This window comes from Pristiophorus japonicus, chromosome 17 (assembly GCF_044704955.1).
Source record: "Pristiophorus japonicus isolate sPriJap1 chromosome 17, sPriJap1.hap1, whole genome shotgun sequence".
NCBI lineage: Eukaryota > Metazoa > Chordata > Chondrichthyes > Pristiophoridae > Pristiophorus > Pristiophorus japonicus.
The window spans coordinates 112,253,593-112,397,771 of NC_091993.1; the positions used below are offsets into that span (position 1 = coordinate 112,253,593).

Here is a 144,179-nt window from a genome sequence, read left to right on the forward strand (position 1 = left end):
GATTGCATCTAGAATTGTAAATTAGTCAGACAACAATGTCAAACAACTTAAAAAATATATATATTCTTTAAATTTCACGCAGACGATAACGCCAGGGTAGGACTTTATGCTGGATTATACCCTTAAATGTACACTGGCCTTTTATTTAAAAAACACTTCACAAAAAGTAAATATAAAAAGTATCCCCATTCTATTTGGTTACATATGAATTAACTTTTTAAAAATGTAATTGCTTTATATTTGGCCAGGTCTCTCCATGCCATACACTATTCCTCACCATCGAGCTGGGTCAGAAGGTAAAGGAAAGGCGATCTGCTTCCAGAATTTTGCCATCATTCAGGAGTCCACTACCAGTAGATGTGCAAAAATGGCCATCTTTACTTAGCACAGCTCCCTAATGCAACTTCCAAGATAGAAAACTTGCTACATGATGGTCAACAGGCGATTATTGCCTCGCAAACTCAAATCATGTTTCTGACTACAGATGATGTTTCTATCCCGACTGACATATATCCCAAGCAGCTAATCTTGGGGCTCTTACTGCAATTTAATTTTATTTATTTTTTTAAAACCAGTGTAAAATACTTGTATGCTTACAAGAGTTCAGAAGGGAGCTGACTAATGAGTTGTGCCATTCTTTTCCAATGGTGTCCCATTTCATTTGCTGCATCATTTATGTTATACATGTAAACCTGTAAATACCTTGTTTAGCCACCAGAGGGCTCATCCCCTGGAGTCCCAAGGGATCCCATAATCCCTTGGGAGCACCTGTACTTAAGGAGGCCTCACAGGCTGGAGAGGCACTCTAGAGACCTGTAATAAAAGACTGAGGTCACACTTTACTTTAAGCTCACAGTATCTGGTCAGATTCTTTATTCATACGTAACAACTTATTTAAAAAAAAATCCATTCATGGGATGTGGGCTTCACTGCTGTTATTGTCTATCCCTAATTACCCTGGTGGTGATGAGCCACCTTCTTGAGCCGCAGTAGTCCCTGTGGTGAAGGTGCTTCCACAGTGCTGTTAGGGAGGGAGGGGGGAGTTCCAGGATTTTGACCCACTGACGACGAAGGAACGGCAATATATCTCCACATCAGGTTGGTGTGAGACTTGGAGGGGAACTTGGTGGTGTTCCCATGTGCCCGTTGCCATTGTCCTTCTAGGTGACAGAGGTCAGGGGTTTGGGAGCAACGTTCCCTATAAGCTGCACAGCCGCGCAGATGTCAGCCAGTCCCACGCAGCCCGGGACTCACGTTTGCAAGGCTAAAGTTCGCGCATGCAGAAAACTGTGAATAAGGGCCTGTGCGGCCCAAAGGGGCTGCACACCCCCAAATAAAATTATAGGGAACATTGCCTGGGAGCTGTACTAACATTGGAATTGGGAGACCACTCAAGATAGATATATATATATTTAAGAATAGCCTCTATTTTAAACTTCTCTGGTTGAGTGCATAAAATTAAAAGCAGCACTTACCTGCTATGTCCCAAAGCTGGAGTCGAACAGTCTCTGTGTCAGACCATTGTATGATCTTCAGTGCAAAGTCAACTAAAAGTAGTGAGACAAAGAAAATACAACTAACATCCTGAATAGAAAAACAATCTTTAAAACAATGTTCAATAATTTAGCAATGATCCAATTAACAGTCAAGGGTCAGCATTAGTCACATTGTCAACAAAAAAAAACCAGCCATGAGAACTCTGCTTCAGGTGCCTCAATAAATCTCCTTCCTGTTAAAACATTTGGGGGTAAAACATGTGATTATAGTTCCCTTCTACTATGTTGAAAAATCCCCCTCTGCTACTCTAATTCCACAGAAGTAAAATGGACCACTTCATACATTTAAAACATAGGTTTAAAGTAATCAGAAGAATTAGAGATGTTGAGAACTTTTTTTCACCCAGAGGGTGGTGGGGTCTGGAACTCACTGTTTGAAAGGAGGGTAGAGACATAAACCCTCACATTTAAAAAGTACTTGGATACAAGAACATAACATAAGACACAGGAGCAGGAGTCGGCCATTTGGCTCCGAGACTGTTCCGCCATTCAGTATCATGGGTGATCTGATCCGGTCCTCAACTCCCCATAACCCTTATCTTTCAAAAATCTGTGTATCTTCACCTTAAATACATTCAATGACCCGCCTCCACAGCTCTCTGAAGTAGAGAATTCCAAAGATTCACTACCCTCAGAAGAAATTCCTTCTCATTTCCGTTTTAAATGGGCAACCCCTTATTCTGAAACTATGCCCCCTAGTTTTAGATTCCCCCTCGAGGGGAAACATCCTCTCTGCATCTACCCTGTCATGCCCCCTCAGATCAGTAAGATCACTCAAGTCTTCTAAACTCCAATGAGTATAGGCCCAACCTGCCTTCATATGACAACCCTTTCATCTCACTTGGTGTTGTACCTACAAGGTTATAGACCAAGAGCTGGAAAGTGGGATTAGGCTGGATAGCTCTTTTTTGGCCGGCAGACACGATGGGTCGAATGGCCTCCATCTGTGATGGAAATTTCTATTAATTCAGTTTTCCTCTCCCCCCAGGATGGGATGGTACACTTCCTTGAAATAACTCATGTAAGGTCATGCAACCCTACAACAACTTTCCATTGCAATGTCCATAATAATTAGAGAGCCAGCAGACACCAATCAGTATTGCACCTGCAAACCAATTCAAATTGAGGAAGGATATAGTACTGAAATGAATAGATCAGGCAGGAAAGCCCCAGAGCATTATTATATATTTGACTCATTTGATTGCATCATCTCCAATTGTCATGCAAGAAGTACATTCCAAAGAGAGAAATTGCACAAAGATTATGCCTGTAAACAGAATTTTAAAAGAGGAAGAATCTCAGTGCACAAACATTGGGAGTCATTATGCAGGCATCACAATCTTTTACTACACTAATCATTTTGATTAGTTATCAGGAAAGGGTAAGGCTGTGAATTTACCATCTTTAGCTACATGGAGGAATGTTCATTGAAATCCTGTTAAAGGGGTTTGTTACCAGTCATAGACTCAAATTCTCCATTTAAAAAAAAAAGAAAACTATACAACCATTCCTAAACTTTAGTCATAATAGGTTGATTAAAGCTCAGTGATAAAGATGACTTTATTTTCACATTAATTTATACTAAAATATGGAAGACTGATGAAATTATGACAGCTTTCCTGCTGTGTAATCACCTTTTATAGCAATGTTCATTAGTTAGTTGCTACCAACTAGTACAGAATCTGTAAACGAAATAAAGTGAAAGTTGTACAAGAAGAGGAAATAACTTGAGTTTGTACAGCAGTTTCCCCCAACCTCAGGACATTCCAAAGCATTTTACAACCAATGAATTACTTTTGAAGTGCTTCACTGCTGTCTAGGCAAACAAGGCAGCCAATGTGCACGCAAGGCCCCACAAACAGTAAGGAGGGGAATGACCGATTATTTGTGGTGATTGAGGGACGAGTGTTGGCCAAGAAAATTCCCTACTCTTTGGAAAAAGTACCATCTACACAGCGCCTTAAGTTTGAAGACTTAGCTGAAAGACGGCACCTCCTACAATGCAGCACTTCCTCAGTACTACACTGACGCAGCAATCTAGATTATTTGCTCAATTCAGAGTGGCACTTGAAACGACAATCATAGGACTCAGCTGAGAGAGCTCTGTTAGCCAAGCTGGCACTTGAAGTAGTATAATAAATGAGTGAAAATGATAGGAAACTTCCAGTGTCTAATTGTACATTGGACTAACACTTAGTTCTGATAAATGCACATCCAATGTACTCGCCCCCCCCCCACCCCACCATGTGAGAAATTGCACTTGTGACAAATATTGGGGTAGATTGTTATCCTCAGCACCTGGACATTAACAATCATCTAGGCGCAGCAACGAGGGAGAAATGGGGCAGGGCAGATCATGTGCACATAACCTGTTTCATTCTCTTTCCATGAAGGGTATTCAATCCTTCCTGCCTGATTTTCCTCTGCAGTGCCTATGCTTTATATACAGGCACTAAAGACAAAATCTACCCATTACAGAAACATGAATCAGCTGGAAGAATCCATTTATGTACATCTATCTCCATCTTTTACCCTATGAAATGTTAAGTGTCATACAGGATGCAAAACTGTTGAAATATGGGAGAAAGGATTGTTTTAAAATACTGCCATTGCCATAAAGTTCTTAAAAAAGCAGATGGAGATAGATGTACATAAATGGGTTCTTCCCACTACGGGAAGATGAATCAGCTGGTAGATTTTGTCTTTAGTGCCCGTATATAAAAGCACGGGCACTGCACACAGAGGAAAATCAGGCAGGAAGGATTGCATGCCCTTCATGGAAAGAGAATGAAACAGGTTATGTGCACATGACCTGCCCTAGTTGCATTAGTGTAAAAACACTTGCTGCAGCATTCTCATTGTCGATCACACAATGACATACTATGTAGAAGCATTGTGTATGTCAAAGGATAGCCTAAAACTTAAGTTGTGTATTTATTCAGTTTTAAAATGGCCTTTATAACTGACTTGGTATTCTGTTACTGGTGCAACTGGTTTCTGGGTTAAAAAAAAAAATTGAGCTATGAGAGATGCTCATATGTGAGATACTGTTCCTTGGAAAATAAAGAGATCTAGTGAATAGCATAGGGCTGCCAACAGAACAAAACCTTGTAAATATACTCATTGTACTTTATGTACTTGTTAGAGGCAGTCTAAAGCTCAGTACACAACATAGTTACAAAATGACCAGCAGCTTATGATGTGGTAGCACAGCAGGTGTGCTTTGCAATGAATCCACTGGTTTTCAATCCACTTGACTGCTTCTCCAAATTAGAAAGCTCACTCTTTAATTATCACCCGTCCCTTGCGTGAGTTTGTGAAACTGATTGTCAACGTAACCACAGCCTCAAAAACAATTTAAGAATTTGGTATATAGTTTCAATTACCCCTCCACTCATATAAAGGACTCTACTTCTACTGATTGCTGAATTATGTCCCTCATAACTTGAAACACAAGACAATTACAATCTCATGCAGGCTTGTTAATATTTCTCAACACTTCCTGCAAGCCTTTCCCATTTGTCCTTAATTGAGAGAGGAAGGCTGAGCCTAACTGAATCTTCAAAAAGCATTTCCTCATGCACAGCTCTGCCCACACATCATCTTTACAGTCACGAGCAACTTAATTTGTACATACCCAGCTGATACACAGCTCATGTTCTGACAGTGCTTTTTTAAATTGACAATTCATCATAGACAAGACATTCCCACCTCAACGCCATATATATTTTTCAGATTGCATTGCAATAGAAAGGTTCCATTTACTCCTACTCTTGTCTAAATCTCTCAATCCTCCTTTAAGGTGCTCCTATCTACCTCTGCCCTCATTTCTCCTTTTGTGGCTCGATGTCAAATTTTGTTTTATAACACTCCTGTGGTGCACCTGGAGATGTTTTCCTCAGTTAAAAAAGGTGCTAAATAAATACAATTTGTTGTCGTTGTCAAGGAAACTAATTGATAATTCCAAGGCTTATGGTGTGGTTCTTGTAGTGCCAATAATTAAAAATGTTTAATACTCCAATAGGGATTAAAGTCATCGAGAAATTAGAAAAGTTTATTTTTTAATAATACTCTGAAGACAAGTTTGCACAGCAGAAATCTAGGTACTCTGAGCATGATCCCACATTCATTATACAGCTTGGATGAAAATCACATGAGTAAAGGTCAGCAACAGAACAACTGGGCATCTTAAAATTAGATTTTTCACACAAAGCACAAGGGGAAAAAAAGTTTACCAAGCAGAGACTTGTACATCGTTTTTTATATATACACACCTGTATCAGAAACATTGCTGCTTTTAAGTTTATCATGTTTGTGGATTTTCCCTTCAGAAATTTCCCTAAAACTTTTGTGTATCAAATGATTTATAATCTTAATTCTTACAATAAATATATTTCATATAAAAGACACACAAGATTTACTTGATAATGGTTTGTTCCATTCTGGTCCTAATGACTCAGAATTCAGGTCAGCATCTACAGGACAGTATATAAAAGAGGGGGCAGGGATCATGGAAAGGTTGGCACAATTTACAAAGTCTCAAGACAAGTTCCAGGATAATTGGGCGGGTTAATGTCTTGAATTCTTAGTTTCATTGCTGATGCTGAAGATTCATTTTTTATTTAATAAAGTGAACTTTAATAATTAAGGCCTCCACATCATTATTGGCAAAAGCTTTAATAATTAATTAATGCATCAACATCATCGGCAAAAAAAACAGGAATTTAAATAAGATTTAGTGTCCCATTTGCATTTTAGAAACTTCTATGCAGTTAATTTAAAGACAACAGCAGTCTAAAAGTGACAGCAGTTAATTAAATATAAAATTTATTGAAGTAATATCACATGACTAACTCAAGGATTTAAAAAAATTTCACACGAGGAGTTTCAATAAAGTAATGAAGGAAAAACTGTTTCCATAGGCAACCAGATAACCAGAGGACACAGATTTAAAATAATTGGCAAAAGAACCAGGGGAGATTTTAAATGAAGAAAGTTATGATGTTCTGAAATGCACTGCCCTAAAAAGGAGTGGTGGAAATAGATTCAATAGTAACTTTTAAAAGGCAATTGGATATCTACTTGAAAAGGAAACATTTTCAGCGTTATGTGGAACTAATTGGATAGCTCTTTCAAAGATGGGCTGACTGGCCTCTTTCTATGATTTTATAATTCTACTGACAAGGAAAGATACCAAGCCTCAAAAATGAAGCTACAAGTTGCACTTAGAAAGCACTTTCAACATGGAATGACATTACAAAGCACTGAAAGGAAAGACATCAAACTGAGAGATTAGGAAGAGTATATACTTGTAACACTATTTACTTACCACTTTACAAAAACTTATCAAGCAAGTAACTGTATTCTTCATTCCACAAAACCTCTTCAGTCAAAGTTCTTTTTTAATCCTTTCCTCCAAACACAATAAATATACACTATTTTAAAGTAAATACCATTATTAGTTTTCTTCTCCAACGCAAGAAAACCTTCCTCCATTTGTTCACACCACTATATATAAATATATATTTAAAATCACAAATTTTAAAAATTCACATTAAAAAAAATCACAAACAAAAAATTCACAACTTATATTTTTTTAAAAATCATAAGCATATACAACAGTGACTACACTCCAATAGTACTTCATTGGCTGTAAAGCGCTTTGAGACACCCGGTGATCATGAAAGACGCTATATAAATGCAAGTCTGTATTTCTTTGAAAAATCACAAAAAAAAATCACAAGTAAACATTTCAAAAATTCACACATTAAAAAAGGTTCATACAACTTAGGTTTTTATAATCCCATAAATAAATAGACACAAACATATATAAAAAAACAAGTGACATAAATAAACACACACACACGTTTATTTATGTCACTTGTTTATTTTTATATATTTAGTGTGTGTGTGTGTGTTATAAATAAATCCCATAAATAAATAGCATACACTATATATACACATACACAAGAAACAAGTGACAATAGTAAATAAATACATGCTGCCCCTTACCTCCCACGGTGGACTTGTAATTCTTGCTGAAATTGTCGTTGGCGTAGCGCTGCACCAGGGAGGTTTTGCCCACCGTGCAGTCGCCGATGAGTAGCACCTTAAACAGGTAGTCAGTTGCCATGGCTGTGCTCCGGGCAGAGGCTGGGACTGACTGAGTGCAGGTGAGTGAGTGAGCGAGCGAGCGAAGCGCAGCAACTCCGCCCCTCAGGCCCTGCAGCAAAACATCATTCCCACCGCCACAACCTCACCTCATCAGTTTGATTTTTTTTGGTTTGTTTAAACAACTCCCTGAAATATATATATATATAAAGCCCCCGGGTGGTAGAAGGGACAAAAAAAAACACCTTTGCTTTTTGTTTTCAATTTTGTCGTCTTCCGCCGAAGCTTTAATTTTGCTTTCGGTAAATTTTCCGCGATGCTGCACCCTGGGAGTTGTAGTTTGCCGAGGAAGGGGCGGGAGGAGGAGGAACCGGAGTGAGAACTACAACTCCCAGGATGCACCTCGCAAACACTGCGCGGCGGTGCCAGCACTTACAGCGCCGCCACTGGTCGTCCTCGACATTGCAGCACTGACAGCGCCGCGCTGATCGTCCTCGGTATTGCAAGCAGCGCGATGCTCTGGGTGAATGCACAAGACTACTTGGAATTTCACTGAGATAATTAGATAAATATATGTTGATCGAAATGCCAGTATCAGTGTAGAGCACAGCTTAACCATACAGGAAGAGACATCAGCCACATGAACTGACCAGACGACCAAGAAATTCCAGTATGTTTCCTAACCACTAGACTGCCAGGAAGGTTGGGAAGGAAATCATGATTCACCCCAGGAAAATCCCATCCTTGTAAAGTATGGTCAATTGCAATGCAGGTATCTCTAGGATGGATGGTTCAGTACAATCATACCTTTTGTCATTTAATCACTCCTGCCTTTCACCCTATCACAGACCTTCTCTTTTGTTTTTTCCTCCCCTCCCCCTTTCGCTGCCTCTAAACTATTGAACCAGTGGGAACCTGTTCAACCTTCGTCGCCTCCAGGCCAGATCCAAGACCGTCTCATCCTCTGTCACCGAACTACAGTACACGGACGATGCTTGTGTCTGCGCGCATTCAGAGGCTGAACTCCAAGTCATCATCGACATCTTCACCGAGGCGCACAAAAGCATGGGCCTTACACTAAACATCCGTAAGACAAAGGTCCTCCACCAACCTGACAGCACTGCCCCCCAGTCATCAAGATCCACCGCATAGCCCTGGACAACGTGGACTACTTTCCATACCTCGGGAGCTTATTATCAGCAAGGACAGACATCGACGACGAGGTTCAACATCACCTCCAATGCGCCAGCGCAGCCATCGGCCATCTGAGGAAAAGAGTGTCCAAAGATCAGACCCTCAAATCTGGCACCAAGCTTATGGTTTGCAGGGCTGTAGTGATACCCGCCCTCCTGTATGGCTCAGAGACGTGGACCATATACAGTGGACACCTCAAATCGCTGGAGAAATACCACCAACGATGTTTCCGCAAGATCCTGCAAATCCCCTGACAGATGCACCAACGTCAGTGTTCTCGATCAGGCCAACATCCCCTGCATCGAAGCACTGACCACACTCGACCAGCTCCGTTGTGGGCCACATTGTTCACATGCCCGACACAAAACTCCCAAAGCAAGCGCTCTACTCGGAACTCCTACATGGCAAGCGAGCCCCAGGTGGGCAGAGGAAATGTTTCAAGGACACTCTTGAGCACCTTGAGTCTCGTTGCCGAGAACATACAGAAAACAGGCGCAGGCAGCGGAAGGAGCGTGCGGCAACCCACCCTTTTAAGAACATAAGAACATAAGAATTAGGAACAGGAGTAGGCCATCTAGCCCCTCGAGCCTGCTCCGCCATTCAATAAGATCATGGCTGATCTGGCCGTGGACTCAGCTCCACTTACCCGCCCTCTCCCCATAACCCTTAATTCCCTTATTGCTTAAAAATCTATCTATCTTTGACTTGAAAACATTCAATGAGCCAGCCTCAACTGCTTCCTTGGGCAGAGAATTCCACAGATTCACAACCCTCTGGGAGAAGAAATTCTTTCTCAACTCGGTTTTAAATTGGCTCCTCCGTATTTTGAGGTTGTGCCCCCTAGTTCTAGTATCCCCCACCAATGGAAACAACCTCTCTGCCTCTATCTTGTTTATCCCTTTCATGATTTTAAATGTTTCTATAAGATCACCCCTCATCCTTCTGAACTCCAACGAGTAAAGACCCAGTCTACTCAATCTATCATCATAAGGTAACCCCCTCATTTCTGGAATCAGCCTAGTGAATAGTCTCTGTACCCCTTCCAAAGCCAGTATATCCTTCCTTAAGTAAGGTGACCAAAACTGCACGCAGTACTCCAGGTGCGGCCTTACCAATACCTTATACAGTTGCAGCAAGACTTCCCTGCTTTTGTACTCCATTCCTCTCGCAATGAAGGTCAACATTCCATTTGCCTTCCTGATTACCTGCTGCACCTGCAAACTAACCTTTTGGGATTCATGCACCAGGATGGCCGAGTGGTTAAGGCGTTGGGCTGGTGATCCAATGGGTTTTTACGCTCGTGGGTTCGTATCCCAGTCCTGGTAATTGTTTCATTCAACAAAGATTGTTTGCTCAAAAGAGTTTCATTTTCTCAAAAGAGTTTCATGCACAAGGACCCCCAGCTCCCTCTGCACCACAGCATGTTGTAATTTCTCCCCATTCAAATAATATTCCCTTTTACTGTTTTTTTTCCCAAGGTGGATGACCTCACACTTTCCAACATTGTATTCCATCTGCCAAACCTTAGCCCATTCGCTTAACCTATCCAAATCTCCTTGCAGCCTCTCTGAGTCCTCTACACAACCCGCTTTCCCACTAATCTTAGTGTCATCTGCAAATTTTGTTGCACTACACTCTGTCCCCTCTTCCAGGTCATCTATGTATATTGTAAACAATTGTGGTCCCAGCACTGATCCCTGTGGCACACCACTAACCACTGATTTCCAACCGGAAAAGGACCCATTTATCCCGACTCTCTGCTTTCTGTTCGCCAGCCAATTCTCTATCCATGCTAATACATTTCCTCTGACTCCGCGTACCTTTATCTCCTGCAGTAACCTTTTGTGTGGCACCTTATCAAATGCCTTTTGGAAATCTAAATACACCACATCCATCGGTACACCTCTATCCACCATGCTCGTTATATCCTCAAAGAATTCCAGTAAATTAGTTAAACATGATTTCCCTTTCATGAATCCATGCTGCATCTGCTTGATTGCACTATTCCTAGCCAGATGTCCCGCTATTTCTTCCTTAATGATAGTTTCAAGCATTTTCCCCACTACAGATGTTAAACTAACCGGCCTATAGTTACCTGCCTTTTGCCTGCCCCCTTTTTTAAACAGAGGCGTTGCATTAGCTGCTCTCCAATCCGCTGGTACCTCCACAGAGTCCAGAGAATTTTGGTAGATTATAACGAATGCATCTGCTATAACTTCCGCCATCTCTTTTAATACCCTGGGATGCATTTCATCAGGACCAGGGGACTTGTCTATCTTGAGTCCCATTAGCCTGTCCAGCACTACCCCCCTAGTGATAGTGATTGTCTCCAGGTCCTCCCTTCCCACATTCCTGTGGCCTGCAAATTTTGGCATGGTTTTTGTGTCTTCCACTGTGAAGACGGAAGCAAAATAATTGTTTAAGGTCTCAGCCATTTCCATATTTCCCATTATTAAATCCCCCTCTTCATCTTCTAAGGGACCAACATTTACTTTAGTCACTCTTTTCCGTTTTATATATCTGTAAAAGCTTTTACTATCTGTTTTTATGTTTTGCGCAAGTTTACCTTCGTAATCTATCTTCCCTTTCTTTATTGCTTTTTTAGTCATTCTTTGCTGTTGCTTAAAATTTTCCCAATCCTCTAGTTTCCCACTAACCTTGGCCACCTTATACGCATTGGTCTTTGATTTGATACTTTCCTTTATTTCCTTGGTTATCCACGGCTGGTTATCCCTTCTCTTGCCGCCCTTCTTTTTCACTGGAATATATTTTTGTTGCGCACTATGAAAGAGCTCCTTAAAAGTCCTCCACTGTTCCTCAATTGCGCCACCGTTTAGTCCTTGTTTCCAGTCTACTTTAGCCAACTCTGCCCTCATCCCACTGTACTCCCCTTTGTTTAAGCATAGTACGCTCGTTTCTGACACAACTTCCTCATCCTCAATCTGTATTACAAATTCAACCATATTGTGATCACTCATTCCGAGAGGATCTTTTACGAGGAGATCGTTTATTTTTCCTGTCTCGTTACACAGGACCAGATCCAAGATGGCTTGCTCCCTTGTAGGCTCTGTTACATACTGTTCTAAGAAACAATCCCGTATGCATTCTATGAATTCCTCCTCCAGGCTACCCCTTGCGATTTGATTTGACCAATCGATATGTAGGTTAAAATCCCCCATTTTCTTCAACCATTGTCTGCCCCACCTGTGACAGAGACTGTAATTCCCGTATTGGACTGTTCAGTCACCTGAGAACTCACTTTAGAGTGGAAACAAGAAGCAAGTCTTCCTCGATTTCAAGGGACTGCCTTTGATGATCATTTGCTTAAAATCTGTTCACATGCCTAACTTTTTCCAGTTCTGATGAAAGGTCATCAACCTGAAACGTTAACTCTGTTTCTCTCTCTTCAGATGTTGCCTGACCTGTGAGTATTTGCAGCAATTTTTGATTTTATTTTAGTTCAGTTACCAACTGGCTGGCGATTAAAAAAAAAACGTTGATTGTTTTTTTTGTCAGTACATATGTAATTCTATGTAATTATTATGTTTGTCTATGAGTAACCATTTGATCTGAGTGAATAAGGTTACTGGTGCAGGACAAGGAGCCAATGATTCCTGCCTTCACAATTACCATTCCAGAAATGACACCCTGGCTACCACTGTTCATTAGGGTGTAGGTACCACAGCAACAAGTCATGCAGTCTTGAGCATCATTGAAATTGTGGCAACTTGTTTTGCTTCCTTTTATCCCTTCTGTATTTATTTCTGACAAAAGGTCATCCACCTGAAACGTTAACTCTGTTTCTCGCTCCACAGCTGCTGCCTGACCTGCTGAGTATTTCCAATATTTTCTGTTTTTATTTCAGATTTCCAGCATCTGCAGTATTTTGTATTTATTTCATCCGTTTTTCCCTAATTTTATTCATTCCCTTCTTCTGCTAAAGAAATGGACCCCCTTCCTGGGGTACATTCTCACAATCAGCATTTGGTTTCTCCCTCTTGTGGTGATTCAGGTGCCAGTATTGACTGTCAATATCTTCAGGTAATTCTGTTGTCATTAGTGGTGGTAATAGAAGATCTGTGTTAAGCCTAATCCTGTTTTCACCTGATACACGCACACACACACACACACACGCAAACACAGAAGATTCACTGGACCAGATAGGAACTCGGATTGATTTTCTGTTTTTAATCCAGAGGCACATCATTATCATCATCATCATCATCATCATCAAGGCCAATTGTAGCTACTTAGAGTTACATCGCATCTACAGCACTGAAACAGGCCACCCGGTCTAGCTGGTCCATGCTGGTGTTTATGCTCCACACGAGCCTCCGCCCAACCCTCTTCCTCCAACTCTATCAACATATCCTTCTATTCTTATCTCCCTCGTGTTTTTATCTCGTTAAATGCATCTATGCTATTTGCCTCAACTACTCCTTGTGGTAACGCAGTCCACATTCTTACCACTCTCTAGGTAAGGAGTTTGATCCTGAATGCCCTGTTGGATTTATTAGTGACTATCTTATATTTATGACATCTAGTTTTGGATGTGTTATGTATGCACCACCTTTTAACCAGCATTCTATCGCCACCAGAGGGCGCATCTGTTGGAGTCCCAAGGGATCCCAGCATCCCTTGGGAGCACTGCATATAAGCAGGCCTCCCATGCTGTGCCTGCACTCTGGAGTCAGAATAAAGAGACTAAGGTCACACTTACTCAAGTCCATAGTACTCTGTCACATTGCTTTATTTGAGACATAACAACTGACGACGAGTAATAGATAACGAACCATCACGTGAAAATGCAGAGAACTGTTGGTATCCTGGAGAAATTCTCAGAAGGTGACGATTGGGAAGCCTTCGTGGAGCGACTCGACAATTACTTTGTGGCCAATAAGCTGGAAGTGAATGAGAATGCTGCCAAGCGATCCTCCTCACCATCTGCAGGGCAACAACCTATGGCCTCATGAAGAATCTTATTGCTCTGGTGAAACCAACAACCAAATCGTATGAAGAACTGTGTATGCTGGTCCGGGAGCACCTAAATCCGAAGAATAGCATTCTGATGGCAAGGTATCGATTTTATACATGTCAACGGTCTGAAGGCCAGGAAGTGGTGAGCTACGTCGCCGAACTAAGGCACCTTGCAGGACATTGAAAATTCTGTGGATTCGTGGAGCAAATGCTAAGAGACTTTTTTGTGCTTGGCATTGGCCATGAAGTTATCCTTTGCAAACTATTGACTGTTGAAACACCGAACCTGAGCAAAGCCATAACAATAGCCCAGGTATTTATATCCACCAGCGATAACACCAAACAAATTTTGCAGCATAAAGATGCATCAGCAAGTACTGTAACAAAGTAACGTAGTTTTCAAGCAGGAATGCATATGGCAGAACGTACACGCCTGCAGCTGAACGACCTCAGATGACTCAGAGTCCGCCATCAAGTGTGAATACGAGGCAATTAACACCTTGTTGGCGCTGCGGAGGTGATCATCGAGCCCATCCATGCCGCTTCAAACACTATGCGTGCAAAGGCTGTGGAACAATGGGACACCTCCAGCGAATGTGCAGACGTGCTGCAAACCCCTCAAACCACCACGTTGCAGAGGAAGACCGATCCATGGTGGATCAAACTGAACAAGAGACTCGAACTGAGGAGGCAGAAGTGTACAGGGTACACACCTTCACCATGAAATGTCCACCGATCATGTTAAAAGTTGAACTGAATGGAATTCCAGTATCCATGGAATTGGACATGGGTGTGAGTCAGTCTATCATGAGCAAAAAGGCACAAAAGCCCAAGCTAAGCCCTATTCATACCAAGCTGAGAATTTACACTAAAGAGCTGATCACTGTAATTGGCAGTGCAGCAGTAAAAGTCTCCTAGTATTGAGTGGTGCACGATATACCATTATGGATTGTACCAGGAGGTAGCCCCACACTGTTTGGCAGAAGCTGGCTGGGAAAAATCCGCTGGAAGTGGGACGACATCCGAGCGTTTTCGTCCGTCGACGACGCCTCATGTGCCCAGGTTTTGAGCAAGTTCCCGTCGTTGTTTGAGCCAGTCATCGGAAATTTCTCTGGAGCGAAGGTACAGATCCACTTGGTTCCCGGTACATGACACATCCACCACAAGGCACATGCGGTGCCATACATGATGCGAGAGAAAATGGAGATCGAACTGGACAGGCTGCAACGAGAGGGCATCATCGCGCCGGTTGAGTTCAACGAGTGGGCCAGTCCGATTGTTCTGGTTCTCAAGGGCGATGGCACAGTCAGAATTTGTGGGGACTATAAAGTAACGATTAACTGTTTTTCGCTGCAGGACCAGCACCCGCTACCCAAGGCAGACGACCTATTTGCGACGGTGACAGGAGGGAAGAAGTTCACCAAGTTGGACTTGACCTCGGCCTACATGACGCAGGAGCTGGCGGAATCTTCAGAAGGCCTCACCTGCATCAACACGCACAAAGGTCTGTTCATCTACAATAGATGCCCATTTGGGTTTCGATCGGCCGCGGCTATTTTTCAAAGGGATATGAAGAGCTTGCTAAAGTCGGGACCGCGCATCGTGGTTTTCCAGGACGACATATTGATCACAGGTTGGGACACCATCGAACACTTGCAGAACCTGGAAGAGGTTCTAAGTCGGCTAGATCGTGTGAGACTCAGGTTGAAATGCTCGAAGTGTTCCTGGCGCCAGAGGTCGAGTTCTAAGGGAGAAGAATCGCGGCAGACGGCATCAGACCCACCGACGACAAGACGGAGGCCATCAAGAATGCACCGAGACCACAGAACGTGATGGAGCTGCGGTCGTTCCTGGGACTCCTCAATTATTTTGGTAATTTCCTACCCGGGTTAAGCACCTTGCTAGAACCTCTATATGTGTTGCTACGCAAATGAGATGACTGGGTATGGGGGAAATCACAAGAGACTGCATTTGAGAAAGCCAGAAATCTGTTATGTTCCAACAAACTGCTTGTTCTGTATGACCCGTGTAAATGTTTAGTGTTTGCTTGCGATGCGTCTTCGTACGGGGTCGGGTGCGTGTTACAACAAGCAAACGAATCGGGAACATTGCAACCGGTCGCTTATGCGTCCAGGAGTTTGTCCAAGGCCAAAAGGGCCTACAGCATGATTGAAAAAGAAGCTCTGGCATGCGTTTACGGGGTGAAAAAAATGCACCAGTATCTGTTTGGGCTTAAGTTCGAGTTAGAAACTGACTATAAGTCGTTCATATCGCTATTCTCAGAGAGCAAAGGTATTAATATCAATGCCTCTGCTCGCATCCAAAGATGGGCGCTCACACTGTCTGCATATAACTATGTAATTCGCCACAGGCCAGGCACAGAGAACTGCGCTGATGCTCTCAGTCGGCTACCATTGCCCACCCGGGTGGAAACCGCACAGCCTGCAGACTTGCTTTTGGTGATGGATGCATTTGAAAATAAAAAGTCACCAGTTACGGCCCGCCAGATTAGGACCTGGACCAGCCAGGATCCTTTACTGTCCCTTGTAAAAAACTGTGTCCTCCATGGGAGCTGGTCCAGCTTCCCAGCAGAGATGCATGAACAGATCAAGCCGTTCCGGCGGCGCAAAGACGAAATGTCCATACAGGCGGACTGTCTTTTGTGGGGTAATCGCTTGGTCTTGCCTAAGAAAGGCATGGAAATGTTCATACGCTACCCACACAGTACCCATCTCGGCATGGTAATGGTGAAAGCTATAGCCAGATCCCATGTGTGGTGGCCCGGCATCAACTTAGATTTGGAGTCTTGCGTGCGCCAATGCAACACTTGCTCTCAGGGAGGCACCGCTAAGTTTGTGGTCATGGTCCTCCAAACCGTGATCTAGGATCCATGTTGACTTCGCTGGCCCGTTTCTAGGCAAAATGTTTTTGGATGTTGTGGATGCTTATTCGAAATGGATTGAGTGTGTAATAATGTCTGTAAGCACATCCACTGCCACCATCGAAAGCCTACGAGCCCTGTTTGCCACGCACGGCCTGCCTGATGTTCTTGTCAGCGACAATGGGCCGTGCTTCACCAGCGCTGAATTCAAGGAATTCATGACCCGCAGTGGGATCAAGCACGTCACATCTGCCCCGTTCAAACCCGCATCTAATGGCCAGGCAGAACGGGCAGTCCAAACCATCAAGCAAAGCTTGAAACGCGTGTCGGAAGGCTCTCTGCAGACCCGCCTGTCCCGAGTCCTGCTCAGCTATCACACAAGACCCCACTCGCTCACCGGGGTTCCCCCTGACGAACTGCTCATGCAAAGGGCACTTAAAACAAGGCTCTCTCTAGTCCACCCTGATCTCCATGATCATGTCGAGGGAGGGCAGGCGGCATCAACAAAACGTGTACCATGATCGCGCAAATTTGTCACGCGATAGTGAAGTCAATGACCCTGTATTTGTACTCAACTATGGACATGGTCCCAAATGGCTTGCTGGCACTGTCTTAGCCAAAGAAGGGAGTAGGGTGTTTGAGGTCAAACTTGCAAATGGACTAACTTGCAGAAAGCATTTGGATCAAACCAAACTGCGATTCACAGACAGCAACGAGCAACCTGAAGAGGACACCACCAACTTCGACCCTCCGATACACACACAAGTGGCAACCGACATCACGGTTGACCACGAAACTGAACTCATCATCCCCAGCAGCCCAACAAGGCCTGCTGCGCAGCAGGCCAGCGAAGGCCCAACCAACTCACCTGCACCTGTGTTTGTACCGAGACGATTGACTAGGGAGCGGAAAGCCCCAGATCGTCTCACCCTGTAAATAAATGTACTTTGCGGGGGAGTGATGTTATGTATGCAACACCTTGTAACCAGCATTCTACCGCCACCAGAGGGCGCATCTGTTGGAGTCCCAAGAGATCCCAGCATCCCTTGGGAGCACTGCATATAAGCAGGCCTCCCATGCTGTGCCTGCACTCTGGAGTCAGAATAAAGAGACTAAGGCCACACTTACTCAAGTCCACAGTACTCTGTCACATTGCCTTATTTGAGACATAACAGGATGCCCCCGCAAGTGGAAACTTTTTCTCTACGTCTTTCTTTGTACTTCATGTTTGAATCCATCCAACCCCATAACAGTACTGAAATGGCTCTTATCAAAGTCGCTAATGATATTCCATGTGAATGTGACCGTGGTAAACTCTCTCTCCTCATCCTGTCTGCAACCATTGACACGGTTGACCACATCATCCTCCTCCAACGCCTCTTTCCCGTCATCGAGCTGGTTGGGACTGTCCTCGACTGGTTCCATTCTTATCCAACCAGTCAGAGCCAGAGAATCACCTGCAATGGCTTCTCTTCCCCCTCACGCACTGTTACCTGTGAAGGCCCCAAGGATCTATCCTTGGCCCCCCTACTATTTCTCATCTACATGGTGCCCCTCGGCGACATCATCCGAAAACATGGCGTCAGTTTCCACATGTACATTGACAACACCCAGCCCTCCCTCACTATCACCTCTCTCGATCACCCCATGGTCTCTAAATTGACAGGCTGCTTGTCCGACCTCCAGGACTGGATGAGCAGAAATTTCCTCCAATTAAATATTGGAAAGACCAAAGCCATTGTCTTCAATCCTTGCCACGCACTCCGTTCCCTAGCCACAGACTCCATCTCTCTCCTAGGCAACTATCTGAGGCTGAATCAGACTGTTTGCATTCTTGGTGTCATATTTGACCCCCAAGGTGAGCTTCCGACCACATATCCGCGGCATCAGTAAGACCGCCTACCAATGTACAATTTAAGCTGCGCAGCACTCTGAGGAAAATACGTATGCGCGGTGTTTTGAAAGGGCCGTGCATCCAAAAAAAATAAAAGGGACCATTGTCGCCTACTTTCACCTCGGTAACATCACCCGACTCCGCCTCTGCATCCGCTTATCTGCTGCTGAAACCCTCATCCATGCCTTTGTTACCTCTAGACTTGACTGTTCCAATGCACTCCTGACTGGCCTCCCATCTGCCACCTTCCATTAACTTGAGCTCATGCAAAACTCGGCAGCCCGTGTCCTAACTCACACCATGTCCCACTCACCCATCACCCCTGTGCTCGCTGACCTACATTGGCTCCCGGTTGAGTAACGCCTCGATTTTAAAATTTGCATCCTTGTTTTCAAATCCCTCCATGGCCTCACCCCTCCCTATCTCTGCAGGCCTACAGCTTTCCGAGATATCTGTGCTCCTCCAAATCTGGCCTCTTGCACATCCCCAATTTCAGTTGCTCCGCCATTGGTGGCCGTGCCCTTCAGCTGTGGAAACGCTAAGCTCCCTCAACCTCTCTGTCTCTCTATCTCTTTCCTCCTTTAAGGCGCTCCTTAAAACCTACCTCTTTATTTGCCCTAACATCACCTTATGTGGCTCGGTCCCAAATATTCTTTTCTATTCCACTAGTAGTAGTGAGGTTGGGGACAGCATCAAACAAGAAATTAGGGATGCGTGCTGTCATGTATTCAACCAGCATTGTAACCCATGTATAATCTGACCTAAGTTGTACGCCGTGAGAACACTGACCACTAGGCGGGAGACACTCCGAACCTGGACCTTTAGAAACATAAAAACATAGAAAATAGGTGCAGGAGTAGGCCATTCGGCCCTTCTAGCCTGCACCGCCATTCAATGAGTTCATGGCTGAACATTCAACTTCAGTACCCCATTCCTGCTTTCTCGCCATACCCCTTGATCCCCCTAGTAGTAAGGACCTCATCTAACTCCTTTTTGAATATATTTAGTGAATTGGCCTCAACAACTTTCTGTGGTAGAGAATTCCACAGGTTCACCACTCTCTGGGTGAAGAAGTTCCTCCGCATCTCGGTCCTAAATGGCTTACCCCTTATCCTTAGACTGTGACCTCTGGTTCTGGACTTCCCCAACATTGGGAACATTCTTCCTGCATCTAACCTGTCTAACCCCGTCAGAATTTTAAATGTTTCTATGAGGTCCCCTCTCATTCTTCTGAACTCCAGTGAATACAAGCCCAGTTGATCCAGTCTTTCTTGATAGGTCAGTCCCGCCATCCCGGGAATCAGTCTGGTGAACCTTCGCTGCACTCCCTCAATAGCAAGAATGTCCTTCCTCAGGTTAGGAGACCAAAACTGTACACAATACTCCAGGTGTGGCCTCACCAAGGCCCTGTACAACTGTAGCAACACCTCCCTGCCCCTGTACTCAAATCCCCTTGCTATGAAGGCCAACATGCCATTTGCTTTCTTAACCGCCTGCTGCACCTGCATGCCAACCTTCAATGACTGATGTACCATGACACCCAGGTCTCGTTGCACCTCCCCTTTTCCTAATCTGTCACCATTCAGATAATAGTCTGTCTCTCTGTTTTTACCACCAAAGTGGATAACCTCACATTTATCCACATTATACTTCATCTGCCATGCATTTGCCCACTCACCTAACCTATCCAAGTCACTCTGCAGCCTCACAGCATCCTCCTCGCAGCTCACACTGCCACCCAACTTAGTGTCATCCGCAAATTTGGAGATACTACATTTAATCCCCTCATCTAAATCATTAATGTACAGTGTAAACAGCTGGGGCCCCAGCACAGAACCTTGCGGTACCCCACTAGTCACTGCCTGCCATTCTGAAAAGTACCCATTTACTCCTACTCTTTGCTTCCTGTCTGACAACCAGTTCTCAATCCATGTCAGTACACTACTCCCAATCCCATGTGCTCTAACTTTGCACATCAATCTCTTGTGTGGGAGCTTGTCGAACGCCTTCTGAAAGTCCAAATATACCACATCAACTGGTTCTCCCTTATCCACTCTACTGGAAACATCCTCCAAAAATTCCAGAAGATTTGTCAAGCATGATTTCCCTTTCACAAATCCATGCTGACTTGGACCTATCATGTCACCTTTTTCCAAATGCGCTGCTATGACATCCTTAATAATTGATTCCATCATTTTACCCACTACCGATGTCAGGCTGACCGGTCTATAATTCCCTGTTTTCTCTCTCCCTCCTTTTTTAAAAAGTGGGGTTACATTGGCTACCCTCCACTCCATAGGAACTGATCCAGAGTCAATGGAATGTTGGAAAATGACTGTCAACGCATCCACTATTTCCAAGGCCACCTCCTTAAGCTATAAAAGGGGAAGCTCCACCCACTTCCATCACTTGAGTGCTAAGGAACAAAGGACAGGTCACAGACTGACCTTTTCTCAAGCATGGGCCTCGTGTGCATTTATACTGTATAGTAAGGACGTATCAATGGCGACAAGAAACTGGGATTTAAACCACACGAGCATGGCCACTAGCAGAACAGACGAGAGGTACTGTGTTAAGGAATGGTTGGGACAGAGATTCAACATTGTTAAAGCAGCACACAGTTCTCCAGGCCCCAACATGTAGTCGAACCCAGAGGGGGAGTTCGACAGAGACAATGGCAAGCTGAACAGCGATTCACGCCTTTGCAAGGGACAATGCGGCCAGTAATGGGGCCATCAACACCTGTTAATGGTGCACTCAAGGACAATAACAGGGGCAGTCAGGGACGATCGACTGGCAAAGGACCTTTTGTTTCAAACCGCAACTCATGCTGGAGGCGTGAAGGCACACACTCAGCCGGAGTTTGCAGAGATGAGCAAAATACCTGCAGAAATTGCAGAAATGGACACTGGGGGAAATCGCTGGAAGCTGAAGTTCAGAGAGTTCATGTGGAGCACGTGTACAGTTCATACACCAGGACGCCACCGATAATGATGAAAGTGCTCCTCAATGGCATCCCAGTATCAATGGAGCTAGACACGGGGGCCAGCCAGTCCCTGATGGGTATCAAACAGTTCAAAAAATTGTGGGCATCCAAGGCCAGGAGGCCAAAATTATCGCCGATTGACGCACAGCTACGGACTTACACAAAGCAGATCATTCCGGTGCTAGGCAGCGCCACGGTAGTCGTGACCCACAAAGATTCGGAGAACAGGTTGCCACTCTGGATTGTCCCAGGGGACAGTCCCGCACTACTGGGGAGGAGTTGGCTTGCTGTCATGAACTGGAAATGGAGCAATGTCAATGTAATTTCCTCTGTGGAGCAAGTATCATGCTCACAGATCCTGGACAAATTTGACTCATTATTTCAACCCGGCATTGGCACTTTCATGGGGGCCAAGGTAGTGATTCACATAAACCCGGACGCCAGGCCAGTACACCACAAGGCCAGAGCGGTGCCGTACGTGATGCGGGAAAAGATAGAAGGCGAATTGGACCGCCTGCTGAGGGAAGGCATCATCTCGCCAGTCGAATTCAGTGACTGGGCGAGCCCGATTGTGCCGGTGCTCAAGGCGGATGGGTCGGTCAGGATATGTGGCGATTACAAGGCCACCATCAATCGGGTGTCACTCCAAGGCCAGTACCCGCTACCGAGAGCGGAGGACCTCTTTGCGACGCCATCCGGTGGCAAACATTTTTCAAAATTGGACCTGACCTCAGCTTACATGACCCAGGAGCTGGCGAGTGAGTCGGAGAAGCTGACCACCATCACGACACACAAGGGGTTGTTTGAGTACAACAGATGTCCATTCGAGATTCGCTCGGCCGCTGCGGTCTTCCAACGAAATATGGAAAGCCTCCTCAAGTCGATTCCAGGGACGGTGGTTTTTCAGGACGACATCCTCATTACGGATTACGATACTGAAGAACATCTCCACAACCTGGAGGAGGTGCTACGCAGACTGGACCGGGTAGGTCTGCGACTGAAAAAGGCGAAGTGCGTCTTCCTAGCTCCAGAGGTAGAATTCCTGGGGATGAGGGTGGCAGCAGATGGGATCAGCCCTACTGCGTCCAAGACGGAAGCGATCCAGAGAGCACCCAGACCCCGTAACACGACGGAGCTGCATTCATTCCTGGGGCTCCTGAACTATTTTGGTAACTTTCTTCCTAAATTGAGCACGCTGCTAGAGCCGCTACACGTGCTCCTACGCAAAGGTCGTGAATGGGTCTGGGGGGACAGCCAGGAAAGGGCTTTTGATAAGAGCACGCAATTTGTTATGTTCCAACAATCTGTTAACGCTATATGACCCATGTAAGAAACTTGTGTTAACGTGCGATGCGTCATCCTATGGTGTCGGGTGTGTGTTGCAGCATGTCAATGCCAAGGGTCAGTTACAGCCGGTAGCTTATGCCTCCAGAAGTCTGTCCCAGGCAGAAAGGGGCTACGGGATGGTAGAAAAGGAGGCGCTCGCATGTGTATATGCGGTAAAGAAAATGCACCAGTGCCTGTTTGGCAGGAAATTTGAGCTGGAGACAGATCACAAACCCCTAATGTCCTTTTGGCCGACAACAAGGCCATAAATGCAAACGCATACAGAGGTGGACACTCATGTTAGCCGCCTATGACTACACAATTCGGCACAGACCGGGCACCGAAAACTGCGCCGATGCACTCAGCAGGCTCCCACTAGCCACCACTGAGGGGGCTACCGAGCATGCTGCTGAGATGGTCATGGCTGTTGAAGCTTTCGGAAGTGAAGGCTCACCCGTGACAGCCCGTCAGATCAAAGTCTGGACAAATAGAGACCCGCTATTGTCTCTAGTCAAGAAATGGGGACTGGGCAGCCACGTACAGGGCATGCCCTGAGAAATTTAAACCATTTCACAGGCGCAAGGATGAACTCTCGATTCAGGCCGATTGCCTACTGTGGGGAAACCGCGTAGTCATGCCCCAGATGGGCAGAGAGGTGTTCATCAGAGAACTCCACAATGGGCACCCGGGCATTGTCACGATGAAGGCAATTGCCAGGTCACACGTTTAGTGGCCAGGGATAGACGCAGATCTGGAACTTTGTGTTCGCAGGCGCAACACGTGTGCCCAGCTGGGCAATGCGCCCAGGGAAGCCCCCCTTAGCCCCTGGCCATGGCCCGCCAAGCCTTGGTCACGCATCCATGTGGACTACACAGGTTCTTTCATGGGGAAAATGTTTTTGGTTGTAGTTGACGCCTACTCCAAATGGATCGAGTGTGACATTTTAAATTCAGGCACATCCTCTGCCACGGTGGAAAGTCTACGGGCAATGTTCGCCGCCCACGGTCTACCGGACATCAGCGACAATGGCCCGTGCTTCACAAGCACTGAATTCCAGGACTTCATGGCAGGCAATGGAATTAACCATGTTAGAACGGCACCGTTCAAGCCGGCCTCAAACGGCTAGGCAGAACGAGCAGTGCAGATAATCAAACAGGGGATGCTCAGAATCCAAGGGGGTTCCCTACAAACCCGCTTATCACACCTCCTGTTGGCCTATAGATCCCGACCACACTCGCTCACAGGGGTTCCACCCGCAGAGCTACTAATGAAAAGGACGCTCAAAACCCGGTTATCCCTTATACACCCCACCATGAAAGAAATTGTTGCGAGCAGGCGCCAGTCACAATATGACTACCATGACAGGAATGCGAGGGCGCGATGTATTGATGTAAATGATCCTGTTTTTGTCCTCAACTACGCTGCAGGGCCCAAATGGCTCGCAGGCACTGTGGTTGCCAAAGAGGGAAATAGGATTCTGGTAGTTAAACTTACCAATGGACAAATCTGCCGCAAACATGTGGATCAAACAAAAAGGAGGTTCAGCAACCCCATAGAAGAAACAGAGGAAGAACACGATGTCGAGTTCACTTCACCACAGGTGACCGAACACCAGAACCAAAGGGAGGAGAGCCCAGTCACTGTGGGCAGTCCGGACAGGCCTGAGGCACCGCAAACAGCAGACACTCAGACCAGCGCCCAACAACCGGAGCCCCAACTCAGGCGCTCTACAAGGGAGCGTAAACTACCAGAGAGACTCAACCTGTGATCCCAATAAAACTTTGGGGAGGGAGGTGATGTCATGTATTCAACCAGCATTGTAACCCATGTATAATCTGACCTAAGTTGTACACCGTGAGAACACTGACCACTAGGTGGGAGACACTCCTAACCTGGACCTTCAGCGATAAAAGGGGAAGCTCCACCCACTTCCATCACTTGAGTGCTAAGGAATAAAGGACAGGTCACAGACTGACCTCTCAAGCATGGGCCTCATGTGCATTTATACTGTATAGTAAGGACGTATCACGTGCAATAAAGATACAGCAGTTATCATGGGCGACTTTAATCTACATATATAGATTGGGCTAACCAAACTGGTAGCAATATGGTAGAGGAGGATTTCCTGGAGTGCATTAGGGATGATTTTCTAGACCAATATGTCGAGAAACCAACTAGAGAGCTGGCCATCCTAGACTGGGTGATGCGTAATGATGTGTAAGCTTCTATAAATATGTGAAGAGAAAAAGATTAGTGAAGACAAACATAGATCCCTTGCAGTCAGATTCGGGTGAATTTATAATGGGGAACAAAGAAATGGCAGACCAGTTGAACAAATACTTTGGTTCTGTCTTCACGAAGGAAGACTCAAATAACCATCCGAGGTACTAGGGGACCGAGGGTCTAGTGAGAAGGAGGAACTGAAGGATATCCTTATTAGGCGGGAAATTGTGTTAGGGAAATTGATGGGATTGAAGGCCGATAAATCCCGGGGCCTGATGGTCTGCATCCCAGAGTACTTAGGGAAGTGGCCCTAGAAATAGTGGATGCATTGGTGATCATTTTCCAACAGTCTATCGTCTCTAGATCAGTTCATATGGACTGGAGGGTAGCTAATGTAACACCACTTTTTAAGAAAGGAGGGAGAGAGAAAACGGGTAACTATAGACCGGTTAGTCTGACATCAGTAATGGGAAAAATGTTGTAATCAATTATTAAAGATGAAATAACAGCACATTTGCAAAGCAGTGACAGGATCAGTCGAAGTCAGCATGGATTTATGAAAGAGAAATCATGATTGACAAATCTTCTGGAATTTTTTGAGGATGTGGACAAGGGAGAACCAGTGGATGTGGTGTATTTGGACTTTCAAAAGGCTTTTGACAAGGTTCCACACAAGAGATTGGTGTGCAAAATTAAAGCACATGGTATTGGGGGTAATGTACTGACGTGGATAGAGAACTGGTTGGCAGACAGGAAGTAGAGAGTCAGGATAAACGGGTCCTTTTCAGACTGGCAGGCAGTGACTAGTGGGGTGCCGCAGGGCTCAATGCTGGGACCCCAGCTCTTTACAATATATATTAATGATTTAGATGAAGGAATTGAGTGTAATATCTCCAAGTTTGCAGATGACACTAAACTGGATGGCGGGGTGAGCTGTGAGGAGGATGCTAAGAGGCTGCAGCGTGACTTGGACAGGTTAGGTGAATGGGCAAATGCATGGCAGATGCAGTATAATGTGGATAAATGTGAGGTTATCCACTTTGGGGGCAAAAACACAAAGGCAGAATATTATCTGAATGGTGGCAGATTAGGAAAAGGGGAGGTGCAACGAGACCTGGGTGTTATGGTACATCAGTCATTGAAAGTTGGCATGCAGGTGGTGAAGAAAGCAAATGGTATGTTGGCCTTCATAGCTAGGGGATTTGCGTATAGGAGCAGGGAGGTCTTACTGCAGTTGTACAGGGCCTTGGTGAGGCCTCATCTGGAATATTGTGTTCAGTTTTGGTCTCCTAATCTGAGGAAGGACATTCTTGCTATTGAGGAAGTGCAGCGAAGGTTCACCAGACTGATTCCCAGGATGGCAGACTGACATATGAGGAGAGACTGGATCAACTGGGCCTTTATTCACTGGAGTTTAGAAGGATGAGAGGGATCTCATAGAAACATATAAAATTCTGACGGGACTGGACAGGTTAGATGCAGGAAGAATGTTCCCGATGTTGGGGAAGTCCAGAACCAGGGGACACAGTCTAAGGATAAGGGGTAAGCCATTTAGGACTGAGATGAGGTGAAACTTCTTCACTCAGAGAGTTGTTAACCGGTGGAATTCCCTATCGCAGAGAGTTGTTGAGGCCAGTTCGTTAGATATATTCCAGAGGGAGTTAGATATGGCCCTTACGGCTAAAGGGATCAAGGGGTATGGAGAGAAAGCAGGAAAGGGGTACTGAGGTGAATGATCAGCCATGATCTTATTGAATGGTGGTGCAGGCTCGAAGGGCCGGATCGCCTACTCCTGCACCTATTTTCTATGTTTCTATAACGCTCCTGTGAAGTGCCTTGGGCTGATTTGCTACGTTAAAGGTGCTATATAAATGCAAGTTGTTGTTGTTATTGTCTACCCTATTAGACCCTTTCATAATGTTAAAGTCTGCTATCCAGTCACTCCTCAGCCTGCTCTTCTCTAGAGCAAAGCATGTTCAGCCTTTCCTGACCAGTAGATCCTTTCAGATCTGGTATCATCCTTATCCATTGTCTCTATATGCTTTTTATAATAGTCACGCCTGCACTACAACCCCACTAATACAATACAGATCAAGATCTGAACCTCAAGCCTTTTCTCGATCTGTAAGGTTCATTTACTCACTGACGCATTGTGGAGGAGGAACATTCTTTTGTCTTATAGCTGGCCCTCCAATGTAACCTCTTTATTTTATTAGTTCTTAATAATAATTCTCACTCCTACTATTTATTACGAGTGAAAATAGTGTAGCACCTGCACAAAACAGTTTCACAAGGCATAGAAAATTATACAATAAAGAGACAGATGAGTAGGTAAGAAGATAAAACGATAACAACTTGTATTTATATAGCGCCTATAACATGGTGAAATATCCCAAGGCGCTTCACAGGAGTATTATGAGATAAAAATTTGACGCCGAGCCACATAAGGAGAAATTAGGGCAGGTGGCCAAAAGCTTGGTCAAAGAGGTAGGTTTTAAGGAGCGTCTTGAAGGAGGGTAGAGAGGCGGAGAGGTTTAGGGAGGGAATTCCAGAACTTGGGCCTCAGGCAACAGAAGGCACGGCCACCGATGGTTGAGTGATTATAGTCAGGGATGCTCAAGAGGGCAGAATTAGAGGAGCGTAGACATCTCGGGAAGGGGGAGGGGGGTGGGTTGGTGCTGGAGGAGATTACAGAGATAGGGAGGGGCGACGCCATGGAGGGATTTGAAAAGAAGGATGAGAATTTTGAAATCGCCCACATACAAAATAGTGAGCCTGGTGATTTTAATCAAACACAGTATTTCAGTATCAAATCGTTAATGGCAAATCCAATTCCTTGTACATTTCACCTTCTCATAAATCTACCTTTGACTCCTCCATCTGCACTAACCACCATTCCATCTCCATCGCATTTTCCTCTCCAAGGTTCCTGAACGTATTGTTACTTCCCAGATCCATGCATATTTTTTCCGCAACTTCTGTTTGAATTCCTCCCATCGGGTTTCCGTCCCTTCTACAGCATTGAAATGGCCCAAAGACCTCACAAACATCACTATGATTGCGACCATGGTGCAACATCCCTCCGCACAACCTCCAACATAGTAAGTGACAACGCCCTTCAACGCCTCTCCTCTATTGTCCAGCTCAGTGGGACTGCCCTCTCTCCATTCCACTCTTACCTACCCTATCTTGGCCACAGTGTCTCTAGCAATGGCTTCCCTTCTCAGGCTCACACAGTCATGGGGTCAGCCAGCTTCCACATGTACAATGACGTGACACAAGCTTTTCCTCTCCACCATCTCGACCAATCATTCACTGCTTCTTTGCTGTCAAGACTGCTTGTCTGACAGCCAGTTTTGAATGAGACAGCAGTTTCTTCCATCTACATATTGGGATGGCTGATGCCGTCCACCATGGTCCCCGGTGCAAACTCCCTATTCTCGTCATCTACTCCATTCCCCTACTTGGCCATTGTCTCGGGCTGAACCAGACTTTTCATGACCTCAACATCCTATGCATATGTGGTCGCAACCTCATATCCCTCCCCATCACAAAGACTGCCTACTACCCCATTTGTAACATCACCCACCTCCCTCCACCTCATCTGGCATTGAAATCCTCATACATGCCTAGACTCCACGCTCTGCAATTCCCGACCTAAATTCCTCCACCTCAGCACTCTCTGACCCCCTTTAAGACTCACCTCTGGCCAAGCTTTTTGTCAGCCCTCCTAATCTTCCCTTCTTTGGCTCAGCAGCTGAGCTTCCTTGTGCCTCCATGAAGCGCCTTGGAGCAATTTTCAGTTTTACGGATGATAAATAAATGCAAGTTGTTGTCGGTGCTTTTTTCTTTGTAAAGCTTCAAAGGTATGCCTTTTCTAAATGTCTCCTTATTGGCTTATTAGATTGCCCCAGTGTCATCAATCCTAAATCCCCCAAGAGCTGTGTCCAACTTAGACCAGGGGATGGCCATCTTGCTCAGGCCCAGGAGCAGACTCACGAGGAGGTCCTCCAACCTGCCCACTCCCCTCCGCACCAGGTGGCCACTGTGCTTCCAGCTGCATTTGTGTTATAAATGCAGGGATCTGCAGCAGCAAATGAGAATGCTACACCTGAGCAGCTCTGTGACTGCGCTGCAAGAACAGCTGGAGCACAATACAAAACTGACCAAAGGAAAAATCTCATAACTGCTGGAAATCTTAAATGAAAATATGAAATACACAGCAGGCCCATTAACATCTGCAAAGACGATAGGTTAACATTTTAGAAGCTCTGCGTCTCCTTTTTCCAGTTGGGATAAAAGTTCTCAACCAAAAGTGTTAACTTCTGGAAGATGCACTGCAGCAACTCGTCAAGGCTTCTTCGGCAGCACTCCTCAAACCCACGACCTCTGCCACCTAGAAGGACAAGGGCAGCAGGCGAATGGGAACACCACCACCTCCATATTCCCCCTCCAAGTCATCCACCATCCTGACTTGGAAATATATCGGCCGTTCCTTCATCGGCACTGGGTCAAAATCCTGGAACTCCCTCCCCAACAGCACCGTGGGAGTACCTTCACCACACGGACTGCAGCGGTTCAAGGTGGCGGCTCCCCACCATCTTCTCGAGGGCAATTAGGGATGGGCAATAAATGCCGGCCTTGCCAGCGATGTCCACATCCCATGAATAAATAAAAAAAGAAACTTCTGTCTTCAGAGGCCAACAGATCTGCCCATTTTTCCATGACTTTGTGTCATCACATTAGAAAATCTACAAAGATCACCTCAGCACAGAAATTAAATTGGGCATTACAGCTGTATGATGCGCCAGCATTGGACCTCACTGCACACCACTAAAGTGGTGGAAAGCATGTTCAAACTTCCAATCGGAGCAGCTCTTGTTGCTACACTGCAATCTGAGCTCATTAATCACAATTTGTGCTTTTTGTAAATTATTCACTGTGCCCATCTGTTTAGTGAGAAAGTGCAAAGTGAGCAACTCGGATATGGCAGAGCTGCTCTTTAAAACAATTGCATGCAATCAGTTTTACTCTCGTCAATACTTCACTATGCAGCCCTCCTCCCCCCCCACCCCCCGAAACTGGAGGGCTCAGCAACAGGGAGAAAACCGCAGCCTAGCCACTTTGCACCCACCTTAAACCCGTAATCCGACCGATATTAGGGCCATAGGAACAGGAGTCGGCCATCGAGCCCCTCCAGCCTGTTCCGCCATTCAATGAGATCACGGCTGATTTGTGACCGAACTCCAAATACCCGCCTTTGCCCATATCCCTTAACAGAAAGCTATCAATCTCAGATTTAAAATCAACAATTGATCCAGCATCAATTGCCATTTGCGTAAGAGTTCCAAACTTCTACCACCCTTTGTGTGTAGGTGTTTCCAAACTTCACTCCTGAAAGGTCGGACTCTAATTTTTAGATGATGTCCCCAGGTCACTGACTCCCCAAACACTGCAAATAGCTTCTCTCTATCTACCTGATCAGTTCCCCTTAAAATCTTGAAAACTTCAATCAAATTACCCCATAACCTTCTAAATTCCAGGGAATACAACCCTGGTTTGTGTAATCTCTCCTTGTAATTTAACCCTTGGAGTCCAGGTATCATTCTGCTAATTCTACGCTGCACTCCCTCCAAGGCCAATATATCCCGATGGTGTGGTGCCTAGAACTGTACACAGTACTCCAGTTGTGGTCTAATCAGGGTTTTGTATAGCTGTAGCATAACTTCTACCCGCTTGTATTCTAGTCCTCCAGATATAAAGACCAGCATTCTATTAGCCTTTTTGATTATTTTCTGTACCTGTCCACGACATTTGAATGATCTCTGGACACAGACACCCAAGTCCCTTTGTAACAAATATTGCAACCAATGTTTGTTTTTTCCAGTACTGAGTGCAGCAGCTTCTCCAAGACCTCACACACTGTTTCCCCCAATGGCTTGGTTGGTACACTTGTTGCCGAGTGCAGTATTAAGGCATACAAACCAGAATCCCCCATGTTCAGTGTTCGATATATGCTGTCTCAGCTATGCCAGCAGTAAGGATACTGCAACTAACACTGCTAGACTTCCTATACCCGATTACTATCCTGTGAGTGTTGCTAAAAGATGCACATGTGTTATCAGCAGAAGACAGGATAGGGCTTAGCTGGTAAACACATTTTAACTTTTGAACGATAAGGGAGTGAAGGGTTATAGGGAGCTGAGCCCAAGATTAGATCAGCCATTATCATCATCATCATCATAGGCAGTCCCTCAAAACGAGGATGACTTGCTTCCACGCCGAAAAGGGATGAGTTCACAGGTGTTTCAATGAAGGACCTAATATTCCAGATCCCGAACTACATCTTGAATAGTGGAAGATGCCTGTGCGTGAATTTTTTTTTTTTTTTTTTTTAAACGTATGGTGGCCGTTGCACACCAGCAACCACACGGGCTTGACAGAGCTAGGTCTTGGTCTAGTGGCAAGAATTAATCGAGGGACACGGAGCAAAGGCAGGAAAATGGAGTTGAGGCGCAGGTCAGCCATGATCTTATTAAATGGCGGAGCAGGCTCGAGAGGCCAAATCCTATTTCTGATATCATTAGGAATAGGAATAGGCCATTCAGCCCCTCGGGCCTGCTCTGTCCCTCGATAACCTTACCCAACGAAAATCTATTAATTTTAGTTTTAAAAGCTCCAATCGTACTAGCATACCTTGGTGACACTCGCTGTCTAGCCTCATACGTGAAAAATGGCCACCTGGACAGAGCTGTTAGCAGCAGTTGAACTATACTCTACTGGAAGACAATATTTGAGAAAAAAGGGAGGGAAATTGCAAGAAGAGAGACTGCACAAATTCCAATGTGCATATCTATCCGAATCCCGGCAACCCAAAACAAATTATGCTTCGACTGCCCCAGTAATGACACAAAATGCATGCGTGTGGTTTACACATCGGGATTTCCAGCTTGCATGCCAGAAACGCCAGAGCATTTAATAATGATTCAATGTCTAGATGCCAATCTTAGAATAGGCAGGGAGAGAAAATAAAAAGGCAACACGTATAAAATAAAGGCAGTTCATCATTGTATGACATTTTATTTTATCAAATACAGACTCCCAGGATGTTCACAACATCTTGGCAATTTAGAATATAAATATTAATTTTTCGACATACTGTGCAGGAAAACCAGGTCGGAACACTGAACACAACAGGGCCAGATCTGGAAGAATTTCCATTCACAGTTACAAGAATGAAGCTAGGACTAAACAAACACAGGCTGTTTCTCAGTACAAACATTGTGATTCAGCCACTCTTTTTTTTGCATTTTAGATCACCTTCCACCAAAAAAAGTAACAAGTGCACGCGCGCACACACACACACAAAAGTGCAACAGATGACAAACGGTTCAGTTAAACACCGATAACAAAATGTGACTTTTTTTTTTGAGGGGAGTTAATCTTAAAACCTACGCAATGATTGCACTCTCTTTACATTTTCTATTTGAGCATTTCAACAAAGGCGAACTAGCAGATTCAGCAGTTGTCCTGATTTTCTTCATCTTGGGTTGGTCAGCTCTCGATCAGCCAACGACCAGAAGAATCAAGTTGGCAATTTTTTCTCTCTCAATACAGCAGTCAAAAAGCCAAGGGTAGCACATAGCCTAAAACAATTTTAATATATATTCTGGTCTTGCAAAATAAAATAATTAAACCCTTCATACGATCATTTCACATAAGAGTGTGCAGTCATTCATTATATAGATTCAATTTTTTTTAATAAAGATTTAACAGTTATCAAAATATTTAAGTGTTACAGGACGCTGCTCAGTACGGTCACAGGCAATCGCAGTGCTCTTTGGGGTAGGAGATGCCCAGGGACATGTTTCTTGTAACATTGTTTTAAATATCTAAGTGAAACATGTGCATATTTCAGTATCGATTGGTTACAGCACGGAAAAAGGCCACTCGGCCTGTCGTATAATTTAGCTTTGTTCAGAAAATGGGAAGAGAACTATTATCATGGTTTAATCTATTTGACCTTTTTTTTTAGAAAAATAAGGTGTCTGGGTCAGTTGGAAGCTGGGAATAAAATGAACTCGTTCCCCCATGTACGGGCATCGTAAAGTTGTTTCTTATGGTCCATTTCTTTGTGCACAGCTGAAATTAAGAGTCACCAGACATATTCCTACAAGGATGAGCTGCAGTAGGGACCGCACCCAATGATGCTTTCGACAATGATTGGATTGAGGTTACCATGAAGGATGGGGCAACCTTGGGCCATTTGGATTGGAGGAGCACACTGCTGGAGTTTTGAACCAATTTGCATTGACATGCAACACAGGCAGCTCCAGCTTTCTATGATGACCTGAAGTGTGTACACACATCAGTGACATTATATGTAGTTGCTCAATGATTTACAAAAATTGGATTACTTTCAATAGGAATTATTGTCTCTTTTTAACAAAGCCAGGGCATGTTAGGAATAATTACATGGAATTTTTGGTACGACTTTGTATAAAAATGTTCATGCCTTTAAGAGGTTAAAGTGTTCAAAGTCAACGGAATATTTTGGAAGTAGCCTTCTGGTTTCAGATGCAGATTCTCACCCAGGTGAGGCGAGACTTGAAGCAGCAAAAGCTTTTAAAGGAAAAAAAAAAAATCACTCTGTGCGCATCAACCCAAGGACAGAGAAACCGATGGGGTCACTGGAGATATCAGAGCGAAACCATTCTACCATCTTGTCCAACAGTATCGAAGCAAAGATCTACGATCAACACCGCACATCATTTAGGACAAGAAAGTGGGGAAATATTGTAAAACTTAAAAGACTATGTTTGAAACCCCTATGTTTTGTGCCTTCCACGACATGATAAATACCCTTTATAATAATCTTTGGGCACTACAAGGAAAAAGTGCAGTATTAAAAACTTGCATTTATATAGCGCCTTTCATGAGCAGCAGACATCTGAAAGCGCTTTACAGCCAATGAAGTACTTTTGAAGTGTAGTCACTGTTGTAATGTGGGAATCGCAGCAGCCAATTTTCACACAGTAAGCTCCCGCAAACAGCAATGTGATAATGAGCAGATTAACTGTATTTGTTATGTTGATTGAGGAATAAATCAAGGACACTGGGAATAACTCTCCTGCTCTACTTCGAAATAGTGCCGTGAGATCTTTTCTGTCCACCCGAGGGAGCAGACGGGGCCTCAGTTTAATGTCTCATCTGAAAAACGCCGTCTCTGGCAGTGCAGCACTCCCTCAGCACTGCACTGGAATGTCAGCCTAGATTATTGTGCTCAAGTCCCTGGAGTGGGACTTGCACCCACAACCTTCTGACCTCGAGGCGAGTGTGCTACCCACGGAGTCTACAGCTGATACTATTAAAAAAGGATGAGTTACAAAGGGTTCTCTTCCAGGTCCTATGTGACAGATCCCTTAAACAATATCCCTATATCAGAGGTTGAGAGATACACGTTTTATAGAGTTTTATTTGTCTCTGCCGAAACATATTTTTGGTCAATTCTAGACTGAGTAAAATCAGCTGCTCCACTGGCTCAATTATCAACAGGCCACTCAGGATATATTTAATTGAGAATTTCAGTTCCTATTGAAAGTAACAGTCAGTTTGTGGTACAATTTTGGTTATGTGACCAACATAACTATTTCAAGGGACTCATTTGGTCCGTTGAATGATTTCAGTGTTTTGAAAGAGAAGTCGGATTCAGAAACGCCTGACAGTCAGGCCACAGTGTGACAACAGGTGACGGATAAGTCCAAGATAGCATTCAAACCGGTCTCTTCAGCCAATAATATGGCTGGGTTACCAATGATTTTTTTTTTTGTATTTAAAATCAAGGGCCTCACAGGCCAACTCTGTTTAGGTGAGAAATTAAATAATTTAATCTAGGTCAATAGACAAGCTGTATGGCATAAGTTGCCACTCATTAAAAGTAGCGTGCAGCACAATTCTCCTCCAGTGGCAGCCAGCAGTGGCAACTCTGGCTCCAGACAAACAGACGAGTTAACATTTTGCTGGGCACTACTTCCTTAAATGCTATAATGTTCAAAGTCATTACACAATAAAATGAAATGTATTGTTCTAAAATTCTACATCGAGACCAGAGCCTAGAGTCCAGCCAAAGGAGAGTATGAAATGATCTTAATGACAAAACAAATTAAACCATTTTGCAATTGTACAACACCCAACATGGGCTCAACCACTAATTTGAGCAGGGGCCCCACTTTCCTTGCCCAAAGCCCTGGCCTGAATTAACCGGCCGGCTGCTGCCTATTACTTTCTGCTTTAGTGTTGATGGGTTGGGTGCATTTCAACGGGCGTGGGCAATGCTGGCAAAGCCAGCATTTATTGCCTATTTTCAAGTGCCCTTGAGAAGTTGGTGGTGAGGTGTCTTCTTGAATATAACGGAATGGCAGAGGGCAGGCACGAATCAACCACGTTGCTGTGGATTTAGTCACATATAGGCCAGACCGGGTAAGGATGGCAGATTTCCTTCCCTGAAGGACATTAGTGAACAAGTTGTTTTTTCCCCCCCCACAACACGGTAGTTCCATGATCACCATTACTGATACTAAATTTTTTATTCCTGATTTATTTAATTAACTGAATTTAAATTTCCCAGCTGTCGTGAAGGGATTTGAACACGCGTCTCCAGATCATTGGTCCAAGCCTCTACTAGTCCAGTAGCACGACCACTGTGCTTAACCGCGCAGAAGTGGAACAATAGGTTCAGGGGGAGCTTCTTCATCCACCTCAACAACAGGCCTTTGTTGGACACTTGGTCAGATGTGGATTTGAGGTAAATAATTCATTAGGAACACAGACATTAATCTAAATATTACCTACATCAGCTCTGGTAGATTCCAGCAAACAATAGGCAATGAAAATTTATATATATATTATATATATATATATAAATAAATAAACTTGATACATTAAAGGCTCTTCCACACCCAGCAATGTAGATGATGCACACTTGCATCATGCACCGCGACACTGACCATGCTCAGTGAATTCATAATTGTCCCATTTTTAAAAAGTGTAAAATGAAGTTCCCACCCTGTTATTCCAGAATACCCCTTCCTACATGATCAACTGAGACAGCAGGATATCTCAGGAGGATTGTTCTTTGCACTCAAGAAACAAAAAACAGCAAATACTTCAAGCCCAAATAACAGGTTACATCCTCTAGTACAAAAAAAAACCCGGCTGTTAATTCCAATTAGCAGCTTCCAGTTCTTAAGTCAATGTCCAGTTTACTATGTGTTGCCCTGCTGCAGAACACACAGCAGGGATTCCATTGCGACCTCTCCTGATTAAGCAGTATTTGTGGTCTATGTAAGTATCTCCATTGGTTGCAGCACATGGGCTGCACATGAAACACAGTCTCCATTGTGTCGAGTTTCAAAGTCATCTTCGCTGAATTGCACTTGCTGATTTTACTCCCCAATTTTGGGGGGTGGTGAGGGATGGGGGAGGGGAGGTGGGGGGGGAAGGGCAGGGGAAACTTCATTTTTTAGTCACCGACATCAGTGTCTCGATCGCCAATCAACCAGAGAATGTGAAAGCTGAGTGCCAGGAATCCTGTTCCCAGCAGGTCTCCCAGTGCCGTCAGATAAGGAATCGAGAAATTATCCGGATCCATGCCCCGCCCCCACATCCAATGAATCATCCAATCGGCAACATAGAGCAGGATCAGCACCTGTGTGACGACAGCGAATAAAATCACATTCTGTTTTAGCAGACTGCTACATTTCAGAATTTCTTCAAAAATAAACATTTCAACAACCTAAACGATTCCAGTCCTGTCATGTCTACATCACATTTGACAGGAATTGTATGTATTTATAGAAGCCAGTGACAAAGTGTTAGTGGCTGTTTCTTTTGAGGGAAAGTTTCTCCTTTGGATTCGTACTTACCCAAGCTACAAGTCCACCCATTTTGGGACAGGGATAAATATCTGCTGAAAATTCCCAACATGCTCTAGAAGTGCCTAGGACAACTCTACTGCAATAATTTTCTTTGGCATTTCCTTAACCAGAGATAACTGAATGCACTGCACTACAAAATAAATCATATTCAAAACACTAAATTTTATCGTGAATCAGTCTCTCTCAAACCTTCCGTTCTTTTACTGTTATTTCTAATATGCTCACATCCTTAGTTTTCTTATCGAAGTCTTACAACCTCCTTTAATTTTGGGTTTCCCCTCCCTTTCCACTCGTATGTGATGTGCAGTCCGAGTTGCCACATCCCCCGCCTGCTCAGCAGTGCCTCTATATTTGGAATCAGCTTGACATTTTGGCTTATTCACAAGTGGCTGCAGACTGTTTTTAACATCAACTGGAAGGAGAGAATGCAAGAAGTTGTGAAAGAAAGCAAGGAAGCGATAAAGCGAGAGAAAGAGAATGTGCATTTACAGCACGGAAGGAGGCCATTTTGGCTCATCGTGTCCACGCTGGCTGATCAAGAGCTATTCAGCCTAATCCCACTTTCTAGCTCTTGGTCCGTAGCCGTGTAGGTTATGGCAATTTAAATGCACATCCAAGTATCTTTTAAATGTGGTGAGGGTTTCTACCTCTACCACCCTTTTAGGCAGCTAGTTCCAGATCGTCACCACCCTTTGGGTGAAGAAATTTCCCCTCCTATCTCCTCTAAGCCTTCACCCAATTATTTTAAATCTATGTCCACTGGTTGTTTGCCCCTCTGCCAAGGGAAGCAGGTCCTTCCTATCCACTTTATCCAGGCCCCTCATAATTTTATACACCGCAATCTGGTCTCCCCTCAGCCTCCTCTGTTCCAAAGAAAACAGACCCAGCATCTCCAATCTTTCCTCATAGCCAAAATTCTCCAGTCCAGGCAACATTCTTGTAAATCTCCTCTGTACCCTTTCAAGTGCAATCGCATCTTTCCTGTAATGTGGTGACCAGAACTGCACACCGTACTCCAGCTGCGGCCTAACCAATGTTTTATAAAGTTCAAGCATAACGTCCTTGCTCTTGTATTCCACATGCCTCGACTTATAAAGGCAAGTATTCCATGCAAGAAGTCGTGAAAGAAAGCCTTATCCACCTGGCCTGCTACCTTCAGGGATCTGTGGACCTGCACTCCAAGATCCCTTTGTTCTTCTACACTTTTCAGTGTCATACCATTTAATGTGTATTCCCTTGCCTTGTTAGACCTCCCCAAATGCATTACCTCACATTTATCCAGATTGAATTCCATTTGCCACTGTTCCAGCCACTTGACCAGTACATTGATATCTTCCTGCAGTCCGCAGCTTTCTTCTTCATTATCAACCACACAGCCTATTTTAGTGTTATCTGCAAACTTCTTAATCATATCCCCAATATTTAAGTCCAAGTCATTGATATATATCACAAAAAGCAAGGGACCCAGCACTGAGCCCTGCAGAACCCCACTGGGTACAGCCTTCCAGTCACAAAAACACCCATCAACCATTACCCTTTGCTTCCTGCCTCCAAGCCAATTTTGGATCCAACTTGCCACTTTGCCCTGGATCCCATGGCTGTCACTTTCGTGACCAGTCTGCCATGTGGGACCTTATCAAAAGCTTTGCTAACATCCATATACACTACATCATACTCACTGCCCTCATTGAATTTTGAGAGGAAGTAACCAGGAAGGTCAATCAAGTTAGTCAGGCATGACCATCCCTTGACAAATCCATGCTGACTGTCCCATTTCCTCTTTTGCTTCTTTTAGCAGCCTGGGATACATTTCATCCGGGCCTGGAGATTTATCCACTTTCAAAGCTGCTAAGCCCCTTAATACTTCCTCTCTCACTATGTTTATTTCATCTAATATTTCACTCTCCTCCTCCTTCATTGCAAAGTCTGCATCGCCCCTCTCTTTTGTGAAAACGGATGCAAAGTATTCATTAAGAATCCTATCCACATCTTCCGCCTCCACACACAGATTTCCTTTATGGTCTTTAATAGGCCCCACACTTTCTCTATATCATGACATTCATGTTCTCAGGATGTCCAAAGTGATTCACAGCCAATGAGGGTTACTTTTGAAGTGTTATAAAGTAGGGAAACACTGCAGTGAATTAGCACACCGTGAGGTCCCGCAAATAGCAATTAAGGTATATGACCAGAAAATCTGTTTCTTAGTGGTTTTGGTGGAGGGATAAATGTTGGCCACACAAGCTTTAATTTTTAAATTGGGAACCTTGCTAACTCCTGGATTCAGAAATTAAAGGAAGTCTTTAAGAGTATAAATCAATGTCCAGTGACCGGCTTGTTGCATGCTACATGTTAGTCATTTTATTGTGTTAGACATCTAGTAACGACAGAGTTGTAATTCCTGTAACATTTGCTCACCTGAATTACAGATTCTAATTTTTCCAAAAAGCGCTACATTAACCATAAAATAGGCTCAATTATCAATCCCTTTATCAAAAAGCATATTCTATCAATAATCCCTTCGCTTCCCACCCACTGTTCCTCTGTAAAGCACTTTATTTTGCCCCTGGTCTGGTCTCCCCATATATGTGCCATTCTTTGAGAAGGCTGACAAGGAGTCTATTTCCAAGCCCAGATCTATCATTTTTAACCACAGTTTCCACTGAGGTTTTCAGTTTTTACAGGTTTTACTATATTAGTTCTCTTTCTTTCCTTCTCTCCCCCACCCTCTCCAATGATCTGCTATAACTTTATTGAATATTATGTTGGTCTCTCTCTTTAGGTCTTGCAATACCATGCACTAAGAGAGTAAACAGGTGGCACTGGATGCTAAAAGGTCCCAGAATGCGCCTCAGGTGGACTCCTGTCTCTGATGAAACTCTTTGCCTTTATTTCCACCTTGCACAAACAGCCTGACTAAAGCTGGGAACCCTTAAACGTGGAATCAAATGACACAACCCACATCCCAACGTTTAGTAGCTCACAGCTGGGTCACCACCAGGTCTGGCTTTTAATAGTTCCTGGGGCCGTTTAGAATAAGACAGACAGACTTAGATTTATATAGCACCTTTTCCAACCACCGGACGTCTCAAAGCGCATTATAGCCAATGAAGTGCATTTGGAATGTAGTCACTGTTGTAATGTAGGAAACGTGGCATCCAATTTGCGCATAAGTAAGCTCCCACAAGCAGCAGTGTGATAATGACCAGATAATCTGTTTTTTTTTTGATTATCTGGTCATTATCACATTGCTGTTTATGGGAGCTTGCTGTGCGCAAATTAGCTGTCATGTTTGCTACATTACAACAGTGACTACATTCCAAATGCACTTCATTGGCTGTAAAGCGCTTTGGGACATCCCGTGGTCAGAAAAGGCACTACATAACAGTAACATTCCAAAGCAGGACTTTGCCAAAGTCCCCAATCAATAAAACACTAAAGGATTTTCAACGTTAAAGAAAAAGGAACATACTTGGAGTAAAGCGGCCATCATGTAGAATGCTATAAATATTGGTGTAAGGGTAGTGTGTCCCCCTTGCATGGAGTTAATGGTGTACAGAAAGACTAGGTGTCCAGGGACAACCAGAAGGAACAAGACTCGAGATGATCTCGAATTCAAATCTGCAAAAGAAAAAAAAAACACATAATGTTTTCATCACAGGCACCGTACATGATGAAATACATGAGTTTGTAATTCTGGAGTGAAAAAGCAAATGCAACTCCAGGGGTCATAAAGATCACAAAAATGAGCACGGATAAAGGAGACCATTCAGCTCATCCTTCCAAAGAAACTTACATCCTCCCATCACACCATCTAACTTCCTCTTGAATGACTGAGGCTTTCATTCCATTTCGTAACCCAGGCGATGATTCCAGCTATTAATCATTCTGTCTAAAGAAGTGCTACCTGAGCAGGGAAGGCTATGAGAAGATGTGATAGAGGCATTTAAAATCTTGAAGGGTAAATAGAGAGAAACAGTTTCCAGTGGCTGAAGGGGCAATCAGAGGGCACAGAGTAAGGTGATTGGTAAAAGAACCAACTGGATTGCTCTTTGAAAGAGCCAGCGCAAACTCGATGGGCTGAATGGCCTCATTGTGTGGTGTCTTGTTCTATGATTCCAGATAAGTCCTGAACTTGTCTTTTTCCAGTTTGTATTTATGCCCTCTTGTTCTACAGTTGTGATTTTGAATTGAAATTGTGCTTAGAATTAACCTTTTCTATTCCACCAAGTACGTTATCTACCTTCCAAGATCTTCCCTCGAGTTTAGAAGAATAAGAGGTGATCTCATTGAAACATACAAAATTCTTACAGGGCTTGACAGGGTAGATGCAGGGAGGATGTTTCCCCTGGCTGGGGAGTCTAGAACCAGGGGTCATAGTCTCAGAATAAGGGGTCGGCCATTTAGGACTGAGATGAGGAGAACAGTTTTCACTCAGTGGGTGGTGAATATTTGGAATTCTTTACCCCAGAGGGCTGTGGAGGCTCAGTCTTTGAGACTTTGATTTTCAAGACAGAGATCGATAGATTTTTGGATATTAAGGGTATGAAGGGATATGGAGACAGTGCAGGAAAGTGGAGTTGAGGTTGAAGATCAGCCATGATCTTATTGAATGCTGAGCAGACTCGAGGGGCAGAATGGCCTACTCCTGCTCCTAATGCTTATATTATGATAAATGGATTCAAAATGCTTTTTAAGCATTTTCAACAACTATAATTTGGAATTATATAGCGCCTTTAAAGCATTCCAAGGCGCTTCATAGAAGCGTTATCAGACAAAATTTTACACCGACTTCAGTTGAAAAGGACTTGGATGACACAGGGACAGAGAACACTATCTTTAACCTTTGAGTTCTTAAACCAGATTTCCTGATGAGTTTCTTGTGGCTGGAATTGAAATTAATTTGGATGATTCCAATGAAGCACAAGACCACAGAACTGAATTAGCGACTGTTCAGCACCAAATGTCAGTCTGATTCACAAGGGTGGCCGGTGAGAGAAAGGTCACTAGCGCTGCAGAGAATGCAGCGCCGAGCGATTTTACTTCACCTCTTACACGTGCTATTTTCAACTTAGGAGCCCTTGATGTAAACTGGGCTTAAATGAGTGGTGAAACATTCCAACACCATTACTTCGATGTGAAAAAAAAAAATCTAAGAACAAACGATGAGCTTAGCATATAAAATATTAGCATGTCTAGACATGAACCACAAAAACACTACAACTCTTCACATCATTTGAACCAGAACATGAGGTTACATGCTTAAAACCACAGCATCGGTTATTTTTACAAAAGACTAATAGATCTTCCATGGGCTCGCTTATGGTAGTCGAGGATGGAAGTGCCGTCTCTGAAGATTACTGTTGTTCTGCTACAGCTTAAATACTCCAGTAGCTTGCCAATCACTGGGATCTATCACTACTGTCTCGCGGTAAAAGCGTTACATCCTTTACGGACGTTGAAAGTTACAGTACTGGGCTGGATTTTTGGCTTGTTGCTGTCTGTCTCTTGCGGTCTCAGCGTGGAGGCCCCGACCTGTGTGAGAACACCAGCAGCAGGTCGGGGTCATAAAAGGAGCAGAGGTGAGCAGCCCAGGAGGCATACTACTCCAGCTGCTGCAGGAGGGCGACGGCAGTGAAGCGTGACGTTATTAAGGTCCAGTTTGGCGATTGGAGCGTGGGCAGATACAGCAGGAGCGGCGAGGTCGGGGCGAAGGAGCGGTGAGAGACTGTGGAGGGATGTGATCGGGGCCCAGGGGAGACGCGAGTTCGGGGCCAGGGGCCCAGGGGCGGCACGGACCAGCCTACGCTGATGTGTGCGCGCACTAGGTCTGTGCAGCAGAGCTGGTCTCCAGTCGTCTTGGGTAATCCTTGCCACTGGACCAAGACCTAGCTCTGTCAAGCCCGTGTGGTGGCTGGTATGCAACGGCCACCCCACGTTAAAAAAATCCATGCACAGGCATCTTCCACCCTTCAAGATGTAGTTCGGGCCCTTCATTCGAAACACCTGTGAACTCATCCTTTTTTTTTGGTGTGGAAGCAAGTCATCCTCGTTTCGAGGGACCGCCGATGATGGAGCCCTGGAGGTGCGGCAATGGCGGCAGCCAGCTTCCAGCGTACCGCCGGGATTTTCAGGGCCGGTTTCGGTGGGGCGCGGAGCATTACCGCCCGGAAGAGGCGAGCCGGTGTGCAACGCCCCCTGCTGGTGACACCGGCTCAATTTTTGTCTCCAACCTGATCTGTAGCGCTCCATAGAGCGCTGTGCTGGGACCACCCGTGAGGCAAGTAACGGCGACCTCAGGCTTTTTTTTTTTTCGCGATTTGTATTGTGGTGGCCAGAGTTATTTATTGGGAATGTTTTTGGCGTTTCTTTACCAGGTTTTTTTTTGTCCCCCCCAGGCCTCTTAGAGCGCTCTGAGGCCGGCTGTTTAGCTTGGGATTTTCGCATGCTCAGCCGGCCTAGTGCCCTAAAAGAGGTGTGCAAAGCCCCGCTGCAGTTACCGCCCCAGAATGAGCAAAGCCAAAAATCCAGCCCACAGGGTTAAAATATATCTGTAATAGTATCTACCCACCACCACACACAACTTGCTTAAGTTGCAAGTAATTGTGTTCCCCCCTCCAAAAAAAACTCTAATTTCCAGTTAGTTATTCACATTATAATAAATACTTTTGCTCTATTTCCCCACAGTAGATTTTTAAATTCATTTCTTAAGAAGTACTTAAATTTATTCAAGCAAGACTGGATTGACTAGGCTGATATTCACTGGAATTTAGAAGAATGAGAGGGGATCTCATAGAAACATATAAAATTCTGACGGGACTGGACAGGTTGGATGCAGGAAGAATGTTCCCGATGTTTGGGAAGTCCAGAACCAGGGGACATAGTCTAAGGATAAGGGGTAAGCCATTTAGGACTGAGATGAGGAGAAACTTCTTCACTCAGAGAATTGTGAACCCGTGGAATTTTCTACCACAAAAAGTTGTTGAGGCCAGTTCGTTAGATATATTCAAAAAGGAGTTAGATGTGGCCCTTACAGCTAAAGGGATCAAGGGGTATGGAGAGAAAGCAGGAATGGGGTACTGAAGTTGCATGATCAGCCATGATCATATTGAATGGTGGTGCAGGCTCGAAGGGACGAATGGCCTACTCCTGCACCTATTTTCTATGTTTCTATGTTATTTGTTCATTCTTCTCTCCTCAAAACATTCCCGGCTTTCTCACTCGACACACAAGTCATTTATACAATTGTAAAAGATATTGGGGTAGATTTTCAGCTCACCACCCGGGTGTAAAATTGGCCTGTGGATCGGCTGCCTGTTATAGAATCTGCCCAGTTTTCATTTTCAAATATTTCAGTACGCCTCAGCTATTTGTAAGTACAGTGTTAGTCGTGACTCAGTGGGCAGCACTCTCGTCTCTGAATCAGGAGGTTGTGGGTTCAAGTCCCACTGCAGAGACTTGAGCTCAAAAATATAGACTCACACGCTAGTGCAGTGCTGAGGGAGTGCAGCACTGTTGGAGGTGTCGTCTTTTGGATGAAACGTTAAACCAGGTGGATGTAAAAGATTCCATGGCACTATTTCGAAGAAGAGCAGGAGAGTTATCCCCCGTGTTCTGGCCAATATTTATCCCTCAATCAACATAACAAAAAAAAAAGATTATCTCGTAATTATCACATTACTATTTGTGGGAGTTTGCCGTGCACAAATTGGCGGCCACATTTCCTACATACAACTGACTACACTTAAAGTACTTCATTGGCTCTAAAGTGCTTTAGACATCCGGAGGTGCACAGATTTTGTCTTCTTATCTAAGGAAGGGTATACTTGCCTCAGAGGCGGTGCAACAAAGGTTCACAAGATTGAGTCCTGGGATGAGCGGGCTGTCCAATGATGAGAGATTGTGTAGAATGGGCCTATACTCTCTGAAGAATGAGAGATGATTTCATTGAAACATACAAGATTCTGAAGAGGACTGACAGGGTAGATGCTGAGAGGTTGTTTCCCCTGGCTGTAGTGTCTAGAACTAGGAGGCATAGTCTTAGTATAACGAGTAGGCCATTTAAGACTGAGATGAGGAGGAATTTCTTCACTCAGAGGGTTGTGAATCTTTGGAATTCTCTGCCCCAGAGAACTGTAGATGTTGAGTCTTTGAGTATATTTAAGGCCGAGATAGATATATTTTTGAACTCTAAGGGAATCAAGGGATATGGAGATCGAGCAGGAAAGTGGAGTTGAGGTTGATCAGCCAGGATCTTACTGAATGGCGGAGCAGGCTCGAAGGGCCGTATGGCCTACTCCTGCTGCTATTTTGTATGTTCTTATGTCATGAAAGGTGCGATAGCAATCTGTGAGGAGGACACAAAAACTCTTCAAAAGGCCAGAGACAGGCTAAGTTAGTGGGCAAAAATTTGGCAGATGGAGGATAATGTTGGAAAGTGCGAGGTCTTTGGCAGAAATAAAATCAAAGGAGTAAATTATTATTTAAATGGAGAAAGATTGCAAAGTGCTGCAATGCAGTAGGACCTGGGGGTACTTGTGCATGAAACACAAAAGGATAGTATGCAGGTACAGCAAGTGATCAGGAAGGCCAATGGAATCTTGGCCTTTATTGCAAAGGGGATGGAGTATAAAAGCAGGGAAGTCTTACTACAGCTATACAAGTTATTGGTGAGGCCACACCTGGAATACTGCGTGCAGTTTTGGTCTCCATATTTAAGGAAGGATATATTTGCTTTGGAGACAGTTCAGAGAAGGTTCACTAGGTTGATTCCAGAGATGAGGGGGTTGACTTATGAGGAAATGTTGAGTAGGTTGGGCCTCTGCTCATTGGAATTCAGAAGAACGAGAGGTGATCTTATCGAAACGTATAAGATTATGAGGGGGCTTGACAAGGTGGATGCAGAGAGGATGTTTCCACTGATGGGGGAAGACTAGAACTAGAGGGCATGGTCTTAGAATAAGGGGCCGCCCATTTAAAACAGATGAGGAGAAATTTCTTCTCTCAGAAGGTTGCAAATCTGTGGGATTTGCTGCCTCAGAGAGCTGTGGAAGCTGGGACACTGAATAAATTTAAGACAGAAATAAACAAACAGTTTCTTAACCGATAAAGGAATAAGGGGTTATGGGGAGCGGGCAGGGAAGTGGAGCTGAGTCCATGATCAGATCAGCCATGATCTTATTGAATGGCGGAGCAGGCTCGAGGGGCCGTATGGCCTACTCCTGCTCCTATTTCTTATGTTCTTATAAATGCAATATTTGTTTTCATTTAAACGTTGCGTCTCTGGCTTGACACAGTGCACTCTGAGTATTGTAGTTCCACAGGAATACAAGTAAATACAAATCCCATGATTCACACACACAATAAATTTACCAACAGTATCTGGAATTTTCAGCAGCAAAACAAAAGGTGAAATTTCTAACTCAAACTCCAGATAGAGGGCAGGGATAGCAGAGAAAAATGTCTCAGGGCAATTTTAATATACATCAGCAATTTTATGGGCTAGTTGAGATATATATCTTTTAGTGCTGTGTAATTGAGGTGTAGTTAATGATACATACTCGTGTCAGAAGAGGAAAATTGGCAGACCAAAACACTGAGGAAATGTTGAGCAATTTGGTCGGTTTTGTGGTACGTGCTGTTCAGTGAAAAAGGGCTCTGAAAAGAAAACCTGACCAATTTGATTCCTCCATTTTCTTCCGCTTATTCATTCCTTATTGGTAGTCAGTCATCAACTGAACTGAACTTATTTTTAATTTTTATTTGTCCAACCTTAGCCAACTGCATATTTTAAGGATCAGTCTTGGCTCAGTGGGTAGCATTCTTACCTCCGAGTCAGAAGGTTGTGGGTTCAAGTTGCAACTATTTACAATCTGTATTAATAACTTGGATGAAGGGACAGAGTATATAGTAGCCAAATTTGCTGACGATACAAAGGTAGGTGGGAAAGCAAGTTGCGAGGAGGACACAGAGTCTGCAAAGAGATATAGTCAGGTAAAGTGAGTGGGACCACACAGAGTACTGCATACCGTTTTGGTCTCCTTATTGAAGGAGGGATGTACTTGCATTGGAGGCAGTTCAGAGTTGATTTCTGGGATGAAGAGGTTGTCTTGTCAGGAAAGGTTGAACAGGTTGGGCCTGTACTCATTGGAGTTTAGAAGAATGAGAGGTGATCAGATTGAAATGTATAAGATTCTGAGGGGGCTCGACAGGGTAGATGCAGAAAACTTGCTTCCTCTCGTGGGGGAATCTAGAACTAGGGGGCACAGTCTCAGAAGAAGAGATCGCCGATTTAAGATGGAGGTGAGGAGGAATTTATTTTCTCAGAGGGCCGTGAATCTTTGGAATTCTCTACCCCAGAGAGTTGTGGAGGCTGAGTCATTGAATATATTCAAGGCTGAAGAGACAGATTCTAGAACTATGAGAGTCAATGGTTATGGGGAACAGGCAGGAAAGGAGTTGAAGCCAAAATCAGATCAGCTATGATCTTATTGAATGGAGGAGCAGGCTCAAGGGGCCTTATGGCCTACTCCTGCTCCTCTTTCTTATGTTCTTGTCCCACTCCAGAGACTTGAGCACAAAAATCTAGGCCAACACTCACAGTGTAGTACTGAGGGAGTGCTGCACTGTTGCCGGTGCTGTCTTTCGAATAAGATGTTAAACCGTTTCCTCTCTCAGGTGGACATAAAAGATCCCATGGCACTATTTCTAAGAAGAATTCTCCCCAATGTCCTGGCCAATGTTTGTCCCTCAACCGACATCACTAAAAAACTGATTATCTGGTCAGTATCTCATTGCTGTTTGTGGGAACTTGCTGTGCGCAAATGGCCCACCACCTTTTCCTACAGTACAACAGTGACTACACTTCAAAAGTACTTCATTGGCTGTAAAGGCCTTTGGGCTGTCCTGAGGTCGTGAACGGCGCTATATAAATGGAAGTTTTCTCTTCTGCATATTTGGTTGGTAATTTAACAGATAATCTCTCAGTTCAGCCAATCACTAGTCACTTGTGACACTGAAGCGTGACACTGCTAAAGGTGTAATGCCTTCAAGATGCTACGCGATAGTCGGGCACTAGATACAACGTTTAATTAAATCGACAGATAATTTATAATTCTTAGTTCTCAAATGTCTTTGGTGAGTGACTATAAACAGTGCAGGAAAGCAGCACAGGAGGCTATCTATAGACACTACCACACTTCTAAAAGAACAGTCTACTATCGATTACAAATATATATTCCTTAGACAAATCTGACTTCTGGTTAGGCTAGCGGAGTGAATGGAAGTTGAAGTCGTACTTGCTGCCCTTAATTGGTTCTCGTATAATAAAGTCACAGTTCACCAAGTCCACTGCTGCAGATCTTAAGCTTCCACCCAATGCCTCTAGTAGTCAACATTACACATAGTTTTATTTGATTTGTCAAAAACTTGGAATGCTGTTAAGTGGTATTTTGAACAAGGAAAGTATCAAAATAGTCTGCTTCACATAGTTGCCAAAATTCTGCACAAAAATGCAGAACGACAGCAGAGACAAGATAAGCATTGATCTAGCATTGCCCAGGAAACAATGTGGGAAGGGAAAGGGAATGGTGCCCCCTTCTGGTAAAATTAAATAATGCAAGCTGGGTTCTCCACAGCCAATTGTTGAAAATAAGTTGCAGACCATTGTGCTCGACAGCTCAGCTGTGAGGCCACCACTTCCTAAAAACAATCAAGCTCTCCAAATTCATCACTCCTAAAAATGAATACTTAATTAGTTCTGCACATTTTATAGCAAGTGAGTTCCTTACCAACCATCCGTCTCAGAAGGGAGGTGCAGAACTGTAATGAGCTGCACCATTGAATGACAGGATGTGGTGGTTTATAGTCACACATTCTCCATAAGGCAATTTGCTGATTGTATACATGAGGAGAAGCCAGGAGTTTATTCACCAGAAAATGGAGGTTTCCCAGGGTGCTCCTTAGTGCTGATATTCTACACATCCTCTCTCCTTAGTAAAGACGACAAAATGGTAGAGAGAAACTCACTGAGACATTACTTGAGCAATTAGCTTCACTTTTGTGGTACTTGTTGCTTTAGTGAAAATAAAAATGACCCACTTGACAGGTCAGTTTTATTCTGCTTACTCGTTCCTCATTGGTATAATGGACTGCATTTTCATCATCATTGTGTTGCAACCAAGACCCTTTATTACATCTCCTTCTCAAAACTGTGGCAACTCTTTCCTCTCGTTCACCGACAGACAAATAAAACCCGAGCTCGACAACATCTAATTTTATTTCCTAAAGATTTCAACTTTAGTGTCAGCTTGGCACGCTCGACTCTGAGTCAGAAGGTTGTGGGTTCCAGTCCCACTCCAGCTCGAGCACAAAAAAATAATCCAGGCTGACACTCCAGTGCAGTGCTGGGGGAGTGCTGCACTGTCGGAGGTGCCGTCTTTCAGATGAGATGTTAAATCGAGACTCCGTCTGCCCTCTCAAGTGGACGTAAAAGATCCCATGGCACTATTGCGAAGAGGAGCAGGGGAGTTATCCCCGGTGTCCTGGCCAATATTTATCTCTCAATCAACATAACAAAAACAACTCTCAGATTATCTGATCATCATCACATTGCTGCTTGCTGTGTGCAAATTGGATCCACGTTTCCTACATTACATTATAACAGTGACTACACTCCAAAAGTACTTCATTGGCTGTAAAGCGATTAGAGACGTCCAGTGGTCGTGAAAGGCGCTATATAAAACCAAGTCTTTCTTTCTTTAGTGATGTCCTTTGCAAGGACCTTGGCCCTTCACCTGGGCTTCTCAAAGAACGCACAAACTCACACATGCACAGACACACCCATCCCCCTACCCCGCCCCCAACACACACACACCCCCTCCCCCGCCACACACACACCCCCGCCACACACACACACACCCCCCCACACACACACACCCCCGCCCACACACACACCCTCCCCCCCACACACACACCCTCCCCCCCACACACACACCCTCCCCCCCACACACACACCCTCCCCCCCACACACACACCCTCCCCCCCCCCCCCAACACACACCCCCTCCCCCCCCCCACACACACACCCTCCCCCCCCCCACACACACCCCCTCCCCCCCCCACACACACCCCCTCCCCCCCCCACACACACCCCCTCCCCCCCCCACACACACCCACCCCCCCCCACACACACACACACTCCCCCCCCACACACACACACTCCCCCCCCCCACACACACACACTCCCCCCCCCCCACACACACACACTCCCCCCCCCCACACACACACACACCCTCCCCCCCCCCCCACACACACACACCCTCCCCCCCCCCCCCACACACACACACCCTCCCCCCCACACACACACACCCTCCCCCCCCCCCACACACACACCCTCCCCCCCCCACACACCCCCCCCCCCCCCCCCCCCCCCCCCCCCCCCCCCCCCACACACCCCTCCCCCCCCCCCCCCCCACCCCCCCCCCCCCCCCCACACACCCTCCCCCCCCCCCACACACACCCTCCCCCCCCCCCCCCACACACACACCCCCCCCCCCCCCACACACACACCCCCCCCCCACACACACACCCTCCCCCCCCACCACACACACACCCTCCCCCCCCCACACACACCCTTCCCCCCCCCCCACACACACCCTTCCCCCCCCCCCCACACACACACCCTTCCCCCCCCCCCCACCCCCCCCCCACACACACACCCTCCCCCCCCCCCCCACACACACACACACACACACACCCTCCCCCCCCCCCCCACACACACACACACACCCTCCCCCCCCCCACACACACACCCTCCCCCCCCCCACACACACACACACCCTCCCCCCCACACACACACACACCCTCCCCCCCCCACACACACACACACCCTCCCCCCCCCCACACACACACACACCCTCCCCCCCCCACACACACACACACACACACCCTCCCCCCACCCCCAACACACACACACCTCCCCCCCCCACACACACACACACCCTCCCCCCCACCCCCACACACACACACCCTCCCCCCCCACCCCCACACACACACACCCTCCCCCCCCACCCCCACACACACACACCCCTCCCCCCCCCCACACACACACCCTCCCCCCCCCACCACACACACCCTCCCCCCCCCACACACACCACCCTCCCCCCCCACACACACACACCCTCCCCCCCCCCCACACACACACACACCCTCCCCCCCCCACACACACACACACACACACCCTCCCCCCCCCACCCCCACACACACACACCCTCCCCCCCCACCCCACACACACACACACCCCCTCCCTCCCTCCCCCCCCCCCCCCCCCCCCCCCACACACACACACATTCCTCCCCCACACACAAAGCTTGAGCTCAGCGTCATGAACCTTGGATCACTTGAGGTCGAAAGCTGGTATTGTAATTGCTCTGCTTATTGACCATGCAAGGAGGGGTTCTCACCTGAACTACAGAAAGTGCGACAGGGGCTCGGGCAGGTCTTGTGCATGTTTTCCGGCGCCGCACCAGGCATAATGGAGAGGTGGAGGTAGGTAGAAATTCTACTGGCCTGCACCGCCACGAGGTTGCCGCCGACACCTGAGGAAGGAAGATAAGACGACACAGATCAAACAAAGGAGACGACGACACATCTCGTTCTTCAGAGAAATCTGATTCTGCTTAGAATTTTTGAAAAATTACATTATTTTTTTAATGCTGCTTTTTCAAACTTTTGTTCAACTGAACAGTCTAACTTTCATATTTATGCTCGGCGATCACCCATGGCACTGCTCATGGTGAGTTGGTGGCTACAATGTTGAAAGAGCTTAACAGTGTAGATGCTGAGAGGATGTTTCGCCTCGTGGGGGAATCTAGAGCTCGGGGACATTTTTTCACAATAAGGGGTCGCCCATTTAAAATGGAGATGAGGAATGTCTTCTCTCTGAATCATTGGAATTCTCTACTCGAGAACTGTGGAGGCTGGGTCATTGAATATATTTAAGGTGGAGATAGACAAATTTTTGAATGATAAGGGAATCAAGGGTTATGGCGGAGCGGGCAGGGAAGTGGAGCTGAGCCCATGATAAGATCAGCCATGATCTTATTGAATGGCAGAGCAGGCTCGAGGGGCTGAATGGCCTACTGCTCCTATTTCTTATATTATGATGTTTTCTAACAATGGGGTGATCAACAAAATGTGGTGGGTAAAGCATGACAGGGAATGTGTTGCTTGAAGTAAGAACATAAGAAATAGGAACAGGAGTAGGCCATACAGCCCCTCGAGCCTGCTCCGCAATTCAATAAGATCATGGCTGATCCGATCATGGACTCAGCTCCACTTCCCTGCCCATTCCCCGTAACCCTTACAAAATGTGGTGGGTAAAGCATGACAGGGAATGTGTTGCTTGAAGTAAGAACATAAGAAATAGGAACAGGAGTAGGCCATACAGCCCCTCGAGCCTGCTCCGCAATTCAATAAGATCATGGCTGATCCGATCATGGACTCAGCTCCACTTCCCTGCCCATTCCCCGTAACCCTTATCCCATTATCGTTTACGAAACTGTCTATTTCTGTCTTAAATTTATTCAATGTCCCAGCCTCCACAGCTCTCTGAGGCAGCAAATTCCACTGATTTACAACCCTCAGAAGAAATTTCTTCTCATCTCAGTTTTAAATGGGCAGCCCCTTATTCTAAGATTATGCCCTCTAGTTCTAGTCTCCCCCATCAGTGGAAACATTCTCTCTGCATTCACCTTGTCAAGCCCCCTCATAATCTTATACATTTCGATAAGATCACCTCTCATTCTTCTGAATTCTAATGAGTAGAGGCCAAACCTACTCAACCTTTCCTCATAAGTCAACCCCCTCATCTCCGGAATCAACCTAGTGAACCTTCTCTGAACTGCCTCCAAAGCAAGTATATCCTTTCGTAAATATGGAAACCAAAACTGCATGCAGTATTCCAAGTGTGGCCTCACCAATACCCTGTATAGCTGTAGCAAGACGTCCCTGCTTTTATCCATCCCCTTTGCAATAAAGGCCAAGATTCCATTGGCCTTCCTGATCACTTGCTGTACCTGCATACTATCCTTTTGTGTTTCATGCACAAGTACCCCCAGGTCCTGCTGTACTGCAGCACTTTGCAATTTTTCTCCATTTAAATAATAACTTGCTCTTTGATTTGTTCTGCCAAAGTGCATGACTTCGCACTTTCCAACATTATATTTCATCTGCCAAATTTTTGCCCACTCACTTAGCCTGTCGATGTCCTTTTGCAGATTTTTTGTGTCCTCCTCACACATTGCTTTTCCTCCCATCTTTGTATCATCAGCAAACTCGGCTACCTTACACTCAGTCTTACACTCAGTCCCTTCTTCCAAGTCGTTAATATAGATTGTAAATAGTTGGGGTCCCTACACTGATCCTTGCGGCACCCCACTAGTTACTGGTTGCCAACCAGAGAATGAACCATTTATCCTGACTCTTTGTTTTCTATTCGTTAGCCAATCCTCTATCCATGCTAATTATATTACCCCCAACCCAGTGAACTTTTATCTTGTGCAGTAACCTTTTATGTGGCACCTTGTCAAATGCCTTCTGGAAGTACAAATACACCACATCGACTGGTTCCCCTTTATCCACCCTGTTCGCTACATCTTCAGAGAATTCCAGCAAATTTGTCAAACATGACTTCCCCTTCATAAATCCATTGTGACTCTGCCTGACCGAATTTTGCTTTTCCAAATGTCCTACTACTGCTTCTTTAATAATGGACTGCAACATTTTCCCAACCATAGATGTCAGGCTAACTGATCTATAGTTTCCTGCTTTTTGTCTGCCTCCTTTTTTAAATAGGGGTGTCACATTTTCAGTTTTCCAATCTGCTGGGACCTCCCCAGAATCCAGGGAATTTTGGTAAATTACAACCAATGCATCCACAATCCCTGCCGCTACTTCTCAAGACCCTAGGATGCAAACCATCAGGTCCAGGGGATTTATCTGCCTTTAGTCCCATTATCTTACTGAGTACCACCTCCTTAGTGATTGTGATAAGCTCCTCCCCCCTATAGCCCAATTGACTATCCACTGTTGGAATATTGTTACTGTCCTCTATCGTAAAGACTGATATAAAATATTTGTTCAGAGTTTCTGCCATCTCCATACTAATTCCCCGGTCTCGTCCTCTAAGGGACCAACATTAACATTTACTTTAGCCACTCTTTTCCTTTTTATATACCTATAGAAACTCTTGCTATCTGTTTTTATATTTTGTGCTAGTTTACTTTCATAGTCTATCTTCCTTCTTCTAATCATTTTTTTAGTCATTCTTTGTTGGCTTTTAAACGCTTCCCAATCTTCTGTCCTCTCACTAGTTTTGGCCACATTGTATGCTTGTTTTTAATTGGATACCGTCCTTTATTTCTTTAGTTAGCCATGGATGGCTATCTTTTCTCTTACGCCCTTTCCTCTTCACTGGAATATATTTTTCTTGAGTTGTGAAATATCTCCTTAAATGTACATCACTGTTCATCAACCGTCCTACACTTTAATTTATTTTCCTAGTCCACTTTAGCCAACTCTGCCCTCATACCCTCATAGTCTCCTTTATTTAAGCTTAGTACGCTGGTTAGAGATCCAACTTTCTCACCCTCCATCTGAATTTGAAACTCAATTATGCTATGATCACTCATTCCGAGGGGATCCTTTACTACAAGGGAGATTGTTTATTATCCTGTGTCATTACACAGGACCAGATCTAAGATAGCCTGCCCCCGAGTTGGTTCCGTTATATACTGTTCAAGGAACCCATCCCTTATGCACTCTATAAACTCCTCCTCAAGACTATCCTGACCAATTTGATTTGTCCAATCAATATGGAGCTTAAAATCACCCATGATTATTGCTGTTCCCTCACTACTTTACTGTAGGAGTAAGCTGCTCTACTCTGTAAAATCTACCTCTTTAACCAAGCTTTTGTACGCCTGTCCCAATATCTCCTTATGCGGCTCAGTGTCAAATGATGTTTAATAATCGCTTATCTGCAAAGCATCGTAGGGACCAATATCAATCATTTGGATGAGGGGATCAAATGAAATATATCCAAGTTTGCTGATGATACAAAGCTTGTTGGGAATGTAAGTTGTGAGCAGGATGCGAAGAGGCTCCAATAGGATATAGACAGGCTAAGTGAGTGGGCAAGAACATGGGAAATGGAATATAGTGTGGAGAAATGGGAGGTTATCCACCTTGGTAGGAAAATAGAAAATTATGAGCGATTGGGAAATATTGGTGTCCAGAGGGACCTGGGTATCCTTGTAAACAAATCACAGTTAACATGCAGATGCAGTAAACAATTAAGAAAGCAAATGGTACGATGGCCTTTATTACAAGAGGATTTGAGTATGAGTAAAGACGTCTTACTGCAATTATATAGGGTCCTGGTGAGACTGCACCTGGAGTATTGTGCACAGTTTTGGTCTCCTTATCTAAGGAAGGATATACTTGCTGTGGAGGGAGTGCAACGGAGGTTCACCAGACTGATTCCTGGGATGGAAGGATTGTCCTATAAGCAGAGACTGAGTAGACTAGATCTATATTCTCTGGAGTTTAGAAGAATGAGAAGTGATCTCATTGAAACATACAAAATTATTACAGGGCTTGAGAGAGTAGATGCAGAGAGGATGTTTCCCCTGGCTGGGGAGTCTAGAGCCAGGGATCATAGTCTCAGAAGAAGGGATCAGCCACTTAGGACTGAGAAGAGGAGAAATTTCTTCACTCAGAGGGTGGTGAATCTTTTGAATTCTCTACCCCAGAGGGCAGTGGAGGCTCAGTCGTTGAGTACGTTCAAGACGGAGATCGATAGATTTTTGGATATTAAGGGAATCAAGGGATATGGGGATAGTGCAGGAAAGCGAAGTTGAGGTGGAAGATCAGCCATGATCTCATTGAATGGCGGAGCAGGCTCGAGGGGCCGAATGGCCTACTTCTGCTCCTAATTCTTATGTTCTAATGTTATATTCCCACTAAGGCGTGAGCATGCATGGCCGCACATTGCATTTACATTGTAAATAGTGTGCATGCGCTAAAATTTAAAGGGACCGCACACTAAAAGAGACAAGCCACACAGGACAAAGCACAGCTCACAGGGAGCATTGCTCAGCACATTTTAATATATTAAAGGCATTATATAAATGAAAGTTTTTCTTGCTGTTGTTAAGTGAAAAACATATAGGAAGTAATATATGACTTGTCAACCTCCTACACCTTTGCTGACAGGGAGTCATGGTCACATGTGGTCTTCAGGTGAAGAGGGGTTAGAGGTTGCGGTTAATGGACCTCGGTGTTCAGATGTAATTCAGTCCCCATTTTAAGTCTTGTTTTTACACACCGAGTATAACGATGTCTCCATAAGATCCTGCAAATCCCCTGGGAGGACAGACGCACCAACGTTAGCGTCCTCGACCAGGCCAACATCCCCAGCATTGAAGCACTGACCACATTCGGCCAGCTCCGTTGGGCAGCCCACATTGTTCACATTGCCAGATAAGAGAGTCCCAAAGCAAGCGCTCTACTCGGAACTCCTTCACGGCAAACAAGTCAAAGGTGGGCAGAAGAAACGTTACAAGGACACTCTCAAAGCCTCCCTGATAAAAGTAAAACACCCCACCAACACCTGCGAGTCCCTGGCCAAAGATCACCCTAAGTGGAGGAGGTGCATCCGGGAGGGCGCTGAGCACCTCGAGTCTTGTCACCAAGAGCATGCAGAAATCAAGCGCAGGCAGCGGAAGGAGCGTGCGGCAAACCAGTCCCACCCACCCCTTCCCGCAACGATTATCTGTCCCACCTGTGACAGGGACTGTGCCTCTCGTATTAGACTGTTCAGCCACCCAAGGACTCATTGTTAGAGTGAAAGCAAGTCTTCCTCGATTCTGAGGGACTGCCTATGATGATGACACTTTGAGTTTGTTATTTATAGTTAAATATCAAAATCTATGGGAATTTGAGAAGCAGAGAGTTGTTTGGAGCACGGGAGTTTCTCTGCAGCACAGGCCAAGCGACATGCAACTGCGATGTTACATCGCCACCACTGGCAGGAGGTGAAAATTACAGCCTGCCAAGTTTACATCGGCACTGAATGAATCAGATGCCCAAGAAGATGGAGAGTTTGCAACTTTCGCAGAATATCAGGGTACAGAGAACGTCTCTCCCTCACCTCTCAGCTAAACAACCCAGGGCCTGATTGTCTCAATCCTGAACAGGACAAATGGAACAGACCTGCTAGTCCCTAATAACCTGAAGCCCCAACAACCCCTGCAGGTTGCCTCCACAGCCCCCTCCCCCCCCCGCCCCCCACTCCTGCTGGCTCTCCCCTCCCCCCAAACTCCTGACGGCTCCCTCCGCACCCCAACTCCCGCCTGTTAACCCCTCGCCCAATTCCTGCCGCCTCTCTCCAAACCCCCCGCACCCCAACTCCTACCAGTTATCGCCCAACCCCCCAAACTTCTGCCGGTTCCCGCCCAACCCCCCAAACTCCTGCCGGTTCTCCCCCCCCCCCACCCCCCCACTCCTGACGGCTCCCCCCGCACCGCAACTCCTGCCTGTTGCCCTCCCACCCACCCCCCAATTCCTGCTGCATCTCCCTGAACCCCCCTCCGCAACTCCTGCCAGCTTTCACACCCCCCGAACTCCTGCAAAAAAGTATTTGCAGATAATTGCGAATGCAGATAAGCAGACGTGGGGATAATCGAGGGCCCACAATGTTTGTGGCACATTCTGATGCCAGAGCACATAGTGGAAGAAACCTGCGATTTTCAACCTCCGGTGCCACCCACTCGTTTACCAAAAATCATTACTGTCTATTTACTGAAGCTCTGCAAGTCTAGTTTCAGTAAAATCCACATCCTTAAAATGATTCCAACATACCGATTAAAAACAATGTTTTTCTTTTCCCTTTTAGTCTGTATAAGCAGGATGTGGCGTAGCCTGTTGTACACACCCTAGCCCACACACCATTCTGTAACATCTGCCTGTATTTTTTCACCAAAAGTAAAAACGAACTTCCTTGCATTCATATATTTTTTTTCTGAGCCTCACAGCATGACAAAAATGCACGGTAGACGAATAAATGTACTTACCGTTGATAACTGGAGTGAAAACAGCGATCCCTGCAAAATTTGGATCAGATACCGTTTTATCTAGAATCAGTCCACCAACGCTGAAATACAATCATATTACACAGTTACAACACAGCACAAACACCCTGTAATATGTTCAAAGTTAATTGTTGTTAAACTATTCGGATGAGACGTTAAGCCAAGGTCCCATCTGCTCTCTCAGGTGGATGTAAAAGATCCCAAGGCACTATTTCGAAGAACAGCAGGGGAATTCTCCCCGGCCAATATTTAGCCCTCAATTGACATGACTAAAACAGATTATCTGGTCATTATCATATTGCTGTTTGAGAGAGTTTGCTGTGCTTAAACTGGCTGCAGTGTGATTAAAACAGTGACCACACTTCAAAAAGTACTGCATTGGCTGTAAAGTGCTTTAGGATATCTGGTGGTCGTCAACGGCGCTATATAAATGCATGTCTTTCTTATTATTATAAACCAGTTGAAGACAATAATGGCAGTCCAGATTAAGCTCCCTGCAAATTTACAAAATGGATAAGGAAAGTTCTGCAAGTGCAAACTTAGAAACTTTACTATGAACTAGGCTGTAAATTGGTTTAGCAAGAACATAATGAGAACGTAAGAACTAGGAGCAGGACTCATTCAATAAGGTCATGGCTGATCTCCTAACTCAAGTCCACTTTCCTGCACTATCCCCATATCTCTGGATTCCCTCAGTGCCCAAAAATCTATCAATCTGTTTTGAATATACTGAAGAACTGAGCTTCCACAGACCTTTGGGGCAGGGAATTCCAAAGTTCCACAATCCTCAGTGAAGAAATCTCTCCTCGCCGCCACCCTAAATGGTCGACCCCTTACCGCGAGAATATGCCCCTGGTTCTAGACACTCTAGCCAGGGGAAATAGCTTCTCAGCATCTACCCTGTCGAGCCCTCTGAGAATTTTATATGTTTCTATGAGATCACCTCTCATTCTTCTAAACTCCAAGAGAATATAGGCCTAGTCTACTCAATAGAAATATAGATAGTTTTTATAAATACCCTCAGACATGCTCTTGTTGCTAAAGGTAATAAGCGTGACATTTCATTAGATTCCTCTCACCCATTCCTTGGGTGCAGAATGACTCTTTTCTGGAAAATTAGCTTTATTGTTGAGATGAAAAGCATGTCTTTTTGATTTAAAAAAAAAAGTTAGTCATTTCAGAATAAAAACTTGGGGAACTTAAATCCTTCATTACTGATCAACCAAAGCAGATATCGCCCATCAGAAGTCTGGCTGAATGCTGATGCGATTACTTGTTATTCACACTTCTCACAACCATCATATTCACTACAGGTCGTCAAGCTCAGCAAATGCCACATGTAACCTCAAACAGACCTTTATTGCGAATTAGTTGTCGTCACAGTTTGGGATCATTTGACCATTTTCCCAGAGATAGGATTTGAAAATATGAGTTACTTTTAAAACTGGGTTTTCTTTTTAAGCAAAAATATATTCTTAAGTTTGTGGGAGGAAAAAAAAAGACTCCTAGGTGAAAGGTGGTTAATGTGCTAATTCAAAGTTGTTTTTGCCAGAGATTAAACAATAAGAAATTCATTAGCTGGTCTAGATAACACACACATTGTCTATGATATCCATCTATAAAAAAGTGAGAGGGACTTCACAAAGACAGGATGCTGAGTGGGCAGTCAGGCAGCACAAAGGATGGGAGTGTGGGAAGAGGAGACACAAATTAGTTTCAAATCAAGCAAGATGACCCACTGAAATGGGGTAGTGCGTTATTTTTATATTATATAAAGACAAGTTTTATAAGTGAATCTGATCATAACTGTTCTGTACGTTTATGTTCTGTGAAATAACGCAGCTTTATGAGCCAAATCAAGCCCCGGCTCACCAAGTCCTTGCTCAGTCTGCCTTTGGAGAGATTGAAGAAATGCACAAGAGTAAAACACGAATATCCAATGAGGGCGGGGGAAGAGGGGAGGATCCTATTATTATTTTTGGAATTCTCTGCCCCCACCCCGCCGCCAAAGGCTGTGGATGTTGAATCGTTGAGTACATTCAAGGCTGAGCTGGATAAATGTTTGGACTCTAGGGGAATCAAGGGACATGGAGATCGAGCGGGGAAAAGGAGCCGAGGACGAAGATCAGTCATGATCTTATTGAATGGCGGAGCAGGCTCGAGGGGCCGTATGGTCTACTCCTATTTCTTATGTTCTTCTACCGCCACCCTGGTCAGGCAAGTAGATCGAGGGCAGGGGTCCCATCGAGGCAAGGCCCTCATAACTCTTAAGAAAGCGACTGATGGCTCTACACTCGAGGAATTACTTATGGCAGACCCAAATTGGTAATGGCTACTGCACACGAAAAAGCAAATAAAATTCAAAGCAAAACTTGTGTGGACTAGAACTAGCAAGTGAAATAATCGTGAAGTAAGCTAGGATCGTAAAGCTTTAGTAGACAGTACCTGCTAATGGTCATGGCAATAATCACAGGCTCCCAACCAGAGTATAACACCTCTCGTGTGGCTGGGTTCTTTTTTGATATAATGATCCACAGAGGAGTCAGAGCCACAAAGAAAGCACACACTAGCGGGTTGATGTAAGGATGTGCCTCTGTAATGATAAAAATGGTTACAGAATTTAAATAAAAACAGAACATTTCCAGCAATACCTGCAATAGGTCTTAAACTTTCAGTCTGAATTCAAGTAAACACTAAGTGTTTGATCCATTATTGTGGCAATAGATGAATGCTTTTATTGTTCAGTAACCACTAGAGGGTATGGTAGCATAGTGGTTAAGTTACTGGACTAGTAATCCAGAGGCCTGGAATAATGATCTGGAGACAGGAGTTCAAATCCCACCATGGCAGCTGGGGAATTTAAATTCAGTTAAATAAATCGGGAATGGTGACCATGAAACTACCGGATTGTCGTAAAAACCCAACTGGTTCACCAATGTCCTTTAGGGAAGGAAACCTGCCGTCCTTACCTGGGAACTCTTAACCGCCCTCTAAAATGGCCGAGCAAGCCATTCAAGGAGGCAGCTCATCACCAATTAGGGACAGCAACAAATGCCCACATCTCCCGAATGAATAAAAAGCTGCACCCATGGTTCAGCTGTGTCTGGGTAATCGCGCAACACAACAGCAATCCCTTTTGGCAGACCATACGTGCGTGATTGTGTGGTAAACACACTACTCGCAAAATCTGATTCGTGTGACAGGGCTGAGAATCGGTCTGGTGGTTCAGTGGGAAAATGAAGCACCCAGTGTGCTGCCGAGTTACACACACACATACCAGGACAGTTCCAATCCAGTCCCTGCTGGAAACTGCGTAGATGCGGCCATCAGGACAAGGCAAAATTGGGGTCAGCCATGGTGCCCCCACAGTTGAATATGCCTGTCGATTCTCTCTTTACACTCGAAGACTGGCCATTTAGGGGCGGCGCTGATGGCATTCAGGCACTGGTAAAACCATGCCCCACCAAGAGCCAGCACCTTCGGGAGAGGTGGGAGAAAAAAGGAGGTAATATCGAAAGGGGTAGGGAAAATCTGACTCGGAATTGAGGTTATATCAAGATGTCAATTGGAACGTTTCCCATAAAATGTAAGGTTTCCGACAAGGTGCGACAGTAACCTATAATTTTTCAGCTTTTACAAACACGTACATGCAAAGCTCTTAATTAGAATGCCATCAAGGCAACTAAGCCTTGGCTCCCAATGTTCGAGAAGATGTTGTAGGACACTAGTTCGAGAATGAACATCATTACAACACATACAGTTTAGGTTCTATACAGTTTGTACGCTGATGTATCAATTCTGCTTCTTTGGGCTGGGGAGGGTGAGGGGCAGCACACTGATCTACTGAACCATCCAACCCCCCCCCCCCCATGGCCAGATTACCCCATGAGTTTGTACACCGTATAAGCTGATTCCATTAATCCCATTCATAATTATTTCTGGTGGACGAGCTCCACATTTGTACCTGCTGCATGCATCCCACTCGCAAAACAAAGTTACCACCATGGTAGCAAACAAAATAGCGAGCATTTCATTTTTTTCAAGATGACTTACGTAGCTGTATGTAGAGACCCCAGCTGATTCCAGATAGCAGTGCCAATGTGATGAGGTCCCCAAGGCTAGCAGCAATGGGCGTGGCAACATTATCAGGGTTTATACCGATCTTCCTTGAACCAATAATTACACCGACCATGATTACCCCTGGGTGGAAAACCACAATAAAATTAATAATTTTCCTAAACAAGTTAATGTTTTTTGACAAATCCAATGCATTCCCAGGAGAAGGACCTTCGCGGGCAGAGATTTGGACTATTTGCCCAGCAAATGTCCTTAAAACTCTTACTCCTGGTAATAAGGCCTGCTTTTACCAGCGTAAGAGTTTTAAAAGATAGAAAAATTTAATTTTATCATTAATTTTTATGAGAAACCCTAGCCATTCATTTAAAAAAAAATTTATTTACTTCTAAAACAGTGACTTTCAATTCATTTTAAATAAATGAGGTGTTTTTTAAAATTTTATTTATTGTATTGTGTTTGTGTTTTGGGGGGTATTCTCATTGATAGTAACGGGAGCTTGTACAAATGGAACTCACCATTATCAATGAGATTTGTGGCCTCTCCGGGTACATAGGCGATCCCAGGATGTGCTTACATTCCTGGGCTTCTGCGCTGGCCTGCGCATCTAGGCTTCGGACTGGAATTGTTCGCTCCTCCGGGACCACCAGGTACTTTCGTAAAATATTTTTCGGTCGGGGGCATCCGCCCGCGGGAAGCCTCCGACCGCAATTTTTGGCCCAATATTTCACTGCCAACAACAGGGATTTATAGGGTTTTACTAAGCACACGCGCACACCCAACTGGTCTATGTTTATCCTCCATATGAGCCTCACACTATTTATTTAATCTCACCCTAACATTTCTATTCTTTTCCCCCCCCTCACACTTTTCTCTAGCTTCCCCTTGAATGCATTTAGGATATTGGCCTCAACTACTTCCTGTGGCAGTGAGTTCCACATTTGTCATCACTCTTTTCAGTAAAGACCTTTCTCCTGAGTTACTTATTCGAAAGACTATCCTATCTTTGTGGCCCCTAGTTTTGGACAATATTGATATTATTATGAGTTTGATGTGTTCTTCATGCATTCAATGTTCAAGGAAGCAAAATTAGCTGCACAAAAAGCTAAAAACAAGCATCCATTTATAGATTGGTGCCCACAGGGGGAAGATAAGCAGCACAATGGACGAACAAAATGCCATCCAAACAAGAGACACTCTTGGTTACAGGGTGATGCAAAGTGCCAGTCTTACCCAATATGAGAGAAGCGATAAACGCTGTTGCCATGCTACTGGCACACAGGAGGACAGCGTGATCCAGTCGGAAGTGGCCCTCAGGAATCCAACCAAACACCACAGCAGCTACAGATGCCAAGAAACCGACCACAGTTGCCTGGACCTGAGAGAGGAAAAACAAAAGCAGATTTAACCTCGAGGTGTCGTGTCAACAAGGAGGCTTTATTTATTGGGTTGGGACAAGCTGTGCAAATTTACAAACACAAATTTTCCAAGTCTCCGACCCAGATAGGGCTACATGGGCATTTTTTTTGTTTTTCTTGACAGAAGGTTTGTACAGTATCATTGTATGGGTCTGAAATTCTGCTTTAAACAATGCAGAGAAATGGCCTATTTTCTCTAACAGCTACCCAACAAAATTGCACTCTCAGTAATTGCACATTTCAAAAATCACACGTTCCAAAACCACATGTCCCTGCGACGTGACTAGATTTGTTACTAGATTGTTAATTATGCAGAAAACCAGGCATTCTCCTGATTTCTGACCAAAGAGTAATTATGGGCTCCACGTTGCTGAAAAATGAGAATTTAAATGTATATCAACTGCCTCGGAAATCATCCTGTGGCTCCAGAATTCCTTAATTCATTGTATGAGATGCACTTACAGATGGTTGCTCCTTACTTAAACCTCCCTCGTCTGCATAATGTGTGGGCTCCAAGAACACCCTCTACATAACACCAGTATTTACTTTTGAAAACCTGAAGTCATTTTTGATTATATTTAAAAATGCTAACTTTTATTAGAACTGTTAAAAACACAATAGTGTATATATGTGGTTTCCCAGTAAATGAACTGCAAACTATTTCTGCAAGAAATGGCTTCATTCCAGATTGTGAACAATATCAAGTCAATGATCATTGTTGACATAAAATAAAATACACTGGAATCGAGCCATTTGATGTTGACTTAGCATGTAAAAGCACCACTGGGCGAGATGCAATAAAACAAACTCGATCCTTGGTCTGTGCACATTTGCCTCATCTTAACTGGGATAGTAGTGAGCCACTACACTAGGTTTATAATCTTCAGCCTCGATCAGGCCAGGGGGCGGGGGGTGGAGATGGAAGGAGAGGATTTGGAAAGCAGTTGCCACTCCCGTTCCCAAATGTAAACCAGCGACCCTGGCTAGAATGGCGAGCGGGAGCAGGGATGGAGAAAACAAGCAGGGAAGTCCTGCTACAACTGTACAGGGGATTGGTGAGACCACACCTGGAGTACTGTGTACAGTTTTGGTCTCCTTATTTAAGAAGGGATATACTTGCATTGGAGGCAGTTCAGAGAAGGTTCACTTGGTTGATTCCGGAGATGAAGGGGTTGACTTACGAAGAAAGGTTTGAGCAGGTTGTGCCTGCACTTACTGGAGTTTAGAAGAATGCGAGGTGATCTTATTGAGACATATAAGATACTGAGGGGGCTTGACAAGCTAGATGCAGAGAGGATGTTTCCACTCATGGGGGAATCTAGAACTAGGGGGCATAGTCTCAGAAGAGGAGGTTGCCCATTTTGAATTGAGATGAGGAGGAATTTCTTCTCTCAGAGTCGTAAGTCTGTGGAATTCTCTGCCCCAGAGAGCTGTGGAGGCTCTGAATGTACATTGAATGTATTTAAAGGTGGAGATAGACAGATTTTTGAATGATAAAGGGAGTGAAGGAATATGGGGAGCAAGCAGGGAAGTGGAGTTGAGCCCAGGATCAGATCAACCATGATCTTATTAAATAGCAGAGCAGGCTCAAGGGGCCAATAGCCTACTCCTGCTCCTATTTCTTATGTTCTGTCCTCCATATTTGAATCGCTTGTACACCATCTGGACCCACACAAAGATTGACCACTTGCAATAGGTACTGGAGGACAGCCACTGCCTATGGAAACACACCTGAGCACCAGTCAGTGAAAAGAGGAGCATAACATAAAATGGAATGGGACATAATTAAATTAACTGCAACCGCTACAAAATAAGAATATCTTGGAATAAATGTAAAGACAGTAATTAATCTTCAGATTAAGACAATATTTATAAAGTGCTCAAATTCAGTAACTACATCAGCAAAGTTCATATTAATCCTCTGATTATTCTACTTAGGCGGTCCCTCGTCTCGAGGATGACTTGCTTCCACCAAAAAGGGATGAGTTCACAGGTGTTTCAATGAAGGACCTGATATTCCAGGTCCCGAACTACATATTGGGTGGAAGATGCCTGTGCGTGGATGTTTTTAACGTGTGGTGGCCGATTAGATTTGTGACTTCTAATCAATCCCATGTAGTCATTGTGTAGAGGGGAAAAATGTCACACATGAAGTAGGGTGTGCTCTTGAGGGTAGGGCTGAGGTACATTGTTGGGGCAGAATGGAGGGAACTCAACACGCATTCCCAATCTTTACCAGTAAGGTCAACCCACTAAGGGCCATCGCTCCATCGCACACTCACCTGAATCAGAGCCAGATTCCCTGTGATCATCTTCCATTGCTCTGCGGCAGAATCCATCTGCCCAATGTTGGCCTGTGAAAGAGCATAAACGTGTAAACACATCAAAAGGTAGTGCGATGAGGTCTTAGTTCAGTATTTTTCTGCACTGTGTCAGAACACTATATCGGACTGGTTTACTAATGAACCAAACCCTTCTCTTGCACTGCCTGGCAAGTGCCAAAATAAATCTTGAAGGTTTTGAATTGGCATGCTTTATCCCCCCCATTTCTTAAGACAAATACAAGTACAGATGCAATGTCCCGAATCCAGAACTCCGTAAATCAAAACTGTCCAAAAACCAGACATTTCGGCGAACTGCGGCGTGCGGTAAGGTCCAAAATCTGGCACGGATTCGGTTCGCAGCGAGGTCCGAAATCTGGCAAAACCTGAAATCCGGCACGGATTCGATCCCGAGGATTCCGGATTTCAGACATTGCACCTGTAAGAACGGATGTTAATAACCTGCATTCAATATTAAGATACTTTCATTCTTCAGCAAAGAAGGGAGATGAAACTGCCTTAAAAAATTATAGAATGTTACAATTCACAACAGTGAGAGGACTGAACAACTAACCCGCATAAATACCCAAGACAGGAACGTTTTTTTGTTGCTTTCTAGGTTAATCTAGAAATGCTGTGCAACAACATTGCGCAGTTATGTAGCGCTTTTACGGTTCAAGTCCCACTCCAGAGAATTCAGCACAAAAATCTAGACTGACACTTCAGTGCAGTGCTGGGGGAGTGCTGCACTGTTGGACGAGATGTTAAACCGAGGCCCCGTCTGCTCTCTCAGGTGGTCGTAAAAGAAGCCCTTGCACTATTTTGAAGAAGAGCAGGGGAGTTATCCCAGTGACCTGGCCATTATTTACCCCTAAATCAATGTAACAAAAACAGATGATCTGGTCTTCACATCGCTATTTGTGGGAGTTTGCTGTGTGCAAATTGGCTGCTGCGTTTCCTACATTACAACAGCGAGTATATTTCAGAAGTACTTCATTGGCTGTAAAGTCTTTGGGACTGCCCGAAGGCACCATATAAATGCAAGTCTTTCTTTAGTAAAACGTCCCAAGGCATTCACAGGAGCGTTAAGAAGCAAAATTTGACACTGAGCCACATAGGGAGATATTGAGACTGGTGACCAAAAGCATGATCAAAGACGTAGCTTCTAAGGAGTGTCGTATAAAGGCACTATATAGGGAGGGAATGCCAGAATTTAGGGCCTTGGCGGCTTAAGGCATAGGCACCAGTGGCGGGCTGTTAGAATCGGGGATGCTCAAGGAGGCCAGAATTGGAGGAGTGCAGATATTTCAGAGGGTTATGGGGCTGGAGGAGGTTACAGAGATAGGGATTGGCGAGGCCATGGAGGGATTTGAAAACTTATGCAATTAAACATATAAACTTTAGGGATTAGTGATAGACGTTAGGACTATGGTTAAGGTGTTACAGTTATGGGTTGGGGTTAGAGATTACGTTAGTGTTTCAGGTTAGGATTTTATGGTCGGGTCAGGGTTAAGGATCGGGGTTATAGTAGGACGATAGGTTTAGGGTTTCTGTATTGCTCACTACAGCTCGAGTTTCCCTAGGTGCTGTGTAAACGCAAGTACAATATGTACATGTTTGTTTTGTCTGGACCTGTAGTGTTTAGTGGTTTTGACTTAATGATATTTGCTCAACCACAGGCACAATTTCATGTGGTGCGCAGGAAGGGCTAAACAACAACAACAACAACTTGCATTTATATAGCGCCTTGAACGTGGTAAAATGTCGCAAGGCACTTCTCAGGAGTGGTATCAAACCAAAATTTGACACCAAGCCACATAAGGAGATGACCAAAGGCTTGGTTAAAGAAGCAGGTTTTAAAAGGAGCATCTTAACTGGAGGAAAGAGAGGTACAGAGCTGGAGAGGTTTAGGGAAGGAATTCCAGAGCTAGGGGCCTCGGCAGCTGAAGACACGGCCGCCATAAGGAGGGGGCAAGGCCACGGAGAGATTTGAAAACAAGGATGAGAATTTTTAAATCGAGGCGATCGAAGCAGCTGTGTGTTCCCCCTCTGCCCAAATTATGGCCAGGACATTTATTGGAGGCAATACAAGTCCAGGGAGAAAAGGGGTGGGGGGGGCAGGCCAGAGAAAGGGAATTAAGTTCTGAACGGTTAATGCGGTTTCAAACACTAGTTCTTTTTTTAAATAAAAAGAGTGCACATTGTGTGCTTTGGTTACTAAAGTTTCCATTTTGAAAGATCTAAGTGTTTATGCAAATTATGAGGGAAGACAAAATTAAGATTTTGTTTAAATTTCACATGGCAGATGCTTCTACCCGAGGTTCATTATTAATTCAAAAAGATGATCCACGGGTGGAAGGCTTGGATTAATTTCTTCAGCAGACAAGAAGCGACGATGCTCTCTGCAAAATGTGGCAGTATTGCACCGAATGATGTGGATGAGGAGAAGCAAACACGACCATAACCTTGATCAGAAGTGGCTCGTAAAGCACAGTTGCTCCAGGTGCAGGTGCTGCGTGTCTTCCCAGGCTAATGAGCTCCATAGATCACACAAGTATTCCACAGGGCTGTAGTAATACCCACCGCTCCCCCACATTGAACGTTGTAAAAGAATGCCGGCCTTCCTGTGAACTGCTGGCACCCTGTATGGGCTCTATCGTTCAGTGCATATACAGATGTGGCTGTGACATTTTGGCCAGTGCACGTTTGTAGAAAATAGGTCTCCCGGCCACTGATCTTTTAAAAAAAAAATCCAGCTACTCAAAAACAATATTACAGGCACCAGCGGTCAAAAACCAACATAAAGGAAGCTTCAGATTGTTAATTAGAACGTGTGTCCACAACCTTTCATTTAGAAAAAAATGTGGCCCATTTAGAAACTTTAAAAGGAGATTCCCGAACGATTTCAGCAAATTTTCTGAAAATGCAGTGAATGAATTTTTTTTTTTAAGCAACATTTTCCCTCCCGTTACCACATTATAGTTCACAGCATTGCTCTTTAATTAGCGTTTTAAAACTTTTCTGGCTGTAGGACCCCCCCCGTAAATACAGACACATGTCTGCCCTCAATTCCAAAAGGAGACCTCAGTTAACCACAGGAAAAAAAATCTACAATTGCAGAAAATGTTGAATGAGCTACTAAGCTCACAAATGCAGAAATCCAATTTTACTGATGCCCCCACTTACTTCGTGGGTCTGGAGACCCCAGTTTGAAAACCTCTGGTGTAAAGTGCATAAATCAAGAAGTAGTGACTACACTTCAAAAGTAAAGCGCAATACAAAGCGAAATACATAAAAGGATATACACAGGTAAGGAATTACATGATGATGAAAGATCTTGGGTTGTCCAAGATATGAATGATAGATTTACACATGTTACTATCTTTGGCTTTGTATAACTCTATATTGGTTACCGCAAGATCCTGCAAATCCCCTGGGAGGACAGACGCACCAACGTCTCTCAATCAGGCCAACATCCCCAGCATTGAAGCACTGACCACACTCGACCAGCTCCATTGGGCGGGCCCCATTGTCCACATGCCTGACACATGACTCCCAAAGCAAGCGCTCTATTTGGAACTCCTACGCGGCAGGCGATCCCCAGGTGGGCAGAGGAAACGTTTCAAGGACACCCTCAAAGTCTCCTTGATAAAGTGCAACATTCCCACCGACAGCTGGGAATCCCTGGCCAAAGACCGCCCTAAGTGAAGGAATAGCATCTGGGAGAGCACTGAGCACCTCGAGTCTCGTCGCCAAGAGCATGCAGAAAACAAGCGCAGACAGCGGAAGGAGCTTGCGGCAAACCAGACTCCCCACCCACCCTTTCCTCCAACCACTGTCTGTCCCACCTGTGACAGAGACTGTAATTCACGTATTAGACTGTACAGCCACCTGAGAACTCACTTTGAGAGTGGAAGCAAGTCTTCCTCCATTGAGGGACTGCCTATGAATGAATTGGTTACCCAGAGTGCACCAGGGTAACTTTGGGACATCGTGAAAGGCGCTATATAAATGAGAGTTCTTCTTTCTGTCTTTAGAACATAAGGCAATTATAAGGTGTACAACTTGCAAAACATTGAATCTGTGTCTCATTAATGTAGTTCAGGTGGCTTTATCGTGAATAAGTAATATTGAAAGAAGCGAATGACATGTCCTCCAACTCAACACGATTGCACAAACAATGGCCTTTATTTGGATTTTCAGGTCGTTTTGACATGAAGCAAAGCCAGACATTGAGCCAAAACCAACCACAGATAAGACCCAAGTTTAGCTCCGAATTTCATCAGATTGTGTTCTAGGCAAATCCACCAACTCATTTTTTTTTAAACTGGAAGTCTGAACACTTTTCTCAACAATCCTAAACTCATTCCTACTTCTGCACTCCCCAGAAATGTGTTTTTTGTGGGGAGGGGTCCGATGCGAAGGGTCCAAGGACAAAGCGAAACAGAGAATTTTACAATGTCCATTGGAAGGTGCCTCAGAAATCAGTATGCTCGATATAAATCCTTTTGTTTGGTCATGCAAACGGTCTCTCCAAACTGTACAATAATCGCTCCAGCAGCGGATGTTACTCCTGTGCATCTTTAAAAAATGTGTTAAAACTTAAACTATATACACACTGTACAAGAAAAATTGAGCGACTGCCTAGCAGGTAAATGCATTGGTGACTGCGGTCTCAGGTTTAACCCCCCCAAATCCGTCTGAGTTAGTGAATTTTAGTCGGGGAGGCATTGGGTGTGCCTTGGGACGTTTTACTATGTTAATGATGCTATACAAGTGCAAGTTGTTGTTGTTGTTGTTGTTGTTGATGTAGTTGTAGTGTCAATTTACTCACCGCAGTAGAGAGTCTGGAGGCGAGGGTCATTTCCAAGTTACCCTTGAGACCAAGCAAAGCAGGGACGAGAATGAAAACCTCAGTCACCTCTTTAAACACATTCCAGTGCTGGAAGAGAAAGAGAAATGAGTGCATGTGAGAGGACGTTATAAAAAGGGTCAGGAGACTTCAATGCTGATATGAGGGTAACGCCTCAAGGTCAACTTAGGTCATTCTGCTGTAATATGCAGCTCAGAAACAGGCCATTCGGCCCAACTAGTCCAGTCCACATCTGTGCTCCACTCGAGCCTCCTCCCGTCTTTCCTCATCTAACTATCAGCATAACCCTGTGTTCCCTTCTCCCTTATATGCTTGTCTAGCCTCCCTTAAATGCATCTATACTATTCGCTTCAACCACTCTCTGTGGTAGCGAGTTCCACATTCTCACCACTCTCTGGGTAAAGTAGTTTCTTCTGAATTCGCTATTTGATTTCTTGGTGACTCTTTTATATTGATGGCCTCTAGTTTTACTCTTCCCCAGAAGTGGAAGTTATTGTATGTATAGAATATATTCCCCTCTCACAACCCATCATCAGGCACCCATCATTAAGTTTCTGTTTCCAAGCCAGGAGAAAAATGACACGTCTTCTTTCTTTTTCTTCTTGATAAAATGGTCTTTCCATCGTTCTCTCCCACCCAAATACTCCCTCCAGCCCATTCATTTCTAGAGCGCAATATGGCAACCTAGTCATGCCAAATAGCAGTAGGCTAGTTTGAGTTAATAGTCAACTGCGTGATCTGTACTCATGAGGGAGATTTACCATCAATACTCTCCCCGACGCCAAAAAGATTTAAAAGAAATTGAAATCAAATCCATTATTTTTGGTCTACAAGTAGATGTTGAATTGAAACATTTTAAAATGGCAACCAATTTATATGAGCCAATAGACCCAACAGTATGAGGGAGCTGTATCAGCACCGTTAAATGTGATGAACATGGTTAAATGTCAGTAGCGTTGAAGCATACTGGCTTAAGTTTGGATTTCTCGTGGTGTTAATGCAGTTTCTTGAAACTGATGATCTTAGTAACTTCTCTCAGCCAGTTCCAACTCGGCCAACAGTAATGTTTCAACAATCCTGGATATCACAGGGCTGGTTAGACAGGAAAGTGGAGCTTGAAATTTGCTCTGCACAGAGACAACCCCCACCCCATCCCCACCTCAGTCATAAATCTGTGGAATTCTCTGCCCGAGAGCTGTGGAGGCGTGGTTATTAAATATATTTAAGGTGGAGATAGACAGATTTTTGAGTGATAAGGGAATGAAGGGTTATGGGGAGCGGGCAGGGAAGTGGAGCTGAGCCCAAGATCAGATCAGCCATGATCTTATTAAATGGCCGAATGGCCTATTCCTGCTCCTATTTCTTATGTTATGTTTACACCACCCCTCCTCCTCCCATGTGGTCCAGGCCAGATGCCAGCAACTCAACTTGGGAACAGTGAACTGTGTAATGTATTTGCTTCATGGGTTCTTTGCTTAAAAATATCATAGTAACACATTGCTATTAAGAACTAGTTGGATTAACAGAGCTTTAACAATCACACTACTGCATTACCAGTTCATCCACTAGGCTCACAACTGCATACCTCATCGTGGATGACCTAGACCCAACTGACTGGGGTTTTATTGAGTCTTGTGAACATCATGTGACTGGCTAAGCCACTCACAATGCAGCATACTCACAGGTACATACATTACAGACTGTGCATGGTTTAGAAGGCCAGGATTTATATTTGCGTACAAAGTATTCAACAACTAGCTAAGAATCAGAAATTGTTATTTAACAAAATAACACTGAAAGTTTAATGATCCCACACGTTTCAGATTGGATTTGATTGTGGCTCAAAATTAAATTCAAAAGGATGATGAAGAAGCTATCTAGGTTAACAAAATTTAATGTAAAAGTTGCTCACTCAATACCATACTCATCAAAATGTTTAAAAAAAAAATAGCTGAGGTTTCAGGTTGACAGACACTATTTGGAAAGCTCCTGGGCTGTCATGGCAACAGAATAGGGCTACGTCAGACATATCCTACTAGGGCGCTTGGGCCTTGGCAATCCAGCTCAAGACACAACTCAGCTCCATTTGTGCTTCTAAATCCCAAATCTGAACTTCAGGATCGATTAATATCAGCAGTTTGAAATAAATGCACACTAATGGGAACATAGATTTGAACTGTGTGCGGCCCAGAAGGCTTCTTACTACAAGCCCAAGCGGGCCCATGCCGACTAAAACCGACTGGTGCCAGATACTCATTCACAGCGAGTTCAATCCGCTTTTGCTCCTCCCCACTGAAACCAAACACGAATTTCTCCAAGGTGCTCTTACACCAATTTGAACGCTTAGTCTTAAGGCTTGGGAATGGCGCATTCACCAAAAAACACACAACAGTCGCCAATTAAAAGCCAACCACGCAATGACTGAAATATCCAACACCAACCAGAGCCAACAAACGATTATATATCCAAAAGAAAGACTCGCATTTCTAAAGCGTCTTGCACAACCTCAGGATGTCCCAAGGTGCTCTACAGCCAATGATGTACTTTTGGAGCGTAGTCACTGTTGTAATGTAGGAAACATGGCAACCAATTTGCACACAGCAAGCTCCCACAAACGGCAATGTGATCATGACCAGATAATTTTTTGTTATGTTGATTGAGTGATAAATATTGGCAGGACACTGACTCCCCAGCTATTCTTCAAAATAGTGCCATGGGATCTTTTATGTCCACCTGAGAGAGCAGGCGGGACTTCAGTTTAATGTCTCATCCAAACGCCGGCACCTCAGACAGTGCAGCGCTCCCTCAGCACTGCACTAGAGTGTCAGTCTGGACTTATGTGCTCAAGTGGGTGGGTCTTGAACCCACAAGCTTCTGACTCAGAGGCGAGTGTGCCACCAACTGAGTTAGAGCTTCCAATAATACTGGGATTATGAATTCAGCTTCTTTACATCTTTGCACCCTAAGCAGGGAAATACTGGATGCTCTGGAATCTGTGCAATGGAAAACATACCTCACAGAGCTGGGCATCCTATTTAAAGGATAAAGTAGAACACAAGCAATCTGACAGCTGTTCGGAAAGATCCATACGAGGCATCCATGTGCATCTCATTTTGTTCCACTGGTTATAAACCAAATGCAGCCAAGAAAGTCTAGTGTTACAGAGTCTTCAGTTAAAGGGCCGTGCATCAGCACAATAAATGAGACGACAGAGGGCGTGCTTCAATACTTGTTCTGCGCACACAGACACGCATATAGGGACTGCAACTGACAGCTAGCTCCAACTCCACTTAAGGGCATCTGTAACTGACATCTCCATACAAGCGTGGTCTTTATGCGGAGCAAAGGGTAGAAGCAAAAGGCTGCTGGTATGTAGTATTAACCAAATTAAAACTCTCAATGTATTTACAAGTGCCGTGTAATCTGCAATGTCCGAGGACTGAAAAGTTGGGAAATAGGAACAGCCCCCTCGCCATTCAATCAGATCATAGTGCACAGATTCCATTAAAAAGTGACAGCCAGCATCTGCTCCTCGTATTCTTCCCGATATGGTTTTTGTTTAACTTGTCCCTGTAGCCGTTGGGTTTCTGATATTATCAGTGAACCGTGATTTCTGTTTGTTGCATCACTTTTTGACTTGAATTGTGGTTGCAAAAATTAAGAAAGTAATTGTAAAAAATTAGAATAAAAAGTGCTTTAGAGGAGGGGGGGGGGGGGGGGGGGGGGGATTAATGCCGGGCCATGATTCAGGATTTCCACCATGGAGGGCTCTTGGTATTATTTATATATATTTTTTTAAATGTTGGCCCAGAAATTGCAGCCTTTCCGGGTGCGTAGGCGCCCACAGAGGTCCCGCAAGTGCTGGGTTTAGGTGAGCAAAGCGTAAGCGCCGAAATCTGGCACTTGCGAACTTCCAAATTTATTTTGATGGTTCCAACGCATCCCTGGGAGAAGGACCTGCGCGGGTGGATATTTGGGCTATTTGCCCAACTTTTTCCCAACGAATGTCCTTCAAACTCTTACGCCTGGTAAAAGCAAGCCTGATAAAATTTTATTTTTCCTTCAATAATTTTTATATTAAAAATCCTGATCATTAATGCAAGTTTATTTTTTAACCCTATTAAAACATTTTTAAAATAGTTTAAAAAAAAAATGTTTTCCTAAATTCAATTTCAATTCATTTTAAATATGTGAAGTGTTTTTCTTAAAAAAATGTATTATGTTGTGTTTGTGTTTGTGGGGGGGCGGTATTCTCATTGATAGTAATGGGAGCTCGTACAAACCGAACTCACCGTTATTATCAATGAGAATACTCAATATTCATTGGCGGTCCAGGCCCACGTGGTCGCAGGATGCGCTTATGTTCCTGGGATGTGTGGGCCTCGGCGCTGGACTGTGCATCTAGGCCTTGGAGCTCAAGCGTTCGTTCGTTCCTCCGGGTACTTTTGTAAATAAAAATGTTGGCATGCCTCCGACCGCAATTTTTGGCCCATTACCTTTAAATTAGGTACAGCTCCCGGGATTAAAATAACTACAGCAGCCTGAGGGTCATGGAACAAAACTATACATTAAAACTAGACAGACCAGTTTGCGGGATGTTTAAGTGTCTCACTCGTGGGAGGAAATGGTGATCAGATTGATTGGCCGCTGTTCTGGCCAATCTCAGGCCAGGGAAAAAGGAGCAGACACGAAGACCCATCTTCCTGTTGGGCTGGAACCAAGAGAACAAAGACCAACGTGTGGGGAATTCAGTTGGGGAGGTCTGCTGAGAGGGAGGTCAGTAAGGTGTCCTATTAAGAAAGCCAGCCTATGCTTAGATAGCTGGCCAGGTTCCAGGGCAAAAAAAGCACGTGTTCAAGAAAAATGAATGATTTTTGACCCACTAAAAAGGTTCAGGGTGGCACATTTTTAATTATTTTTATTGTTCACAAGGAGGGAACAGTTAGTCTGTCCGTTCACTTGCTGTCTGTAAAAGAAAGCAGTTTAACGATTCATATCTGGCCTCATCTCACATCATTAGGCCTACCAAAAGATTGGAAAAGCATACATGAAGGCACATGCGAAAGATACAACATCTAGTTAAAATCACACGGGGCATTATTGATACACACCGGACTATGCTGCCATATTAAATATTAGACTCTTGAACATAAGATGCAGGGATCACTTGTGGGAGTGACCAGTCCTACTGAACCCGAGTGAATATCTAAGGCAGCATGGGAATTTGTAACACTCTTCTTCCCCCAAGTGTTCTGTACCCTCAGGAAAATTAGTTATGGACATAGAAACATAGAAAATAGGTGCAGGAATAGGCCATTCAGCCCTTCTAGCCTGCATCGCCATTCAATGAGTTCATGGCTGAACATGCAATTTCAGTACCCCCTTCCTGATTTCTCGCCATACCCCTTGATCCCCCTAGTAGTAAGGACTTCATCTAGCTCCCTTTTGAATATATTTAGTGAATTGGCCTCAACTACTTTCTGTGGTAGAGAATTCCACAGGTTCACCACTCTCTGGGTGAAGAAGTTTCTCCTCATCTCGGTCCTAAATGGCTTACCCCTTATCCTTAGACTGTGACCCCTGGTTCTGGACTTCCCCAACATTGGGAACATTCTTCCTGCATCTAGCCTGTCTAAACCCATCAGAATTTTAACCGTTTCTATGAGTTCCCCTCTCATTCTTCTGAACTCCAGTGAATACAAGCCCAGTTGATCCAGTCTTTCTTGATAGGTCAGTCCCACCATCCCGGGAATCAGTCTGGTGAATCTTCGCTGCACTCCCTCAATAGCAAGAATGTCCTTCCTCAAGTTAGGAGACCAAAACTGTACACAATATTCCAGGTGTGGCCTCACCAAGGCCCTGTACAACTGTAGCAACACCTCCCTGCCCCTGTACTCAAATCCCCTCGCTATGAAGGCCAACATGCCATTTGCTTTCTTAACCGCCTGCTGTACCTGCATGCCAATCTTCAATGACTGATGTACCATGACACCCAGGTCTCGTTGCACCTCCCCTTTTCCTAATCTGTCACCATTCAGATAATAGTCTGTCTCTCTGTTTTTACCACCAAAGTGGATAACCTCACATTTATCCACATTATACTTCATCTGCCATGCATTTGCCCACTCACCTAACCTATCCAAGTCACTCTGCAGCCTCATAGCATCCTCCTCGCAGCTCACACTGCCACCCAACTTAGTGTCATCCGCAAATTTGGAGATACTACATTTAATCCCCTCATCTAAATCATTGATGTACAATGTAAACAGCTGGGGCCCCAGCACAGAACCTTGCGGTACCCCACTAGTCACTGCCTGCCATTCTGAAAAGTCCCCATTTACTCCTACTCTTTGCTTCCTGTCTGACAACCAGTTCTCAATCCACGTCAGCACACTACCCCCAATCCCATGTGCTTTAACTTTGCACATTAATCTCTTGTGTGGGACTTGTCGAAAGCCTTCTGAAAGTCCAAATATACCACATCAACTGGTTCTCCCTTGTCCACTTTACTTGAAATATCCTCAAAAAATTCTAGAAGATTTGTCAAGCATGATTTCCCTTTCACAAATCCATGCGGACTTGGACCTATCATGTCACCTTTTTCCAAATGCGCTGCTATGACATCCTTAATAATTGATTCCATCATTTTACCCACTACTGAGGTCAGGCTGACCGGTCTAAATTCCCTGTTTGCTCTCTCCCTCCTTTTTTAAAAAGTGGGGTTACATTGGCTACCCTCCACTCGATAGGAACTGATCCAGAGTCAATGGAATGTTGGAAAATGACTGTCAATGCATCCGCTATTTCCAAGGCCACCTCCTTAAGTACTCTGGGATGCAGTCCATCAGGCCCTGGGGATTTATCGGCCTTCAATCCCATCAATTTCCACAACACAATTTCCCGACTAATAAAGATTTCCCTCAGTTCCTCCTCCTTACTAGACCCTCTGACCCCTTTTATATCCGGAAGGTTGTTTGTATCCTCCTTAGTGAATACCGAACCAAAGTACTTGTTCAATTGGTCTGCCATTTCTTTGTTCCCCGTTATGACTTCCCCTGATTCTGACTGCAGGGGATCTACGTTTGTCTTTACTAACCTTTTTCTCTTTACATATCTATAGAAACTTTTGCAATCCGCCTTAATGTTCCCTGCAAGCTTCTTCTCGTACTCCATTTTCCCTGCCCTAATCAAACCCTTTGTCCTCCTCTGCTGAGTTCTAAATTTCTCCCAGTCCCCGGGTTCGCTGCTATTTCTGGCCAATTTGTATGCCACTTCCTTGGCTTTAATACTATCCCTGATTTCGCTTGATAGCCACGGTTGAGCCACCTTCCCTTTTTTATTTTTACGCCAGACAGGAATATACAATTGTTGTAGTTCATCCATGCGGTCTCTAAATGTCTGCCATTGCCCATCCACAGTCAACCCCTTAAGTATCATGCGCCAATCTATCCTAGCCAATTCACGCCTCATACCTTCAAAGTTACCCTTCTTTAAGTTCTGGACCATGCTCATTATAGATCAGATTCACATTGAAAATTAAAACCTATTCTACACCCATTGCATTTATTCTCATTAGATGAATCAAATTTTATTCCAGTGAACACTAACTGCCCAATTAAACTATGTGCATCGCCCAGGTTACACCCAGTCATCTATTGCATGACTTAAACTATAGCAGTAGATTGTGCTTGTACTTTTAAAGGCATCCACTCCGGCCTAGAAGTTTGGTGTGGTGTGGTGTAGGAGATTGGCGGCCAACAGGAGGGAAGATTCACTGACATGCCACATGATCACAGCAAGGATCTGGAAAATCAGTGATGCAAAAACATTTTGAAGAATGTTGAAAGTCCTCGAGAAAAGACCTAAAAGGATATTGTTGTTTTTTCACAACAGTTTGACTTTTAAGCAGAGGCCCTGATAAGCGAATTGAATAGGAATTGGCGTCGCTATTGTCCCAAGGGTTTGAAAAGTCCTGTTAATTATTCCACACCCAAAGTGCTTTCTCTATTCAAGAGGGCTTTTGTTACAAACTGAAAACTAGAGTCAATATTGGTTTTGTTATACCTTTGGATTCTAACTCAATTTAATATCATAACTGGTGTTAGCAAAGAGGGAGGGCAATTGGTGCTGTCTGGATGCTATTCTCAGTAAAAAAAAATGTTTTTAAAGTGAGATGCTAAACCAAGGCCCTGTTTGCCCTCTTGGGTATGCACAAGAGATCTCATAGGTTGGTTCAAAGAAGAACGGGGCAGTTCCCCAGCATCCTGGCCAACATTTATTGCTCAACCATATCAGCCATGTCTCAGTGGGTAGCACCCTCGATTCTTGAGTCAGAAGGTTGTGGGTTCAAGTCCCACTCCAGAGACTTGAGCACATAAATCTAGGCTGACTCTCCAGTGCAGTGCTGAGGGAGTGCTGCACTGTCGGAGGTGCTGTCTTTCGGATGAGACATTAAACAGAGGCCCCTTCTGCCCTCTCAGGTGGATGTAAAAGATGCCATGGTACTATTTTGAAGAGTAGGAAGTGTCCTGGCCAATATTTATCCCTCAATCAATATCATTAAAAAACAGGTTGTCTGGTCATTATCTCATAGCTGTTTGTGAGAGCTTGCTGTGCGCAAATTGGTTGCCATGTTTCCTACATTACAACAGTGGCTACACTCCAAAAAGTACTTCATTGGCTGTAAAGCCCTTTGGGATGGTTATATAAATGCAAGTCTTTCTTTGGTTAACCAACATCAGCAAAAGATTGTTGGTGGTGGTGTTGTTGGCTGTGGGACCTTGCTGTCTGTAGATTGGCTGCCACATTTACCTTCAAACCACTGTCTACATTGGTTGTAAACCACTCAATGTCCAGAGGGATTAAAAAGTGCTATATAAATGTAACTGCCTTCATCTCCATTATCACTCATATGTTCTTTTGTAGTCACTCTCAAATGCTCTCATGTACCCATGCTTCTCATTTACCATCTATTACTGCTCACTGTTAACTACATTACAACAGTGACTACGCTTCAAAAGTACATCATTGGCTGTAAATCGCGCTTGGGACATCCTGAGGTCATGAAAGGCGCTATATAAATGCAAGGGGAGTGGGCAGGGAAGTGAAGCCGAGTCCGTGATCAGATCAGCCGTGATCTGATTAAATGGCGGAGCAGGCTCAAGGAGCCTAATAGCCTACTCCTGCTTCTGTTTCTTATGATCTTATAAGTCCTTCTTTCTATACACACTTCTGGTGCATTGTGAAGAAAGCCTTAGTGTCAAAGATTTCCAAATGCATGTGAAAGCAGTGCAGTCACTTCCCAGTGGTCATAGAAGTCCGTTACCTTTCCCAGACGTGTGGCTCAAGTAACAAAATAGTTAGCAGACAGATATAAAGTTCAGCTCTGCTGGATAGACAGACTGGTTTCATTTATTTTTAGTATGGTAAACAGTTTCCCAGTGTAGTGTTCATTGCTGCAGATTCTGACAAATGACGGGAAAGCCACGGGGAAAGGAGAGAATATTCTCAAAATTCATTCTGGTCAAAACGTGGGCATGCAATTGACAAAACCCCTTTAGTATGTTACTGGTTGAATGTCGACCTCGCAGTATATGCTTACACACAGAAACATTGTTCTGTTTTCATCCAAATCAGATCTTAAAATGGACACTGAACTCCAGTTGTGCTTTGTGTTTCTAGCTCCAAGGCAGGAAAAAGAAAGTTCATCGAGGACCAACGTTCCCATTAAGCTGCTCGGCGACACAACTCTCAACCCCCCCGCGCAGCCGGCTATTCGATGGGGAAAACTGTGCGTGCGCGGTATTTTGTGTGGGCTACGCGCCCAAAGAGAATTAACGAGAACGTTGACTGGTGCTCGTCCCACTGCGACACCACAAGGTGTAGTGCCGGGCCGTACAAACAGCAGTGACCCAGGAGCATTCTATAATGGCAGTGCAGGGCTGTAATTAGACTCCGTGTCCTGTTTGGAATCTTTGGAACTCTCTACCCCAGAGGGCTGTCGTTGAGTATAGTCAAGACAGAGATAGATAGATTTTTGGAAATTAAGGGAATCAAGGGATATGGGGACAGTGCAGGAAAGTGAAGTTGAGGTAGAAGATCAGCCATGATCTTATTGAATCGTGGAGCAGGCTCGAGGGGCCAAATGGCCTACTCCTAATTCTTATGTTCCTCACGTTGGCGGGAGGGAAGAGGAACAGGGAAAAATAAACAGCCATGTCTCTCGCTCATGACGACTACTGGAAGGTGCATGTGTGTGCGCGCGTGCGGTGTGCGTGCGTGTGCGCGGATCAGCGCCAGTTGCGATACCCCTGTATTTGAATATCCTGTTATCAGCCATGCTCTGGATTGAACATATAATCTCGGTTGGCACTTCAGTACATTACTGAGAGAGTAATTTCAGATGAAACATTAAACCGAGGCCCCTCAGGTGGACCTCAAAGATCCTATGGCACTATTCGAAGAAGAGCAGGAGAGCGATCCCCGATGTCCTGGCCAATATTTATCTCTCAATCAACATTACAAAAATAGAGTATCTGATCATTTCATTGCTGTTTGTTGGAGCTTGCTGTGCGCAAATTGGCCGCCGCGTTTCCCTACACTGCAACAGCGACTGCACTTTGAAAGTACGTCATTGGTTGCAAAGCGCTTTGGGACGTCCCAAGGTCGAAGGGCACTGTAGAAATGCAATCCTTTGCAACCCTTTAGGCTCACATTTGAAGAATAGACATTTGGAGCAAAGATTAGAGGGCTGCCACTATCTGTGGAACCATATCCCAGTGAGAATCACTGTATGAAGAACAGGAACTGATAAAATGGGATGGGAGGAACATAGGAAGGAGAGAGAGAGAGAAAAACAAACAGACCAATCATCTCCAGCAGATCAAAATGACAGCATCTGATATTTCACTTGCAGCTTGCACAGTAACCCAATACTAAATGTCAGCTAGTGCTTGCGGCTGGGAGGTGTATCCTGGGGAGGGAGATTCCATGTTTGTAAATCGATATGGACGTCACCTACCCTCGGCCTATTAGAAGTTCTAAACATTTAAACTGGATGGAAAGCACTTGAATCTTGTGACAGCTACAGCAAAGGAAGATCCCTTTTTAAAAAAAAAAGGTAACTGTGGCAAACTTTTCTGTGGCCACAGACTTCCTGCCAAAACAGGGGGTAAGCACAGCACAGCAATTTTGACCTTTCAACTATAAGCTATAAGTTTTAACCGATTATTACATCAAGTTTTGGTTAGGATTTTAACCTCCACTAGGGAATTAAAAGCACAAGCCAGTTAATAGTCGAATATCAGAACATTATTGTTATATATGTGGACTTGTATTTACTCTGTACAGCCACCAGAGGGCTCATGCCCTGGAGTCCTAAGGGATTCCAGAATCCCTTGGGAGCACAGGTATTTAAGGAGGCTTCACAGGTTGGAGAGGCACTCTGGAGACCTGCAATAAAAGGCTACGGTCACACTTTACTTTGAGCTCAGTGTTCAGTCTGACTCTTTCTCCATACACAACAATTATAAAGAATTATAAACCCATACCAAAATGCTACAAAGTTGTTCCCCACAAAAATTAAAGTGTCCTGCACTCTCAAGTCAATGGAATTTTACTAGAATCATAGAATAGTACAGCACAGGAGGGAGGTCATTCGGCCCATCGAGTCAGCACTGGCTCTTTCAAAGAGCAATCCACTTAGTCCCACTCTTCCCCGCCCCTTTCCCATATCCCTGCAATTTTTTCATCTTTCAAACATTTATCCAATTCCCTTTTGAAGACTGTTATTGAATCTGTATCCACCACCCCATCAGACAGTGCATTTCAGATCCTAACCATTCGTTACGTAACAAAGGTTTTCCTCATGTTGCCTCCCACTAGTGATGGCACTGCAGTGCCTCAGTTCGGAGCTTCCCAGCTCCTCTGCCTGCAGAGAAAATCCCACTCTCCAGCCAATTCCACTTCACAGCATCCCAAATTCCTGTAAGTTTTGCTATTAAACTACAAATAATAATCTACAAAATATTATACAAAAATAAGGATGGAATTATGTCTGCATGCCCTGGTCCAATTATCTTTCACCTTCTAATCCTACTCCACTTGAAGACTACACTTGGTCTTGGCTCTGTGTGCAACGGCACGGGAGATTAATGAAAAAATGGAATTTAATAGGCTACAATAAATTAACAGGGATATGTCTGAAGCATTTGTTTAGAGCAGATAAGGTTTTGCAGGTATATTTTGTACCTCTACACTTGATCTCTCTCTGTTATGAGATCAGGCTGAGACTGGAGAAGCCACAATATAGGAGTTAGCAGCAAGCGCTCCACATGATGGAGTCTCACAGAAGTGAGATGTGTGATTCAGCTGTCTGGGGGTGTGCTTTTCAATAGGCAGCTGGCAGTGGAAAGTCAGTATGAGTAACACATGGTAGCGTACCATTTAGAAACGATGGAACGTAGAGAGCTGAAAGATGAGACGAGGCTGTTGGGGAACCACGAGGAGGAAAACAAAAAGGTGAAGCTGAAGATGAAGGGCACAAAGTTAAAGTCAGAACAGAAGTCAAAAACAGAAGACTGAAGAGAGCACGATGATAGCAAAAGGGAAAATTAAATGCAAGAAAGAATGAACATAAAGAAAGAAGATTATTCAGTTATGAGAATTAAAAGGGTCAATTTGACTCAATTTGTAGCATTCTTGCTCGAATCAGAATGTTGTGGTTCAAGGACTGGAGCACATAATCTAGATGGACATGTCAATGTAGCACTAAGAGAGCTACATCGTTACATACAGGAGCGTGCTCCCTCAACCGTCATTAAAAAACAGATTGGGCCAGAATTTGCAGCTCCAAGGGGTCACGCAAGTTCCGGATTTAGGCATGCGCCGCTACCCGGAAATTGCGTTGTGTCAAATCGCACAAATCCCCGGGAAATTGGGCTATTTGCCTAACTTCTGCCCAGTGAATGTCCGTGAAATTCTTACATTGTTAAAAGCAGGCGTAAGGCTTGTTTTTACCAGCCTAAGAATTTTTTTAAAAAACAGAACAAAAACGATTTCATCAATAATTTATACATTCAAATACGGCAAGTTTATTTTTAGCCTCTTTAAAACATGTAAATTTATTTTTCAAAAAATAAAATTTTTGTTTTAAATTTTAATTAAATTAATTTTAAATGTGATGTTTTTTTTTTTAAATTTAAATTTATTTCAAGTGTAGATGTCATTTTTGGGGGATCCCCACTCATACTTAGGGGATTTCCGTACATACAGAAACCCCATAAGCATGAATGGGGATCCCCTTCGGTCATTCATTGGGCCGGCCCATGTGATCCCAGGGACACTCGAGAACCACATGCGCCCCGGAGATGCATAGGCCTCTACCCACGGGTACCCGGAGGTGCCCAGGAGCGCGAATCTCCGCACCTCCCGGACCACCGGGTACACGGGCATTTTATTTGCGGATCGGAGGCATTTTTCCGTGGGAAGCCTCCAACCGTTAATTCAGGACCATTATCCAGTCATTTATTTCAGTGCTATATGCAAATTGGCTTCCGCATTTCCCCCTTTCACTGCATTTCAAAAGTAAGTAATTGGACGTGAAGCACCTTGGGATGTGTGTAGTCTGTTTAAGGCATTATATAGATGCAAGCTCTCTCTTTGTTGGAAGTGCCATCTTCCCGGGTAAGATGTTAAATTGAGGCCATGAATACCTGTTCAGGTGGACGTAAAAGTTCCCATGACACTATTTAAAGAGTTCTTGGCCTGCCCTGGTCAACACTCCTCCCTCAATGACCACCACCAAACAAAGAGCTGGACCTTCCTTTCATTGGCTGCTGATGGGATCTCGCTAATCCAATCGGCTACTATTAAAAGGTGCTCAGCATCGAAGCATTGACTACGCGCGACCCTCTCCGATGGACGGGCCACATTGTCCGCATGCCCGATACTAAACTCCCGAAACAAGCACTCTACTCTGAGCTCCGACAAGCGAGTCCCAGGAGGGCGGAGAAAATGCTTCAGGACCACCGGAGAAAAAGTGCAACATCCCCACCGACACTTGGATATCTCTGGCCCAAGACTGCTCAAAGTGGAGGAGAAGCATCCGGGAACACTTGGAGTCTCTTCGTTGGGAGCTCGCGAAAGCCAAGCACAAACGGCGGAAGGAACGCACGACGACACAAGCACCCCACCCACCCGTCCCTTCAACCACCGTCTGCCCCACCTGTGACAGAGACTGTAGATCCCGCATTGGTCTCATCAGTCACTTTAGAGCTCATTAGGGTGGAAACAAGCCACCCTAGACTTCGGGGGACTGCCTAAGAGATTAAAGGTGCTAAACAAATGCAAGTTCTTTCTTCAAGAGGAAGTAGAGAGGACTGTGAGAGAGGTTGTTCCAAATATACCAGGAAAAAATCTGAAGTGGTAAGAAAGGCAAAATAAATAGCATGACGGTGCAGGAAAGGGAGTGAGTGAATGAGCAGTAGAATTGAAAGACAAGCTAAGAGAATCACAGAAGGTGATGCTAATAACAGATAGAAGAGGTGATAATTAACAGATCAGAAGTAATTACACAGGAATGTCTCTGTTTTTATTGAAGACCACTATTGAGTATAATATTTCTCCTAGTTGGCAATTATCTGTGAAAATAAGCAGTCAGGTAATGACAGTTTAATTAATGCACACTGTGCAGAGTGTGAATAACTGAGTGGGTTGCAGCAATCTCACAACTTCCTCAAATCCTGGTGAACCAATTGGGATTTTATTATAAACTGAACTGTGGGTGTGTGCAGGTTTAAAGTATCCGTTGGACTGCCCAGATGCAATGATAATGAAGAAATCTCATTAGGATCAAACCGCAATCCAGGCCTTTATCTATGAACTGAGGGAACTGTTACACAAGCATGGTTAAATCAAGTATTTGCAGCTACCAACATATAAATCGGCGAGAATGCAGACCTAATTAAAAGAACTTCAACATTGTTTTATTATACGCAACAGTTAATCTGTTACCTGAATTAACATGGCTATAAACTGCAAGCTCCCTGCTGGAGTGGAACTAAACTACAGAACCAGTGGGAAGCTGTTTAACCTACGCTACCTCCAGGTCAGGTCCAAGACCACCCAACCTCTGTTGTTGAACTGGAGTACGCGGACAACACCTGCGTCGGCGCACATTCTGAGGCTGAACTCCAGGATATAGTCGATGTATTCACCAAGGCATACGAAAGCATGGGCCTCACGCTTAACATCCATAAGACAAAGGTCCTCCACCAGCCTGTCCTCGCCGTACAGCACTGCCCCCCCAGTCATCAAGATTCACGGCGTGGCCCTCGACAACGTGGAACACTTCCAATACCTCGGGAGCCTTGTCAACAAAGGCAGACATTGATGCGGAGATTCAACATCGCCTCCACTGCGCCAGTACAGCCTTTGGCCACCTGAGGAAGAGAGTGTTCGAAGATCAGGCTCTCAAACCTATCATCAAGCTCATGTTCTACAGAGCTGTAGTAATACCCACCCTCCTGTATGGATCAAAGGCACAGACAATGTACAGAAGACACATCAAGTCGCTGGAGATATAGCACCAACGATGTCTCTGCAAGATCCTGCAAATCCCCTGGGAGGACAGGCGCACCAACATCAGCGTCCTCGCCCAGGCTAACATCCCCAGCATTGAAGCACTAACCACTCTCAATCAACTTCGCTGGGCAGGCCACATAGTTCGCATGCCAGACACGAACGCGGAGCTCCTTCATGGCAAACGAGCCAAAAGTGGGCAGTGGAAACATTACAAGGACATCCTCAAAGCCTCCCTGGTGAAGTGCAACATCCCCACCGACACCTGGGAGATCCTGGCCGAAGACCGTACTAGGTAGAGAAAGTGCATCCGGGAGGGCGTTGAGCCGCTCAAATCTCAACACTGTCGGCGTGAAGCGGTCAGGCGCAGGCAGTGGAAGGAGCGTGTGGTAAATCAGTCCCACTCCCCTTCCTCCGACGAATATCTGTCCCACCTGTGACAGGGTCTGTGGCTCTCGTGTTGGACTGTTCAGCCACCAAAGAACTCACTTTAGGAGTGCAGCAAGTCTTCCTCGATTTCAAGGGACTGCCTATGATGATATGATCTATCTCTCTTTTAAATACCTCAACTGATTCAGCACCAGTGAATTTGTGGCGCTGTGCATTCTCCGTTCCATGTTCTCAATCTTTTTGTTCCAATGTCTTTTTCAGTTTTAACTTGTAATCAGTTTAGTTGAGATTATAACACGTCTCCTTGTTTTACATTGTCTGACTAGGGGCAAGTTATCCCCTGCCTACTCTGTCAAATTCCTGTAAATAAAATGCGTTGGTCAGACCCTGCATTCTTTTGGCATAAAAGAATGGCCTTAAATGTGCAAGTGATAGTGGATGACCTTATCGAGGACATTCTCCGTACTTCATTAGTGTGACCTTGGAAGACCCAGCATGATTGTTATGCTGAGCTAGTAAAAACAGAACATGTAATGGTCAAAACACAGTCACTTGTGTTTGCCTTGGATTTTGACACTTTTGACTCCAGGAACTTGAGAACACAAAAAAAAAAATCTAGGCTGACTCTCCAGTGCAGTGTTGAGGGAGTGCTGCACTTTCGGAGGTGCCATCTTTCAGATGAGATGTTAAAACGAGGCCCCGTCTGCTCCCTCAGGTGGACGTAAAACATTCCATGGCACTATTTTGAAGAAGAGCAAGGGAGTTATCCCTCTGTGTCCTGTCCCTCAAATCAAGATAAAACCAGATGATCTGGTCATTATCACGTTGCTGCTTGCTGTGCGCAAATTGGCTGCCGCGTTTCCCACATTACAACAGTAACTACCTCCAAAAGTACTTCATTGGCTGTAAAGCGCTTTGAGACATCCGGTGGTCGTGAAAGGCACTATATAAATGCAAGTCTTTCTTTCTTGTATTCTCTATTTTCTGCTGGATTGCACTATTTCAACAGAACTTCCACCATGGGTTTCTGAATGTCCCCACTCCATAAAAGGTCAGTGCTGTGAGAAAGAATCGTCTTGTGTAGCTGCCACCGTGGAGGTATGACACCCTTGGGCTTTAATTGAATTTACTCTCTTCATTTATTTTCAATAATACAAAGAAGATTAGATTGCAAATCAAGGCAAAACCATATTATGGACAGATTCTTCCTTGCGTTGCCCCATGATTCCTGGCGGTGTACAGGCAGGGCCCTGTCATAAGTCAGCTTTGGCCTTACTTTACTGCAACACTGGGGGAGGAGAGCAGCCAGAAAATAGAAATGAGCTGTCTCTCAAAGAGCCGGCACAGACACGATGGGCCAAATGGCCTCCTTCTGTGCTGCATTGTTCTATGACTTTCTGACATTAATTCAAGGGGCTTTTTTTCCCGTAAAGTCCCCCTCACCTTTTCTCCTGAAGAAGTCGATTCATGCTGGAGTACGGATCCACTGGCATGCAGGGGGCCTCATTGGTGCGGCTGTTCATGTGTACAGTTAGGCAGCCGGTGTCCGCAGCCTATCCAATCGGCCGAGTTCAAACTTGGCCTCAACTCAAAACCACACTGAGCAGGAGGAGCAGGGTGCCTGGCCGGGCAATTGGCCGCATCACAACCGAACGGCACGGAGGCCAATTGTAGAGGTTCTACCATCACTCCAGTGAAATCATCTAACTCAACACAGACCAGGAACAATGAATCATAGAAGTACACGGCACAGAAGGGAGGCCACTCGGCTCATCGTATCCGTGCCGGCCGACAAAGAGCTACCCAGCCTAATCTCACTTTCCAGCTCTTGGTCCGTTAACCCTGTAGGTTATGGCACTTCAAGTACACACCCCAGTATTTCGTAAATGCGATGAGGGTTCACCTCTACCACCCTTTCAGGCAGTGAGTTCCAGACCCCCACCATCCGCTGGGTGAAGAAAAGTTCTCCTCAGCTCCCCTCTAATCCTTCTACCAATTAATATAAATAGCCCCCTGGATATTGATCTCGCTGCTAAGGGAATTAGGCCCTTGCTACCCACTTTATCTAGGCTCCTCACAATTTTATACACCTCAATGATCTACCTTCAGCTTCCTAATGGTGGAACCTTCTTGATCTGTAGACGTCTATAACACAGTAGACAGTATTTTTGTTATTGCATGTTGCCACCAGGGTTCTGAATTCCACCCCACAACGTAAACAGGTTGGGGGGGGGGGAAATAGAGTCACTTCCACCGCAATTGTTTCCGCGCAAGGTAAAACGGCCAGAGATAAATAAGCAGCGGAATAAGTAACAACACTGTGAACTGAAATGGAAAGAATGATCGACTGATGCAGAACATCTGCATCGCAAAGATTCTTCGGGCCGTCATTGCCCAAACCAGACGAACTACATTACAGCTCATCTGATTGAGTTTCGGAACCAGTTAAACTTGCCCGAGAACCAAGTCTGGAATCTGCAATTGCGACCACGCCTCGTGCTCGAAGCTAACAGCCGTATGCGCTTGGAGCCTTTTTAACGGTTGATTGCATTTTTTATTAAATCAGCAACTCGCAAGTGAGGGAAACAAAACCATGCTGCCTACTTTGCATGAAGCTCTCTGTAGGCCCACATCCTGCCCCTCCGCAGACCGATGCACCGAGTGCTGCCAACATTTAATACAATGGAAATTCACAGCAGCGATCAAACTGGCACATTTAATGAACGCTCGCCTGTTCGAGCTGGAAAATTCACTGGAGCATTGCAGGTGGAAATATAGCGAATCAGCTTCTAGTTTCTCTACTTTGCCATGTGTCAGCTGTGGCTCAGTGAGCAGGGACTTGCGCACATAAATCTAGGCTGACACTCCAGTGCAGTGCTGAGGGAGCGCTGCACTGTCGGAAGTGTAGTCTTTCGGATGAGACGTTAAACCGAGGCCCCGTCTGCTCTCTCAGGTGGACATTAAAAATCCCATGGCACTATTTCAAAGATGAGCAGGGGAGTTATCCCCGATGTCCTGGCCAATTTTTATCCCTCAATCAACATCACTAAATAAACAGATTATCTGGTCATTATCACATTCCTGTTTGTGGGAGCTTGCTGTGCGCAAATTGGCTGTTGCATTTCCTACATTACAACAGTGACTGCACTCCAAAAAGTACTTCATTGGCTGTAAAGCGCTTCGAGACATCCGGTGGTCGGGAAAGGTGCTTTATAAATGCACGTCTTTCTTTCAGGACATAAACAGTGTTATTGAATCGTACAGCACAGAAGGAGGCCATCCAGCACACCGCGCCTGTGACAGCTCTTAACCTATAGCCCTGCAAATGTTTCCTTTTCCAATTCCCCTTTGAAAGTTATTATTGAATCAGCTTCCACCACCCTTGCAGGTATGGCATTCCAGACTGCAACAACTCTCTGCGTAAAAAAAGTTCTTCTCATCTCCCCTCTGGTTCCTTTTTTCCTCTGGTTACCGACCCTTCCTGCCAGTGGAAATAGATTCTCCCTATCTATTCCATCAAACCCCTCATCGGTTTGAACCCCTCTATTAAATCTCCCCATAACCTTCTGTGCTCTAATGTGAACAATCCCCGCTTCTCTAGTCTCTCTAGTGTTCTCAGCATTACGTTTAGTTCTTCTCTATAGTTCAATGATACAATATCCTGTGTTGGTTTTTAATGATACGTTATACATGTTAACAAAAAATATATAAATTTAAAAAATTTAAAATATTTATACTGAAATGGCTGGAAAGCAGTCAGCATCGGAGAGAGCTGATGACTTAATGTTTCTGTTTACAGGCGTCCCAAAACGCTTTACAGCCAATGAAGTACTTTTGAAGTGTAATCACTGTTGTAACGTAGGAAACGCTGCAGCCAATTTGCGCAATCTCCCACAAACAGCAATGTGATAATGACCAGATAATCTGTTATTCAGTGATGTTGATTGAGGGATAAATATTGGCCAGGACACCGGGGATAACTCCCCTGCTCTTCTTCAAAATAGTGCCATGGGATCTTTTACATCCACCCGAGAGTGTAGACAGGGCCTCGGTTTAACATCTTATCCTAAAGACAGCACTTCTGACACTGCAGCACACTCTCAGTACTGCACTGGAGTGTCAGCCTAGATTATTGTGCTCAAGTTCCTGGAGTGGGGCTTAAGCCCACAACTGTCTGACTCAGAAGCAAGTGTGCTACCTACTCAACCGCGGCTGACACAGGTTTGCGACATTTTCTGTTTTTGTTTAAGATTTTGAGCATCTGCAGTTTTTTTATTGTGCAGCACTTGCACAGAGGTAGTGTCAGACTGTGATATGCGTTAGTATCAGCACATTGTGCCACTCCGCAACGAAGCAAAGGTTTGACCCCAGTTGCTGATTCCACTCAAAACAGAACTGTCCCCAATCAAAATGAATATTTACAAACAAATGGTCTCCCCTACCGCCTGCAACCTACGGCCGTTTACAGCTCGAGCTTGGCACCACTTCTCCACTGACATCGCACGTCCCTCCTCCTCTGCAGCGCTGGGGAGGCCCTGCACGGTGGACCTTGGCTCTGCATCTCAATAAACAGCACAACTATTTGTGGAAACAGAATTCTGCGTTCGATCACCAGCTTCTAAAATGAAGCCAAGACTAAAAGCGCAGGCCTCAAAATATTAAGTAAAGTACTTGTCGTTTTTAACATTGATTGGACACACAAGATATGCAGACCTGCCCAATGAGTAATGTTTCGGCTCACCCAAAATTATTTACTTTGTAACAAAACCCTTTTCACTTCTGACTGAGCTGGTGTGAATGAAAAGAGGCAAAGACAGACTTGCATTTATATAGAGCCTTTCACGACCATAGGACATCTCAAAACGCTTTACAGCCCATGAAGAACTTTTGGGAGTGTAGCCACTGTTGTAATGTGGGAAATGAGATCGGTTGTCCACAAACATAATTTAAATAACATACAATAGGGCTGTGTGTGTGACATTACCAGAGTCATAAACTCTCAGCATTGGCCTCGAAAGTGTGTCATTTCCACTGTGCACATACTACACCTCTTCGATATATGTGCAGTTCAGATATTGAAAATCGAAAGAAGACTGCACCAGGATATCGACTGTCTGCCGTGAAAACCGCAAGGCCTGTGGCAAATTCACTACAAGAGGAATTATGGTCTCAATCACTCATACAATAAATTGACATGGACATGACGGGCTGGATGGCCAGCCTTTGTGCTTTCAACTTCTATAGTTCAGTAAAAGGGCATCTTGTGTATGAAAAAAAAACAGGTTTTGCTTTTTTGTGGGGCAGAGGAGAGAAAGGAGAGAATAATTCATCTAACCCTGTTACCACTTTAAGGAAAAAAATCTGCAGGTGAACGGGATCAACCTTGACTGCAATAAAACAAAGTGGGTGAAGATAATCAGAAAACCTTTATAATTGGGGACAGGCTCACCTCCAACACTGAAGCAAGGGCATCATATTACAAACCCAGCATGAATTCGAGCGGAATGTCTCCACTGGTACGTCATAAAGCACAACAGCTGGGCGGGTTAAAACCTCTGTGCCAAGTCCACTCAAAATTGTTGAAAACATCCAGCAAGAACAACAAGCATAGATTTTTCCCTTCCAGACTTGTGTCGGAGAAAGCAACTTGAAGTGTACAATACTGGAGTGCAATATTATTGGTTATAAGCCGGTCACTGGAGGGGGTAGTGAGGGGAGCGATTTAGAAACACAGAAATCTACATGGCAGAAGGATGCCATTTCGGCCCATCGTGTCCACGCCGGCTGACAAAGAGCCGCACGGCCCTCGGTCAGCAGCCCTGAAGGTTACATATAAACCTATGAACAACAGCGGAAAAGGTAAAGTGCACCCAGCCCAACTGCGACACCACTTATACTGAAACATTCTACACTCCACCCCAACCGAAGCCATGTGATCTCCTGGGAGGGGCAAAAATGTGTGGCAATGAATCAGGAACCTCGCACTAGATTAGAAACAGCAAAGCAACTAAACCCAATGACAGAATCGGAGTAGGAATCTCAAACAGAACTCCGTAAAACCTCATTTGAGCAAATTATTTGCACTAGATGGGCCGATTTCTACAGCTCAGGGATATAATTTTCCATTTATTTTTAAAACAACAAATCAGAGTCCGTCCCAACAATGTGGTGTCATTATGTAGATAACTGAGGGGTGGAGGAGGAAAGAGAGAGGGAGAAGATGAAGGCAGAGAGCAAAAATACTATAATTACTGTAAATGGAGCAGTACATCAGTGTCATAATAAGCTTCCTTGTTATGACAACTGGCCAGAAATCTTAAAGACTCTCTGGAAACAGAATCTGAAAATGCTTTGTGGTGACAAGGAGACAGAGAATAGACAGGCATGTTTAACACCATGGTTACAGCAACTCCAGCTCCCGGCACTTGCGATCAAAACTTTTATTTACTATCTATACATGTTTAGAGTCTCTGTACATGTTTAGAGTTTATGAAGTTAAATTCTGCTGCACACAGAATCACACAGTGCAGGAGGCGGTCGCTCGGCCCATGGTGCCTGTACCAGCTCTTTGCACGTGCGATCCGATTAGTCCCACTCCCCTGCTCTTTCCCCATAGCCCTGCAAAGTTTTCCTTTTCAAGTATATATCCAATTCCCTTTTGAAAGTTACGACTGAATCTCCTATTTCCCTTAGCAGTTGGGTCAATAACCAGGGGGCATAGATTTAAAGTAATTGGTAGGAGATTTAGAGGGGATTTGAGTGGGAATGTTTTCACCGAGAGGGTGGTGGAGACAGAAACCCTCACCACATTTAAAAAGTACCCGGATATGCACTTGAAGTGCCGTAACCCACAGGGCTACGGACCAAGAGCTGGTAAGTGAGATTAGGCTGGGTAGCTCTTTGTCGGCCGGCACGGATATGATGGGCCGAAATGGCCTCCTTCCGTGCTGTAAACTTCTAGGATTCTATGATATCGCAGTTCTGTAGGGCATTGTGCTGCTAGGAACTGGTATTTCAATCAAGGCACTCACACCCTTCTGAACCGCAACAAGTTGATTTTGTGAGATTGTAAATCCATCAGCAATGCGTGCTTTTATTTTGATCACTGATATCCACAGGAATGCCATCTTGAGCATCAGTTTCCTGGTCGCGGGTTCGAGTCCCACTCCAGATTTGATATATATATATATAATCTAGGCTAACATTTCAATGCAGTGCTGAGGGAGTGCTGCACTGTTGGAAGTGCCGCCTTCACACGAGACATTAAATGGAGGCTGCTTGTGCTTGCTCAGGTGGACATAAAAGATCCCAGAGCAGTATGGTCCAAGTATTGTCCTGGCCAATAGTTAGACACACACTTTTCCATTACAATTGTTTACAGAGTAGAACATAGTGTGGGTTGAGTGATGGACGAGAGAGAGAGAGATCACAGGCCTTGCAGTTTTCACTGCAGACACTAGACACATCCTGGTGCGGTCTTCTTTTGATTTCAGTATCTGAACTGCACATAGATTGAACTGATGTAGTGGGCACAAGTGGGAACGACACACATGGGAGGCTATTGCTGAGAGTTTGAGACTCGTATTTTCACACACACAGTCCTACTGTACGTTATTTCAATTATGGACAACCGATCTCATTCACACCAGCTCAGTCAGAAGTGAAAAGGGTTTTGTTACAAAGTAAATAATTTTGGGTGAGCTGAAACATTACTCATTGGACACAAAAGATATTCAGACCTGCCCAATCGACATTAAAAACGACAAGTGCTTTACTTAATATTTTGAGGCCTGCGCTTTTAGTCTTGGCATCGTTTTAGAAGCTGGTGATCGAACGCAGGAGCATGTGGCTTGAATTCTGTTTCCACAAATAGTTGTGCCGTTTATTGAGATGCAGAGCCAAGGTCCACAGTGCAGGGCCTCCCCAGCGCTGCAGAGGAGGAGGAGGGACGTGCGATGTCAGTGGAGAAGTGGTGCCAAGCTCGAGCTGTAAAAGGCCGTAGGTTGCAGGCGGAAGGGGAGACCAAAGGAAGTAATTTGTTTGTAAATGTTCATTTTGATTGGGGACAGTTCTGTTTTGAGTGGAATCAGCAACTGGGGTCAAACCTTTGCTTCTTTGCGGAGTGGCACAATGTGCTGATACTAACACATATCACAGTCTGAGACTACCTCTGTGCAAGTGTTGCATTAAAAAAAACTGCAGATGCTCAAAATCTTAAACAAAAACAGAAAATGTCGCAAACCTGTGTCAGCTGTAGCTCAGTAGGTAGAACCTTCGCCTGAGTCAGACGGTTGTGGATTAAAGTCCCTCGAGACTGGAGCACAATAATCTAGGCTGACACTCCAGTGCAGTGCTGAGGGAGTGCTGCAGTGTCAGAGGTGCTGTCTTTCGGTGGAGACGTTAAACCGAGGCCCCGTCTGCTCTCTCAGGTGGATGTAAAAGATCCCATGGTATTATTTTGAAGAAGCAGCAGGGGAGTTATGCCCAGTGTCCTGGCCAATATTTATCCCTCAATCAACATCACTAAAAAACAGATTATCTGGTCATTATCACATTGCTGTTTGTGGGAGCTTGCTGTGCACAAATTGGCTGCAGCGTTTCCTACATTACGACAGTGACTGCACTCCAAAAGTACTTCATTGGCTGTAAAGCGCATTGGGACGACCGGTGGTCATGAAAGGCGCTACATAAATGCAAGTCTTACTTTTTTATTATTCAAAGAATATGGAGCTCCCTTAGCCTTCTGTCCAACATTCATTCCTCCCTCAAGCAACACCACTAAAAAAAATGATTTTGCTTCTAACTTGATGCCCGAGGGACCTTGCAAATTGTCTGCTGGATTTGCCTACATAATAACAGTAAACTCGCACGAAAACTAATCGTTGACTGAAGTGCTGTGGGACGTCCTAAGGTTGCAACAAGGCACCATACTTGTCTAAATTCTTTCTTTCCTGATATGCTCCAGAACAGATCTGAACAAACAACTGACATTTAATGGACTGACCAATGGCCACAAATCATTACAACAGTGACTACTCTTCAAAAGTACTTTTTTTTGCGTTGGAACGTCGCAGATTATGGGACGATATGAGAGAAGTGTTTCAAATTATATGAAAGGGTGGGACAGGGTAGATAGAAGCAGACCGTTTCCAGCCGTCGACAGGGGGTTTAGAATGAGGAGCCATTGATAGAAGATTACATGAGAGATTTAGAACAGAGAGCACCGAGAGTTATGAGGCTGTGGAATTCACTTGATTTGTCTCAACAAGAACAAGAGGAAGAACTGGACCAAACAAAGCGATGTGACTGAAGTGGTGAGGTTTCTGGAGGATGTGTGGCTGCAGGAGGCCTGGTATCTGAAAAGACAGATGACAGCCTGACTAAGTGTCAGCTGTAGCACAGTGGGTAGCACACTCGCTACGGAGTCCGAAGGTTGTGGGTTCAAGACCCACTCCAGCACATAAAAAAAATCTAGGCTGACACTCCAGTGCCAGTACTGAGGGAACGCTGCACTGTCGGAGGTGCCGTCTTTCAGATGAGACGTTAAACCGAGGCCTCGTCTGCTCTGTCAGGTGGACATAAAATATACCATTGGCACTATTACGAAGAGGAACAGCCCTATCCCTCAATCAACATAACAAAAACAGGTTATCTGGTCATCTTCACATTGCTGTTTGTGGGAGCTTGCTGTGCGCAATTTGGCTGCCGCGTTTCCCACATTCCAACAGTGACTACATTTCAAAAGTCCTTCATTGGCTGGAAAACGCTTTGGGACATCCGGTGGTTGTGAAGGGTGCTATATAAATGCAAGCCTCTCTTGCAATTTTCTACTCTCTGAATGAATTGCTGTTTACTACTGCAGACTGATAAATCCGGATTTAAAAACAAACTACAGTCCAACCTTGTTACATGCACAATCAAGACAGACCAAAAGCCTACCAAAAAGGTTGAGCAGGTTGGGCATTGGAGTTTAGATGAATGAGAGATGATCTTATTGAAACATACAAGATTCTAAGGGGCTTGACAGGGTAGAAGTTGAGAGGATGTTTCCCCTCGTGGGGGAATCTAGAACTAGGGGGCATAGTTTCAGAATAAGGGGTCGCCCATTTAAGATGGAGACGAGAAGGAATTTCTTCTCTCAAAGGGTCGTGAATCTTTGAAATTCTCTACCCCAGATAACTGTGGAGGCTGGGTCATTGAATATATTTAAGGTGGAAATAAACTGATTTTTGAACTACAGGAGAGTCAAGGGTTATAAGAACATGAGCAGGAGTCGGCCATTTGGCCCCTCGAGCCTGTTCCGTCATTCAAGATCATGGCTGATCTGATCATGGACTCAGCTCCACTTCCCTGCCCGCTCCCCATAACTCTATTTCCTTATCGCTCAAAAATCTATCTATCTCTGCCTTAAGTATGTTCAATGACCCAGCCTCCACAGCTCTTAAGCAGAGAATTCCATAGATTTGAAGAAATTCCTCATCTCATTTTTAAATGGGCAGCCCCTTATTCTATGTCCCCTAGTTTTAGTTTCCCCTACGAGTGGAAATATCCTCTCTGCATCCACCTTGTCGAGCCCCCTCATTATCTTGTATGTTTCGATAAGATCACCTCTCATTCTTCTAAACTCCAATGAGTATAGGCCCAACCCTCTCAACCTATCTTCATAAGTCAACCCCCTCATCTCCGGAATCAACCTAGTGAACCTTCTCTGAACAGCCTCCAATGCAAGTATATCCTTCCTTAAATACGGAGACCAAAACTGTACACAGTACTCTAGGTGTGGCCTTGCCCATACCCTGTCTAACTGTAGCAGGACTTCTCTGCTTATATACTCTCTCCCCCTTGCAATAAAGGCCAACATTCCATTTGCCTTCCTGATTACTTGCTGTATCTGCATACCATCTTTTTGTGTTTCATGCACAAGGACCCCCAAGTCCCTCTGTACTGCAGCACTTTGCAACTTTTCTCCATTTAAATTATAATTTGCTTTTCTATTTTTTCTGCCAAAGTGGATAACCTCACATTTTCCCACATTGTACTCCATCTGCTAAATATTTGCCCACTCACTTAGTCGGTCTATACCCCTTTGCAGATTTTGTGTGTTCTCCTCACAATTTCCTTTCCCACCCATCTTTGTATCATCAGCAAACTTGGCTACCTTACACTCGGTCCCTTCATCTAAGTCATTAATATAGATTGTAAATAGTTGAGGCCCCAGCACCGATCCCTGCGGCAGCCCAATAGTCACTGTTTGCCAACTGGAAAATGATCGATTTATCCCAACTCTCTGTTTTCTGTTAGTTAGCCAATCCTCTATCCATGCTAATATATTACCCCCAACCCCGTGAACTTTTAGCTTGTGCAGTAACCTTTTATGTGGCACCTTATCAAATACCTGAAAATCCAAATACACCACATCCACTGGTTCCCCCTTATCCACCCTGCCCTTTACATCCTCAAAGAACTCCAGCAAATTTGTCAAACATTATTTCCCTTTCATAAAACCATGCTGACTCTGTTATGGGGAGCGGGCAGGAAAGTGGAGTTGAGATCAGATCAGCCATGATCTTATTGAATGGCGGAGCGGGCTTGAGGGGCCGTGTGGCCTATTCCTGTTCCTATTTCTTATGTCCTTATGTACATGCGATGACAGGTCTATTCAGCGATTAATTACCTTTGACAGAGAAACACGATAGAATTGCAAGCAAATAAAATTTGCATTTGAACAACCCAACTCGCTTGGGGCTTGAAAACATGGTCATTGTTATATAATTTTGTTCATTCTAACTTAAAGAAGGAATATGCTTTATTTTCTGGATGTAATGGGAAAAGTACTTATTGGATGGTTATAGTGGGGCAGGGGTTTACTTAAGGCTATACCTCATTAGGAGATATTTGAACATTTATGTTTTTGAATATTTATGTTTTTTGCTATCATTTATGCTCAACCTGAGCAATGTCAGTGATGTGGAATTTTTAACATTTTCCTGTAACACAGAGGGTTGCCGTGTCAGTGTCAGCTGTGGCTCAGTGGGTAGCACTCTCGCCTTTGAGTCAGAAGGTTGTGGGTTCAAGTCCCATTCCAGAAACTTGAGCATATAAATCTAGGCTGACACTCCAGTGCAGTGCTGAGGGAGTGCTGCACTGTTGGAGGTACTGCCTTTCGGATGAGACATTAAACCAAGGCCCCGCTTGCTCTCTCAGGTGGATGTAAAAGATCCCATGGCACTATTTCGAAGAAGAGCAGGGGAGTTATTCCCGGTGTCCTGGCCAATATTTATCCCTCAATCAACATAACAAAAACAGATTACCTGGTCATTATCACATTGCTGTTTGTGGGAGCTTGCTGTGTGCAAATTGACTGCCGCGTTTCCCACATTACAACAGTGACTACACTTCAGAAAAGTACTTCATTGGCTGTAAAGTGCTTTGGGATGTCTGGTGGTCACGAAAGGCATGCAAATCTTTATTTTCTATTGAAGATTCTGCTTATACTGTCCTGGTGCCATTACTCAATATCCCAACAACTTGCTGTGTGAAATAAAAAAATTCTCCTAACTTTAACTTCGTTCTTGTGGCGACCATCCTAAATTTCGGTCGGCTACCTATCGACCCATCAACCAGTGGAAATAGGTCTCCTGGCTTACGTCATTGAAACCCCTGATAATTTTGAACACCTCTTTCCGATCTCTTAATTTCTCCAGTTTCATTGTTGGTCCCTCTTCTATAGGTGCCGTGTGTCCTTAACACCCTAACAAGTTAGGGCGCTCAAAACTAGACATAGCATTCTAACTGCAGCCAAACCAATGTTTTGCACAGGTAGTCGCTTCCCACGTTGCTGGAATGGATAGTGTGAACAGACTCTGGTGGTGGATCTGGGCGTTGGGGAGGGGGAAGGTGGGGGGGTGGAATCTGTAGCTAGTAACTGGCAATATAAAAAAGGTAGAATTCCAAACTCTAGCAGCTTTACCATATGATGGAAGCACCTCCTAATTCACACTGTGAGCATTTTCTCACCAGTTGCAGTGAAACCACCTCGGGGCTTTGAATCGCTACAATGGCGGGCTTGGCGGTGAACGCTATTTATTGGACTTATAAGCTCACCATAAACATCACACTACATTTGTGCTGAGAATTGATGGATTGTTTAAACAAATAAATAATACCCATGGCGTTAATGCGTCATTATTATGGCGCGACTTCCCAGCATTTTCTGGCCCCTTCATATTCCAGCATGTTGCCCATAATAAAAGAAAGACTTGCATTTCTATAGCGCCTTTCACAACCTTTAGGACATTCCAAAGTGCTTTACAGCCAATGCAAAACTTTTGGAGTGTACTCACTGTTGTAATGTGCTATGTGCAGCAGCCAACTTGCGCACAGCAAGCTCCCACAAACAGCAGTGTGATAATGACCAGATAATCTGCTTTTTTAAAGAGTGATGCTGATTGGCCAGAAACCATGGATAACTCCCCTGCTCTTCTTCGAAATAGTGCCATGGGATCGTTTACGCCCACTCGAGAGGGCAGACATCTCATCTGAAAGATAGTACCTCCGACAGTGCAGCGGAGGCTCCCTCAGTACTGCACTGAAGCCTAGATTTGTGTGCTCAATTCCCTGGAGTGCAACTTGAACCAAACAAGTGGGGGGCCTGACCCATCCACCTCCATGGCACGAACCTGGCATTGCAGTACTTCCAGGAACGGTGCTTGGGCTCTAGGCCTTTTGGCTAAGAGCATTGGCGCAGGGTGATCCTTGATGTGTGCAAGGTGACCTCTGGCGTTTGTGATCTGACAAAGAATTGGAAAGATTGGCAACGAATTGAATAAAAAAACTAAAAAAAACTTGAACCAAACAGCCTTCTGACTCAGAGGCTAGATGCTGTCTTTTGATGAGATGTTAAACTGAGGCCCCATCTGCCCTGTCAGGTGGACGCAAAAGATCCCATGACACTATTTCGAACAAGAGCGGGGAAGTTATCCCTGGTGTCCTGGCCAATATTTGTCCCTCAAATCAACTTCACAAAAAAAAACGATTATCTGGTCATTATCACATTGCTGTTTGTGGGAGCTTGCTGTGCGCAGGTTGGCTGCCACGTTTCCCACATTACAACAGTGAACTACACTTCAAAAGTACTTCATTGGCTGTAAAGCACTTTGAGACATCCGATGGTCGTGAAAGACACTATATAAATGCACGTCTTTCTTCTCTTTTTAATCTAGCATTCTGACATTTTCCAAGTTGTTTCACATCCAACCAACACAAACTGGAGGACACAGGAGGGCAATTCTCGACAAGTAGTCGGTGCTGTTGCTAATCCAAGGTGAGAATCCCTTCAGTTGTAGAGTTAGGACACCGAGGTAACGCACGCATCACGGTGCAAGTGCCACTACTAAATTATGCCCAGTGGTTTTGCAGACTGCTGTTGAAGTGATTTCCCCCACCAGGCAGTCTGCTTATGACGGACTGCCAAAACTCCATGTTCAGACAAGATTTTTTTTCCCCATATTGCAAGGAGGAACATACTGAATACGATTCGAAAGGAGAACAAAGTTTTAAACAACACGGCCGAGCCAATATTCTAAAACACCAACAGCCTGCCAGCTTCGAAAATATTCATGCCAACACTAATTAATTCAAAATCACATGTAAAAAAATTAACAGGGAGAGGAGAGGAACGTAAAGTGAAATTTCCTGTAAATTCCTCCACGAGAGTGGATCTAATGCTACTGATCATTACTTAGGGCTAGAATTAAGTGGTTCAGTTATATGTCAAACAAATATTACAAAGCAAATATCAAGGTTTTGTAGAAGGCACTGAACTGAAAGCTATAACAAATCATTTGTCCCATGAGAAAGATGTAGAAACTAGGCACTGAATTGCTTCTTCCCCACAAAAAAAGGGAAGAAACATAATATTTCAGACCAATACAAAAGCAAAATACTGCAGATTCTGAAATAAAAACAGAAAATGCTGGAAATCACTGAATATTACACATACACAAAGATTACACTAAACAGTTCTGGGTGGATTAATGCAAGGACATGTCACACGAGGCAGCTTCTTCTTCTCTTCAAGTGGTTTATACATTGCACAAGTAAATTTGGAGCCATTTTTATGCACGCTATGTAGACGCTACTTATTTCCATTTTAAAGAGAATCAGTTTCAAAGCTATTCAGCAATTGGATGGGAAACAGAAAGCAAATTTTAAAAGCGGAAATGACAACATTTTCTTCGAGGGGGCAAAAATTAAGTGGGCACCGCAGTGCTCCAAATGTAATGTGGTAGGGTATGTGTCTGCTGACAAGCTGTTGCTAAGAGGTTCTAAGCAGAATACCTTTACTTCCCCCTCAGGGAGAGGGCAGTGAGGAAAATGAGAGGACATTCTGGTGCTTTCACCCACCTCCTCGTGGCTGGTTCAGAACCGGCTGGGGGGGGGGGGGGGGGGGGGGAGGGGGGTGGGGGAGGAGACCTGGGTCCCCTACCTGCAATTACCGGTTTAGAGAAATTGTTTGGTGGTACTGGTGGCAAGTGTACAGACCCGCTCAAAAACAAAGAAACACACATTTACCTGTACAATATCCAAGACCATTCCAGCTGCCACTGTCCCAAAGCCTGCCAGCAGGAATGGGAACACAACCTGCAGTCCGATAGAGAAAGAGGTCTCTTTAAGGGAATCGGGACCCCGACTTGGGTCGCTGCTGATATCATCACTGTCGATACTCTGACTGCCATTCTCCAGAAGGGCATCTTCCTCCCTCAAACCCTTGGCATTGGCACGGGAGTCTCTCACGACAGCCTCCACCCTTCCACCCTCTTCTTTCTCCTCCGTTAAATAGTCTGAGCTCTCTGTCTCCACCAGCTCCTTGGAGGAACTAGGAGTTATAGAAATGTTAAATTCATCAGAGCTGGCATCAATGGGATAGACATTTCCATTGGCATGGTAAAGCAGGCCAACCTCTTTCTGTTCTGTGGAGTTAGACATTGCGTATTCACAATCTTCGGGATACCATAATGTGCCTCCTCGGTTTCTTTCCTCTTGATCCGTTTCAAACATTAAAAGTTTATAAATGTCTGTCGTTTCCCCCCCCCCCCCCAAAAAAAAGGCAAGCTAGCTCTATGTAGTTTTTTTTTGTTGCAAACTCAACTGTAAGATTTAGGTTATAAGATCCTTTTCAGCTTCTAGGTGGAACTGGCAGAACTGCAATATCCGTTAGGATTCAATGCCATTCCACAGGACCAGATTCATGGAGGAAATGTGGCACCTCTTCAACACGTGGCAAAAAAAATTGTTCCAATTTTAATAACGGAAACAGTCAGGGCGAGCGGCTCTGCCGGAGGTCTCGGCGTCGGTCCTGACGTGAGAAATGGATACAAGTTGGCTTCTGTGAAGAGAAGAGGAGATACTTTAAAACTTCAAAAAAAAACATCTTTGAGGAAAGAGAACTTGGGACAGGTTTGCATTTGGTTTTAAAACCAGCCGGATCACTCTCTTGTGGCTGAGGAAATGACTGATGCAACGGCGGCCAGCATTTTTCCCAGGTTATACTTCGCCCACTCCAATGCAAAAATAAGAATTTTTTTTTTTAAACAAATTTGCGTAGCGACAAAAATTTTGATTTAAAAAACACTTTATAATTCTCTACTGAGGAGACTGGGCCAAAAAAAAAAATCAACTCATAGCTCCAAATGTAGCTATCAGTTCTGCTCGTGCCTCTCAAAAAGGGCTCAAATTTAAAGAATCTCTGAAAACATTTTCTCAACAGTCCTCAAACACTTTGCAAAGTTGCCCCTCTGGCTGCCTGGTGAGATGTGGTGACATTGGAGAGGAATGCTAGCCCCGCTTTACCCTGTCAGCTGCAGGATTGAGCCGGCTGAGCGGACGACTCCTGTCTCTCTCTCTGTCTGCCTCTTGCCTTTTTTAGGGGTTTATCTCTCCTTGCCGTGGGAGGGGGGCAGACACCTCACTCTTTCTCCCGCCCCACCTTTTTATTCGCTTCCAGTCTTACCTGATGGCGGCCGGTCACTCATTAACCGCAGCAGCGGCTGCAACAGGCCCCAGCTTTTCAATCGGCTCCCATTTGCAAATATCGCAAGACGAGCCTCCTCCTCCGCCGCATTCCAGCAGCGCTTCCAATCCGACCCCGCCCACCCAGCGCCCTGAATGACATCATCGCCCACCAATCAGCAGCCGCGCACGCCCCCGGGCGCGCCGCGCGCTGCTGCTTGACAGCCGCGCCGACCAATCCGAGCCGCGCCCCGGGAAAAGGCGGCGCTCTCCCCCTCTTACGTCACAGAGGAGTGGAACTCTTATATATCCAAACATGTAGCGATTCATTCAAGTTTTCCCCCTTCCTTTGGCTCGTTTGTGGGACTGTCGACCCAGGAAGAGGAGGATGGGGGTTTTATATTGGGATTGGGATTTATGCTCCGACAGGGTCAGGCAGATTGCAAAGGATGATACCAGAAAGGCGAGGGTATACCTCTGAGGAGAGGATGAACAGGCTGGGTCTCTTTGCTCTTGAAAAGAGAAGGCTGAGGGGGTGACCTAATAGAGGTTTTTTAAAAATCATGAAAGGTTTTGATAGAGCAGACACAGTGTTTCCATTTGTAGGGAACAGCAAAACTTAGAGGCCATCAATATTCCTGCAGTACAACAGTGACTATATTCCAAAAGTACTTCATTAGCTGTAAAGCGCCTTGAGACGTCCAGTGGACATGAAAGGTGCTATCTAAATCCAAGTCTTTCTTCAATATAAAGATAGTCACCAAGAAATCAAATAGGGAATTCAGAAGAAACATCTTTACCCAGAAAGTGGCGAGAATGTGGAACTAGCTACCACAGGGAGTGGTTGAAGCGAATAGTTATAGATGCATTTAAGGGAGGCTAGACAAGCATATGCGAGAGAAGGGAATGCAGGGTTATGCTGATAGAGTTAGCTGAGGAAAGACAGGAGGAGGCTCGAGTGGAGCATAAAAGCCGGCCCCTACATTAAATGCGTGTGGATGTTGGATGAGATCGGATTTGATTGTAATGAGTCAAATAGCCTCACTTCCTAGACTTGCACATGAGAAATGGCAAACAAAGGTACCAAAGGGTCACTGAAAGAAAATTTAATTTGAAAAAAAGATGTGATTTTTAGGGTTACGTTACTGGATCCCCTTCCACACCTCATCGCCCCCCCCTCTTATTTTCATGAAGCCCGTGGAATGCAAAATTGGACAAAAGTAATATTCATTCTCAATTAACAAAAGAAAGCCAATGCTTGTGGAAATTAATATATTAAAGAGAATGCACAAGCTTTATGTATACATGCAATACTGTATATGTGTCATATACTTTTACTTGTTGAGAAATAATGATGTTTTCTCAACTCTGCAGTTTAGGAGAAAGAACTGAGATGCATATTCCATCACTAGACTGAGAAGAACCAGGGCACTCGAATATTAGGCCATCAAGAATTAGGTACACTTATGGTATTTAAAAATAAAATGTAGCTCCAGCCATACACAGAACATTTTCCTATACCACAAAAGCAGGAACTAATGGTAAGCACAAACAAATTGGCCTTGTGCATGGACATTGTGAAACAATGATCCTCTTAGCAAAAATGAGGCAATGATAGGACATGGAAAATTCTGGTATGTACATGCACAGGATGCATGCCTGAATGAGCACAGTCCACCATTTCTGTTCCCATCTAAATCAACTTAGGTCACTTGGGTTCAGCACTCATCCTTGCAGCATGGTAAGTAATCAGAGCAGGAAACTTGAGTTGGACTTTGTTTCCATATTGCTGCTCACCAACTAACCAAAACACATGTTAATGTTGCTTTCTTGATAATGTTTGAACAAAACTGTGACCTCTTTGTAAAATATTGTTTGAATAACACCAAGACATCAGATTAGAATGTGCCCCACGGTTTTGGGTGATTGCAGGCTGGTTTAGTATAGTACAAAGATACACCAAGTTCATCCAGTAATACAGAAAAACACTGAAGCAGAAATTTGAATTCTCATATTTTCCAGCTAATTATTCCACTTTTTAAAAATCGCTTTCCTGTGCCAGCATTATTTCATCATAAAACAATAAGCAAACCCTAGAAGCAATGTGGGCAAAAGGGGCTCTCCAATTGGTTAGGAACTACTGGACGAAAAAAGACCAAGGTTCATTTAGTTCGTAGTCACCCGATACAATAATAATGGAGTTGCCGACTAATCATAGTAATCAAGCTCTAACAATTAATCTACAGCAGACCTTGAAATGGCATGAGAAAAACCCCCAGTAGAGGAAAGCATTGGGAACTATTAATCCATAGTCACCTTTTTCCTCCCAAACTTGCTACACTTACCATGTCTCCAATTATCCATATACTATGTCCCAAAATGTCATTTTCTAAAAGGAATCTATCTAATTTGCATTTAAGCGACTTAATACTAACTGCATCCACTGATCCCTAGGATGTCCGTTGCATAGATTGGCCACTCGCTCATTGAAATTTTGTTTCTGCAGATTCGTTTTGAATTTTACCCACTCCTCACCCCTTCAAGTACAGGCCGTATCCTCTGGTTCTACTGTCCTGGACAAGGTAAAATAGCTTGTCATGGTCTACGTTATCTAGTCCCTTTAGAATCCTAAAAACAGCAATCATATCACATCTCAACCTTTGCTTTTCCAGTGAGAACCTACCCAATTTACATAATCGCTCCCCATAATCCAATCCTTCATCCCCTCAGTTATTCTGGTTGCTCTCGTCTGCATCCTTTCTTTTTTTATTTGTTCCCAGGATGTGGGCATCGCTGGAATTTATTGCCCATCCCTAATTGCCCTTGAGAAGGTGGTGGTGAGCCGCCTTCTTGAACCGCTGCAGTCCGTGTGGTGAAGGTGCTCCCACAGCGCTGTTAGGGAGGGAGTTCCAGATTTTGACCCAGTGACAATGAAGGAACGGCGATATATTTCCAAGTGAGGATGGTGTGTGACTTGGAGGGGAGCTTCGAGGTGGTGGTATTTCAATTGCTGTAATATCCATTTTGTATTGGTTCAGCAAATTGGTCAATGATTAGGAAAGATCCAGGTTCACTCATCGCTCTGTGCTGCGTTAGTTGATCTCAGTCTAGGTATGAGTCCTACCATTAAAGCATCCAATTGGCTCTTAAATGATTTGTAAGATTTTCATCTCTACCACTGTATCTGGAAATCCATTCCATGTGTTGATCACTCCTTACGTGAAGAACCTCCTGATATCAGTCTTAATTTTGCCTTTTAATTGTTTGAATTCTGGTAGCGTTCTTGCTCCTGATCACCATCCACCAAACTCTGCTGGAAGTGTACTGTATGAACCTCGGGGAGGATGGGATAAAGCCTGCCTGTACTGTCCCTCACAGTCAATTAGCCTGCAACACTCACTGTCAAGGTTCACACATGAATAATGGTCACTTGGACGAGACACTTATCATCTGTGGAACAGGTCCTCACATGCAGTGAATGCCTTAAGGCTAGGAGGGCATTAGACACACTTGGTGAGGAAAGCAAAGCTTGTAGCCCTGATCTCTGAAACTCCAGTGCATCTGAGCAATTTCTTACACTGTATATTGATGGTAATACACTCGTTTTCTTTCTTCATCAAGCTTTGTCATCTACTCTCCAATCTTGATGGTGTTGGCTCCTTGCTGGGGTATGATTCTATAGGTATCATTTGTCATCCTCTCTTCTCTCAGCATTTGAAGGAGAAGACAAGGAGTTTCCATTGTTGCTTTCCCAATGTATAGATTAATAAAAAAATCTTTGTGCAGTAATTCAAACACTATCACTACAGAATCTGTTCTCTAGAGATCCTAGCTGCTAAGATATATAGAGCAGCAGGCAGAATATACCATAGAAGTGGTTTTACTACATTGCAACAGTAACTACATCTTAAAAAGTACTTCACTGGCTGTCAGAGGCCGTGAAAGGCACTATATAAATGCAAGTCTTTCTTTTTTGCTTTGGCTGAGGTACTTTGGGATCACTGCCATAATGCAGAAAGAGTCTAGGGGTATCAGCATTGCTGCGGAGGAGCACAGTAATTGTAGACTTTAATTTCCAAATAGTTGAAACTGGTTAAACTAGCTAAGGACACTATGGGCCCGAAATTCAGCCCCGCTGGAAAGCTGGTGCTCTCCGCACCTTTTCGTGGCCATTAGCGCCGACATTTCTTCATGGCTGGGCCACCCCATATTCAGCTCCAAAAGTGAACAAATGGGTTCCAGCGCTAATGAACCCTTCCAAAATGGATTTTTCAGTGGTGTGACTGTCTTAATTTGAGCATTATCACCACTGAGAAATTCAGCATGCAGGTAAGGGTTTCTAATGAGCCAGCTACTAAAAAGGCCAGGGTTTGCAGCAAGGCCCTGAGGGGGGAAGGAGGTTGGAAGGATGGCTGGTGTAAGAGGTACAAGGAGAGCCAACAGGTTCACTGATATGGAACCGGAGACACTGATGGACGTGGGGAGACCTGGCAGACAGGTAGTATATAATGCATGGAGGGAGATTGCAGGGGAGGTGTCAGGCACCTCCATATATATGAGGATGTACCCTCCCAGGAGGATGCTGGCCAGTCTGCACCTGGCCCTTCCAATGTGGTGATGGGTTAATGCCTCCTAGCTCTGGAGCAATGGGGATCCTCTTCTTCCCCCTGCACCTCCTCCTCCTCCTCGGGTGGTACTGCTGGATCGATCTCCACCAGCTGTCCCCTCATGATGGCCAGATTTTGCAGCATGCAGCAGAACACAACGATTATGGAGATCCGTTGAGGAGAGTACTGCATGGTGCCACCAGAGCAGTCCAGGCACCGGAATCTCTGTTTAAGGGTGCCGATGCACTGCTCGGTGATGCATCTGGTGGCTCAATGAGTGTCATTGTATGCATGCTCTGGTGCTGTCCTGGGGTTCTGCAGAGGAGTGGACAGCAAAGTGGACAGGGGATATCCTTTGTCCCCAAGCAGCCAACCGATGGCGGGCACACTGGTCTGGCGCAGAATGAACGAATCATGGCTGCTGCCTCCCTTGCCCTATCTGCACGGTTCTAATGGCGACGCCTTCTCCTGCGTTCCGCCCTGCTTCTGACCAGGTGTATCAGGTGTCACCCTCCCAACACTCCTCCCATCCTCAAGGTGAACCCTTCCAAGCAGGTCTCTGAAACCCACAGTCCTCCACTAAAGAGTCAGACCTGAAAATTGTACAAAAGTACAGGGGTATGTGCAAACCTCTGAGCAGCACTCAGCAGGTTTAATGGAGCCAAAACAATTAATAATTAATAAAACTATATCAAAAGATAAATACTGCAGATGCTGGAAAATGAAATAAAAACACTAATAAGTAATAAAACTTTTTACCTACCAAAGGGCCCCAGCGGTGTCACGTTTGAGCACCGCATCGAAAACCTCACGGGGGCACTGTCGGGAAAAGTCCTACCTTTTCCTTGGTGAATTTCGCTGTCCCTGGTGGCTTTTCAGCGGCCTGCAGGCTGCTTCCCTCTCCGCTGGAAACTTACGTTTACAGCGGCTGCACACCGCTGTTTCCGGCAGAAGTGAACACCGCTCAAATCCCCCCGAGCTGAATATGCCATCGACCGCCCAAACTCCACAGTTGCCATCCCTTTGCGGACGGTGAATTTCAGGCCCTATGATTCAATTTCATTCCTTAACATACTGTCAGTGCGAAATTTATATGTCACACTCCAGGCATCACACCTTGCATTAAACAGCAACAAATCACAATCGAACAATTTTTAAAGTAATATACACAAACGAGAAAGAAACCCTGTGTTTTCCTCGGACCTTGAGATAACTTGGAGAGATAAGGCGCGGAGCCAAGCAGCTGACAATCTTCAGAATCTTTCAATAACAGTGTTGGTCTCTAACTGACTTCAGGGCCTATTCAAACCACTTCAGGAGTATCTTATCATTAGCCTTAAAGGGACAGGATAGTTAGCAGCCAAGCATTATGACTATACTCCACATTGCACAGGAGTTCAACTATTAAATAACAAATAACAAAGCATAAGAACATAAGAATTAGGAGCAGGAGTAGGCCCTTCGGCCCCTCGAGCCTGTTCCGCCATTCAATGAGATCGTGGCTGATCTTCGACCTCAACTCCACTTTCCTGCACTATCTCCATGGGCTAGAACCTCCACTTTTTTTGCATGCTTGACACCCATTTAACGTCCATTTTACCACTGAAATTACGTACAATGCCCAGATATCACCCATTTAGCCACAAAACAGAAACTGACGGGCATTTTTCGGAAACTTATTGCCGAGCATTACTTTCCCCATGTGCTTAACGGCGAGATTCAATAATAACGTCCACCCACTTTTTTTTGTTGTAAAGAGCATATTTACCGAAACTAGCAGCCATGAGATCGCTCACCATCACTTTTATCATCTCGCACACATATCGCCCACAATATCACTCGATCAAAAAACTGCCCAGAAAAAGTGGAACTAACCGGAACTAATCACAGCATTATGGACGCCATGTTCTACATCACATGTCGATTCCTTTCAAAGGCTGCTGTACTTCAACCTCGGGAGAGTTCAGATGTACTCTGGAGGTCGTTGGAGGTGATGTGGACATCTCTACAAACATCTTGACCATACTGTGACTGATTGGAATTGAATAGGTGTCTTCGTTGGGACATTCATTCTTTGTGACCAATCGGTGGAAAACATAGAGCTACTGCAATGGGGCCTGAACTTTCTCACACTCTCTTGGTGACCAATTACATGTAGCAGACTCGAGATCACCGAAGGTATGCTCCACAGCAGCTATCATGCCACCACGGGTCTTTTCATGAGGTCTACAGGGGGGCAGGGGCATGGCTTCAGCGTCAGCCTGATTGTCTGGGCCGATGTTAGCGTCCGCCTCCTTGTCCTCCTCTTCCTCTCTCTGGTGAGGTGGACTGTCAGACTCATCAGGCAATTCTTGTCCCCTCCTGATAGCCAAGTTGTGCAGCATGGAGCACACCACCACAAATTGAGCTACCTGCTCAGGGTGGTATTGGAGCTCGCCTCTAAGCTTCCTCTTTCTCTGTCTCCTCTTTTGCACATGTCATGATGACCCTTGACCTCCTGAATTGCGGGAGTCAAACGTTGCCATGCCTTTGCTAAGGACGGCGACACTTTACGGCAGAAGGTCAAAAAAATTTAACGCTACCACCCATTTCATATCGTTCGCGGTAACGCCCATTTTCAAAAATGGTGACTAGGTGCTTTGAGAATTAGCAAGCAGCCAGCGATCTGAAAACCCTTTTTTACCGCCCATGCTGGAAATAACGCCCATTTTTGGGCGATAAGCACAAAAGTGGAAAATTTAGCCCCATATCCCTTTATTCCCTTAATATCCAAATATTTATCGATCTCTGTCTTTATTATACTTGAAGACTGAGCCTCCACAGCCCTCTGGGGTAGAGAATTCCAAAGATTCCCCACCCTCTGAGTGAAGAAATTTCTCCTCATCTCAGTCCTAAATGGCTGGCTCCTTATTCTGAGATTGTGACCCCTGGTTCTAGACTCCCCAGCCAGGGGAAACATCCTCCCTGCATCTACCCTGTCAAGCCCTGTAAAAATGTTGTATTTTTCAATGAGATCACCTCTCATTTTTCTAAACTCTAGAGAATATCGGCCGATACCACCCATTTTGCGCCACTGGCCGAGACAAATTTCTAGCCCAAATATTACTCACTGAACCATCAGGGTAACTTCAATCTTATTCCAAAACAAATATTTATCCAGCTTCTCTTTGAAGGAATTAATTAACGCTATGTTAATAGTTTTTGCTCGGAATCTGATGTACATAGTCAGCACCAGCAGGGAAAAGAGTTTGTTCAAACCTCCAGCCTTGCTTCAGGCTTGTTAACATTATACTTGCTTCTTCTAATAGTCCAAATAGTTTACTTATACCTATGTTATCCCTCAGCATTTTAAAGGTCTAATTCATGTTCCTTCTTAATATTCTGTCAGATAATTAAAACAAATTCATAGATTTAAATTAATTGGTAGAAGGTTCAGAGGGGATTTGAGGGAAAACATTTTCACCCAGAGGGTGGTGGGGGTCTGGAACTCACTGCCTGAAAGGGTGGTAGAGGCAGTAACCCTCATCACATTTAAAAAGTACCTGGATGTGCACTTGAAGTGCCGTAACCTGCAGGGCTATGGACCAAGAGCTGGAAAGTGGGATTAGGCTGGATAGCTCTTAGTCGGGTGGCGTGGACAAGATGGGCCGAAATGGCCTCCTTCCGTGCTGTAAATTTCCAGGATTCTATGACATAGTTCTGAGAGTCACAGTGCACCACGGAAAATGAACATTTAAGTAATTTTGGCAAATGATGTTACTGTCAAAAGAGCCATACAGTGTGCACCAACATTACAACAGGCAGGATGATTTTGGCCTGCTTCTCTACTAGTGCCAATTCTGCTCAGTCACACTGCCAGCTTCAAACACTTATCCACTATACTTCTCCCAATGATGTCATCGATGCTTAAGGATAAGCAAAACGTTTACCAACATCACCGGAAGTATAATCTTTTGGAACAATTTAAATTTTTGAATGAAGAGAACCGAATAGTAGCTTGCAAATTTAGAATAGCCGTGAATTAGCTTTTCCGAAAGTTAGTATCAGTGTCATAGGGTCCAATATTGCCCAAGCCGTTTTTTCCGCTGGGGAAAAGGGCACCAGAAAAAAGGGGCCCCATCCTGGCTGCTCTTCGGAGTCTCCGGAGTCGTGGCATGGCGTGGAGACTGAAGTGGGGTGCGGAGCAACAGGCCAGCGCAGAAAGCACTGCCGGCACCTGCGAGCATGCTCAGTGAGGGCTGCGCACATGCTCCTGCCCTCCGAGCGAATCCTGTGGGCTGTGAGCAGGACCCGATGCTCGCAACCCCTATCCCCGGCCGAAGGGACGCCCCGATCTCGCCGCGCCCTATCCCCGGCCGAATGGCCTCCCGCACCGGAGTTCCCAGGCAGGTAGGACTTCGCTTTTATTTTTTATTTAGTGGCTGTGCTTGAGACTTTTGATTGGGGGGGGTGGGAGGAGGAGGGTTTTGGGTGGGGGGGAAGTCGGAGAGTTTTGGTGGGGGGGAGGAGGAGAGTTTTGGTGGGGGGAGAGAAAGAGTGTATTGGGCGGGGGGGAGGACGAGAGTTTTGGCGGGGGAGGGGAAGAAAGAGTATTTTGTTTTGGGGGAGGTGGGGGGAGGGAGAGAAAGAATGTTTTGTATACCAGCATCTCTCTCTCTCTCTCTCTGACCCCCTCCCTCCCCCCCCCCCCCCCCGTGCCATCGCGGCCAGCAGCTCGCATTTCTCCGGTAGGACTTACTTCATTTTTATTAGTATTTTAATTGTTTGAGCTTTTCCTTGCAATGTTTGGTGCTTGGTTGTTGAGGTCCTCTCCAGTTCCCTTCCCTCCCCTATCCCTGCCCTAATGTCTGCCGAATGTACACTGCTTTTTCTTCACTGCCCACAGGGTTTTTCAGAGCTGGCCACATACGCTGACCTAAGTGGATTTGGAGTAAGTGTTTGCTGGCCAAAGTGGCATAAATGGCCAAAACTGGCGTAAGTGTCTGGGAACACCCCCTTTTGAAAAAAAAACTGACCAACTGTACCTAACTGACTTACTCTGGAGCAAAGTTTTGGGGGAAAATGGCATTTTTTAAACATACATCAGAAAAAACTTACTCCCAAAAAATTGATGCAAGTCATGGCCAGAATTGGGCCCATAGATTGCAAGGTCCATTAATTATCATTTTAAACAAGTAAAGGGAATCTATTAATTAGAATAAAGAAGGGTAAGAGGAGATTTAAGCTAAATGTTCAAAATTATGAGAAGCTTTGATAAAGTAAATCTGGAAAAATAATTTCCACTAATTAGTGAGTTTTTTAAACATTTATTTGTTCATGGGATGTGAGCATCGCTGACAAGGCCGGCATTTATTGCCCATCCCTAATTTCCCTTGAGAAGCCGCCTTCTTGAACCGCTGCAGTCCGTGTGGTGAAGGTGTACTTCTTTGTAGCGGTTTGGTACAATGGAGTGGCTCGCTTGGCAATTTCAGAGGGCAGTTAAGAGTCAACCACATTGCTGTGGGTCTGGATTCACACATAGGCCAGACCGGGTAAGGGCAGCAGATTTTGAGTTGCTAACTAGAGGGGATATGGGGGGTGATATTCAACTGCTGCCTGCCCGTTTCTTGCCTGCAATTTTCAGCTAGGCTTGTAAATGGGTGCCCAGCTTGCCCACATGTCCAGGTGGGAGGCTGTTTAAAAGAAAAAAGAAAGACTTGCATTTATATAGCACCTTTCACGACCACCGGCCATCCCAAAGCGCTTTACAGCCAATGAAGTATGCAGATCAGAGTCCTACACAATTGTGTGACTCAGATTGCAATTTTAAAATACACATTGCCGGGGCTGGTGCATTCTTTGCCTATTTGTACCAAGTGGTCCTTAAAGCAACTGTTGATGTCCGCTCAACAAAATGGCGGCAGAACTCTTTTTCTTTTCTTTTTGTGGGGCTTTGAGGAGCAGGGCTCCTCCAAGAGGTGTGTGACTGCATCTCCTAGTTTCATCCACATTCTGCTGGAGAAGGATATCTGCTCTAATAGCTCCCCCTTAAGTTGGCTGAGATCAGTGGAGAACCATTTCTCTTTAAGCCGTGTCACTAATTTGTGCAGTGTTGCCAAACATAAAATCAATATGGCAAGTGCCCTAGGGCACCATCAATACAATAAACAAACCATTGGTTCAAATAAATAAACATGTACACTGGAGCAACAGAGAACAACACAATGAAATTATAATCTTGTTATGGCGATCCAAAATATATTCTATACTCTACTGTGCCCACCAGTTACAGAATGCCTCAAGTGACAACGCATACCAACCGGGCACGGATAATGCCTTGTGTAATGCATTTGCTTCATGGGTTCTTTGCCAAAGCATTCATAGCAACACATTGCTATTAAGAACTAGTTGGTTTATTAACAAAGGTTTAACAATCACACTACACATTACCAGTTGCATGTCTCATCGTGGATCCCCTAAACCCAACTGATTGGGGTTTTTACTGAGTCTTGAGAACATCACATGACTGGCTAAATCACTTACAATTCAACAGCTCTGCAACTCTTTTGGGGGGGGAACAAAATAAACATTAGATCAAGTGCCCCCCGATCTGGGGGGACACACCAGACACTTAACTGCCCCTTTTTCAACAGCTCTGCAAACCTGTGAGCATGTTCACAGGTGCTTACATTACACCATGGAAGAAAGGCAGGCAGTTTAGCAAGGCCCAGCAGCAGGCCCAGGAGAAGACATGATCCCTGGAGGAGAATTGCGCCTATTGGGAGTTTTTCCTTTTGTTCTCTCTCGTTCCATTTTCAATCTATCCTGGGCTACTTGATTGAACCCAATGACCCTTGGAGTGCAGGTCCACAGATTCCTGAAGGTAGCAGGACAGGCAGATAAGGTAATTAAGAAGGCATACGGGATACTTGCCTTTATTAGCCAAAGCATAGGATATAAGAGGAGGGAGGTTATGCTTGAACTGTATAAAACACTAGTTAGGTCACAGCTGGAGTACTGCATGCAGTTCTGGTCACTACATTACAGGAAATATGTGATTGCACGAGAGAGAGGGGGTACAGAGGAAATTTACGAGGGTGTTGCCAGGACTGGAGAGTTTTAGCTATGAAGAAAGATTGGATAAGCTGAGGTTGTTTTCTTTGGAACAGAGGAGGCTGAGGGGAGACCTAATTGAGGTGTATAAAATTATGAGGGGCCTAGTTAGAGTGGATAGAAAGGATATATTTCCCTTAGCAGATGAGGTCAGTAGCCAGGGGGAATAGATTTAAAGTAATTGAGAGGAGAGGAGATTTAAGGAAAAATGTTTTCACCCAGAGTGTGGTGGGGGTCTGGAACTCACTGGCTGAAAGCATGGTCGAGGCAGAAACCCTAATAGCATTTAAGAAGTACTTGGATATGCACCTGAAGGGCCGTAACCTACAAGGCTACGGATCAAGAGCTGGAAAGTTGGATTAGGCTGGATAGCTCTTTGTTGGCCGGCACGGACACGATGGGTTGAGTGGCCTCCTTGCTGTAAATTTCTATGATTCTCTATGATTCTACAAAGAACTTCCAAAGCAATTCAAAAATAGGCAATCAAATATTAACATATTTTGAGGATTAGCTTCTCCTCTGTATGATTCAATGACTACTTTCTGAAATGTTGCGATTATCACAAATCTAACTGGTTTCTCATTCAAAGATCCAGAAAGATTTATTATTTCCATTAGCAATAGGGACTACCAACAACAACAACAACTTGTATTTATATAGCACCTTTAAGGTAGTAAAATGTCCCAAGGCACTTCACAGTTAATGGGCCAATCTTCCAGGCGTCAGAAAATTCTATTTCCAATTTCTGTTCGGAGTTTAATTGGGTAGAAGTAAGTCTTGGCTCATTTTCTTCTTTCCATCTACAGTGCTATATAATTACATATACTTCTGACAAAGGGACCCTAGTCTTGCAGGTAAGACAGTCACTAATTTGGTAAACTCCCTTATAAGATTTAGTGGATCATCAGGTTAGAACATGCACCACAAAAGAAATAAACACAGAGACAGTGACCATGCCAATTTTATTCAAACGACCTGCCACATGACAACAGTGCTCTAGGGAGTAAGCTATTTATTGGGGAAGACATCAACAACTTGCATTTCTTTTAAAATTTTTTATTTATTCGTTCATAGGATGTGGGCGTCACTGGCAAGGCCAACATTTATTGTCCATCTGTGGAATTCTCTGCCCCAGAGAGCTGTGAAGGCTGGGCCGTTGAATATATTTAAGGTGGAGATAGACAGATTTTTGAACGATAAGGGAGTAAAGGGTTATGGGGAGTGGGCAGGGAAGTGGAGGCCAAGATCAGATCAGCCATGATCTTATTAAATGGCGGAGCAGGCTCGAGGGGCCAAATGGCCTACTCCTGCTCCTATTACTTATGTTCTTATGTTCTTATCCCTAGTTGCCCTTGAGAAGGTGGTGGTGAGCCACCTTCTTGAACCACTGCAGTCTGTGTGGTGAAGGTACTCCCACAGTGTTGTCAGGGAGAGTATTCCAGGATTTTGACCCAGTGACGATGAAGGAACAGTGATATACTTCCAAGTCAGGATGGTGCGTGACTTGGAGGGGAACGTGGAAGTGGTGGTGTTCCCATGTGTCCGCTGCCCTTGTCTTTCTTTGTGGTAGAGCTCGTGGTTTGTGGATTTATATCGCGCCTTTAACATGGAGAAGCATCCCAGGGTGCTTTACAGAGTGGTAATTAAGAAAACTGGATGCCGAGACAAAGAAGGAGATGTTAAAAGAGGTGAGTAAAAGTTTGGTCAAAGAGATGGGTTTTAAGAGTGGGTCTTAAAGGAGCAGGGGAACGTGGAGAGTTGGAGGTGTTTAGGGAGTAAATTCCAGTGTGTGGAGCCAAGGCGGCTGAAGGTACAGCCATTAATGGTGGGGCAAAGTGAGGGAAACTGTACAAGAGGACAGAGTCGGAGGAATGGAGAGTTCAGAGGGGCTGTGTAGTACTGGAGGAGGTTACAGAGATGAGGATAGGTGAGGCCATGAAGGGATTCAAACACAAGGATGAGAATTGGAGATGTGTAGGGAACCAGAAACCAACGTAGGTCAGTGACATTAGGAGTGATGGGGGAGTTGGTCCTGGTGAGGGATAGAATACAGAGTTTTGGCTGAGCTGAAGGATGAGAGGCTGGCCAGGAGAGCATTGGAATAATCGAGATTGGAGGTGACATAATTCTGCTGGTAAAAAACTAAGACATCCCCTCACAAGGTAACAATAATTAAAGTCAAGTGTCAGAACAAGTCAGATATTGCACCCATGATACTACAAAGATATGTAGCATTGATGAGGGTTTCACACAAACCACATACGATGCTTTCAGCTTGTGTAATTTGATGTGTTTCTGTAAAGCATGCACTCCCATGTTCCGCCATCAGGGAGCTCAGCCCCTGAAGTCCCAAGGGATCCCAGCATCCCTTGGGAGCACTGTATATAAGCCGGCCCCTGAGGTCTGTTCCTCACTCTGGAGTGTCTTATTAAAGACTGAGGTCACTGTTACTTTAGCCTCCCTGTATGCAGCCTCATCTGTGTTAGGAACACAATAACTGGCGACGAGAATACGAATCCAACGCAAAGATATAGCAAACTGTGGGCATCCTGGAAAAGCTCTCGGAGGGTGAGGACTGGGAAGCCAATGTCGAATGGCTAGACCAGTACTTTGTAGCCAATGAGCTGGACGGAGAAGGAAGCGCTGCAAAAAGGAGAGCGGTCCTCCTCACAGTCTGCGGGGTACCAACCTACAGCCTCATGAAGAATCTTCTGGCTCCAGTGAAACCCACAGATAAATCGTATGAGGAGCTGTGTACACTGGTTCGGGAGCATCTTAACCTGAGGGAGAACGTGCTGATGGCGAGGTATCGGTTCGACATGTGCCAGCGATCTGAAGGTCAGGAAGTGGCAAGCTACGTCACCGAGCTAAGGCGACTTGCAGGACAATGTGAGTTTGATGGCTACCTCGAGCAAATGCTCAGAGACTTTTTTGTACTGGGCATTGGCCACGAGGTCATCCTACGAAAACTTTTGACTGTAGAGACACCGACCCTCAGTAAAGCCATTGCGATAGCACAGGCGTTTATGTCCACCAGTGATAACACCAAACAAATCTCTCAGCACACAAGTGCTAGCAATGTTCATAAATGAACTGGAACTGTGTTTGCGAGCAGAAATGTACAGGGCAGAACCCATGAGTCCGCAACTGCCAGCAGGCCTCAGGTGACCCAGATGACTCAGAGTCCGCAACAAAGGATGAAAGCAAGGCAATTCACACCTTGTTGGCGTTATGGAGGCTTCCATTCGGCCTATTCATGCCGCTTCAAAGGGTATGTTTGCAAGAGCCGTGGAACAATGGGGCACTTCCAATGAGCTTGCAAACGAGCTGCAAGCTCTGCAAAACCTGCTAACCGCCACGTGGCAGAGGAAGATCGGTCCATGGTGGATCAAAGCAATTTTGAGCCTCAGAGAGAGGAGGCAGATGCTGAAGTACAAGGGGTGCACACATTTTCGACGGAATGTCCATCTATAATGCTAAACGTAAAATTGAATGGCTTACCCGTAGCCATGGAACTGGACAATGGCGCTAGCCAATCCACCATGAGTAAAAAGATGTTTGAGAGATTGTGGTGCAACAAGGCATTCAGACCAGCCCTGAGCCCCATCCACATGAAACTGAGAATGTACACCAAAGAGCTTATCACTGTCCTGGGCAGCGCCATGGTCAAGGTTACCTCTGAGGGCACGGTGCACGAACTGGCACTCTGGATTGTCCCGGGCTATGGCCCCACACTGCTTGGAAGGAGCTGGCTGGACAAAATCCGCTGGAACTGGGATGACATCCGAGCGCTATCACATGTAAATGAAGCCTCATGTACCCAGGTTCTTAACAAATTTCTTCCCTTTTTGAGCCAGGCATTGGAAACTTTTCCAGAGCGAAGTTGCAGATCCGCTTGGTCCCAGAGGCACAATTCATTCACCACAAGGCGCGAGCGGTATCTCACATGATGAGGGAGAGAGTGGAAATCGAGCTGGACAGGCTGCAACACGAGGGCATCATCTCCCCAGTGGAATTCAGCGAGTGGGCCAGCCCGATTGTTCCAGTACTCAAAAGTGATGGCACGGTCAGGATTTGCGGCGATTATAAAGTTAATCGTTTCTCGTTACAGGACCAATACCCGCTACCTAAGGCAGACAACCTATTTGCGATGCTGGCAGGAGGCAAGACGTTCACCAAGCTCGACCCGACTTCGGCCTACATGACGCAGGAGCTGGAGGAGTCTTTGAAGGGCCTCACCTGCATCAACACGCACAAGGGATTGTTCATCTACAACTGATGCCTGTTTGGAATTAGGTCGGCTGCAGCGATCTTCCAGAGAAACATGGAGAGCCTACTCAAGTCGGTACCACACACGGTGGTCTTTCAGGACGATATATTGGTCACGGGTCGGAACACCGGCAAGTACCTACAAAACCTGGAGGAGGTCCTCCAGCGACTGGATCGCGTAGGGCTACAGCTGAAGAGGTCGAAATGCATCTTCATGGCAACAGAAGTGGAGTTTTTGGGGAGAAAGATCGCAGCGGATGGCATTCGGCCCACAGATGCCAAGACAGAGGCTATCAGGGACGTGCCCAGGACACAGAACGTCACGGAGCTGCGGTCGTTCCTTGGACTCCTCAACTAGTAACTTCCTACTGGGGCTAAGCACCCTTTTAGAGCCCCTACATGTATGAGAAAAAAAAACAAGTAATTGCTTTTGAGAAAGCCAGAAATATTTTATGCTCCAACAAGCTGCTTGTATTGTATAACCCGTGTAAAAGACTTGTGCTAGCATGTGACGCGTCATCGTATGGAGTCGGATGTGTATTACAACAAGCTAACATTGTGGGGAAGTTGCAACCTGTCGCCTATGCTTCCAGGACCTTGTCTAAGGCCGAGAGGACCTACAGCATGATTGAGAAAGAGGCATTAGCGTGTGTGTTCGGGGTAAAGAAAATGTATCAGTATCTGTTTGGCCTCAAGTTTGAGCTGGAAACCGATCACAAGCCCCTCACATCCCTGTTCACTGAAAACAAGGGGGCTAAACACTAATGCCTCAGCCCGCATACAAAGGTGGGCACTCGCGCTATCAGCGTATAACTATACCATCCGCCACAGGCCAGGCACCGAGAACTGTGCGGATGCTCTCAGTCGGCTACCATTGCCCCCCACGTGGGTGGAAATGGCGCAGCCTGCAAACTTGTTGATGGTCATGAAAGCATTTGAAAATGATAAATCACCTGTCACGGCCCGCCAGATTAGGACTTAGACCAGCCAAGATCCCCTGCTGTCCCTAGTAAAAAACTGTGTACTGCATGGGAGCTGGGCCAGCATCCCGTTGAAATGCAAGAGCCAATCAAGCCGTTCCAGCGGCGAAAGGACGAACTGTCCATTCAGGCAGACTGTCTGTTGTGGGGTAACCGCGTAGTGCTACCAAAAAAGGGCAGGGAGACGTTCATCTCGGATCTCCACAGCACACAGCCGAGTATAGTAATGATGAAAGTGATAGCCAGATCCCACGTGTGGTGGCCCGGTATTGACTCTGACTTAGAGTCCTGTGTATGGCAATGCAGCATGTGTGTTCAGTTGAGCAACGCGCCCAGAGAGGCACCACTAAGTTCGTGGTCCTGGCCCTCCAGGCCATGGTCGAGGATCCATGTCGACTATATGGGCCCGTTTCTCAGTAAAATGTTCCTGGTGGTGGTGGATGCTTTTTCAAAATGGATTGAATGTGAAATAATGTCGGGAAGCACCGCCACCGCCACCACTGAAAGCCTGAGGGCCATGTTTGCCACCCACGGCCTGCCTGACATACTGGTCAGTGACAACGGGCCATGTTTCACCAGTGCCGAATTTAAAGAATTCATGACCCGCAATGGGATCAAACATGTCACCTCGGCCCTGTTTAAACCAGCCTCCAATGGGCAGGCAGAGTGGGCAGTACAAACCATCAAACAGAGCCTTAAACGAGTCACAGAAAGCTCACTCCAAACCCGCCTGTCCGAGTACTGCTCAGCTACTGCACGAGACCCCACTCCCTCACAGGGGTGTCCCCGGCTGAGCTACTCATAAAAAGGACACTTAAAACCAGACTCTCGCTGGTTCACCCCAACCTGCATGATCAGGTAGAGAGCAGGCGACAGCAACAAAATGTAAACGATGGTCGCGCCACTGTGTCACGGAAAATTGATCTGAATGACCCTGTGTATGTGCTAAACTATGGACATGGTCCCAAATGGATCGTGGGCACGGTGATAGCCAAAGAAGGGAGTAGGGTGTTCATAGTCAAACTAGACAATGGACAAATTTGCAGAAAGCACCTGGACCAAATGAGGCTGTGATTCACAGACTGCCCTGAACAACCCACAGCAGACACCACCTTTCTCGAGCCCACAACACATACCCAAAGGATCAAAAACACCACCCCGGACCAGGAAATCAAACCCATCATGCCCAACAGCCCAGAAAGGCCAGGCTCACCCAGCAGCCCTGCAGGGCCAACAACATGCCAGCCCAGCGAGGGCACAGCCAACACACCAGAATAGACATTTGTACCGAGGCAGTCCACCAGGGAAAGAAAGGCTCCCGACTGCCTCACCTTGTAAATAGTTTTCACTTCGACTTTGGTGGGGGGAGTGATGTTGTGTATCTGTAAAGCATGCACTCCCATGTTCCGCCACCAGGGAGCTCATCCCCTGAAGTCCCAAGGGATCCCAGCATCCCTTGGGAGCACTGTATATAAGCCAGCCCCTAAGGCCTGTTCCTCACTCTGGAGTGTCTTATTAAAGACTGAGGTTACTGTTACTTTAACCTCCCTGTGTGCAGCCTCATCATGTTAGGAACACCATATAATTAATGAGTATTTGTTAGTGCAGTCTCTGTTGGTACTGGTATTGCTGAAGGTGCTGGTTTTGATTGTATGATTATTCCAGGGTGTATCTCCACTGAGAAGCTAGGAAGGCATCACTGCAGCTTTACAATCTTCACACCCTTCCAGATATGCACAGTCGCATTGTTACTACAGACAAATAATCCGGAGACGTGAGTTCAAATCCCACCACGGCAGCTGTGGAATTTAAATTCAGTTGATGAAATAAATCTGGAATTAACAAGCTAGTATCAGTAATGGTGACCATGAAACTACTGTATTGTTGTAAAAACCCGTCTGGTTCACTAATGTCCTTTAGCGAATGGAATCTGCCGTCCTTACCCAGTCTGGCCTATATGTGACTCCAGACCCACAGCAATGTGGTTGACTCTTAACTGCCCTCTGAAATGGCCGAGCAAACCATTCAGTTACCACATAGACTGTAGCAGTTTAAGATGGTGACTCACCACACCTTCTCAAGGGCAATTAGGGATGGGCAATAAATGCCAGTGACGTCCACATCCCATGAACGAAAAAAAAATGACTGAACAATTAACAGTCTATATATTCATTGCCTTTAAAGATGATCTATTTATTTTATTGGGTCTGTGTTAACCCTCTAGCCTAATCCCCCAAAAATCTTCTGAACATCCTTCAGGGTTCTACTGGTCTCCTGCTGGAGGCTGGCATAACGCCCATTTAAACCTTTTCGCTGAGAATTTCCGCCAGTTTATGTTTAGAGTTATGGCGGTAGACGTGTAGAATCCCCATGGAATTTCAGGGCCCTCATCTATATTTCTCTCCTTGCTTTGGAGGTTGAGGGGTGACGGTGTCTGTGATGTCAATATTCCTGAACTTCTGGCTGACACCTCCTGCGTCAAAATATTCAAAACTCTGCCTTCAACGTGTGCTTTCTGTAGTATTTTAGACATTCTCCCCTCAAAATTCTGATCAGTACCACTGACTGAAATGCTGTACATCTTTGTTGAGTCAACCACATTGCTGTGGGTCTGGAGTCACATGTAAGCAATATCTGGCTTGTTCTGACACTTGACTATAACTATTGTTACCTTGTGATGGGATGTCTTAATTCTGTACCAGCTGGATTTTAGTATTTTGTAGTGGATAATATGACAGAACATTCTTCATGAAGTCATGAAATGAATACACCTGTCCAAAGCTGCTTTCCTTTCATCATCTGAATATCTCCCTGCAAAAAAATAACTGATTTCAGCACTCTTCGGATGCGAATATAAAAAATAGGTCAGATTATGCTCATGTTGGCTGTGTGTCTTTGTACCATGAAAATTGTCTCCATCACCCTCCACCCAGCAGCTCTCTCTCCTCCATCCCTTCCAATGGAGCAAATCTTCAGAATTGTAAGCGATGAACTCAGGAAATCTCCCTGTTTTTACAGAGGACTTAAGAAATAGGAGCAGGAGTAGGCCATACAGCCCCTCGAGCCTGCTTTGCCATTCAATAAGATCCTGGCTGATCATCGACCTCAACACCACCTTCTTGCCTGATCTCCATATCCCTTGATTCCTCTAGACACCAAATTCTATCTATCTCAACCTTGAATATATTCAGAGACTCAGCATCCATAGCCCTCTGGGGCAGAGAATTTGAAAGACTCACAATCCTCTGAGTGAAGAAATTCCTCCTCATCTCTGTCTTAAATGGCTCACCCCTCCTCCTGAGACTCTGCCCCCTAGTTCTAGACACTCCAGCCAGGGGAAACACACTGGAAACCTAGCCTAAGGTTCCAAAACAATGGCCTTGTTAAATTGAGGAAAATACAGCCAATTATTTTGGTAATATTTTATTGCTGAACTTTAAAATAGTACTTCCGTTAAATATTGTAGAAGATTTTGTATAAAGAGAAGCAGGAATTATTAACAAGCTGGCATCGGATACTTACGCTGCAACTCCCCTGATACACTGCTGCAGTTACAGTGCAAAGGTTTTATGTTGTAACATTATTTGTAACAATATAACACTTCCGTTTAAACTTTAATTCATAATTTTATGGGTTTGGGATCACGTACTGTGCAGATGTCAGGTGCAGATAGAATCAGGGTCAGCCTTGATACTCTGCAGTCTAACAGTCCATTGATCAAATGTCCAGTCCCACACATGAACAATAGCCACTTGTGCTCTGAAGGCTTAATTTATTTTTGATGCAGAAGTATCATTCTGATCATAGTCTAACAGTGAAATTTGTCAGAAACAACAGCAGGACAGATTAGAATTAGAATGGTGCCAGCCGTGGCTCAGTGGGCAGCACCCTCGCCTCTGTGTCAGAAGGTTTTGGGTTCAAGGCCCACTCCAGAGACTTGAGGCTGAGGCTGCAGTGCAGTGCTGAGGGAGTGCTGCACCGCACTTTCGGAGGTGTCGTCTTTTGGATTAAACGTTATAACTGTGGATCTGTCTGCTCTAGGAGATGGACGTAAAATGATTTCGAAAACAGGGCAGTTCTCCTCCATGTCCTGGCCAATACTTATCCCTCAAATGACATCACTAAAACAGACTATCTGGTTATCATCACATTGCTGTTTGTGGGAGCTTGCTGTGCTTGCTGCCGTGTTTTCTACACTACAGCAGTGACCACACTCGAAAAGTAGTTCATCGGCTGTAAAATGCTTTGGCTCGTCCTGAGGTTGTGAAAGGCGCTATATAAATGCAAGTCTTTTAGAAATTCATAAATAAAACTGGATTTATCATTTACAATAAGACAGATAATGCATATGGTATTTTTATCCAAAAAAAACAATGACCATTTCTGAAAATAAGATAATCGACAGGGCTGTATGGCATTGGCCTATTGAGGAATGGTGAATTCCTTTGCAGTTCAGTATATATGAAAGAAGCCCATGTTCTATCAGGACGCAGATCATTATGCATAGTCAACCCAACAGCAGAGATACATTAATGAAACAGCAGCATTTATAAATATGTACATAAAACTGGTTTTGGACTTTGCTTTTATGGTTTTTAATCTGCAGCCCTTGATTAGATTAGATTATAACCAGCTGCCATCCGTCTAGTATACTCGAGTTATTTATGTCTCACTCCACTGATAGCGGAAACTAGACCTAGGGGGCATAATCTTAGAATAAGGGGCCGCCCATTTAAAACTGAGATGAGGAGAAATTTCTTCTCTCAGAGGGTTGTGGATCTGTGGAATTCGCCGCCTCAGAGAGCGGTGGAAGCTGGGACATTGAATAAATTTAAGGCAGAAATAGACAGTTTGTTAACCGATAAGGGGATAAGGGGTTATGGGGAGCAGGCAGGGAAGTGGAGCTGAGTCCATGATCGGATTAGCCATCAATGTATTAAATGGCAGAGCACGCTCGGGGGGCCGTATGGCCTACTCCTGCTCCTATTTCTTATGTTCTTATGTTCTTATGTACTTGAGCACATAAATCTAAGCTGATACTCCAGTGCAGTGCTGAGGGAGCGCTGCACTGTCGAAGGTGCCGTCTTTCGGACGAGACGTTAAACCGAGGCCCCATCTGCCCTCTCAAGGTGGACATAAAAGATCCCATGGCGCTATTTTGTAGAAGAGCAAGGGAGTTATCCCCGCTGTCCTGGCAAATATTTATCCCTCAACCAATATAACAAAAACAGATTTTCTGGTCATTATCACACTGCTGTTTGTGGGATCTTGCTGTGTGCAAATTGGCTGCCGCATTTCCCACATTACAACAGTGACTGCACTCCGAAAGTACTTAATTGGCTGTAAAGTGCTTTGGGACGTCTGGTGGCCATGAAAAGCGCTATGCAAGTCTTTCTTTTATTGTTTCACTTGAGATGAATAGGTAGAAGTTGTACTGGGCTCAGAGGAGATAACTTACCTTTACTGATGGCTGTGATAAAACAAAGGCTGAACAAGATATGGCTAACAATAAAAAAAAACTTTCTTTGATCGAAACCCAAAGCTTTTATACATTCATCAATGACGAACAAAATGGCTTGTAGTTTACAGAGTCTGTATATGTTTCAAACTGAAAATCCACACAATCAGATTTGAGTGGATAAATGCTCCGAGGAACAGATTCTGTAATTACAGATAATTTAAATGACAATTTATATTGATATAGGTTGAGCACAGAGTGAATGGCATGCTTTCTATTAACTCAACCCATCTAGAGCTATATAACTTTAGTATCAAATCGCTTAATCAGGGGCAGTTGCACAAGGTCTGATTTTCAAGAGAAACAACAACTTATATTTATATAGCGCCTTTAAAGTAATAAAACAAAACAGAGAAAATAAATTTGTTGACCTGGAATAAACATTGACTTTGAGAGATTGTCAAGTTGAGGAAGTCGAAACATTCAGCTAACACAATTTTCGATGGTGAATTTGAAGTTGATCTCCAAATGTCTGATATTATGCAAATGTACAGATCAGTGACACAGAAATGATGCTCACCATTTACCTGCTGAATGTATAACTTATCCCAGAAGAGAACTAACTAACTGGAGAAGGCATGTGAGCAATGTATCTCACAGGTGTAAAATAAATACTGTTAGCTCACCTAGAAGTTGAGAATATTGTTTATACCTTAAGGCTGGCATAAAATGTAATTAAAAAAAATATATTGTTTTTATTATTGGTTATATAATTCCAGTGGGGAGCATTGTAAGTTCAGAGCCTGCTATAATATTCCCCATTACTGTATGTGAGGTGATTGGCAGCCATTTTGAAAATTCCCACAGCAACAACAATCAGTTTCATTTATATAGCGCGTTAACATAGCAAAACGTCCCAAGGTGGAGGGGTCGGTGTTTAAAAATTGAGCAAGCGCAGCCTCAAAAAGAACATTTTAATAATTCATAGTTATGGAACAAGTGTCCTGTGACTCGTTGGCACTGTAACTATATGCAATGACTACTTGTGGTGACACGCTTCCTGCCCTAGTACACATTTAGCAGCCTTCCTGGTAATGACAAATAGATAACTAAAGCCAATAGTGCATTGCTGTTACTAACTAAAGACTCAGAATGATTGTATATATATTTTTTTCGAATAGTTACGAGTTATGGAAGTAGAAGACAAAAACATTTCAATGAAATTACAATAAAAATGATTTCCGAATAGACTGAGGGATTGATGGGAAAATAGTTTCATTCCTCACACCTGAATATTTAAAAACAAAGAAAGACTTGGATTTATATAGCGCCTTTCGGGACCACCGGACATCTCAAAGTGCTTTACAGCCAATGAAGTACTTTTGGAGTGTAGCCACTGTTGTAATATAAGAAATGCGGCAGCCACTTTGCGCAAAAGCAAGCTCCCACAAACAGGAACGTGATAATGATCAATCTGTTTTTTTGTTACGTTGATTGAGGGATAAATATTGGCCAGGACACCCCTTCTTCAAAATAGTGCCGTGGGATCTTTTACGGCCATTTGAGAGAGCAGATGGAGCCCCGGTTTAACGTCTCATCCGAAAAATGGCATCTCCCTCAGCACTGCACTGTGAATGTCAGCCTAGATTTTTTTGTGCTCAAGTCTCTGGAGTGGGATTTGACCCCACAACATTCTGACTCAGAGGCGAGCATGCCACCCACTGAGCCACAGCTGACATGATGCAACAAATTGCAGAATAAAACAAATAGAATTGGATTATGCAGCCTATATGTGAATACATATATATTGGTAAATAACGACTGAAAAAAGTCAAGTAAAATATATGGAAGATATAATGCCATAACTTTTGTATCTTCCACTACTATGGGCCCGATATTAGGACTATTGGTCATTTTACAGCTTTCTGATAAGGGTACAGTAATATTACTAGACTAGTAATCCAGAGACCTGCACTCACAATCCAGAGAATGTGTGTTCAAATCCCACCTTGGCATTTTGAGAATTTGAATTCAGTTCGAAAAATCAGGAAATAAATATTTGATGTCAGTAAAAGTGACCATGAAGCTGTCAGATTGTTGTAAAACCCCAACTGGTTTATTGATACTTTTGGATGTACTGAAAGGCGATATATAATTGCGTCTTTTTTTTCTTAAATAATGCAGTGATATTTTCAATTTTCCAATCCAAAAGACACAATTCCTGACTCTTGAGCTTTGGAAAATTATGACTAATGCCTCTACAATTTCCTCACCTATTTCTTTTGGTATCCTGGGGTGGAAACCATCAAGCTTTGGAGGTTTTCTCCAACTGCACAACAGTAAAATCAATACAAGCTATGGATTACGAAGAATAAACGATTGCCTGATGGTGAATGTAGGACAGAAATACAATTACACAATTCTGTAATATTCATAAACTGCTAAACTCCCATGGCTTCTAATGTTCGACCTTGTTCTAATTACTACCTTGTAACTGTCAGTACAATAGACATCTCTTACATAAAAATGCCACATTTTATACGTATGAACTTTAGACAAGTGTGAATTATTGTTACAATGACTTATTTGAAATACATGGCGAAAGGTTACTTTGGCTTGAATATCATACAATTATTTGAAATCTAGAGAAGGAACAATGCTAGGAACCTTATACAAAACTCTAAACACATTAGAGAAGATTGAATAATGTTATAAATCATGAACACTAAGTTTTATGGTTTAAAACAGTCATCCATATCCAAGAGTGCATTGACCATATATCCATAGATCCCTTTTATAATACTAGCGGAACTCCTGTGGGATTGCTCATGGTAACTCAGGGATTCACTTTCTGGCCGTGAATTACCGATCAAACGAGTCTTTCGCCGATTCCCTATGCTTTCAGCTGTGACTGGAGGAACATTTTCGAAAGAAGCCAAGGACAATGAAGGGTATTCCAGTGCTTCCTGCTTGGTAAAATGTGGACAAGATAGCTGCAACTGGAAAAGGGATTGACACAAGATATGCCTCATATTATCTTGGCTGCCCTGTAGAAGACAGTTAACTCTTACCAGCATTCATCGTCCATGTGCTGGTTGCTGGACGTGGCACTCGCTGGCAAGACCACCTCCTTCCACCAGGCTTTGAGCATGCTCCACATGGGCCTCCTTCCCTCAGGGTCAAAAGGCTGGACTCTCCTTTGTATTACAGACTTTAATTAAAGTGTCTGTAAGTTTGTGGGCTCGGTGTCCTGAAGGAGAACCAGCCTTGGACATTCCAATAGCTACACTGTTAAAGACACCAAATGGTTCCGTTGACCCTTTCACCTACTGTAGCAGCCCTAGATTTTCCTCTCTCTCTATTACTCACAAAATCCACTTCGGTGTAGTACTGAGGGAGTGCTGCACTGTTGGAGGTGCCGTCTTTGATGAGGCATTAAACCCCCTCAGGTTGATGTAAAAGATCCCATGGCACTAATCAAAGAAGAACAGGGGAGTTCTCCCAAGTGTGCTGACCAAAATTTTATCCCTCAACCAACATCACTAAAACAGATGATCTCATTGCTGTTTGTGGGAGCTTGCTGTGCGCAAATTGGTTGCTGCGTTTCCTTACATTACAACAGTGACTACACTTCAAAAGTACGCATTGGCTGTAAAGTGCTTTGGGATGTCCTGAGGTCATGAAAGGCGCTATATAAATGCAAGTCTTTCTTCTTGGTACTGAGGGGGGAATTTGTAAATTACAAAATTTCTTAAGGAAAAAATCAAGACATTGAATGGAAAGCGAGAACTACAATATAATACATAGGTCATCGAAACTGCTCCTGTCCACCACAGTGACTTCGCCGTAAACGAGGGTTTACGCCACACTTCAGGTGTGGGCATGGCAGTGGAACCGGGAGCAGTTCTGAGGAAATTACTGGCTGAGATTTCTGGAGGAGGAAATGGCTCACAGCTCGCAAATAAATACTGTGATTATTACAGGAGGAAGTGGAAGTGTTAAGGGAAGCCACTGAGAAACATTGGAGGACTTTAAGAGAGTGTTTATTGACAAATACATCAGGGTCGGAAGTGCAACGGGGCTCAGACAAAGCAGCAGGTGGATTTAATAAGTGCTCAACAATAGTGCCGTGGGATAAATATTTCTAAAACTACGTTAGTGCTGGGCCAGAGTCAACGTTGTGTGGCACTAATAGGTCACTGACCTTGTGTGGGATTTCAGACCTTAGAGCAAAAAGAATAATGCCTCCAAGGACTGAGAGAAAACCGGGGCCTTGTACAATGTGTCGAAGGTCACAGAACAGTATTTCATTCAGCAGAGCGATACATTCATAAAACAGATTGCTTTCGGTTTAGGATGCAATACTTTAGAGAAATTGAATGGCATTATTGCCCATAAATATTCATCAAGTTTTTTTTGCTCTGCTTGTTGGCATACCAGTGCTATTTCCGCTGGGTTCTAAACTGAGAGTTTATCATGTGGTGCACATCTTATTCTGCCTGTGACAGTGCATTAGTTTACTAACTAGCACCAGCTCACTGTTTTTCTTCATCAATATTTGACATGGCATTGAAGTAGACACAAGCACATCAACATAGAAACATAGAAGCATAGAAAATAGGTGCAGGAGTAGGCCATTCGGCCCTTCGAGCCTGCACCACCACTCAATAAGATCATGGCTGATCATTCCTTCAGTACCCCTTTCCTGCATACCCCTTGATCCCCTTAGCCGTAAGGGCCATTTCTGACTCCCTCTTGAATATATCCGATGAACTGGCATCAACAACTCTCTGCGGCAGGGAATTCCACAGGTTAACAACTCTCTGAGTGAAGAAGTTTCTCCTCATTTCAGTTCTAAATGGCCTGCCCCTTATCCTAAGACTGTGTCCCCTGGTTCTGGACTTCTCCAACATCGGGAACATTCTTCCCGCATCTAACCTGTCCAGTCCCGTCAGAATCTTATATGTTTCTATGAGATCCCCTCTCATCCTTCTAAACTCCAGTGTATAAAAGCCCAGTTGATCCAGTCTCTCCTCATATGTCAGTCCAGCCATCCCGGGAATCAGTCTGGTGAACCTTTGCTGCACTCCCTCAATAGCAAGAACGTCCTTCCTCAGATTAGGAGACCAAAACTGAACACAATATTCCAGGTGTAGCCTCACCAAGGCCCTGTACAACTGCAGTAAGACTTCCCTGCTCCTATACTCAAATTCCCTTGCTATGAAGGCCAACATACCATTTGCCTTCTTCACCGCCTGCTGTACCTGCATGCAAACTTTCAAGGACTGATGTACCATGACACCCAGGTCTCGCTGCACCTCCCCTTTTCCTAATCTGCCGCCATTCAGATAATATTCTGCCTTTGTGTTTTTGCCCCCAAAGTGGATAACCTCACATTTATCCACATTATACTGTATCTGCCATGTATTTGCCCATTCGCCTAACCTGTCCAAGTCACCCTGCAGCCTCTTAGCATCCTCCTCACAGCTCACACCGCCATCCAGTTTAGTGTCATCTGCAAACTTGGAGATATTACACTCAATTCCTTCATCTAAATCATTAATATATATTGTAAAGAGCTGGGGTCCCAGCACCGAGCCCTGCGGCACTCCACTAGTCACTGCCTGCCTGTCTGAAAAGGACCCGTTTATCCCGACTCTCTGCTTCCTGTCTGCAAACCAGTTCTCTATCCACGTCAGTACATTACCCCCAATAACATGTGCCTTGATTTTGCACAACAATCTCTTGTGTGGGACCTTGTCAAAAGCCTTTTGAAAGTCCAAATACACCACATCCACTGGTTCTCCCTTGTCCACTCTACTAGTTACATCCTCAAAAAATTCCAGAAGATTTGTCAAGCAGGATTTCATCTATTTCAAGCAAATCATCTATTACACCAGATACACAGACCTCAAATAGAATGATTCAGAATGAAAATGTGAAATGCCTTAAGGGCTGGATTTTCAGCCCCTGTCCGCCTCTGTGTTCGCCCCCGAGTGGCGGCAATGGCGGTGGTGAGCTCTTCCGGGCGGGCGGCCAGCTTCCAGCGCCCGCCGGCGTTATCGCTGCTGGTTTCGGCAGGGCGTGGAGCAATACCGTCTGGAAGAGGCGAGCCAGTGTGCAACATCCCTGGTTGCGACACCGGCTTGATTTTTGACTCCTGCCCGACCCGTAGTGCTGTGTGGAGCACCCTGCTGGGATCGCCTGTGAAAATGGGCGTTCTGAGCTATAGCGGCTGCAGTGAGGTAAGTAATGTCCACCTCAGGTAAACGTGATTGACTTTTCTTTTTATTTGTGATTTATGTTGTGGTGGCGTGGGCTATGTACTAGGAATGTTTTTGTTGTTTTTTAACCCCAGGTTTTGGTTTTCTCCCCGGGCCTCTCTCAGAGCACGCCCAGGCCGACTGTTTAACTCAGCCAGCCTAGCGCCCCAAGAGAGGTGTGCAACGCCTCCCTTACCGCCCCACCCCACACTCAGGGCCCAGCTGCCCAATTTTGCTGACTGAGGTGCAAACTCTTTCCAGGCGGTATTAGGACTGCCCTGCTGCTATGAACACCCCAAAATCCTAAAAGACGAAATTCCAGCCCTTACTTTTTATTGCACTTCATCACATCGCTCAGAAATGTCTCAAAGCATTTCATATGCAATGAATTACTTTGAAGTACAGTGACAATTATATAGACAAATGTGGCAGCTTTCTTTGCACACGGCAGGAGTTAACAAACAGCCACGACATGAATGACCTGTTAATCCGTTTTCAGTAGTAGCTGAGAGAGAACGCACTGATCCTCTGCAAATCACAGAATCATAGAATCCTACAGCACAGAAGGAGGCCATTTGGCCCGTTGTGCCTGTGCTGGCTCTTTGAACGAGCGACCCAATTAGTCCCACTCCCCCGCTCTTTCCCCAGAGCCCTGTAAATGTTCCTTGTGAAAGTCACTATTGAATCTGCTTCCATCACCTTTTCAAGCAGTGCATTCCAGATCATAACAATGCACTGTGTAAAAAATATTCTCCTCATCGCCCCTCTGTTTTTGTTGCCAATTATTTTAAATCTGTGTCCTCTGGTTACCGAACCCCTGCCAGTGAAAAAGTTTCTCATTATTTACTCCGTCAAAAGCTCTCATAATTTTGAACACTTCTATTAAATCTCCACTTATCCTTCTCTGCTTCAAGGAGAACAATCCCAGCTTCTCTAATCTTTCTGCATAACTGAAGTCCCTAATCCCCGGTACTTTTCTGGTAAATCTTCTATCCACCCACTGCATGCCCTTGACATTCTTCCTGAAGTGGGTTGACCAGAATGGGACACAATACTCCAGCTGAGGCCAACCAACAAAAACAAGGGCGTTATGTTAATCCTTTTCAAATCTGCTTTCTGTCTCTTCGCTAATTACACACCCATGCTGTCACTGCCCCATTAATCACATGGCTTTCAATTTTGCTCACAAGTCTATTATGTAGCACTTTAACAAATGCCTTTTGATAGTTTTTATACACAACATCGACTGCACTGCTGTCATCAATCCTCGATTATTTCGGCAATGAACTTTGTCAAGTCTGTCAGAAATGGACTTGCTTTAACAAATCCTTATTGACTGTCATTAAGTAATCCATGTTTTTCCAAGTGACAATGAATTCTGTTCCAGATAAAGTCAATGAGAAGTAGTACTGGGCGAGGTGTAAGACTAATCCTGTCTGTTTCCCGCCCAGTAGGTACAGTTACCTCCATGGTCTCTAGACGTTCCCTGACACTGAGGTTAGACTGTGGTTACCAGGTTTATCCCTCTCCCCTTTTTTTGAACAAGGGTATAATATTTGCAACCCTCCTGTCCTCTGACATTACTCCCATATCCAGGGAGGAATGAAAGATTGTGGCCAGAGCCTCAACTATTTTTACCCTTACTTCCCTCGGCGACCTAGGATGCATCCCATTCAAGTACCTCCTCTTTACCTATTTTTAGCCTATCCAATTCCTCTAACCCTCCTTGATTACTGTGACATTGGCAGCATTCTCTTCTTTTATGAACAGCACCGTAGCTGTGCCCTGTGTCTCCACAAGAAGATTTCCTTTTTTTGGTCTCTAATTGGCCCCATGCTTCTGTAATGTATTTGCTTCATGAGTTTTTTTGCTTAAGAATACATTGCTATTAAGAAGTAGTTGGTTTATTAGCAAATCACACTACACTTTACCAGTTCATCCAGCGGGCTCACAACCGCCTGCCTCATCGTGAATTCCCTGAACCCAACTGGCTGGGGTTTTATTGAGTCTTGTGAACATCACGTGACTGGCTAAGCCACTCCCAACTCAACACCTCTACAACTATTTTAAAGTAAACTTTAAATCAAGTGCCCCCTTGTTAAAGAGGCACCAAAACCGACAAATAACCAAATTATACTTTTGAAAAACTATGGTCAAATTAAAATTTGGTTGCTGGGGGTGATGATGCACTCCAGTCTCTCTGGCGCCCACCTCTCGTCAACACCTCTACAAACCTGTGAGCATACTCATCGGTGCATATATTCCTTTGACTGTCCTTTTATTCTTTATATGTTTCTAAAAACTTTAGTGTTCCCTTTTATGTTATCCAACAGCATCATCAAATCCTTAACAACTGCTGGTGTCACTGAAACAGGCCAAATGTCTATCTGAATAATAGCACCTCGACAATGCAGCACTACCACAGTCCTGCCCTGGGATATCAACTCAGTTTATACATGCAGCTCCTAGGGTGGGGCATGCAATCACGGCCTTCTTGCTCAGAGGTGAGAGTGCATCCAACTGAGCCAAGTTGACAAAGTATATAATAATACATGGTACAGAAAATGCTGGAAACACTCAGGCAGCATCCATCGAGAGAGAAACAGTTAACGCTTCAGATCTGATACCCTTTGGCAGAACTGGAAAAGTTTGAGATGTAACAGATTTTAAGAAGATGTAGAGGCAGGGAAAGTGGGGAGGGGAGGAAAGAACAAAAGGGAAAGTCTGTGATAGGGTGGAGGCAAGTGATTAAATGTTACAAATGGGGATGGCAGAATCATAAACATTTGCCGCCTGAAAAAATAAGGGCAGAAGTTATGGCCTGAAATTGTTGAACTCAGTGTTGAATCCAGAAGACTGTAAAGTGCCTAATCGAAAGATGAGGGGCTGTTCCTCGAGCTTATGTTGAGATTCATTGGAACAGTGCAGGAGAAAGAAAAAAAAGACTTGCATTTATATAGCGCCTTTCATGACCACTGGACGTCTCAAAGCGCTTTACAGCCAATTAAGTATTTTTTGAAGTGTAGTCACTGTTGTAATGTGGGAAACACGGCATATTTAGGGTTAGAGTTAGGGTTCATTTGCACACAGCAAGCTCCCATATACAGCAATGTGATAATGACCAGATAAACTGCTTTAGTGATGTTGGATTGAGGGATAAATATTGGCCAGGACATCGGGGATAACACCCTTGCTCTTCTTCAAAATAGTGCCATGGGATCTTTTACATCCGCCTGAGAGAGCAGACGGGACCTCGGTTTAATGTCTCATCTGAAAGATGTCACCTCCGACAGTGCAGCACTCCCTCAGCACTGCACTGGAGTGTCATCTTAGATTTATGTGCTCCAGTTTCTGGAATGGGACTTGAACCCACAACCTTCTGACTCAGAGACGAGAGTGCTACCCACTGAGCTATAGCTAACAGTCGAGGTCGGAGATATCAGAGTGGGAGTGGAGTGGAGTGGAGAATTAAAGTGGCAGGCGACCGGAAGCTCGGGGTCACCCTTACAAACTGAACGGAGGTGCTCCGCAAAGCGGTCACCCAATCTGCGTTTGGTCTCCCAATGTAGAGGAGACCACATCGTGAGCAGTGAATACAGTATACTAAATTGCAAGATGTACAAGTAAATCGCTGTTTCACCTGGAAGGAGTGTTTGGGCCCTGGACAGTGGGAAGGGAGGGGGTAAAAGGGCAGGTGTTGCATCTCCTGCGCTTCCACGGGAAGGTGCCATGGGGTGGGGAGGGGTGTTGGGGGTGATTGTGGAGTGGACCACGGTGTCATGGAGGGAGCTGTCGCTTCGGAATGCTGGGAGGGGAAGACGTGATTGGTGGTGGGGCCACACTGGAGGTGGCGGAAATGGCGGAGGATGATCCGTTGAAAGTGGAGGCTGGTGGGGTGAAAGGTGAGGACAAGGGGAACCCTATCGTGTTTCCGGGAGGGAGGGGAAGGGGTGAGGGCAGAGGTGCAGGAAAAGGGACAGACACAGTCAAGGGCCATGTCAACCACAGTAGAGGGGAATCCTTGATTGAGGAAAAAGGAAGACATGTCGGTATCTGCAGTATTTTGCTATTGTAATAATACATGGTGCTTGGTTAAATTTACCATGATGATACCCTGAACATAGCATGAGCACAGCCCAAATGGATCTTGGCATGGCAGAGGGAGGAGAAACTTGGGTTAGAAAGTCTTGTTGGCCACCATCTGATGTAGAATTTGGGTTCTAGTTGTGTTTGGGGGCAGATACTGGTGGTGGCATCCCCTTACCTTCCAGCTTCAAGTATGGAAATCATACAAAGTATTCTATCATCAGTCTATTCAAAAGCAACCACCTCTATTTGTGATCAACACAGACGAACCTGGCAGGCATATCAGGAAAGAAAGATTTAATACATGTATGGTGCCTTGTTACAACCTTAGGACGTCCCACAGCATTTCACAGTCAACGATTAGTTTTCGTGCGAGGTTACTGGAGGCAAATCTGGCAGATAATTTGCAAGCTCCCTCGGGCATCAAGTTAGATGCAAGATCAGTGTTTGGTGGTGTTGCTTGAGGGAGGAATGAATATTGACCAGGTGTTTAAGGCAGCTCCATGTTCTTTGAATAATAAAAGAAGAACGACTTGCATTTATATAGCGCCTTTACAACCACTGGACATCCCAAAGCGCTTTACAGCCAATGAAGTACTTTTTGAAGTGTAGTCACTGTTGTAATATAGGAAATGTGACAGCCAATTTGCACACAGCAAGCTCCCACAAACAGCAAAGTGACAATGGACCAGATAATCTGTTTTAGTGATGTTGATTGAGGGATAAATATTGGGATTTTCAAGTACAGTTTCAGTACCTTATATCCAAATGATTAAAATTCAGATAGAATGTAGATTATACCTTTCTACGAACTTAACTATATTAAAAAAGATTTCAGCTTTATTAATGCATATTGGGTTCTTTGTGGGGTGTTTTGACTGAATTTTGAAGACCACTATTAATTTACACAGAATCATAGGTTCATTTTGGGTATTAAATGAAAGATGCATCTTGTGGTCGGGGAAGGGTTGGGAGGAGAATATACCTGAGTTTTCACCCAACTTTCATACCTGGAAATAAAACAATTTTAGTTATTTCCAATCAAAATACAGTCTACCAAAAAATATGGTACGTTCAAGTGAAATATAGAAACATAGAAACATAGAAAATAGGTGCAGGAGTAGGCCATTCGGCCCTTCTAGCCTGCACCGCCATTCAATGAGTTCATGGCTGAACATGCAACTTCAGTACCCCATTCCTGCTTTCTCACCATACCCCTTGATTCCCCTAGTAGTAAGGACTTCATCTAACTCCTTTTTGAATATATTTAGTGAATTGGCCTCAACAACTTTCTGTGGTAGAGAATTCCACAGGTTCACCACTCTCTGGGTGAAGAAATTCCTCCTCATCTCGGTCCTAAATGGCTTCCCCCTTATCCTTAGACTGTGTCCCCTGGTTCTGGACTTCCCCAACATTGGGAACATTCTTCCTGCATCTAACCTGTCTAACCCCGTCAGAATTTTAAACGTTTCTATGAGGTCGCCTCTCATTCTTCTGAACTCCAGTGAATACAAGCCCAGTTGATCCAGTCTTTCTTGATAGGTCAGTCCCGCCATCCCGGGAATCAGTCTGGTGAACCTTCGCTGCACTCCCTCAATAGCAAGAATGTCCTTCCTCAGGTTAGGAGACCAAAACTGTACACAATACTCCAGGTGTGGCCTCATCAAGGCCCTGTACAATTCTAGCAACACCTCCCTGCCCTTGTATTCAAATCCCCTCGCTATGAAGGCCAACATGCCATTTTCTTTCTTAACCGCCTGCTGTACCTGCATGCCAACCTTCAATGACTGATGTACCATGACACCCAGGTCTCTTTGCACCTGCCCTTTTCCTAATCTGTCACCATTCAGATAATAGTCTGTCTCTCTGTTTTTACCACCAAAGTGGATAACCTCACATTTATCCACATTATACTTCATCTGCCATGCATTTGCCCACTCACCTAACCTATCCAAGTCGCTCTGCAGCCTCATAGAATCCTCCTTGCAGCTCACACTGCCACCTAACTTAGTGTCATCCGCAAATTTGGAGATACTACATTTAATCCCCTCGTCTAAATCATTAATGTACAGTGTAAACAGCTGGGGCCCCAGCACAGAACCTTGCGGTACCCCACTAGTCACTGCCTGCCATTCTGAAAAGTCCCCATTTACTCCTACTCTTTGCTTCCTGTCTGACAACCAGTTCTCAATCCATGTCAGCACACTACCCCCAATCCCATGTGCTTTAACTTTGCACATTAATCTCTTGTGTGGGACCTTGTCGAAAGCCTTCTGAAAGTCCAAATATACCACATCAACTGGTTCTCCCTTGTCCACTCTACTGGAAACATCCTCAAAAAATTCCAGAAGATTTGTCAAGCATGATTTCCCTTTCACAAATCCATGCTGACTTGGACCTATCATATTACCTCTTTCCAAATGCACTGCGATGACATCCTTAATAATTGATTCCATCATTTTACCCACTACCGATGTCAGGCTGACCGGTCTGTAATTCCCTGTTTTCTCTCTCCCTCCTTTTTTAAAAAGTGGGGTTACATTGGCTACCCTCCACTCCATAGGAACTGATCCAGAGTCAATGGAATGTTGGAAAATGACTGTCAATGCATCCACTATTTCCAAGGCCACCTCCTTAAGTACTCTGGGATGCAGTCCATCAGGCCCTGGGGATTTATCGGCCTTCAATCCCATCAATTTCCACAACACAATTTCCCGACTAATAAGGATTTCCCTCAGTTCCTCCTCCTTACTAGACCCTCCGACCCCTTTTATATCCGGAAGGTTGTTTGTGTCCTCCTCAGTGAATACCGAATCAAAGTACTTGTTCAATTGGTCCGCCATTTCTTTGTTCCCCGTTATGACTTCCCCTGAATCTGACTGCAGGGGACCTACGTTTGTCTTTACTAACCTTTTTCTCTTTACATATCTATAGAAACTTTTGCAATCCGTCTTAATGTTCCCTGCAAGCTTCTTCTCGTACTCCATTTTCCCTGCCCTAATCAAACCCTTTGTCCTCCTCTGCTGAGTTCTAAATTTCTCCCAGTCCCCGGGTTCTCTGCTATTTCTGGCCAATTTGTATGCCACTTCCTTGGCTTTAATGCTATCCCTGATTTCCCTTGATAGCCACGGTTGAGCCACCTTCCCTTTTTTATTTTTACGACAGACAGGAATGTACAATTGTTGTAGTTCATCCATGCGGTCTCTAAATGTCTGCCATTGCCCATCCACAGTCAACCCCTTCAGTATCATTCGCCAATCTATCCTAGCCAATTGACGCCTCATACCTTCAAAGTTACCCTTCTTTAAGTTCTGGACCATGGTCTCTGAATTAATTGTTTCATTCTCCATCCTAATGCAGAATTCCACCATATTATGGTCACTCTTCCCCAAGGGGCCTCGCACAACGAGATTGCTAATTAATCCTCTCTCATTACACAACACCCAGTCTAAGATGGCCTCCCCCCTAGTTGGTTCCTCGACATATTGGTCTAAAAAACCATCCCTTATGCACTCCAGGAAATCCTCCTCTACCGTATTGCTTCCAGTTTGGTTAACCCAATCTATGTGCATATTAAAGTCACCCATTATAACTGCTGCACCTTTATTGCACGCACCCCTAATTTCATGTTTGATGCCCTCCCCAACATCACTACTACTGTTTGGAGGTCTGTACACAACTCCCACTAACGTTTTTTGTCCTTTGGTATTCTGCAGCTCTACCCATATAGATTCCACATCATCCAAGCTAATGTCCTTCCGAACTATTGCCTTAATTTGCTCCTGAACCAGCAATGCTACCCCACCTCCTTTTCCTTTTATTCTATCTTTCCTGAATGTTGAATACCCCTGGATGTTGAGTTCCCAGCCCTGATCATCCTGGAGCCACGTCTCCGTAATCCCAATCACATCATATTTGTTAACATCTATTTGCACAGTTAATTCATCCACTTTATTGCGGATACTCCTTGCATTAAGACACAAAGCCTTCAGGCTTGTTCTTTTAACACCCTTTGTCCTTTTAGAATTTTGCTGTACAGTGGCCCTTTTTGTTCTTTGCCTTGGGTTTCTCTGCCCTCCACTTTCCCTCATCTCCTTTCTGTCTTTTGCTTTTGCCTCCTTTTTGTTTCCCTCTGTCTCCCTGCATTGGTTCCCATCCCCCTGCCATATCAGTTTAAATCCTCCCCAACAGCACTAGCAAACACTCCCCCTAGGACATTGGTTCCGGTCCTGCCCAGGTGCAGACCGTCCGGTTTGTACTGGTCCCACCTCCCCCAGAACCGGTTCCAATGCCCCAGGAATTTGAATCCCTCCCTGTTGCACCACTGCTCAAGCCACGTATTCATCTGCGCTATCCTGCGATTCCTACTCTGACTATCACGTGGCACGTGACTGAAAGAAAACAGAAAATAAAATAAAATCACTCAGCATAAGGGTTTAATTACACAGTCGGTATTTCTCTGACACAGAGTCCCGGTTCTACAAGGGAGTTACAAAATAATATACACTGGGTGGAATGACATCTGTCAGTTAGGAGGAAGTTACACACCAAACAGTGTTACAAATATTTCCTGCACGTGTCTGAGGTCCAGGAAATTGAAGCAATTACTTTTATGCGCTTAAAAATAGCAATGGAAACTTTGTTGTTATGGGTAAACTGCAGGTGCAAACCTTGATCTGGAAGAGACTGCGTCCAAAGATTGTAATACTGTGTCGCCTGTTGTATAACCCTTCTTCGCTGTCTCTGCTTCATGCCAGTCTGTACTGGCACTGCCATTGCATTTTATTCATATAATCTGAAAGGTGGATTAATTCTTCAAAGAGTTTCAGATAAGTTGGGTGTGTTTTGTAGGAGGACTGAAGGTTTGTAAATGCACAAGACAAAGGTTGAATGCAAAACCATACGACACATATATAATAATAAGAATTACAAAAACAATTTGGTAAATTATGCATATTATAATTCAATTACAGTGTCAGCTGTGGCTCAGTGGGCAGCACTCTCGCCTCTGAGTCAGAAGGTTGCAGCTTCAACATAGAAACATAGAAAATAAGTGCAGGAGTAGGCCATTCGGCCCTTCGAGCCTGCACCGCCATTCAATGAGAACATGCAACTTCAGTACCCCATTCCTGTTTTCTCGCCATACCCCTTGACCCCCCCCTAATAGTAAGGACTACATCTAACTCCTTTTTGAATATATTTAGTGAATTGGCCTCAACAACTTTCTGTGGTAGAGAATTCCACAGGTTCACCACTCTCTGGGTGAAGAAGTTTCTCCTCATCTCGGTCCTAAATGGCTTACCCCTTATCCTTAGACTGTGACCCCTGGTTCTGGACTTCCCCAACATTGGGAACATTCTTCCTGCATCTAACCTGTCTAAACCCGTCAGAATTTTAAACGTTTCTATGAGATCCCCTTTCATTTTTCTGAACTCCAGTGAATACAAGCCCAGTTGATCCAGTCTTTCTTGATATGTCAGTACCGCCATCCCGGGAATTAGTCTGGTGAACCTTCGCTGCACTCCCTCAATAGCAAGAATGTCCTTCCTCAAGTTAGGAGACCAAAACTGTACACAATACTCCAGGTGTGGCCTCACCAAGGCCCTGTACAACTGTAGTAACACCTTCCTGCCCCTGTACTCAAATCCCCTCGCTATGAAGGCCAACATGCCATTTGCTTTCTTGACTGCCTGCTGTACCTGCATGCCAACCTTCAGTGACTGATGTACCATGACACCCAGGTCTTGTTGCACCTCCCCTTTTCCTAATCTGTCACCATTCAGATAATAGTCTATCTCTCTGTTTTAACCACCAAAGTGGATAACCTCACAATTATCCACATTATACTTCATCTGCCATGCATTTGCCCACTCACCTAACATATCCAAGTCACTCTGCAGCCTCATAACATCCTCCTCGCAGCTCACACTGCCACCCAACTTAGTGTCATCCGTAAACTTGGAGATACTACATTTAATCCCCTCATCTAAATCATTAATGTACAATATCCCACTCCAGAGACTTGTGCACATAAATCTAGGCTGACACTCCCGTGCAGTGCCGAGGGAGCGCTGCACTGTCGGAGGTGCCGTCTTTCAGATGAGACATTAAACCTAGTCCATACGTAAATGGAATCCCCATAAGCATAATGGGAATCCTCTTTCTGATTGGTTGGGCCAGCTCAAGTGATCCCAGGGGTGCTTACGGACCGCATGCGTCCCTGGGATACGTGGGCCTCTACGCAGGCCCAGGAGCACGAGTTTCTGCAGATCCACAACCATCAGGTAGCATGTGCAAATTTATTGAGGTTAATAAGTACATAAGAACATAAGAAATAGAAGCAGGAGTAGGCCATACGGTCCCTCGAGCCTGCTCCGCCATTCAATAAGATCATGGCTGATCCGATCATGGACTCAGCTCCGCTTCTCCACCCGCTTCCCATAACCCCTTATCCCCTTATCGTTTAAGAAACTGTCTATTTCAGACTTAAATTTTTTCATTGTCCCAACTTCCACAGCTCTCTGAGGCAGCGAATTCCACAGATTTACAACACTCAGAGAGAAGAAATTTCTCCTCATCTCTGTTTTAAATGGGCAGCCCCTTATTCTAAGACCATGCCCGCTAGCTCTAGTCTCCCCCATCAGTGGAAACATCCTCTCTGCATCCACCTTGTCAAGCCCGCTCATAATCTTATTCATTTCAATAAGATCACCTCTCATTCTTCTGAACTCCAATGACTAGAGGCCCAACCTACTCAACCTTTCCTCATAAGTCAACATCCCCGGAATCAACCTAGTGAACCTTCTCTGAACTGCTTCCAAAGCAAGTATATCCTTTCGTAAATATGGAAACCAAAACTGCACGCAGCATTCCAGGTGTGGCCTCACCAAAACCTTGTATAGCTGTAGCAAGACTTCCCTGCTTTTATACTCCATCCCCTTTGCAATAAAGGCCAAGATACCATTGACCTTCCTGATCACTTGCTGTACCTGCATACTATCCTTTTGTGTTTCATGCACAAGTACCCCCAGGTGCCGCTGTACTGCGGCACATTGCAATCTTTCTACATTTAAATAATAACTTGCTCTTTGATTTTTTTCTGCCAAAGTGCCTGACCTCACACTTTCCAACATTATACTCCATCTGCTAAATTTTGCCCACTCACTTAGCCTGTCTATATACTTTTGCAGATTTTTTGTGTCCTCCTCACACATTGCTTTTCCTCCCATCTTTGTATCATCAGCAAACTTGGCTACGTTACACTCAGTCCCTTCTTCCAAGTTGTTAATATAGATTATAAATAGTTGGGGTCCCAGCAACTTGCCCAGAGGCATCTGCCCGCGGGAAGCCTCCGACCGCAAACTCAGGCTCAATAATTATGAAAGAAATTTGGCAGGATGTGCATATTATCATGTGACTCTGTATGGTGGGCACCTCAGTATCAGCAGTACATAGAAACATAGAAAATAGGTGCAGGAGTAGGCCATTCGGCCCTTCGAGCCTGCACCGCCATTCAATGAGTTC

At 44.7% G+C, this 144,179-nt stretch overlaps 2 protein-coding genes and 1 non-coding gene across 4 annotated transcripts in view; 1 reads left to right on the forward strand and 2 right to left on the reverse strand.

Moving 5' to 3' along the window:
* The window catches only part of LOC139227930 (ras-related protein Rab-7L1-like), an 18,438-nt gene extending 10,457 nt beyond the window's left edge, over positions 1-7,981 (reverse strand). Inside the window, exons 1-3 of one of the 2 annotated variants that reach the window (XM_070859085.1) lie at positions 7,569-7,594; positions 3,191-3,238; positions 1,476-1,547 (exon numbers count right to left, since the gene is read on the reverse strand). In XM_070859085.1, coding sequence (XP_070715186.1) covers positions 1,476-1,547; positions 3,191-3,209 — 91 coding nt within the window. In that variant the 5' untranslated portion in view covers positions 3,210-3,238; positions 7,569-7,594. Of the gene's footprint in view, positions 1-1,475; positions 1,548-3,190; positions 3,239-7,568 lie in introns of both variants that reach the window. The other variant, XM_070859084.1, reaches the window with a different exon arrangement.
* A 2,122-nt stretch (positions 7,982-10,103) lies between these two features.
* Positions 10,104-10,186, forward strand: trnat-ggu (transfer RNA threonine (anticodon GGU)). Its single transcript has one exon. It is a non-coding gene; the product is annotated as a tRNA-Thr (tRNA).
* A 22,008-nt stretch (positions 10,187-32,194) lies between these two features.
* LOC139227932 (solute carrier family 41 member 1-like) lies at positions 32,195-104,034 on the reverse strand. The gene is made up of 11 exons (XM_070859086.1): positions 103,902-104,034; positions 102,464-103,277; positions 70,883-70,990; positions 66,010-66,081; positions 63,543-63,687; positions 62,289-62,435; positions 60,681-60,828; positions 58,218-58,297; positions 51,546-51,680; positions 40,557-40,705; positions 32,195-36,855 (listed from the first exon to the last, which is right to left on the reverse strand). The coding sequence occupies exons 2-11, from the start codon at positions 102,947-102,949 to the stop codon at positions 36,670-36,672; spliced, it is 1,656 nt and encodes a 551-aa protein (XP_070715187.1). The 5' UTR covers positions 102,950-103,277; positions 103,902-104,034; the 3' UTR covers positions 32,195-36,669.
* Between the last annotated feature and the right edge of the window lie 40,145 nt (positions 104,035-144,179).

What these genes read in the sequence shown, in the direction of transcription:
- LOC139227932 (XM_070859086.1), bottom strand. Translation starts at nt 102,949, where the DNA reads ATGTTTGAAACGGATCAAGAGGAAAGAAACCGAGGAGGCACATTATGG. An exon ending in TATCGCTTCTCTCATATTGG is followed by an intron (nt 62,436 to 63,542) that starts GTAAGACTGGCA and finishes TTTTCCACCCAG; the next exon opens with GGGTAATCATGGTCGGTGTA. An exon ending in TCGCACTTTCTGTAGTTCAG is followed by an intron (nt 40,706 to 51,545) that starts GTGAGAACCCCT and finishes TTTCTTTTGCAG; the next exon opens with ATTTGAATTCGAGATCATCT.